Source organism: Pan paniscus, chromosome 3 (assembly GCF_029289425.2).
Source record: "Pan paniscus chromosome 3, NHGRI_mPanPan1-v2.0_pri, whole genome shotgun sequence".
Taxonomy (NCBI): Eukaryota; Metazoa; Chordata; class Mammalia; order Primates; family Hominidae; genus Pan; species Pan paniscus.
Window position 1 is genome coordinate 5,185,330 of NC_073252.2, and position 144,179 is coordinate 5,329,508.

At 44.9% G+C, this 144,179-nt stretch overlaps 3 protein-coding genes and 1 long non-coding RNA gene across 8 annotated transcripts in view; 3 read left to right on the forward strand and 1 right to left on the reverse strand.

The window, feature by feature from the left end:
• The first annotated feature begins 1,700 nt into the window (after positions 1–1,700).
• LOC134730242 (uncharacterized) lies at positions 1,701–69,488 on the forward strand. Its single transcript, XR_010111899.1, has 3 exons — positions 1,701–2,053; positions 14,700–14,825; positions 69,299–69,488. It is a non-coding gene; the product is annotated as an uncharacterized LOC134730242 (long non-coding RNA).
• Positions 69,489–95,625: 26,137 nt separating this feature from the next.
• On the reverse strand, positions 95,626–100,729 carry CYTL1 (cytokine like 1). 2 transcript variants are annotated; one of them, XM_003816478.6, is made up of 4 exons: positions 100,335–100,729; positions 98,176–98,220; positions 97,877–98,005; positions 95,626–96,274 (listed from the first exon to the last, which is right to left on the reverse strand). In XM_003816478.6, exons 1-4 carry the CDS (start codon positions 100,485–100,487, stop codon positions 96,191–96,193), a joined length of 411 nt encoding a protein of 136 aa, XP_003816526.2. In that variant the 5' UTR covers positions 100,488–100,729; the 3' UTR covers positions 95,626–96,190. The 2 variants fall into 2 exon arrangements, with proteins under 2 accessions (XP_003816526.2, XP_063459753.1); XM_063603683.1 differs by having other exon boundaries at positions 97,877–98,030; positions 100,335–100,629.
• Positions 100,527–115,282, forward strand: STK32B (serine/threonine kinase 32B). Of its 3 annotated transcripts, none has more exons than XM_063603684.1 (4): positions 100,527–100,677; positions 100,965–101,038; positions 111,364–111,454; positions 114,460–115,282. In XM_063603684.1, coding segments are annotated over exons 1-4 (318 nt in total). In that variant the 3' UTR covers positions 114,462–115,282. The 3 variants fall into 3 exon arrangements, 1 of the variants encoding a protein (XP_063459754.1); XR_010111901.1 differs by adding an exon at positions 102,348–103,628 and having other exon boundaries at positions 100,566–100,677; positions 111,364–115,282; XR_010111900.1 differs by adding an exon at positions 101,685–103,628 and having other exon boundaries at positions 100,591–100,677; positions 111,364–115,282.
• A 16,413-nt stretch (positions 115,283–131,695) lies between these two features.
• The window catches only part of LOC100987783 (serine/threonine-protein kinase 32B), a 447,537-nt gene continuing 435,053 nt past the window's right edge, over positions 131,696–144,179 (forward strand). For both annotated transcript variants that reach the window (XM_034951905.4, XM_063603685.1), the window contains exon 1: positions 131,696–132,606. In XM_034951905.4, coding sequence (XP_034807796.1) covers positions 132,555–132,606 — 52 coding nt within the window. In that variant the 5' untranslated portion in view covers positions 131,696–132,554. The remainder of the gene's footprint in view (positions 132,607–144,179) is intronic.

Below are 144,179 nucleotides of genomic sequence, written 5' to 3' on the forward strand. Positions count from 1 at the left end.
TGTGCCTAAGGCCACTGAGCTTCCACCCTGTCCCAGAGTCTAGATGCCCTCTGTCCTTACCTGCCCAACAGAATGGTCGCTGCTGCCTACCCACCAGCCTCTGCATTTGCCCTCCCCACACCCCCGCCCCCACCCCCACAAAAGCAAACTCCTATTACCCTGTAACAGTCAGTGCAAGTGCCAGCTTCACCATTCTGAGCTATTCTTGGGCTCTCAATGCCCCAGGACCTCCTCAGGCTTCCCTAGGCCTCTGAGCCCAGCAGTCTGCCGAGCCAGGGACTGAGGGCTGGGCCATGATAGGTCCATGCCCTGGAGCACGGATCTGCAGAGCGGCTCTTTTTGGCTGAGCAGGGGCCATCTTGGTTTAGTGCCTGGACTGGGATTATTTTCCTCTTTTCTCCCCTGGTGCATCTCTCCCTGCCTCCCTGTGCAGACGGGAACCCCGGGAAAGGCAACTGGAGCCCCACTTTAAGTGATGTGCAAAACATCCCAGGGGCCAGCAGGCTAGTGCAGTAAAGGAGAGGCTGTCGGGTGTGTGGGGGTAGGGAGGTGGGGGCTAGGTTCCCTTTACCTGGTTACCTTGGAGCCCATCTTACTAAAGAGGATGGCTTCATTAGCTAGGCCCTGGTGTCCCAGAGTTCTGGGTAAATAAATTATCTTGAGGAGCCAACTTCCTGGGTGGCTTTGCCTGAGTTAACTTCCTTGGAAGCAACCTTGAGTTCCTGGACACAGTTGTGCCTGCCACTTGCCACTCAGAGCTGTCCAGAGAGGACACACCAAGCACACCCAGAGTGGGAAGCTCTCGGAGGGCAGAAAGGCCCAGTGGTCAAAGTAAGCAGATGCAATAGAACAGGCTGAGGGAGCCCAGCAACAATAGCACCAAGAACCCACTGCAGGCCAGGCATCCAGAGAGCACGCTCTGTGCCCACATGCAGCTCACAGTCCAGTGGCTGGCTTGGCTGTGGGACGCCAGTGACTCACTCGGTACTGTTCAGTCCATGTGAATCATGGCGCCGCTGGTTGCCCAGGCCAGGCCCCTGGCCAACCTCTGCACAGCTGGGTAACATTAAGAACTTGGCGACACCCGCAGCATGCAGCAGATCCTCTGGGCCCTCCTCTTGCTGTTGTTGTTGTCAGATGTTGATTAGAGTTTGGGAAGCAAGTAAGGAGCGTGTTCATTCTGGGCTGGGTCAAAACTGGGCTGGGCTGAAGGGCAGGGTGGGCCTGAGGTGACAGCCTGCAGGGCATCTGGCCCCTCCTTAGCTCAGTTGTCAGCTCTGAACCATGGCATCCTGGGTGCATTCATGATCTTCCCCATGCCCCAGGGTCCCCATCTATTAAAGGGGACATTGGGGGACCCTGGGAGGACTGGGTGAGAGTGTATATAGAGAATACCCAGAACAGTGCTGGTACATACCAGCTGCCCCACACACCTTGGCCATCCTGGGCGCCTCAGTCTCTCCTGTGTCCCTTTCTTCTCCCCCACCCTTCCCCGTCTGCCACCCCATTCACACATTCACACCAGCTACAGTTGGCGGGCATCCACGTTCTCTTGAGGGTCCACCTGCTTTTTCCCATCCTCTTTGTCTCCTCCCTCACCAAGCTTTTCTTAATATTCTAAGCTCTAGAGCCCTAGAATGTTCCAATTTCTAGCACTCTAGAACATTCTATGCCCCAACAAGCATGTGCCTCTTTGTCTTTGCTCACTAGGTTCCCTCAGCCTTCAGCACCTTGAGAGCTTGTTTGGAGGCCCTAGCAGGGGTGCAAAGCTACTCATATACCCTTGGCTGAAGACCAGTCCTCCTCTATCAGGGACTGTCGTGAGTGCAGCTTTGGGAAGGACGCATATGGAGTGGTGAGGGAGGAAGGGGACACCTGCCTAGCCAGCCAGATCAGCCGAATCAACTTTGGCGATCAATGGGGTGACAGATGTCACAGCCAGATCACCCTCACATCCCCCTAGCCTTGAACACCTTTCCCCATCTTCTTCACCTGGCACTTTTTCTTGTGGCAGGAGATGGCAGGATGAGATTGTGGTCTTCCATCCACACAGGTAAGTGACAGTCCTCAGCTCAAATCACCTCCTCTGTGTAACCTTCCTAACCTCACCTCCCCACCCAGGTGGACTCAGCTGTGTCTTCCTCTGTGCCCCATGGAGAGGTGGACATCTGCACCCCACAGTGGCCCACCCCATTGCTCTGTGCTCACCTCCAATTTCCTCCCACTTAGGAGTTCCTGCACAGTAGACAGCCACTGGGGCAAGCTTGTGGGGGCGTCCTCCCACACTTTTTGTAAAACTAAATAAAGGACTAACAGGAGGTGCGGAAAACGCTGGCTTGGCAATTAGGAGAGCAAAGCTTCCATGTTCTCCCACACCCCCAATCTTTGTCCCAGACCTTGTCAGGCCTTGCTTTCTATTTGAGGACCCCAGGACTCTGAGAAGACCCAAAGCCAACCTGCCCAGTTGCCGGCTGAAAACCTCAAACTATCAAGAACATTGAACATGGTCTCCTTGGGTGCATTCAGGAGCTTTATGAATGCTCCAATTACCCTGTAGTCACGGGGTAGGAGAGAGAGATGGAATTGGGAAGAGACCTGAGAAATTTTTTTTTTTTTTGAGATGGAGTTTTGCTCTTGTTGCCCAGGTTAGAGTGCAATGGCGGGATTTTAGCTCACTGCAGCCTCAGTGTTCTGGGTTCGGGTGGTTCTCCTGCCTCAGCCTCCCAGATAGCTGTGAATACAAGCATGCACCACCATGTATTTTTAGTAGAGAGGGGATTTCATCATGTTGCCCAGGCTGGTCTCGAACTCCTGACCTCAGGTGATACACCCACCTTGGCCTCCCAAGTTCTGGGATTACAGGTGTGAGCCACAATGCCGAGAAAGACCTGAGAAGTTACCATCATATTTCAGTTAATGAAATCCTTTGACAGCTTTCCGCTTTGAGTCCCCTATTGCAAGTACATCTGCAGGGAGGTGTGGAAGTGAGGCAAGCAGGGGATGTGGGGAGAGGTGGTGATATACCCAGATCCTTACAATCATCTAAGATTATTCAGGATTTATTTTTTTAAAAGTTATTCAAAGATACATCAAAGATTAGATTCCTGGAAATGGGGAGAGAGTTCAGTCTCTGGACGGTTAACACTGTGCCCCTGATTTGTCCAAGTCCGACAGATTTTTCTCCCTGAAAGACTGCTGGGCCTTGGGACCCTGTAATTAGACTGCTGGGAGCCCCAGCCCTCTTCCTTCTATTTCCTTCTCTCCATTGCCTCCCGAATGTCCCAGCCTCCTCCTGGCTAGTAGATGCTGATGGCCCTGGGTGACCGTCCAAGTGGCTCCAAGCCTTGGATTTCTCTCCTAGGAAATAGAGAATAATTTTTCTCTATCATGCTCATAGGGAGGATGAGGGCTGTGGAGACAAAGCGGGCTCAAACATGAGAAATAACAAATTTCCTATCAAATGTAAAATGGTGAAGAGGAAAAGGAAGTGGGCAGAGAGCTGGGGCTTGTGGTTCTGAGCCATGGCTTCCTCTAGTTCATGAAGGGATGGACCTTGTTTGAGTCACTCACCATCTCTGGACCCTGGTTTTCCTGATGTATGAATAAGTGTCTTGGACCTGCTCATTTGGGGGATGCGGCCAGCTTCCAACTTCCAGACCCTGCATACCCCATTTCCTGACTTAGCAGTCCTTGAGGAGAGGTTCCCATCAGGTTTGGTGAAAGTTTCTTTCCAAAGCATACTGCCATGGAATGCTGGGTCAGGATCCACTCAGAGGCTGTGGCTCCCTCCATCTCTGAGACCATGCTAGCGGACTGGGGCTCTCACATTTTAAAGCATGTTATGGAGTCTGACCTGGCCTGGATTTCCCAGCAGTGGGGTTATGTCCTTCTGACTTGGCCATCTGAAGTAGCACCCCAGGCAAGAGGACACCTTCTCAGAAACTATTCATGTTTATGAAAGTCATTTATCACTGTTGAGGGGGTGAGGCTCCCTGTTCATGGCAGAATTTCCTCCAGGATTGGTTTCTCCAGCGGTGAGCTGTCTTGCCAATACCACATAGAAAGCTTGGGGGTTGAGGGTGCTAGTGTCTTGGGCCAATCATGATGTAGATGCAGTCCTTAGCTCCAGTTCCTTCCTGCTTTTGCCACTTCCTAGCCATGTAGCCTCAGAGAAGTCACTTGACATTCCAAGGTCTCTGTGTCCCCATAGGCAGAATGGCAGGAAAGAAATTCCCCTGACCATCTCATAGGGTGCTGTGAGGCTCAGAGGAAACAGTGGGTGGGAAGGGGTTTTATGATCTGTGAGGCATTATTGAGTCGTGTGCTGGGGTGATTCTTGCTTGTCATGGTTACTTATCAATGATGATGACAGTACCCTGCTGTGACAAGTCCTCCAGTCAAGTCATGTTGCTGAGGACAGGAATGGTTGAAGTGGGGCAGACTTTCCCATGTGGCAGAATGGGAGGAGCACAGGAGTGGGAGTCAGACCTGGCTTCCAGCTCCACCACCCATCACTGCCACAATTGGGGTGGATCCTAAAATCTGATATGGTTTGGCTCTGTGTCTCCACCCAAATCTTATCTCAAATTGTAATCCCCACTTGTCGAGGGAGGGGGGTGATTGGATCATGGGGGCAGTTTCTCCCATGCTGTTCTCCTGATAGTGAGTGAGTTCTCACAAGATCTGATGGTTTTATAAGCGTTTGGAAGTTCCCCCTTTGCTCTTCTCTCTACTGCTGCCTTGTGAAGAAGGTGCCTGCTTCCCCTTTGCCTTCCGCCATGATTGTAAGTTTCCTGTGGCCTCCCCAGCCATATGGAACTGTGAGTCAATTAAACCTCTTTCCTTTATAAATTATCCAGTCTCGGGCAGTTCTTTATACCAGTGTGAAAACAGACTACTACACCCCCAAACCTGGCTACCCCATCCATCAAAGAGGGACAATAATAGTGTTGCCCAATAATTAGATTGCATTCACCCAAAGCAGACCCCAATACATAGATTTGATTGAAGTAATTTATTTGGTGATGACCCAGAAGTCAGGGGTCAGGAAAGAGAAGTGAGGCAGAAAGGGAGGTAAATTCATTCTAGTGGGAAGATGGGCAGGTCTTCACCAAGGGCAACCGGGCTTGATCCCCCAGGAGCCTCTTCAGGGGTACATGGAGCACACCTCAGAGCTGCCCCACTGTGGGGTGAGGAACCTGGGTGTTTATCCATTATCTGTGGGTTGCTCTTAGGGTGTTAGTGCCTCAGAACCCCCCCCACACACACACCAGGTGTGTGGGCCAAGCACACCCCTGTGACCAGAGAACACCCTCAGCCACAGAGATGCAGGAAGCCAAGGCTATGTTTGGGAACTCTAGGGTAGGCAGAGGGGCATGGGCCAAGAGCTGATGGCACCTGCTGTGCCAACTCGGTTGCTGTGAGGGTGATGCTTAGAACAGTGCCTGGCATGTGACCAGCTCCAGAGAGCTCACTTATTATTATTATTAGCTATGGCCCAACTTCCTCCATTCCAAGTGAACCCAGAGTTTTTTTCAGCATCAACCTTTCTCCTCGTAGCCATGGGCTTCAAGGGAGGCTGACTCCAGCCCAGCTCCAGGGCTGGGGTATTGGTTGGTGTCAGTCAGTCATGGCCCCCATCCATAGTGCCTTCTCTAAAATTTTCCTCAGGAGAGGAACTAGAGCACAGGTTTACCTCCAGGATAAGCTCACCTTCTCACACGGTCAATATCCGTGTGTCTCCTTCTTTAAGAGAATAAAAGACTAGGTTGGGGAAGTTCTCCTGGATAATATACTGAAGAGTGTTTTCCAACTTGGTTCCATTCTCCCAGCCACTTTCAGGTACACCAATAAAACGTAGGTTTGGTATTTTCATATAGTCCCATGTTTCTTGGAGGCTTTGTTCATTCCTTCTCATTCTTTTTTCTCTAATCTTGTCTCCATACTTAATTTCATTAAGTTGATCTTCAATATCTGATATCCTTTCTTCCACTTAATCAATTCAGCTATTGATACCTGTGAATTCTTCACGAAGTTCTCATGCTGTTTTTCAGCTCCATCAGGTCATTTATGTTCTTCTCTAAACTGCTTATTCTAGTTAGCAATTCCGCTAACCTTTTTTCAAGGTTCTTGGCTTCCTTGCATTGGGTTAAAACATGCTCCTTTAGCTCAGAGGACCTTGTTATTGTCCACCTTCTGAAGCCTACTTCTGTCAATTCATCAAACTCATTCTCCATCCAGTTTTGTTCCCTTGCTTGCAAGGAGTTGTAATCCTTTGGAGAAGAAGAAGTGTCTGGTTTTTGGAATTTTCAGCCTTTTTATGCAGGTTTTTCATCATCTTCATGGGTTTATCTACCTTTGGTCTTTGATGTTGGTGACCTTCGAATGGTGTTTTCGTTCAGACATCCTTTTTGTTGATGTTGGTGCTATTCCTTTCTGTTTGTTAGTTTTCCCTCTAACAGTCAGGCCTCTCTGCTGCAAGTCTGCTGAAGTTTGCTGGAGGTCCACTCTAGACCCTGTTTGCCTGGGTATCACCAGTGGAGGCTGTAGAGCAGCAAAGATTGCTGCCTGTTCCTTCCTCTGGAAGCTTCATCCAGAAGGGCACCTGCCAGATGCCAGCTGGAGCTCTCCAAGATACTCCTCGAGAAGAGCAACCTCAAGACACATAATCATTAGATTCACCAAGGTTGAAATGAAGGAGAAAGTGTTAAGGGCAGCCAGAGAGAAAGGTCAAGTTATCCACAAAGGGAAGCCCATACACTAACAGCGGATCTCTCTGCAGAAACCTTACAAGCCAGAAGAGAGTGAGCTTGAATATTCAACATTCTTAAAGAAAACAATTTTCAACCTAGAATTTCATATCCAGCCAAACTAAGCTTCATAAATGAAACAGAAATAAAATCCTTTACAGACAAGCAAATGCTGAAGAATTTTGTCACCATCAGGCCTGCCTTACAGAAGCTCCTGAAGGAAGCACTAAATATGGAAAGGAAAAACTGGTACCAGCCACTGCAAAGACATACCAAATTGTAAAGACCATTGACACTATGAAGAAACTCCATCAACTAATGGGAAAAATAACCAACTAACATCATAATGACAGGATCGAATTCACACATAACAATATTAACATTTGCTGGGGATAGGCCCCCAAATCTGGCCATAAACTGGCCCCAAAACTGGCCATAAACAAAATCTCTGCAGCACTGTGACATGTTCATGATGGCCATCATGCCCATGCTGAAGGTTGTGGGTTTACCAGAATGACGGCAAGGAACAACTGGCCCACCCAGGGTGGAAAACTGCTCAAAGGCATTCCTAAGCCACAAACAACAGCATGAGTGATCTGTGCCTTAAGGACATGGTCCTGCTGCAGATAACTAGCCAGAGCCCATTGCTTTATTTCGGCCTATCTGTTTGTTTCCCGTAAGGAATACTTTCAGTTAATCTATGATCTATAGAAACAATGCTTATCACTGGCTTGCTGTCAATTAATATGTGGGTAAATCTCTGTTCAGGGCTCTCAGTTGTGAAGGCTGTCAGTCCCCTGATTTTCCCACTCCACACACTATATTTCTGTGTATGTGTCTTTAATTCCTCTAGTGCCACTGGGTTAGGTTCTCCACGACTGAGCTGGTCTCGACAACTTTAAATGTAAACAGGCTAAATGTCCCAATTAAGAGACACAAACTGGCAAATTGGATAAAGAGTCAAGACCCATTGGTGTGCTGTATTCAGGAGACCCATCTCACATGCAGAGACATATATAGGCTCAAAATAAAGGGATGCAGGAATATTTACCAAGCAAATGGAAAGAAAAAAAAACAGAGCTTGCAATTCTAGTCTCTGATAAAATAGACTTTATACCAACAAAGATCAAAAAAGACAAAGAAGGGCATTACATAATGGTAAAGGGATCAATGCAACAAGAAGAGCTAACTTTCCTAAATACATATGCACCCAATATAGGAGCACCCAGATTCATAAAGCAAATTCTTAGAGACCTGCAAAGAGACTTAGACTCCCACACAATAATAGTGGGAGACTTTAACACCCCACTTTCAATATTAGATAAATCAATGAGACAGAAAATTAACAAGGATATTCAGGACTTGAACTCAACTCTGGACCAAGCAGACCTAGTAGACATCTACAGAACTCTCCACCCCAAATCAACAGCATATACATTCTTCTCAGCACCACATTGCACTTATTCTAAAATTGACCGTGTAATTGGGAGTAAAACACTCCTCAGCAAATGCAGAAGCATGGAAATCATAACAAACCGTCTCTCAGACCACAGTGCAATCAAATAAGAACTCAGAATTAAGAAACTCACTCAAAACCGCACAACTATATGGAAACTGAACAACCTGCTCCTGAATGACTACTGGGTAAATAACAAAATTAAGGCAGAAATAAAGATGTTCTTTGAAACCAACGAGAACAAAGATACAACATACCAGAATCTCTGGGACACAGCTAAACCAGTGTTTAGAGGGAAATTTATAGCTCTAAATGCCCACAGAAGAAAGCGGGAAAGACCTAAAATTGACACCCTAGCATCACAATTAAAAGAACTAGAGAAGCAAGGGCAAACAAATTTGAAAGCTACTAGAAGATAAGAAATAACTAAGATCAGAGCAGAACTGGAGGAGATAGAGACACAAAAAACCTTCAAAAAATCAATGAATCCAGGATCTTGTTTTTTAAAAAAATTAACAAAATAGATAGATTGCTAGCAAGACTAATAAAGAAGAAAAGAGAGAAGAATCAAATAGACACAGTAAAAAATGATAAAGGGGGTATCACCACTGATCCCACAGAAATACAAACCACCATCAGAGAATACTGTAAACACCTTTATGCAAATAAACTAGAAAATCTAGAAGAAATGGATAAATTTCTGGACACATACACCCTCCCAGGACTAAACCAGGAAGAAGTAGAATCCCTGAATAGACCAATAACAAGTTCTGAAATTGAGGCAGTAATTAATAGATTACCAACCAAAAAAAGCCCAGGACCAGATGGATTCACAGCCAAATTCTCCCATACGTACAAAGAGGAGCTGGTACCATTTCTTCTGAAACTATGCCAAACAATCAAAGAAGAGGGACTCCTCCCTAACTCATTTTATGAGGCCAGCATCATCCTGATACCAAAACCTGGCAGAGACACAACAAAAAAAGAAAACTTCAGGCCAATATCCCTGATGAACATCATTGCAAAAATCCTCGATAAAATACTGGCAAACCGAATCCAGCAGCAAGTCAAAAAGCTTATCCACCATGATCAAGTCAGCTTCATCCCTGGGATGCAAGGGTGGTTCGACGTACGCAAATCAATAAATGTAATCCATCAGATAAACAGAACCAATGACAAAAACCACATGATTATCTCAATAGATGCAGAAAAGGCCTTTGATAAAATACAACATCCCTTCATGTTAAAAACTCTCAATAAACTAGATATTGATGGAATGTATCTAAAAATAATAAGAGCTATTTTGACAAACCTACAGCCAGTATCATTCTGAATAGGCAAAAGCTGGAAGCATTCCCTTTGAAAACCAGCACAAGACAAGGATGCCCTCTCCCACCACTGCTATTCGACATAGTATTGGAAGTTCTGGCCAGGGCAATTAGGCAAGAGAAAGAAATAAATGGTACTCAAATAGGAAGAGAGGAAGTCAAATTGTCTCTGGTTACAGATGACATGATTATATATTTAGAAAACCCCATCGTCTCAGCCTAAAAACTTCCTAAGCTGATAAGCAATTTCAGCAAAGTCACAGGATACAAAACCAACGTGCAAAAATCACAAGCATTCCTATATGCCAATAATAGACAAACAGAGAGCCAAATCATGAGTGAACTCCCATTCACAATTGCTACAAAGAGAATAAAATACCTAGGAATACAACTTACAAGGTACTTGAAAGACCTCTTCAAGGAGAACTACAAACCACCGCTCAAGGAAATAAGAGAGGACACAAACAAATGGAAAAACATTCCATGCTCATGGATGGGAAGAATCAATATCATGAAAATGGCCATACTGCCCAAAGTAAATTATAAATTAAATGCTATCCCCATCAAGCTACCACTGACTTTCTTCACAGAATTAGAAAAAAGTACTTTAAATTTCATATGGAACCAAAAAAGAGCCCACATAGCCAAGACAATCCTAAGCAAAAAGAACAAAGCTGGAGGCATCACGTTACCTGACTTCAAACTATACTATGAGACTACAGTAACCAAAACAGCATAGTACTGTTATTAAAACAAATATAGAGGCCAATGGAACAGAACAGATACCGCAGAAATAACGCCACACATCTAAAAACATCTGATCTTTGACTAACCTGACAAAAACAAGCAATGGGGAAAGGATTCTCTGTTTAATAAATGGTGTTGGGAAAACTGGCTAGCCATATGCAGAAAACTGAAACTGGACCCCTTCCTAACATCTTATACAAAAATGAACTCAAGATAGATTACAGATTTAAATGTAAGACCTAAAACCATAAAAACCCTAGTAGAAACCCTAGGTAATACCATTCAAAACATAGGCATGGGAAAAGACTTCATGACTAAAACACCAAAAGCAATGGCAACAAAAGCCAAAATTGACAAACGGTATCTAATTAAACTAAAGAGCTTCTGCACAGCAAAAGAAACTAGCATGAGTGAACAGGCAACCTACAGAATGGGAGAAAATTTTTGCAATCTATCCAACTGACAAAGGGCTAATATCCAGAATCTACAAGGAACTTAAGCAAATTTAAAAGAAAAAACAACGCCATCAAAAAGTAGGCAAAGGATATGAACAGTCACTTCTCAAAAGAAGGCATTTATGTGGCCAACAAACATGAAAAGAAGCTCATCATCACTGGTCATTAGAGAAATGCAAATCAAAACCACAGTGAGAGAGTGTAAATTAGTTCAGCCATTATGGAAGACAGTGTGGTGATTTCTCAAGGATCTAGAACCAGAAATATCATTTGAAACAGCAACCTCATTACTGGATGTATACTCAAAGGATTATAAATCATTTTACTATAAAGACACATGCACATGTATGTTTATTGAAGCACTATTCACAATAGCAAAGACTAGGAACCAACCCAAATGCCCATCAATGATTAACTGGATAAAGAAAATGTGGCACATATACGACATGGAATACTATGCAGCCATAAAAAAGGATGAGTTCATGTCCTTTGCAGGGACATGAATGAAGCTGGAAACCATGATTCTCAGCAAACTAACACAGGAACAGAAAACCAACACCACATGTTCTCACTCATAAGTGGAAGTTGAACAATGAGAACTCATGGACACAGGGAGGGGAACATCAGACACTGGGGCTTGTTGGGGGATGAGCAGCTAGGGGAGGAATAGCATTAGGAGAAATGCCTAATGTAGATGATGGGTTGATTGGTGCAGCAAACCACTATGGCAAGTGTATACCTATGTAACCTGCACGTTCTGCACATGTATCCCAGAACTTAAAGTATAGTAATAATAAAAAAAGAAAACAAAAGGCTTTGGCATTTTTCCTTTAGTACCCTCCCTGTCTTCACAAAGGTCTCGGGTTTGCAGTCAATGTGCCTGTTTCTTGTTCTGAAGTCTGGAGGGCTGGGCCTAGAAAGCAGGAAGGCAGTCATTTGTGATGAAACTGAGAAAGTTGGATGAAACTTCCACATTCTTGCAAATTCACACCTTCTCTGAGTGCTGCACTTAGCCACGTGCTAAGTATTTCAGTGCCTTCTGGGGGCCTGGGAGGCTGGATGAAATTATTGAGTTATGTAGCAATTTTACTTGGAATGAATAGTGAATTTTTTTTTCTTGCAACAAAGAGACACCAACCTGTATTTTTGGTTTTTGGTTTTTGTTTTTGTTGTTTTTTTTCCATTGCAATTAATTTTAGGAAGTACTTGTGAATGCAATCAAGGTGAGGGTGGACAAAGTCATACTCGGCGTTGTCTCAGAGCTGCAGAGCCAAGCAACAGCCTTAATGAACAAAGCCACATGGTCTTGGGGTTGGAGGGAAGGTTTATAACTGACTCAAGGCCTCAGCAATTGTGGGACACTGAGGGCTCACTCAGGCCCAGAGATGTGGGGAACCCTGGAGGCTGGAAGGCTTCCTTGACCCCTGCATAGAAAAACAATGCATCAGGGAGAAAGCCCTTCACTTTTGCCGCTTTATAATGTCCTGATGGAGCTATGTGGACCCTTCTGGTAAATTGGGACACTGGCTATTATAAAAGAGGTGCACAGGCAGTGAGGGGGAGAAGTTAATAATATTAATAATAATTCTGATGATTACTCTGCACGAGGCGCTATTTCTATTCCCTATAGCTCTCCTGCAAGATAGACATTATTAGGCCCATTTTTATATGCAAGGAAATTGAGCCTCAGAGCATTAAGTAACTTGCCCTGGAGCATGGGTCTGGTAGCAGGGCAATCAACTGTCCCAATTTGCTTGGGACTGTCGTGGTTTTAGCACTGAAATTTCTGCATCTCTGGAAACCTTCTATTCTGGGCAAACTAGGACAGTTGGTCACCCTAGAGGAGTCAGGGCCAAGATGACAGCCAGGTCCACCTGGTTCCCAAGACTGTTGCTCAACACCATGCCAGTCTCATATGTAAGGCAAAGCTCTTTCCCATAAGGCCGCATGAATAGGAAGCTGCAGAAGAAGAATTTGAACCTAGGACTGTCTTCCTCCAGAGTGGGTATTTTCTTACCAGGCCATCAAGACAGGAGCACCTGACTGTTGATACACAATGGCAGAAGGTTCCAGAATACCTGTAGCCCTGTGGTGCTGCTGTGAAGCGATAGGTAGGCCTAGTGGTTATGCCTTTCCAGGGGCACACATATTCCTGGGGGAGAAGCTGGAGTCTTTGCAGCATCTGCATCCTGGCCCTGATTTCAGGCCAGGCCTGGTGGAGAGCAGGGATGTCCTAAAGCTTTGAGGAGTGAAGGAGGGAGGAGACTGCACACAACGTTGCTTTCATTTAAAGAGCAACACCAGGCTGGGCAAGGTGGCTCAGCAAAATGCTGTAATCCCAGCACTTTGGGAGGCCAAGGCGGGTGAATCACCTGAGGTCAGGAGTTTGAGACCAGCCTGGCCAACATGGTGAAACCCCATCTCTACTAAAAATTAAAATAAAAAAATTGGCCGAGCATGGTAGTGGGTGCCTGTCATCCCAGCTACTTGGGAGGCTGAGGCAGGAAAATCCCTTGAACCCGGGAGGCAGAGGTTGCAGTGAGTTGAGATCGCACCACTGCACTCCAGCCTGGGGTGACAGAGCAAGACAATAAATAAATAAACAAACAAAGAGCAACACCAATGTTCAACTGCTCAATAATCGGCAGACACAAATACAGATATAAAGACCAATTTTAGTTGAGGTGTCACTTCTCTTTGTCTCTCTGTCTTTCTCTCTCTCTCTCTTTCTCTCTCTCTACATACAATGTGTATAAATAATATATAACATATTCTGTCACCATATTTATATACTCACAAAAGTTTTTCAAGCTGTTTCTCCTTCCTTGAAGCTGTTTTGAATTTATGAGCAACTAGAGTGGAAAACTTATTCTTCACTGTGGCTGGCATTAAACATCACATTTAGCTTCCTTGTCCTAATTATCCCTAGATTTGTTTCTATGTTTTGCTACTCCCCGGAATCCCTGTCTTTCCAACCTCCCTGGTTCCAGGACCCCTGTGTCCTCATTCCTTGTAGCTAGAAAAGATCCCAGATGGAAAGATGTGCCAGCCGAGTCTATTTCAAGTGACTTTGCACCTTGGCTGTTGGCACACTGCTGGTGTGTTCTGATATCCGTTCTCCCCTCTTTCTATGGTAATAAAAGCCTGACGTTTTGGCTGAGCACACAGCCACCCCTGAAGTAAAGACTACATTTAGCAGCATTCTTTGCAGCCAACTGTGGCTCTTTGACTAAGTTTTGGCCAAAGGATATGAGTGTGACTTATACAAGCTCTGAGTTATGCCCTTAAAGGGAAGCCTTATACCCTCTCCAGCACCATTTCTTCTCTTCCTGCTAGTTGGAATACAAATGTGTTGGTGAACTCTTTGGGAGAATTTCTTCGTTTATTTAACTGGGATAATCTTGAATAAAAAAGCAAACAAAGAAAAAAGACTCCATGGTGAATAACCAGCAGAAATAAAAGACAATAGAGATAGACCTACAAAGATGTCAGATATTCGAATTATCAGAGGCTGACCACAAAACAACATCATAGAGATGGCAGAACAACATCCTGGGAGAAGCTTGGGTTCCTGATACCTTGGGGGCTGCCTGGCTAGCTTGCATATGTAAGGGAGAAGTCAATGTCTAACCTGGGCTTCTGCTATGGTAACTGACACCATGTCCGAGTAGCATACTGCTTCTCTGTAGCAGCTAATTTCATTCCTGAGTCATTGTCTTCCAGTCGGTATGTTAGTATATGCTATCATTTGGATATGGCTTATTTGGCCCTGCCAAGTCTCATGTTGGAATTTGATCCCCAGTGTTGAAAGTGGGGTCTTGTGGGAGGTGTTTGGGTTGTGGAAGTAGATCCCTCATGAATGGCTTGGTGCCATTCTTGTGGGAGTAAGTGAGTTTTCATTCTTAATTCTTGCAAGAGCTGGTTGTTGAAAAGAGCCTAGTACCTCTTTCCATCTCTCTCTCAGCTACCCCTTCACCATGTGATCTCCGCATACCAGCTACCTTTTGCCTTCTGACATGAACAGAAGAAGCCTGCAGCCCTCACCAGAAGCAGATGCTGGTGCCATGCTTCTTGTACAGCCGGCAGAACTGTGAGTCAAATAAGCCTCTTTTCTTTATAAATTACCCAGCTTTGGGTATTCCTTTGCAGCAACACAAGTGGACTAATAATAATATATTTATTAGCAGAGTCATTTTCAGAAATAGCTTAAGCTGACACCAAACAAAATCTTCAACTTCTAGGGCTTTTTAAATCATAATTTTGGTGAGAACATGACCACTCCTTTTTTAAATGATGGCAATTGCAAGGGTCCAGAAAGATCTAGAATTGGTTGGAATTGGTAGAAAAAGAGAAGGAGATGAAGATGGTGGAGGTGAAGGATAAGGCATGATAGCATCTAACCTTTATTGAGTGATAACTCTGCCCCAACACTATGCTAAACACTTTACATATATACTCCTGTGAGTTATGCACTATTACAACTTCCACCTTGTAAGTGAGGAAACTGAGGCTTACTGTGCCCTGTCACACTGGTTTCCCTGCAGGTTCTCTCTAACAGTGTGCTTTGTCCTATGATTATCACTTTGCATATGCTAGTCCCTCTGTCCTGAATACCCTTCCTACCTCAGGTTGCCAGATACACAAACAAAACTCAATGAATAAACAAAAACAGGAGGTGCAGTTAAATGTGAATATCAGATAAACAGTGAGTAAGATTTTATTATAAACACATCTCATGCAATATAATAATGTTACGCTAAACATTATTTGTTGTCTATTTGAAATTCAAATGTAACTGGGTGCCTGGGCAGCCCCATTTCTTTTTCTTTTTATTATTTATTTATTTATTTATTTATTTATTTATTTATTTTTAGACAGAGTCTCGCTCTCTCACCAGGCTGCAGTACAGCGATGCAATCTCGGCTCACTGCAACCTCTGACTCCCTGGTTCAAGCAATTCTCCTGCCTCAGCCTCCTGAGTAGCTGGGATTACAGGCACACGCCGCCACACCCAGCTACTTTTTGTATTTTTAATAGAGACCGGGTTTCACCATGTTGGCCAGGATGGTCTTGATCTCCTGACCTCGTGATCCGCCCGCCTTGGCCTCCCAAAGTGTTGGGATTACAGGCGTGAGCCACCACGCCCAGCCTTGGGCAGTCCCATTTTTATCCCAACCCTCTTCCTTTTTTTTGATGGACTCTTGCTCTGTTGCCCAGGCTGGAGTGCAATGGTGTGATCTAGGCTCACTGCAACCTCTGCCTCCTGGGTTCAGGTAACTCTCATGTCTCAGCCTCCCAAGTAGCTGTGACTACAGGTGTGCACCACCGGGCCCAGCTAATTTTTTTGTATTTTTAGTGGAGACGGGGTTTCACCATGTTGGCCGGGCTGGTTTCAAACTCCTGACTTCAGGTGATCCGCCCACCTCGGACTCCCAAAGTGCTGGGATTACAGGCGTGGACCACCATGCCCAGTCCCAACCCTCTTACTTTACCTGGATATTTCCTGCCTACCCTTCCAATCTCAGCTTGAGTGCAACTTCCTTAGGGAAGCTTTCCCTGACTCATAGCCCAGAAGGGGCCCCTTTCATATAGCTTCTCCGGGACTGTGCATCATGCCCTCACAGGCCTTACCTCCATTAGACTATTTCATTAACACGCTCTCCCTCAAGTGGACTGCAATGACCTTGATGGCAAGGTGCGCACCTGCTTTTGCTCACCACTGCATGTCTCCCCCGCTCCTCGCACATGCCTGGCACATAGCAGGAACATGATAAGAAGAATTGTGAAATGAAATAAAGGGCGGTGGAGTAACTGGCCTAAGACAACCCACTTAGCAAGTAGGAGAATTAGGAGTCAATGCTAAGAAGCAAAGGCAAGAGATGTTTGAAAGGAAAACATCCCTCCTTAGCATGGCCTCTCAGGCCTGCTACCTGCCTCCATAGCCCCTCTTAAGGAAGGCAGCTCCGTGGGTTAGTCACGGGCCCTGGAGCAGGACTGCCCTAGATGGAACCCAGGCTCAGCCGCTGAGAATCTGGATGGTCATGGGCTAGCCACCTCACCTCCCTGGGTCTCAGCTTCTCTGTCTGTAAAACGGTGACCAAAACTTCTGGCAGAGCTTTTGGAAGGATTAACCGAGTCAAGACCTATGAAGCCATAGAACAGTGCCTGGCACCTCCTATGTGCCCGGTAAATGTGAGCAACTGTGGTGCCACCTCCACCTCGCTCACTGTGTTCCAGCTGGGCCTGCAGAGTGCTTTCAGACCCCAGGGCCTTTGCATGTGCTATTTCCTCTGCCGATGAAGCACTTCTCATCTTTTTTTTTTCCTGGTCAGCTCCTCCTCATTCTTCAAGGGCCTTTCTTCGGCCGGGTGTGGTGGCTCACGCTTGTAATCCCAGCACTTTGGGAGCCCGAGGCGGGTGGATCATGAGGTCAGGAGTTTGAGATGAGCCTGGCCAACATGACGAAACCCATCTCTAGTAAAAGTATAAAAATTAGCTGGCTGTGGTGGTGTGCACCTGTAATCCCAGCTGCTCAGGAGGCTGAGGCAGAATTGCTTGAACCCAGGAGGCGGAGGTTGCAGTGAGCCAAGATCACGCCACTGCACTCCAGCCTGGGTGAGAGAACAAGGCTCTGTCTGAAAACAATAACAACAACAGAACCTTTCTTCTTCCCACCCACTGAAGTTTCATACTCTTTCCCTCGCCATCCTGTTTCACTGGAGCCCTGTGTGCAGTATGTAATGAAACGAATATTTGGTGTGTATTTGTATAGGGTCTGTTTTCTTCTACCAAACTAAGTTCTACAAGGACAAGGACCTCTCCTGATTTGCTCCCCACAACATCCACAGTGGCCAGCATAGCACGAGTCATACAGTAGGCACTCATGGTGAACTAATACACAGTGACAAAACCTGCAGGACCTGGTGGCTGTTGGCATGGAGTAGGGAGAAGAGAGGACAAGGAGGGTCCTGAGAAGTGGGGAACAGCTTTGCCTTTAATGGAAGCAGGGCATGGGGAGGGCCCTGGATGCCATTCAGTTCAGTAAATGTTTATTGAATGTCTGCTAGTTGTTCTACTTCTTTCCCATCAGTTAATCATACAAGCTAGCTCAGAACATGGAAAACATCTCATGGGCCAAATAACGCAGATGAAAGCTCTATGACCTTGGAAGCTACTCCCACAGCAGCTGCCTTGAGATCTCTATGTGTATCTAGGGACAGATGGAAATAAGAATCATAATTGATGCCAGGAATTGCCAATTTAAAAATATAAATGATATACAACGATTTTTAAAAATCCCATAAGATACATATATTTTCCATTTTGCAGAAATGATAACTCAGTCTTAGAGGCAACAAGAGATTTGTCCAAAATCACAGAAAGTAGCAGGACTGTTGAGATTTTACCCCTTGCCCATCTGGCTCTAAAGCCTGTGCTGTTGCCCCATGTACCCTGCAGCCTCTGAAAAGCTGAACCTTGACATGATTGGTCTGTCTGCCATTCCCAGCTTAGCTCGATACAACAGGAGCCAGAGGTCTCACGGTTCAAGCACTCAGTACTGACTAAGCACGCCCTCTAGGACCTTGGGGAGCAAGGGGAGCAAATTCAGCAGTCATTATTCTGATTTGCTATTCTTTCATTGATTCTTTCATCTTTTGATTTACTGATTAATGTATTCATTCATTCATTCAACAAAATGAATTGCACAGGCAGACATGTAAATAGGAAATTGTAGCAAGATGTGATTACCTGGGAGTGGCAGTGTTGGAGCAGATTGGCCCTTGTGCTACCAAGGTTCCTAGGATTGGAGGACCAGACAAGTTCTTGAATCTCTAGGACGGGGTGCAGAAATGGAAATCCACTGGAGACATCAAGCATGGCAGCTCCTGTCGGATCCCTGGGAAGGCCAAGCACGTCTCATCTCTTGTTATTCCTCATGTCCTTGCTGCCTTAATCAAAAACAATCACAGTATGTGTGACTTAAAACGAATGGCCAAGAGGGATAATTCAAAACAGGCATGTCTAGAACTAAGCACCCCACTGGATGGGAATCAAGTGATTATGTGAACAAAGAGAAGGTATCAAGTCAGAGGCCATCTGTTCATTCACAGGCACTCCTCAAGGACTCAGTGCCAGGGCCAGGGCCTCATGGGGCCTAAAGTCTAGGGGGCAGAAGAACAATGAACAATGACCATGCAGCAAGCCATGTGCTGGAAGGAGAGATAAACGCAGAGCTGTGAGCCTGGCGGTCTGTGTCTGTAACTGTCCATCTCACCTCTTTCCACACTCAGGACCTGGAGGCCAGAGCATGCCTCTTCATCGTGTCTGTCTCCCCAGGCAAGGCTGCTAGAGTGCAAAATGAAAATGGCGGGCCCCTTTTTCAAAAAGGAGAAAAGATGTTGACATAGATGAGGTGAAGAGGGAACACTTTTACACCGCTGGTGGGAATGTAAATTAGTTCAACCACCATGGAAAACAGGGTGGAGATTCCCAAAAGAACTAAAAGTAGAACTACCATTCAATCCAGAAATCCCATTACTGGGTATCTACGCAAAGGAAAAGAAGTCATTATATTGAAAAATACACTCGCACACGCATGTTTATAGCAGCACAATTCACAATTGCAAAGATATGGAACCAACCTAAGTGCTCATTTACCAATGAGTGGATAAAGAAAATGTAGTATATATGCACCATGGAATACTACTCAGCCAAAAAATTGAAGAAAATAATGTCTTTTGCACCAATTTGGACAGAGCTCGAGGCCTTTGTAAGTGAAGTAACTCAGGAATGGAAAGCCAAATATCATATATTCTCACCAATAAGTAGGAGCTAAGCTAAGAGGACACAAAGGCGTAAGAGTGACCAGGGACCCTGACGAAGTAGGGAGTAGGGTGAGGGATAAAAACTACATATTAGGTACAGTGTAACTGCTCAGGTGACAGGTGCACTAAAATCTCAGAATCACCACTTAAAAACTTATCCACGTAGCCCAAAACCACCAGTATCCCAAAAAATATTGAAAAATAAAGTTACTGAAATATAAAGCATCTTTTCTTTTGTGGTTTTCTTCTTGCCCTGCGATTCTTTAAATTTACTGTTAAACTGCAATCATGGCAGGGTGCGGTGGCTGGCTCATGCCTGTAATCCCAGCACTTTGGGAAGCTGAGGTGGGCAGATCCCCCACGGTCAGGAGTTCGAGACCAGCCTGACCAACACGGTGAAATCCCATCTCTACTAAAAATTAGCCGGGCTTGGTGGTGGGCGCCTGTGATCCTAGCTACTCAGAAAGCTGAGGCAGAAGAGTCACTTGAACCCAGGAGGTAGAGGTTGCAGTGAGCTGAGATCATGCCATTGCACTCCAGCCTGGGCAATAGAGCGAGACTCCATCTCAAAAAAACAAAAACAAACAAAAAAACCCTGCAATCTAAGTTAAAATAAAACTAAAAATCCTTAGCATGAATTTTATCACTTATCTTCAAACTGTGTGATGCCAGTCTTCCATGCAAATATGAGCTCATTGATCTCTTATATAGAATCTCAGGAATTACACTTTCCTATCCTATCTTGTAGCTCCTCTGGGCACATGTATTTCATTCTTACCTGAACACTGGAAACGAGGCACAAAACAAACTCATCGGTTTTGGCTGCACCTCTGACACACACACATTCTACCGATGCTCTCTATCTGCGCCTTCCTGCTGAGTAAGGAAGGACTGGAGAAAAAGGGAATTGTGTCCTGCCCTGTCTTTCTTTCAATGCCATCATCTCCAGTGTTGGTGACTGGTTAATTCAGAGAAGCAACATCAGTACAAAAGGATCGGACAAAGTCCCTCCGTCACTCATGTTTCTTTGAACATCATGGTCCTCTTTCTGCATTTTGACCCAAGTTCAGGTTGTAACAAAAAGCATGGGCTCAGGGGCAGTTGGAGCCCCTGTTACCGAGACGGAGAGGCCTCATGCTTGCGGTATAGTTGCTCTGGGTCACGCTGAACTCTCATGAATCATTGATCCATCAGAATTCTGGACCAGCTGAGTGCTTCATGGAAATGGGGTGGCAGGGAATGGCGGGTACACTGGACACATGCTGTGGTATTTCCTCTGCTCATGTGCAGGCTCTATTGTCCCATCAGACTTTACTCACAAAACACAAGTTCAAAGACAAAGCTGTTAAGGATTTCAAGACTGTGATAGCAAAACATTAAACCAAGCATGGGGCCCAAGGTCTTGGTAAACTTTTGCTGAGGAATGAAAACTTTCCCCAAGGTGATCGTATTTGACTTAGGATCAGTTGGTCAAATGGAAGTCTTCTAGGCAGGGAAGGGGGTAAGATAGGCCTAAGTGGAGGCAGGAGAAAGTATACCATGATGGGAAATTGTGGTCAAATTGGCATGGCTGACGGGTCTCGTGCCAGGAAGGGAGGGGCACTTATGAGGCTGAATAGGAAAGCTGGAGCCAGCCAGATTGGAGCCATTTTTGTCTTCTAAACTAAGGACACTGGAACTCTACTCACTGACAATGGGAAACAAGTGAAGATGCCTTCAGGTCTTGGGTTCAGAAAGAAGACTCCACTGCAGGGGAAGCTGGATTAGAGGAACTGGCAATGAGACTGATGCAAACTGTCAAAGCCTAGGGCCATGTGGGCTGGACCTGGGTGGGGCTTCAGGACTGGCAAGAGGGGTCCGTTTGAGGGAGAATTCAGAGAGACAACCAAGAGAGGGGGTGAGCAGCCTGCAGGAGGCAGAGAGGCAGGTGGGAGCTGAGGGCAATCCATGGCTTGCTTTCCCATTTGGTCAGCTGTGTTTTCTAACTTCTGAACTCGAGAGCTTGGAGACACTACAGGGTTGAGAGACCTCTGAAAATTCCCTTTGGATCCCACTGCCTGCAATTTCTTCCATTTACTGTTTTCTTCTGCTTAGGATGAGAGCATTTAGGCAAGGGAAGGAAAACATTGTGCAGGGCATGCTATTTTTTAGAAAGCCCATGGCACAAATAAAATATATAATATTTCAAGGCTTCGTTTGTTTGCAAGGAAGAGACCGTGTCTACCTATAGGTTCTGGACAGCACCCCAAACCCCACTGGCCTCTGTAAACACTCTTGGATGGTAAATAATAGTAGCACCAGTGTTAAATCTATTCGTTAGGGTCTTGGCATGAGCATACTATGATTTCAGAAGTCCCTCTTGAATTCTAGGAAACAGAACTTACTGCTTGGGGTTTCTATGCAGAGTTATTGCTGGAGAAAGGTGGAAGGGCGTGTTTGTGCCAATGGAAACTTGTTATTTTTATTTACTTATTAGGTCATAAGCATCATCCATACCTTACACTTGCAACATAAATTCTCTCATGCTATATAACTATATAGCATGAGAGTGAGATTTTCCTCACACTCCTAGGTTGGAGCCTGGGCCCCCCTCTTATATGAGAAAACAGGGGCTCCCGGAGGCTAGTGACTTGCCTAGCATCATACAGTTGGAAAACACTAGAACTTTCTCTCAGTACTTCATGGTCCAAGTTTCCACTAGACCAGTGTTTCATTTTTCCATGAAAGCACTCCTGTTAAAGAGTGAGGCCGTCCTAAGGGTTCTGGGAGAAAAGTTTACAGTGGGTTCCTCTAATAAGAAAAATGTGATAAAAATCTAATACTTTATCTTCATTCATGCATACCTTCCATCTTGCTGTATACTACACCAAGTATGTTTTTAACATAGAAATAGTGCTTTGAATGACTTATCAGTAAGATAAATGCTTAAGAACACATGTCACATATATCTTGTGTCTTGGCCACTAGGTAAGTCCTCGTACTACTCAATCTCACACTGAGGTGAACTGCTCCATACTGTAGCTGCCACTGAGCCCTAAAAACAGGATGAGAAGATATATATTACCCACAATAACACTACCTAACCAACAAACCCAGAATCTCAGCAGCACACAACAATCAGCATTTAGTTAGCTCAGAGGTCAGCTGGAGGGTGACTGATCTTGGCCCATGCTCAGCCAGGCTCCCCTGGGGCAGCCCAGCTCAGGCCCCACAGACCTCTCATCCTCCTCCAGAGACCAAGGCTCTAACCCAGGTGTGCTTTTCTCATGGCAATGGTACAAAAACCCAACCACCCAAACACATCCCGGCCGCTGGTGATGTCACACCTGTTAGCATTCCACTGACCAAAGCAAGCTACGTGGCTGAACTCCAAGTCAATGGGTGAGGAAATAGTCTTGTTTTTTTGGGTTTTTTTTTGTTTTGTTTTTGTTTTTTTAAGAGATAAAACTGAAATAATCATATGGCAAAGAGTGTGATACAGGGAGGGGTGAGGATTTGGGGCTATTAATGAAATCTTCCATAATCGTGAGATAACTGGCCAGGTTATTATGTGACAGTCCTACTGACTTGTGTCAGGGACCTAAATTTTAATGGCAGCTCAGCTACTTTTTAGCTGTGTGACCTTCGACAAGATCTTTCCTCTCTCTGAGCCTTATTTTTCTTCTCTGTATAGTAGGAAAAATAGCTCCTTTTTAATAGAGGTCTTACCAGGATACAGTAAACGATTTTATGGAAAAGCATATTATGAGAGAGCACTGTGAAGACATTCTTACTATTACCCCACGTCATAGGTTTCTTGAGTTGCTATACTTAGCTCCAAATAACTTCTGATGCTAAAATTAATCAAATCCAGGCTATCGGCTGCTTTAGAACAGGGATATCATTATCAAAAGTAATGAAAGCAACAACCACAGCATCCATGATAAAATAACAATAGGAATACAGTCGGCCCTCTGTATCCACGGGGGATTGGGTCCAGGACCCCTGAGGACATCAAAATCGATGGATGCTCAAATACCTTCTAATCAGCTCTCAGTACCCATGGGTCCCATGTGGACACCGAGGGCTGGCTTTACCATCGTATTTACAATTGCCCTTCCTAGTGGTATCTCAAACACTAAGATGTAGTACTTATTCCAATGAATATTTGCTGAGTGAATGAATGAATGAATGAATGAATTGGCAACAACAGTGATACATTTGAAAAACATTTCTCTGGTTTTAAAAGTGGTTTCCAAAGGGGAACTCTAGAAAGATATCTAGGTGAGGCGCCCTGGGAAGCCAGAGTTTTACCTGCTTTGAGGAGTAATTACTCATCTCTATAGATAGATTGTAAATGTTTTCTTCAAAAATCCCTAGCAGGCTTGCAGAGCCACGCTCAGTGTTTGTCTTTTCTCTTCAGCCAAATAAAACAGTTCTTCAAGCCAAAAGTTCTTATCTTTATTCTCTGTGGCACAGTCAAGCCCCTAAACTTTGATAATTGGGGGAAAGAGAAATTGGCATATTATTGACGACCACAGATGTGTCCAGCATTTTCAAATGTCAATTCCTTGGTTCTCACAAACTCAGAGGGAAGCATTAGAATCCACAATTTACAGATGGGGCTCTGAGCTCAGCAATATTGTGGAATTTGAACCCAGGGAACAGTTCAGGTTGGTTCTGGCTTTTTCCCTGGCCCACGATGGCACTAAATACTTGCTATTTGATTGCTTTATCAGTTAACTGAAGCTACTATTAAGGCAATAGCAATTTGGCATGGAACAAAATGATATAACACCTCTCAGTACCCCAGCTCTCAGGGCAACATCCTGAACCCCACCAGGCTCAACGAATGTTAATTCTGACAATGGTGATGCCTTCTAGAACCGAATTATCTTTTTATCAAACCCAGGATTTTCAAATCGGCCAAGCACAACCAGACATTTCTAGGATTCTTCTGGGTTTGAAAACATCACTGTTGTCCAAGCCCCTCATTTTCCAGTTGAGAAAACTAAGCTCCAAAAATAAGTGACTTCTTAGGGTCACACAGCTAGTTAGTGGCAGAGCTTGAGTTTGTTGGAAAGTTCTCTCTCTCTCTCTCACACACACACACACACACACACACACACACAGCCAGGCTGAGGCAGGGGTTGTGGGGTGGGGGTGTGATACTACCAGCTTTTTACCATGAGGGACCAGGCCACAAGCAATGCTTGTCATCACCCCCTGCCTTTCAGAGTGGGGTTGAGAAACTGGTGGAGGCTGAAGGCCTCTGCACCCTGGAGGCCAGGGGAGTCTGTGGACACTGAACACATTTGAACGGCAGCCCCTCAGCCCGTACATTTGTGCAGTGCTCCCTGGGACTGATTTCCCCCGCCGGCCCTTTATTAAAAGCATGACTGAGCTTCAGAAGCAGCCTGGCTGGCAGAGGAGACTTGTGAAAGAGCAGTGGCACGGTGGATTGTGAGCTGTCAAAACAGGAAACAGATTCGCAATGGTGGTTTCAGGCTGGTTGACTCCGTGTGTGAGGGAACCAGCCCGTGACGTGAAGGTCTGTTTTGGCAGGCTGTGGGCAGCCGAGGCATTTCTATCACATGGGTTGGGGACTTCAAATGGTCCAGCAGCTGCCCCTTTTTGCCTCTCGGAGTGAATGGCTGGGTAGAACTGATTCTGCACAAAGACCAGCTCTGCCTTCTGAGAGAAAGAGCTCTGCCCTGTGCCCTATGCAGAGTTTCACCACTCACCTGCTGTGTGATCTTGACACATTACTTAGTCTCTCTGTGCCTCAGCCGCCTCCTCTTTCAGATGGGGGTAAGAGTAGTGAAGAGTAAATGAAATGCATAATTAAACAGTTCATCCTCTAATATTATGGATATTAAGTAATTTCAGAGCAATGCAAACAGAGGCACTCAGCACAGGTTGGTTAATGCTCTTGACTATCTCTGACCCTGTACCTTCTGATGCAGGCCAATGAGAGGGAGTTTTGGCTACTTCAACTCTGCCTGGGGTCATCAACCCAAAGTTTTTGGACCTGAGCATTTATCCCTAAAATTAACATCAACCGCTCATTGAAGAGCTCCAGTTTACCTGGCATTGTTTTTGTCCCTTGTACATAGCATCTCATTTAATTGAAACAACAAATCTGTGCACTAATCATACAATAAAACTAGCCAGTGAGCATTATTTGAACATTTGAGGTGGACTTTTAAGCACTTTGCATGTATTAACTCTATTAATTAGGTTTCAGGTCTTATTTCCCCCATTTTGCTCATAGAGAAACTTGCAGCTTAGATAGCTGAACTGAACAGACCAGGTCTGGGCACTACAGATCATGGGGAGACTTAATTTCCTCTGGATAAAACCTCTCTCTCTCTCTCTCTGTCTCTCTCTCTTTCTCATACACCCCCACACACACATACACAAACCATCACACATGTGTGCAACTGTGCATGGAAATAGCATTATTGGAATGATAGGGAAGGGGTTCCATGGGCTATCCAGGTGGCCTGCCTTGGCCTGTAAGCTCACCTCCCTGGAGGCCAGTGTAGGATGGAAGTGGCTGGGGGCCGGGAGGATGAGCTAAAGAGGCCATGAGCAGCAGAGGCAGGGGCTGTGCCATAGCAGGGCAGGCAGGAGGTTGGAGGACAGTTGAAAGAGATGGTGTATTAGTCCATCTTCACACTGCTGAAAAAGACATACCCGAGACTGGGTAATTTATAAAGAAAAAGAGGTGTAATGGACTCGCAGTTCCATGTGGCTGGAGAGGCCTCACAGTCATGGCCGAAGGCAAAAGGCATGTCTTACATGGTGGCAGGCAAGAGAGAATTGAGAACCAAGTGAAAGGGGCAACAGCTCATAAAATCATCAGATCTTGGGACTTATTCACTACCACAAGAACGGTGTGGGGGGAACCACCCCCATGATTCAATTATCTCTCACTGGGTCCCCCCCACAACACATGGGAATTACGAGAGCTACAATTCAAGATGAGATTTGGGTGGGGACACAGCCAAACCGTATCAGATGGGATGGGGGCTGGATGTCATGCTGGATCCTGGCTTGCCAGTTTTTCTGGCATCAGAAGGATCTACAGGGGAGTCTAGATTTTCTGGCAAGCCAAAAAATATCCATGTTTCATTGGCCGCCTCTACTCTGAATGCACTCATCCCTCCCACAGCCCCAAGCTCTCCCTAGTGAGGGAACTTTTATTCATTATTTCAGATCAGTTTGGGGGTTCCTCCTTGACTGCCCAAGAGAGTGGTTCCCTGGGCTCCCATGGCATTTGGAACTTTCTTCCACCTGAGCATCTGCTTGTAGCCTGAGTTCTGCTCTTGACTGAAGGAACCCTCAGGGCCGTCTGGGTTCTGCCCAGCTTAGCACAGGGGTGTGGGACATAATGGGAGATGAATAAAAGTTGGTTGACTGATGAAAAATAGGAAGCCTCAGGGAGGAGGATCCAAAAGGAGTTTTTAATTAAAAAGAGGGAAAGAGGAATGAATACAACAATCTCATTGTACAGATCAGAAGGCTGGGACTTGGCCAGTGTTATGGGGCTGAACTGTGTCCCCCCAAATCCATATGTTGAAGTCCTAACCTCCAGGAGCTCAGAATGTGACAGTATTTGGAGATAGAGGCTTTAAATATGTAATTAAGTAAAACGGAGTGTTAGAGTGGCCCCTTATCCAATATGGCTGGTGTCCTCACAAAAAGGGGAAATTGGACACAGAGGCACACACAGACAGAAAACCGCGTGAAGACACAGGGAGAAGACGGCCATCTAGAAGGCAAGGAGAGGGGCCTGGAACTTATCCTCCCCTCACAGCCCTCGGGAAGAACCAACACTGCCCACACCCTGATCTTGGACTTCTGGCCTCCAGAACTGTGAGAGAATACACTTCTGATGTTGAAGGCTTCAAGCCTGTGGTACTTTGTTACACAGCCCTAGCTGATTCATACAGTGAGTTGGAGTGACTTGTTTATTGCCACAGGCCTCGTGGTGGCAGAGCCAAGATTTAAACCCAAGTCAACTTACTCCAAGGCCCATTTGTTGATCTCCCCACTCTGTGCATCTTTCTTAGGCGTTCTCCCATCTTCCTTTTGGGAGAAGAACTGTTCTTGTATTTACCCAGCCCCTACTACTGGCACTCAAGTAAAACTCCGTTTGGTCAGGAGGAGAATGGAGATTCTGAAGCAGGATGGTGAATGGAAGAGTTACATTCAATGGGCCAGGCGTGGTGGCTCACGCCTGTAATCCCAGCACTTTGGGAGGCCAAGGCGGGTGGATCACCTGAGGTCAGGAGTTTGAGACCAGCCTGGCCAACATGGTGAAACCCCATCTCTACTAAAAATACAAAAATTAGCTGGGCATGGTAGCATGTGCCTGTAATCCCAGCTACTCTGGAGGCTGAGGCAGGAGAATCGTTTAACCTGGGAAGTGGAGGTCTCAGTGAGTTGAGATCATGCCATTTGCACTCCAGCCTGGGTGACAAGAGTGAAATGCCATCTCAAAACCAGACAAAAAAATTCAATAAACAAAACAAGTGCTTACTATTTCATCTTGATGAAATTTTTATTGTAAAGACCATCAACCTTTACATTGACCCTTTCTGTGCATCTTATCTCAGGAATGAAAGCTTTACAACTGTATGGAAACAAATGTATCTGCGTTAAGTCCCTTCACATATAAACTAATGAACACACAATGAGGTGGACATCAGTGGTGCCTCCAGGCCTGGGGCCCAGCATCTGGACCAGGATGGTTCAGAATGTGGACTAAGACATGGAGTGCCTGGGTTCAAACCCTGCCTTTGCTGTTGTAACTTGAGGCAAGGCATTCAATCTCTCTAGGTATTAATTCCCTCCTCTTAAACATGGGGGCAAAGTTAGTACCTACCTCAGACATTTCCTTTGTGTTTCCTGGGAGGATTGGCTGAGGTGGGTAGTGCAAGCCCGGTGCTTACAATAGTGCCTGTTCTGCACTAAGTACTCTAGTAGGTGGGTTATCACTATTGTTCTTGTCATCATTGAGATCAGAGGTTCTTGAATGTCTCCACAGGTCAAAGGCACTACAAGAAATATTAAAATAATTTAAAAATCAATTATGAGTCAATCACACAAACACACTTAAAAGGTTTGATTTTGTATTTTGCTTCCAAACATTGTTGTTATAGGAATGCAGACATTTTGCGAGGCTGGCCGCTCTTCCTATTATTACTACAAACCCCTCCCTGTGCCTGGAGTTTTACATGGCACCTTGCACATGTTGAAACTTCCTTCTCAACTGCATAATTCTGTGTTACGTAGTACTGAAGTCCATTTCCCAGGGCAGAAAAGACCAGGAGGCTTGCCTGATGCAGGACTTTGGGAAGAGGCAGATCCCAGATTCCAACCGAGTTCTATTTTACTCCAGAGCACTTTGGGGAGGATTATTTCTATAGGGTCAGTTTCTAGGAGTAAAAGACTTCTAATTCTCAGAGCCCATTTTCCAACCTCTATGTTCCCTCTCGGAATGCTAAGAACATTATAATTCCTCAAAAACCCAATGTCTGGATTGAATTAATGAGCAAAACAAAGCAACAAAGCAACGAGTTTAATTCATAGGCCCTGCCATGGGTTGGAATGTCGAGTTAGGCATCTTCATGCTTTTAATAACTCAGCCAAGTTACGTTAGATTCTGCACTCAGACTGAATGCCCTGGTCCTGCTCCTCTGTCTCTAGTTGGGTGCACCAGGGGAATTTGGATTCCACCTTGGAAGGCTGTTCTTAGCACTTGGTTTGCAGAAAGGAATCATGATTTTGCCTGTATCCAACAGTCATTGTGGAAGGGGGTGATGGGGTTCAGATGTTTCTGTTTTTTCGCAAGAGTTTTCCTCTGTCTCTGGTTGTCATTCGTTCCTGGTACTAAACATTCCATTTTCTAGGAACAGCTTGGGGATCTGACCATCTCCAGGAGCTGAGAGACAGAAAGAAATTGCAGATCCCTCGAGGATGCCTGCAGCGGGAGGGAGAAGACAGATGTATGAATTCCCCAGCCTCAGAGCTCCCAGGAATTGCAATGTCTTTTTCGTGGGAACAGTGTGAATAGTTCAATAAATACTGGCTGTAAAACCATTACGGAATCCAGGCAGTACTTGTCAATAATGGCAATTGCTAGGAATTGGAGGTGATGGCATGGACTCAGAGAGATAATAGAGGGAGATGTAAAGAGCCATCGGTCTAAATGTAAGGAACTGGATAATAATGATGAAACCAACAATAACTAGCAAGGCCAACTTGTCTCAGTGTTCCTGGAATTTCCCTGGTTATAAAACCAAAAGTCCTGTGTCCCAGAAAGCCGCTAGGCCCTGGGCAAACCAGCACAGTTGGTGACCCTAATAATAATGAGTGTCTTAGATAATATGAGTTCATTCAAATAAAGAGAGAGATTTGCAACGCCTTTTAAACAATGACTAAAATGCATCATCCTAAAATATCTCAGGAAGAGGCATTTTGCAGTCCTTGGTTGATAGTTCCACTGCGAGCCCTGGAAAACCTCAGTCGCTCTCAGGCTCAGCACCTCAGAGCCAGCCTTCTCAGGACATTTAGCTCTGACCTATCCCCTGAGACCTCAGGACTCACCAGAAGCCCTGAAATCTTCATCACAGCCCCTTGCAATCTGCGAAGTGATGCATCACCCGTTATTCTACATCAGTCTCCCAGCAGCCCAGAAAGCAGAAATAGTGGGCATGGCTGGTCCCGTTTTTCAGATTAGCAAACTGATATTCAGAGAGGTTTAGCCACTTGCCCAAGGTCACATAGCCAGTTGGTGACCAAGCCAGGGTTGAAGGCCTAGTCTGGCTGACGCCAAAGTCTGGGGGCTTTTCACTGTGGTATCTACAATTTCCCTGAGTTATTTCCTTCATGTGAAAAACCAAGATCTCATGCATCCAATGGACCAAGGCCAAGATTACCTCCAGTCACAGGAGTCTAGGGAGCACCTGGATGAGCCAAACCCCCACACTCCTGTGCCAGGCCATGGGGACAATGACAAGTTTTCAGGAACCTCAGATCCTCCTGGGGCAGTCACACATGCTTAATGACACTGGTCAGCTGTGCATGGATGTAGCATTGGCTGCGGTGGAGGGAGAGTGGCTTTGGAGTGAGATCAAGTGTGGTTTAAACCCAGCTCCATCCCTTACTGACTGGGAGCCTTGGTTTCCCCATCTGTAAAATGGCATTATGGTAACCTTGCAAGGTGATGGGGAGAATTAAGTGGGAGGACATTTGTCCACACAGGAGACAGGAGAGCTACCATTCACTGAGCACTACCCTTGTGCCAAACATGGTTCTAAGCACTTTGATGGATGAAATAATTTAATAGTCTCTGCAGAGATGGGTTAGGCTGGTATGTGAGTTAGATGCAGGTCAGCAGAAATGGGACTGGGGCTGGGACAGGCAGGAGCAGCAGCTGCATAGGGTTGCTAGATACAAGTTTTTAGTCTAAGTGTGCTCCATGCAATATTTGGGACATACATAGACCAAATAATTATATGAAATTCCAATTTAACTGGGCACCCTCTATTTTTATTTGCTAAGTCTGGCAGCTTTAGGTCTGGACAACCGTCTCCAATAAAAGCAAAGCGTTTGTGGCTCACCTGCACTGTTCCTTGGGCACTAGATGGTTGGAGGGGCATGCAGAGGGTCAGAAAGCCTTTTAAGCCTTAAACATACCAAGTCAGGGCATCCCTGCGAATAATTAATTTTGCTTAGATCCCAGTTTCTCCAGCTTTCTATGCAGGCCAAGTGGATTTTTGCCAAACTCTTAAGTTTGTCTAACTTTCTTTTTTGGTGAAATCAATCATTCATCTGAATCCCCATTTCTTTTGTTTCCTGATGCCAGTCAAAATGATCTGTGTAGCTCCCCATTTTTCCTGCTAGTTCTTGCTTATACCCCAGAATTATTTTGAGTACGAATAAGGAAGGAAATATTCTCTCTCATTATCTTGTAAGAAATGTTTTAGGGTAGCGATTGTCAAAGTGTGGGCCTAGGACCACTGGCATCAACATCGCCCGGGAACTTGTTAGAAATGCAAATTCACTGGAAACTCTGGAGTAGAGCCCAGCAATCTGTGTTTCCACAAGCCCTCCAGGGCCTGCTGAGGCTCATTCAAGTTTGAGAACCTCTGGTTTAAGGGAAACACCTTGCACTAGGGAGCAGGAGAGTTTGGATACCAGTTCCTTTCCTCCCAAGCTGATTCAGCTTATGAAAAGCACTCACTCTCCTACTCTGTTTCCTTCTGTTGAGTGCAATGGTGGAACCAGGGCTCCTATTTCCTTGCAGATGAAGGCGACATGCAGGGGTTCCCTCAGCACTGTGTCTGGGAGGAGGAGCAGTCAGCTAGGTGGAGGCCCATGGTGCTTCTTGTCCAGACCTAGACACTGCCTGTTCCCTGACACCCAGCCTGCAGGTCCCCAGCCAAGAACAAAATGACGCGTGTTGCCAGTTGGCCTTGCAATGGGAGGTGGCCCAGCGCCAGCCCTTACTAATTGCTAATTTGCACTGAAACAGCAAACAAAGCCCTTCATGTGAATGCCCTGATTATTTGGCCAGTTCTTCCCCAGGGGACCATCCCCCAAATCTGGAGCCATTCACCCCAGGATTCCAGGAGGCCACTTGGGCCAGGGGTTCTTCCCAGTCCCAAGAAAAGCCAGTTTCTCTCTGCAGCTAATTGGGATTGGGGAGGAGCTTGCTATTTTTCTGTTCTATTTCTTTCCAATGTTTATGCTTCACCACAAATAAGAAAATATAATGATTTTTCCCCTGTGGGCAGAGCTTTGGAGACAAAGCAGAGAGGTAGGAAGAGCAAGATCCTCAGCTCATTCACATTCACGTTGTAACCTTGTGAATTTCCAAGCTTTTCAGCCTTGCAGAGATTCACTTCCATACCTGTTTCAGGAGTATCCATTCGTGCCACCCTGGCACCGAGACCTAGGTAGGAATACCTCCAACTGCAATTCATGGTCCAAGGACCCCCAAATCTCCCCAAGGAGTCTGTTAACCCTGGTTTTACTTTCTCATGGCTCAACTCCCACGTCCTCATTCTCTTTCATTCACCCCCATCACCCTGATGCACACAGAGCAATTCCTTCACCAAGTCAGCAAGAAAAGAGGAATCCACAGGTTCCAAGCATTCTGCAATCTTGTAGCATAGAAAGAAAACTGGCAGGGGTTGGAGAGGGTGGAGGAGTTGAGTTGGGTGGCATTTCCCACCCTCTGGCTACCCAGCCCCTGCACCCAACCCTGCCACATGCAGCTCCCCCAGGTCTCTGAAATGTTCAGAGCTGATCAGGCCATTTTTCCAGCAAGGCTGACTGTGTTTCTCAGAGGAACTTGGTTCCAAGAGCATGAACTTTTCTTCATCTTGTTACATGTCATCAGTGAGAGTGGACTAAGTCCCTTTCTTTTGAAAGCTTACATTTTAGTGGGAGGAGAAGAAAAAAAATGACACAAGTGAGTAATTATAGAATGTGTCAGGTGGCGATAAGAGCCAGTGAGTTTGGATTTGGACAGCCTCTCTTGTACTTTCTACTTTGCATGCCACTGGCATGAAAGCTCCAGGAGACAAGATTTTTTAAGAGTAGCTTTATTAAGCATAATGGAATATAATAAACTATACATAAAGCATACAATTTGCTAAGTCATGACAAATGTAGACACTTGTGAAGCCATCATCACCATGGAGATAGTAAACAGATCCGTTGCCCCAAGTTTCCTGTGCCTCCTTGTAAATCCCTCCTTTTGCTCCTCCCATCTCCTCCTCATTCCCTCTCATCCTCAGACAAACACTGATCTCTCCCTCACTGCAGATTGCTTTGCATATTCTAGAATTTTATATAAGTGGACTCATCTGGTGCATATTCATTTCTGTCTGGCTTCTTTTTTTAGCATTATTATTTTGATGTTCATCTCTGTTGATGCATTCATCATTAATCTATCTGTTTTTATTGCTAAGTATGTTCCATTTATGGGTATACCACTGTTTGTTTCTCCATTTACCTATTGATCAACATTTGGATTGTATTATTATTATTATTATTATTATTATTATTATTATTATTTTGAAACAGGGTCTCGCTCTGTCACCCAGGCTGGGGTGCAGTAGCACAATCACAGCTCACTGCAACCTCTGCCTCCTGGGCTGAAGCCATCCTCGATCTCAGCCTCCTGAGTAGCTTGGACTACAGGCAAGCGCCATCACCGGCTAATTTTTGTAGAGACAGGGTTTTACTATGTTGAGGAAGCTGGTTTCAAGCTCCTGGGCTCAAGCAATCCTCCCACCTCAGCCTCACAAAGTGCTGGGATTATAGGCATGAGCCACCACGACCAGCCTATTTTTTAAATTATTAAAAACAAAGCTGCTGTGAACATTTGTGCATAAATCTTTGCACAGATGCATATTTAATTTATTATGGTTAAATACCTAGGAGTGGAATGCCTGAATCATAGGGCAGATGTATGTCTAACTTTTTAAAAAATTGCTGTTTTCCAACATAATTGTGCCATTTTACATCTTCATCAGTACTGTATGAGGGCTCCAGTTGCTGCATATTCTTGTCAAAACTTGGTATTAATCAATTTTTAAAATTACAGACACTGTGATAGGCATGTAATAGTATTTCACTGTGATATAATTTGCATTTCATAATAACTAATCATGATGAGCATCTTTTCTTGTGTTTATACCATCCAAATACCATCTTGGGTAAACTGCCTGTTCAAATATTTTGCACATTTAAATAATTGGGTTGCTTTTCATAATATTGTAAACAGACTTTTATTTCAATTTCTGATTGTTAATTGCTGGTATTTAGAGATACAATTGAATTTTCTATATTGATCTTACATCTTGCAAACTCATAATAAACTCACTTTACTCCAGTAGCTTTTTTTTTTTTTTTTTTTTTTTTTTGGTATATTGCATCAGGTTTGCTACATAAAGGATCATGACATTTGTGAATCAAAATAATTTTACTTCTTTTTTCCCCATGTGGGTATCTATCTTTTTTCTTGCCTTATTACAGTGGCTACAACCTCCAGTACAATGTTGAGGAGAAGAGATGAAACCAGAAATCCTTTTCTTGTTCTTGATCTTAGAAGGAAAACAGTGGATCATTCACCATTAATTATAATATTAGGTATAATTTTGTTATATATGCTCATTATCAGATTGAAGAAGTTCTCATATGCTGACTTGCTGAGATTTTTTTTTATTATTATACTTTAAGTTTTAGGGTACATGTGCACATTGTGCAGGTTAGTTACATATGTATACATGTGCCATGCTGGTGCACTGCACCCACTAACTCATCATCTAGCATTAGGTATATCTCCCAATGCTATCCCTCCCCCCTCCCCCCACCCCACAACAGTCCCCAGAGTGTGATATTCCCCTTCCTGTGTCCATGTGATCTCACTGTTCAATTCCTACCTATGAGTGAGAATATGCAGTGTTTGGTTTTTTTGTTCTTGTGATAGTTTACTGAGAATGATGTTTTCCAATTTCATCCACGTCCCTACAAAGGACATGAACTCATCATTTTTTATGGCTGCATAGTATTCCATGGTGTATATGTGCCACATTTTCTTAATCCAGTCTATCATTGTTGGACATTTGGGTTGGTTCCAAGTCTTTGCTATTGTGAATAATGCCACAATAAACATACGTGTGCATGTGTCTTTATAGCAGCATGATTTATAGTCCTTTTGGTATATACCCAGTAATGGGATGGCTGGGTCAAATGGTATTTCCAGTTCTAGATCCCTGAGGAATCGCCACACTGACTTCCACAATGGTTGAACTAGTTTACAGTCCCACCAACAGTGTAAAAGTGTTCCTATTTCTCCACATCCTCTCCAGCACCTGTTGTTTCCCGACTTTTTAATGATTGCCATTCTAACTGGTGTGAGATGGCATCTCATTGTGGTTTTGATTTGCATTTCTCTGATGGCCAGTGATGATGAGCATTTTTTCATGTGTTTTTTGGCTGCATAAATGTCTTCTTTTGAGAAGTGTCTGTTCATGTCCTTCGCCCACTTTTTGATGGGGTTGTTTGTTTTTTTCTTGTAAATTTGTTTGAGTTCATTGTAGATTCTGGATATTAGCCCTTTGTCAGATGAGTAGGTTGCGAAAATTTTCTCCCATGTTGTAGGTTGCCTGTTCACTCTGATGGTAGTTTCTTGTCCTGTGCAGAAGCTCTTTAGTTTAATTAGATCCCATTTGTCAATTTTGCCTTTTGTTGCCATTGCTTTTGGTGTTTTAGACATGAAGTCCTTGCCCATGCCTATGTCCTGAATGGTAATGCCTAGGTTTTCTTCTAGGGTTTTTATGGTTTTAGGTCTAATGTTTAAGTCTTTAATCCATCTTGAATTGATTTTTGTATAAGGTGTAAGGAAGGGATCCAGTTTCAGCATTCTACATATGGCTAGCCAGTTTTCCCAGCACCATTTATTAAATAGGGAATCCTTTCCCCATTGCTTGTTTTTCTCAGGTTTGTCAAAGATCAGATAGTAGTAGATATGCGGCGTTATTTCTGAGGGCTCTGTTCTGTTCCATTGATCTATATCTCTGTTTTGGTACCAGTACCATGCTGTTTTGGTTACTGTAGCCTTGTAGTATGGTTTGAAGTCAGGTAGTGTGATGCCTCCAGCTTTGTTCTTTTGGCTCAGGATTGACTTGGCGATGCGGGCTCTTTTTTGGTTCCATATGAACTTTAAAGTAGTTTTTTCCAATTCTGTGAAGAAAGGCATTGGTAGCTTGATGGGGATGGCATTGAATCTGTAAATTACCTTGGGCAGTATGGCCATTTTCATGATATTGATTGTTCCTACCCATGAGCATGGAGTGTTCTTCCATTTGTTTGTATCCTCTTTTATTTCCTTGAGCAGTGGTTTGTAGTTCTCCTTGAAGAGGTCCTTCACATCCCTTGTAAGTTGGATTCCTAGGTATTTTATTCTCTTTGAAGCAATTGTGAATGGGAGTTCACTCATGATTTGGCTCTCTGTTTGTCTGTTGTTGGTGTATAAGAATGCTTGTGATTTTTGTACATTGATTTTCTATCCTGAGACTTTGCTGAAGTTGCTTATCAGCTTAAGGAGGTTTTGGGCTGAGACAATGGGGTTTTCTAGATATACAATCATGTCGTCTGCAAAGAGGGACAATTTGACTTCCTCTTTTCCTAATTGAATACCCTTTATTTCCTTCTCCTGCCTAATTGCCCTGGCCAGAACTTCCAACACTATGTTGAATAGGAGTGGTGAGAGAGGGCATCCCTGTCTTGTGCCAGTTTTCAAAGGGAATGTTTCCAGTTTTTGCCCATTCAGTATGATATTGGCTGTGGGTTTGTCATAGATATCTCTTATTTTGAAATACGTCCCATCAATACCTAATTTATTGAGAGTTTTTAGCAAGAAGGGTTGTTGAATTTTGTCAAAGGCTTTTTCTGCATCTATTGAGATAATCATGTGGTTTTTGTCTTTGGCCTTGTTTATATGCTGGATTACATTTATTGATTTGCGTATATTGAACCAGCCTTGCATCCCAGGGATGAAGCCCACTTGATCATGGTGGATAAGCTTTTTGATGTGCTGCTGGATTCGTTTTGCCAGTACTTTACTGAGGATTTTTGCATCAATGTTCATCAAGGATATTGGTCTAAAATTCTCTTTTTTGGTTGTGTCTCTGCCTGGCTTTGGTATCAGAATGATGCTGGCCTCATAAAATGAGTTAGGGAGGAGTCCCTCTTTTTCTATTGATTGGAATAGTTTCAGAAGGAATGGTACCAGTTCCTCCTTGTACCTCTGGTAGAATTCAGCTGTGAATCCATCTGGTCCTGGACTCTTTTTGGTTGGTAAGCTATTGATTATTGCCACAATTTCAGATCCTGTTATTGGTCTATTCAGAGATTCAACTTCTTCCTGATTTAGTCTTGGGAGAGTGTATGTGTCGAGGAATTTATCCATTTCTTCTAGATTTTCTAGTTTATTTGCGTAGAGGTGTTTGTAGTATTCTCTGATGGTAGTTTGTATTTCTGTGGGATTGGTGGTGATATCCCCTTTATCATTTTTTATTGCGTCTATTTGATTCTTCTCTCTTTTTTTCTTTATTAGTCTTGCTAGCTGTCTATCAATTTTGTTGATCCTTTCAAAAAAACAGCTCCTGGATTCATTAATTTTTTGAAGGGTTTTTTGTGTCTCTATTTCCTTCAGTTCTGCTCTGATCTTAGTTATTTCTTGCCTTCTGCTAGCTTTTGAATGTGTTTGCTCTTGCTTTTCTAGTTCTTTTAATTGTGATGTTAGGGTGTCAATTTTGGATCTTTCCTGCTTTCTCTTGTGGGCATTTAGTGCTATAAATTTCCCTCTACACACAGCTTTGAATGTGTCCCAGAGATTCTGGTATGTTGTGTCTTTGTTCTCATTGGTTTCAAAGAACATCTTTATTTCTGCCCTCATTTTGTTATGTACCCAGTAGTCATTCAGGAGCAGGTTGTTCAGTTTCCATGTAGTTGAGCGGTTTTGAGTGAGATTCTTAATCCTGAGTTCTAGTTTGATTGCACTGTGGTCTGAGAGATAGCTTGTTATAATTTCTGTTCTTTTCCATTTGCTGAGGAGAGCTTTACTTCCAACTATGTGGTCAATTTTGGAATAGGTGTGGTGTGGTGCTGAAAAAAATGTATATTCTGTTGATTTGGGGTGGAGAGTTCTGTAGATGTCTATTAGGTCCTCTTGGTGCAGAGCTGAGTTCAATTCCTGGGTATCCTTGCTGACTTTCTGTCTCGTTGATCTGTCTAATGTTGACAGTGGGGTGTTAAAGTCTCCCATTATTAATGTGTGGGAGTCTAAGTCTCTTTGTAGGTCACTCAGGACTTGCTTTATGAATCTGGGTGCTCCTGTATTGGGTGCATATATGTTTAGTATAGTTAGCTCTTCTTGTTGAATTGATCCCTTTACCATTATGTAATGGCCTTCTTTGTCTCTTTTGATCTTTGTTGGTTTAAAGTCTGTTTTATCAGAGACTAGGATTGCAACCCCTGCCTTTTTTTGTTTTCCATTTGCTTGGTAGCTCTTCCTCCATCCTTTTATTTTGAGCCTATGTGTGTGTCTGCACGTGAAATGGGTTTCCTGAATACAGCACACTGATGGGTCTTGACTCTTTATCCAATTTGCCAGTCTGTGTCTTTTAATTGGAGCATTTAGTCCATTTACATTTAAAGTTAATATTGTTACGTGTGAATTTGATCCTGTCATTATGATGTTAGGTGGTTATTTTGCTCATTAGTTGATGCAGTTTCTTCCTAGTCTCGATGGTCTTTACATTTTGGCATGATTTTGCAGAAGCTGGTACCCGTTTTTCCTTTCCATGTTTAGCGCTTCCTTCAGCAGCTCTTTTAGGGCAGGCCTGGTGGTGACAAAATCTCTCAGCATTTGCTTGTCTGTAAAGTATTTTATTTGTCCTTCGCTTATGAAGCTTAGTTTGGCTGGATATGAAATTCTGGGTTGAAAACTCTTTTCTTTAAGAATGTTGAATATTGGCCTCCACTGTCTTCTGGCTTGTAGGGTTTCTGCTGAGAGATCCGCTGTTAGTCTGATGGGCTTCCCTTTGTGGGTAACCCGACCTTTCTCTCTGGCTGCCCTTAACATTTTTTCCTTCATTTCAACTTTGGTGAATCTGACAATTATGTGTGTTGGAGTTGCTCTTCTCGAGGAGTATCTTTGTGGTGTTCTCTGTACTTCCTGAATCTGAACATTGGCCTGCCTTGCTAGATTGGGGAAGTTCTCCTGGATAATATCCTGCAGGGTGTTTTCCAACTTGGTTCCATTCTCCCCATCACTTTCAGGTACACCAATCAGATGTGGATTTGGTCTTTTCACATAGTCCCATATTTCTTGGAGGCTTTGCTCATTTCTTTTTATTCTTTTTTCTCTAAACTTCCCTTCTCGCTTCATTTCATTCATTTCATCTTCCATCACTGATACCCTTTCTTCCAGTTGATCACATCGGCTCCTGAGGCTTCTGCATTCTTCACGTAGTTCTCGAGCCTTGGTTTTCAGCTCCATCAGCTCCTTTAAGCACTTCTCTGTATTGGTTATTCTAGTTATACATTCTTCTAAATTTTTTTCAAAGTTTTCAACTTCTTTGCCTTTGGTTTGAATGTCCTCCCGTAGCTCAGAGTAATTTGATCATCTGAAGCCTTCTTCTTTCAGCTCGTCAAAGTCATTCTCCATCCAGCTTTGTTCCGTTGCTGGTGAGGAACTGCATTCCTTTGGAGGAGGAGAGGCGCTCTGCTTTTTAGAGTTTCCAGTTTTTCTGTTCTGTTTTTTCCCCATCTTTGTGGTTTTATGTACTTTTGGTCTTTGATGATGATGATGTACAGATGGGTTTTTGGTGTGGATGTCCTTTCTGTTTGTTAGTTTTCCTTCTAACAGACAGGACCCTCAGCTGCAGGTCTGTTGGAATATCCTGCTGTGTGAGGTGTCAGTGTTCCCCTGCTGGGGGGTGCCTCCCAGTTAGGCTGCTCAGGGGTCAGGGGTCAGGAGTCAGGGACCCACTTGAGGAGGCAGTCTGCCCGTTCTCAGATCTCCAGCTGCGTGCTGGGAGAACCACTGCTCTCTTCAAAGCTGTCAGACAGGGACATTTAAGTCTGCAGAGGTTACTGCTGTCTTTTTGTTTGTCTGTGCCCTGCCCCCAGAGGTGGAGCCTACAGAGGCAGGCAGGCCTCCTTGAGCTGTGGTGGGCTCCGCCCAGTTGGAGCTTCCCGGCTGCTTTGTTTACCTAATCAAGCCTGGGCAATGGCGGGCGCCCCTCCCCCAGCCTTGCTGCCGCCTTGCAGTTTGATCTCAGACTGCTGTGCTAGCAATCAGCGAGACTCCGTGGGCATAGGACCCTCCAAGTCAGGTGCGGGATATAATCTCGTGGTGCTCCATTTTTTAAGCCCGTCGGAAAAGCGCAGTATTTGGGTGGGAATGACCTGATTTTCCAGGTGCCGTCCATCACCCCTTTCTTTGACTCGGAAAGGGAACTCCCTGACCCCTTGCGCTTCCCAAGTGAGGCAATGCCTCGCCCTGCTTCGGCTTGCGCACGGTGCGCGCACCCACTGACCTGCGCCCACTGTCTGGCACTCCCTAGAGAGATGAAGCCGGTACCTCAGATGGAAATGCAGAAATCACCCGTCTTCTGCGTCGCTCACGATGGTTGCTGTAGACCGGAGCTGTTCCTATTCAGACATCTTGGCTCCTCCTGTGAGATTTTTAAAAACCAGAAATGAAGGTTGGATTATGTAAAATGTGTTTTCTGCATTAGTAATGATGATATGTGTTTTTTCTGATTTGTTCTGTTAATAATGTGAATTATATTGAGCAATTTTTAATGTTGTATTAGGCCGTTTCTGCATTGCTATAGAATACCCGAGGCTGGGTAATTTATAAAGAAAGGGGTGTAATTGGCTCACGTTCTGCAACGTGTAATCTTTTTTTCTAATTTCTTAAGTTAGAAGTTGAAATCATTGATTTGAGGCCTTCCTTCTTTTTAAATACAGACATTTTACATTATACATATCCTTCTGAGATTGCTTTAGGTGAATCCTAGAACTTTGAATATGTTGTCTTTTCATTTTTATTCAATTAAAAATATTTCAAGTATCTCTTTTGATTTCCTCTTTTACCCATGGGTTCTTTATCAGTGCATTATTTAGTTTCCAAATATTTGGGGATTTTAAAAGACACTTTTCAGTTATTGATTTCTAATTTCTATTTTAACTCTGTCATAGTCAGAGGGAATACTTTGTGTGTTTAAATTTAAATTGAGTATAAATTTATTTATTTATTTATTTATTTAGAGACACATTCTCACTCTGTTGCCCAGGTTGGAGTGCAGGCACGATCACAGCTCACTGCAGCCTTGACTTTTTAGGCTCAGGTGATTCTCCCATCTCAGTCTCCTTAGTAGCTGGGATTAAAGGCCTGTGCCACCATGCCTGGCTAACTTTTGCATTTTTTTGTAGAGACAGGGTTTCACCATGTTGCCTAAGCTAGCCCCGAACTCCTGGACTCAACCAATCCACCTGCTTCAGTTGGCCAAAGTTCTGGGATTACAGACATGAGTCACCATGCCCAGCCAAGTTAAAATTTATTGAGACTTGTTTTACAGCCAAGAATATGGACTACTTTGGTTAATATTTTATATGCACTTGAAGATAATATGTTCTGTTGTTGTTAAGTAGGGTGTTCTCTAAATGTCAATTAGGCTAAGTTGGTTGATAGTATGGTTCAAGTAATAGCTATATTACTAATTTTCTGTTTATTTTTTTCTATCAATTATTGAGATGGGGTGCTGAAATCTGACTATTATGGATTTCTCTATTTGTCCATTTGTCCTTTTAGTCCTGTCAGTTTTTGCTTAACGTGTTTTGAAACTCTGTGATTATGGGTCCATAAATGCTTAGAAGTTTTGCGTCCTCTTAATGAATTTACTCCTTTATCATTATGAAATTACTCTATTTGTTCCTGGTAATATTCTTTGCTGAAATCTACTTTGTCTGATGTTAATATAGCCATCCTAGTTTTCTTTGATTAGTTTTAACATGGTGTATCTTTTTCTAATCTGTTACTTTTAACCCTGTTGTGTCTTCATATTTAAATATTTTTTCATTTTGAGGGGGTTATTTTTCAGTTTTTTTTTCCCTTTTGGTAGTGGCATATAGTTAGGTCTTATTTTTTTCCTTATTTGATAATCACTCCCTTTTAACTAGTGTGTTAAATATCATATATTTAAAAGCATTTGACATTTAATTTGTTTATTGATATCATTGAGTTTAACTTGCTGCTTATTTTGTATTAGTTCCATCTGTTTATAGATCCTTTTGCCTGGTTTTGGATTAAATGAGTATTTTTAATGATCCCATTTAACCTCTTTTGTTTACTTATTAGATATTACTATGTATGTATATGTGTGCGAATGTGTGTGTGTGTGTGTTTTAGTGGTTGCTTTAGTTGTTTATATATCTTTAATAGATCAAAATTTACCTTTGTAAGAATAGTATACCACTTTGTGTACAGCATAAAAGCCTTACAACAGTATACTTCTATTTCTTTTTGGTCTTTATGCTATTGTTATTATACATTTGGCTTTTATATATGTTATTAATAACACACCACATTAATATCAGTTTTAATTGAAAGAGTTCATTCTTTTTAAAAAGAGATTTAAATCACAGGAGGAAAACTTTTCCTGTTTATCTACATAGTTATAATTTTGAGTGCTCTTCCTTTCTTTGTATAGCTTCAGACTTTACCTGATATTATTTTCTTTTTGTCCAAGGGACTTCCCTCAATATTTATTGTAGGGGAAGTCTGCTGTTGAGGGATTCTTTCAGCTTTTGTATGTTTAAAAGTATTTCGATTTTATCTTCATTTTTTGAAAGATAGTTTTGCTGGGTATAGAATTCTAGGTTGACAGTTCCCTTTTTTCCCCTATACTCTAAAGATGTTGCTCCACTGTCTTGTGGCTTCATTATTTCTAACAGTCTGCTTATAATCCTTATCATGTTTCCTGTATATATGACATGTGCTCTTTGCTCTGGTTGCTTCCAATGTTTTGTATTTATCACTGTTATTTATTTATTGATTTATATTATTTAAAAGTTTTTTGAGACAAAGTCTCGCTTTATTACCCAGACTGGAGTGCAGTGGCAGGATCATGGCTCACTGCAGCATTGATCCTCTCACTTCAGCCCCCTGAGTAGCTGGGATTATAGTCATGTGCCACTATTCCTGACCAATTTCAAAGCAGAAGAGAGAGGCAGAAGCAGTATAATCAAAGATATGACAGTATCGCACTATGTTACCCAGGCTGCTCTCAAACTCCTGGGCTTAAGCAAACCATCCTCTTTGGCCTCTCAAAGTGCTGTGATTACAGGTGTGAGCCACTGCACCTGGCCTATCACTGGTTTTGAGCAAGTAAGTTTATGATGTTTCTTAGTCTTATTTTCTTCAGGATTTTTGTGCTTGTCCTGTGTTGAGCTTCTTGGATCTGTGAGTTTATGGTTTTAACCAACTTTGGAAGTTTCTGGCTATTCTTTCTTCAAATACTTTTTCTTCCCATTTTTCTATCTCCTCTGTTTCATGATTCCAGTTATACATGTCTGCTTTTTGGGGGAGGAGGGTTCTTTTTGCTCTCCTTGTGTCAATTTAAACAGCTTCAGTTAAATCTTGAATTTAACAAATTATTTCTTCTGCAGTATCAAATCTGTCCTTAATCCCATCCAGTGTATTTTTTATCTTAGAAGTATTTTTAACCCCTAGAAGTTCAATTTGGGTATTTTAAATATCTTTTGTGTTGCTTCTTAATATGCTTAATCTTTCATCTACATTTTTGAATACATAAAACATAGTGAGAATAATTGTTTTTGATGCCCTTGTCTACTAATTCTACAACCCATGTCATTTCTGGGTCTGTTTCTAATGACTGCTCTTTCTCTTAGTGATATGTTATATTTTCCTACTTCTTTGCATGCCTGGTAACTGTTTGGTCGATGACAGGCATTGTAAATTTTACCTTGTTGGGTGCTAGATATTTTTGTATTTTGTTATATTTTTGTGCTTTCTTTTGGGATACAGGCAAGTTACTTGAAAACAGTTTAATTATTTTGGTTATTTCTTTTAAGCTTGTGAGGTGGGACCAGACCATCGTTTAGTCTAGGACAAATTTCTCTCCACTACTGAAGTAATAGGTTTCTGATTTTTCTACTGGATGTTCCACAAATAGTAAGGTTTTCCACTCTGGCTGGAGGGAAGAGGAACTCTTCTTGTATTTAAGTAAGCTGCAGAGATTGTTCCCTCTAATCCTTCCTAGTGGTTCTTTCCCTAGTCTCAGGTATTTTTCTTTAATTCCCTACTTTTCCTTATTCCTCTTTTGTAATCTCCTTTGTGGATTCTACCTGCTTTAGCTTCCCTGGACTCTCAGCTCAATCACTTCCAGTCAAGGCGATCCCTGGGCTCCATCTGGGCTACTGCTTTCCCTGTCACTTCATGAGAATTCTCTCCAGGCTGGATGTGGTCGGCAGGAAAATGGCTGCCTAAAGATTTCCATGCAGTGATGTGGTTTGTATTTGTGTCCCCACTCAAATCTCATGTCACATTGGAGGAGGGGCTTGGTAGGAGGCAATTGGATCATTGGAGCAGATTTCCCCCTTGCTGTTCTCATGATAGTGAGTGAGTTCTTAGGAGATTTGAAGGTTTAAAAGTGTGTGGTACTTCCTCCTTCATGCTCTCTCTCTCTCCTGCCACCACATAAAGAAGGTGCTTGCTTCCCCTTTGCCTGCTGCCATGATTGTAAGTTTCCTGAGGACTCTTAGTCATGCTTCTGGTTAAGCCTACACAACTGTGAGTCAATGAAACCTCTTTTCATCATAAATTACCCAGTCTCAGGTAGTTCTTTATAGCAGTGTGAGGATGGACTAATAGAGATGGCAAAGGGGAATTAAGGTTGCAGATGGAACTAAAGTTCTAATCAGTTAACCATAAAAAGAGAAGCTTATCCTAGTTTATTTTGGTGAGCCTTTGAATAATCACAAGGATTCTTCAAAGCAGAAGCGGGAGGCAGAAGCAGTATACTCAAAGATATGACAATATAAGAAGAACTTGGTCCAACATTACCGACTGAAGATAGAGGTATAGGACCACAAGCCAAGAAATGTGGGCAGTCTCTAGAAACTGGAAAAGGCAAGAAATCTCCTCTACAGCATCTAGAAGGGAATGGAGTTCTGCCAACACCTTGGTTTTAGCCCAGTGAGGCCTATTTGCATTTCTGACCTCCTAAACTGTAAGATAACCAATTTTGTTATTTGTGCCATTAATATTGTGGTGATATGAGACACCAGCAATAGGAAACAATAATACATGTTTGGTACCACAAATGTTGTGCTGCTACAAGAAATACCTAAAAATGTGGAAGTCACTTTGGAATTGGGCAATTGGTGGAGTTTGGAAGAATTTTCAGGAGCATGATAGATGAGGCCTAAATTGCCTTGAACCTACTCTCAGTAGAAATAGGGATCTTAAGAACTCTGCTGGTGAAGACTGAGGATCAAGTAAGGGGCACAGCAGGGAAAGCCTATATTGTCTTAGAGAATACCTAAATCATCATAAATAGGCTGTTGGTAGAAATATGGGTGCTGCTGGTGAAGACTCAAAATGAATTGAGAGGCGTGTTATTGGGAACTGGAGTAAAGTGAGTCCTAGTTACAGAGCAGCAGAAGACTTAGTGGAATTGTGACCAACCATTATTTGGAAAGCAGAACTTGTAGACTATGAAAGTGGACATTTAGCTGACAAAATTCCAATCAAAGAGATGAAAGTCTGGACATTACCCGCAACATATTCCCTCCTACCCCTTCCCAATTGATCCCTGCCCCCACATCTGTAAAGGTAACCTCTGTTTCTTCAACTATAGATTAGATTAGCTTGTTTTAGATCTTTATATAAATGGAATCATCTAATATGTACTCTTGTGTAAGGCTTCTTTCACTCACATCATATTTTGGAGATTATCTGTGTTTGTGGGTGTATTGGCAGTTCATTTTTTTTTTTCCAGAGTAGTATATCATTGTTTAAATACCACGGCTTGTTTACCTGCTTTCCTATGAATGGACTGTTTCCAGTTTTGGCTGTCATGAATAAAGCTGCTATAAACATTCATGAGCATATGTTTTCATTTTTATTATTTCATCTTTAAGTTATGATGTTAACTGGGAAACAGCAGGGCCTTGAGAATTGGAAATGGACACATGGGCAGATTCCAGTGACAATGAAAACTTTGAACTTCTAGACTTTGCCAAGCCTCCTTTGCCAGCAGAAGCAGCACTCCTCCCCTGTCTGAGGAGGTTCACCTCCTGTTGCTTGCAACTCTAGTGAGATTCACTGAGGTTGTTGCTGATGGGGGGACTGCCAACCCTCCTCAAGACCTCCTGCAAAAACACTTCATTACATCTAAGCCAATAACAACCCTCAAATTCTGGCATTATCCAGTGGGCTGGGGCAAAGTGTGACCAGGGAGAAAGAATCACACATAACAAGACAAAGTCCAGGATGCTTTCAATGTATGTAAGAGACTCAAAACACATCACATTATTTTTTCACATTAAGGAATCAGTATAAATTTGGTATTAAGATAATTTGATATTTTAGAGTGGTAGTCTTTTGACTCCAATTAAATATACAGTTCAATAATTGATTTATATTTGTGATTTTAAGTGGAAATCTTACTAAGCTTATATATATAATATAAAATATATATCTTATATAGATATAAGATATAGATCTTATATCTGTAAGATGTAGATCTTATATCCTGTAGATGTCATATCTATGATATAAGATATAGATCTCCTATCTTATATATCGTATATCTATATCTCATATATATACTTCATTATTTATGTAAGTTTATCTGATGTATAAGAATTACTTCAGTATTGGGAAGAGTTGTCAGATCATTGAGATATTTAAAATGAAATTGAGCGTAAGCAGTTTATAAATGTAATTCAAAGTTTTGAAGATGTTTAATTATTTGACTTGGTTAGTGGGATCCAGCATTATTTTTGGATCCCTTATAAGTGATTATTTGCTGGGCATAGAACCAGCTTTTAAAACACTAATAGAAAGTGATAGTGGCTCATCAAAATCCGTGTCTTTTGCTCCTTGGTGGACACTATGTTTCCCCATCTCGTGGCAGTGAAAGTAGCCAAGTAACTAAGTTCTAGCCAAACGGAATTGAGCAGAGGTGATGTGTGCCATCTTCCTTCTTGGCTGATGAAAACCTCTCACGGGCCTTCCTCCCTCCTATTGGCTGGAATGGAGATGATGAAGGCAACTTTGCAAGCAACTAGTTGGAGGGGGCAAAGCCTTGGTCAGCTTGGGTCCCTGAGTGGCTTCATCAAATAAGGGACATTCCCACATCCATTTTTCACTTGTGCTATTCTGTCACCACTGTGGCTGTTACATAAGCAAGAAATACACTTCTATTGTGTTGGGCTACTCCATGTTTAAGACTATTGGTTACCTAGCCTTCCCTGATGAATACATTAACAGCATACCAAAGCCTAAGAGACAATTAGGTGTTGGTGAGCCAGGCACTGTGGCACATGCCTATAGACTGAGGCAGAAGGATCCCTTGAACCCAGGAGTTCAAGGCTGTAGTGTACTATGAATGCACCTGTGAATAGCCACCGCACTCCAGTCTGGGCAATACAGCACAACCCTATCTGCCTAAAAAAATGATTGGGTGTTAAGAGTTTGTAACTTTGTAAAAAGCAAAGCAAACTTCTGCCCAGACTTTTCTTGGCACAAGAATTACCTTTTGCAAAGCTTCACATTGGTGGTGATTTTTCACTTGGGGGCTCATACCTAACAGAGCTGTTGGGGACCGTCACTTTTTCCTTCTTCTCTAGTCTCACTTCTGATTTTCTCCCATGACAGATCTAAACCCTGCTGTAAGGGAGTTCACAGATCAAGAATAACGTTGAGGAGAATGTTAAAATAAAATCTCTTTCAATTTTTAAAGGTAATATGCACTCAAAACATTTGGAAAACATAGAAAAGTCAGAAAAGTATCATAGAAAGTCAACCACTGACAATATTCTAGTACTCAGTATTTCAAGTTATTTTTTGTTTTACATAGTGATATCATATTATATACAAAAGATTATTCTTTTTTTTTTCTTTTTTATTTCTTTTCTTGAGACAGGGTCTCACTCTGTTGCCCAGACTGGAGTGCAGTGGCACAATCTCGGCTTATAGCAACTTCCGACTCCTAGGCTCAAGTGATTCTCCTGCCTCAGCCTCCTGAGTAGTTGGGATTATAGGTGCATGCCACTACCACCCACTTAATTTTTGTATTTTTAGTAAAGATGGGGTTTCACCATGTTGGCTAGGCTAGTCTTGAACTCCTGACCTCAAATGATCCACCTGCCTCAGCCTCCCAAAGTGCTGGGATTACAGGCATGAGCCACCATGCCTGGCCCAAAAGGTTATTCTTATGTTGCGATTTAAGGAGTTTAAAGTATGGAAACAAGTTGGAAATAGATTCAGGAGTCAGAGAGATCTTAGCTTCATTGCTGGAGGGGAGAATTCAGCTTGACTCTGCCACCATACCCAGGCCTGCTGAGGCCTGCTGTGGGACCCTCTATGGGGAGATTTTACCTATAGCAGGACATTCACCTGGCCAACTGCAAGGCGAATCACCAGCTCACATACCTTGGAGCCTTCAGAAGTGAAAGAGAGATGGAAGATACAGGAAAGTAGTTTTTAACATATTAACATACCCACTTGAGAAAAGTAGATGAATGCATGGCAGCCTCTCACTGCATAAAAAGTCTGCCTCTGCTGTTATTTTTTTATTTTTTCATGTTTGACTGATGATGGCTTTTCAGTCTCACCCACCCTTTCCTTATCTGAGCAAACTGATAAAAAAAAAAAACTGGATTCTCTCTCCATTGGCATCAGTGGGAGATTCAACCAGGTAAGCCCTTGCCCACAGTGTGCAGGAATTTTCACCCAGCCCAGCCCCCTAGCCATGATAAAATCCCCAAGCTAGACTCCTTTTTCCAATTTCTCAAGCCATTTTTGGACCTGTTGGAGAGGCCTATCCGGCTCTCCCCAGAGACAGTCATGATGTCAGTAATAAACCTTTTGATTCCCTTGGGGCATGCATGTGACATCATCAGCCTTAACCTTTGACTATCTTGGCTGGGAGCCCATGTGCCTCTGCAGATGACCCTACAAGTGCCATCTCATCTATCAGATAAATCATTTCTGTGTATGTCTGTATGCATGCACATTTATTTATTTTGCTAACTGACACTACCCTCAGCAATGCTGTGTGTAAAGACATCTCTGGACCTGGAGTTATCCTGTTCCCTTGGGATAACACATTAGAACGGGGAGAATATAGGGGAAAGGCTGTGCTCATTTTAAGTTTCCTGAGATGTATCGGTGAATAGCTTTTCAAAATGTTGAGCCACATCCCAAGGGAGCCAGACAGTGTGGCAATCATGAGTGTGCTGTGAAGACCTCCAAGACAGGGAGCTATGGACCAAGGGCCCCAGCAGCTGCTCTCTGAGGGTCTGGGAGAAACTGAAGTTCCCTGACAGTGACTTTGGTTTGAAGACACGACAGTGGCTTTGCTCAACCCTCTCTAGGCTGCACCTCTAGGGCACTTCCACCAACCTCCCTTCCCTCTCTCCTTCATGGGGGCACCTGGCCATGTAGTTCCCCAGCCTTCCCTGTGTCCTCTTGCAGGTGTTTCCCCTAACAAAAGAGGAAGGTGTTTCCCGTTTGCACATTTCATCCCACCTCAGTATCTGCTTCTTAGAGTATCTGGACTGACACATAGGGAGGAGTGGGCAGAATAGCAGCTCAGAATCTGAACTCCTGAGTCCCAGACCCATCTCTGCTCCTCCCTAGCTGTGGGAACATGGCCAATTGACCTACCCTCTGAGTTCTTCTCAGTTCCTGCCTCTGAAGGATAGGGATTCATGATACACGTTTGACAATGTCACTGTGAAAACAGTGAAACTCTGAATGTGCAATGCACACACATGGCCACCTTTTCGTTCCTTTCACATTTCATAGAAAATCTGGCCTGTTTAAACATGTACAAAAGTATACATGGCACAGAGGCACCCATGTGCCCAAGATTCAGTGTGAACCTGAGCTGTCATTGCAGGCACCTCCTGATGGGAAACTGTAGAATGTCGCTTTCCAAGTGTCAACCTTGGCTCATGCTTTAGTGACTCATGGGAACTCAGGCCAGACCCCGCCCTGGGCGCCTCATCTGCGTGAGTCAGGAACACAGATCTTAGCCCATGGCCTTTGGCTCATATCTGGACAGCTGACCTAGGGTGGGGTTTCTAGGAGAGATAGTTTGGAAGACAAGTCCACATGGCGAGAAGATTCGGCAAGTCCCTGACATCTGAACGAGCACCGCCAGGCTAACAGAATTTGTACTGGAGGTAGGGCAGGGACCTATCCTGAAGAATTATTCCAATGACTCTAAATCTCAGGCTGGGAGGCTTTTAGCAAGTCACTCTGAAGTTCGAGTTTTAAGTCTGTGGCCAGAGACTTATTCACTGCTGCTTGTTCTCCATTGGTCATCTTTTTATATTTAAGACATCCTGGGTTTGACCTCCAGCTTAAGAGAGAAAGGTCATGAATGAAGAAAGTCCTTAGGGCACTTGATTTTCCTCTTCATATTTGGTAAATATTGGGGATAAGAGATAATTAGTATAATAATGCTCATAGTCAGAAGGCAGTAGCATTTGTTGGGATTACGATGAACCAGAGCTCTCAGCCCATTCAATTCTCACCAGTCTTGTGAGGCAGATGCTCCATTGCCCTCATATTACAGATGAGGAAACCGAGGCTTAGAGAGGGGAAGCAAACAGACCCAAGTGTCAAGGTGAACTTTCATGAATCCCTGTAACTGGACCTCGAGGTGCTTCTTGGTTCCCTTCCCTGGGGAGGGCTTCCTGCTGGGACTGAGGGTGGCTGTGAAATGTTCCAGAGAGAAATCTTGGATCCTACTGAGGATAAGCCTTTCTTTTATTTTGCTCTTGATTTAAAATGTTCAAACACAAAAACAATTACTGAGGGCAACATAACAAAGACCCATGCTCCACAACCAGGATTTCCGAATGTTAATATTTTCTCCTATTTGCTCAAATTTTTATTTTCAAAAGAAATTAAGCACTGCAGACATAGCTGGAGTCCCATCTCTGCCCTCCTCTGGGCCCAGTCTCTCTGTATTATCTCAGAGACAACTATTTTCTGAATATGAGGGTGACTTTCCTATCCAGGTTTTCATGTTTTTACATGTATGCATATGTTCTTAAAGAATACTGCATATAATGCTGTTTTCTGGGCTTCAAATTTTACAGATGTTTCTTACTGGACATATTTTTGCACAGCTTATCTTTTTCCTACTTGATCTTCTTCTCACTCTCTAACCTTGCTGATCCAAACAGATCTGGCTAGTGTATTTTAACTATTATATGGCAATCAGTCATATAACTATACTACCACTGATCTTTCCATTTCCATATTGATTGGTGTGTATGTTGCTGTCAATTCTTTGACATTATAAACAGCACTGAAAGGAACATCCTTATTTGCGTTTTCTTGTGCAAAAGTTCTTCTAGCATATAGACCAAGGACTGTACCTGTTGAGTCATAGAGAATACACATTTTTCCATCTCTCCCTCTCCTGTTGTTTCTTCTTTTATTAGTGCACAGAACTAAACTATTTATCATTCTTGATTCAACAAACTCTCATTAGTGGTCTATGCATGGCTCACTTGTTTGTTTGTTCTTTCTATTTATCTGTCTGTCTATCTATCTATCTATCTATCTACCTATCTATCTCTCTCTCTCTCTCATCTCTCTATCTTTCTATGTATGTATCTATCCATCTACATCCAAATGTATCCCCCAAATTTTATATGTTGAAACTTAATCTCAGTGTGATAGTAGTAAGAGGTGAGACAGTTAGGGGGTGATTAAGTCACGTGGGTGAAAGTTTTATGGGTGGAATTAAGGCTTTGTGAATATGGGAATAAACAAACTCAGTTTCTCTTAATAAATTTTCACAGCATGTTTCTGTCATCAGATATGTGGGGATTTTCCTTCCACACATCAAAAAAGCAGTCAGTTCCGTAGTGGACACCAGCAAGGTGTCCTGTAATTCAGTTCAATTCTGACATAGTCTACCTGGAAACAGTGTCAGATCCCACAGGTTGAGGGCTCAGTCCCACAAAGCTGCCCCCCAACTTCAGATGCCAATCACAAGCTCCAGGTTGTCTTATCTGTGCTTCTGACCCACTGGCTATAAATTGGGATTCCCAAGACCCTGTCTTTGGGTTGGATTAATTTGCTAGAGTGGCTCAAATATCTCAGGGAGATACCTACTTACATTTACTGGTTTGTTATAAAGGATATTACAAAGGATACAGGTGAAGAGATGCATAGGCTGAGATACGGGGAAAGGGGCCCAGAGCTTCCATGCCCTCTCCAGGTGCATCACCCTCCAGGAACCTCTATGTGTTCAACTATCCTGAAGCTCTCCAAACTCCAAACTCCTTTTGGATTTTTATGGAAGCTTCATTAGATAGGCATGATTGATTAAATCATTAGCCATTGGTGATTAAGATAACTTTTAGCCCCTCTGTCCTTTCTGGAGGTTGGGGTTGGGGGGCTGAAAGATCCAATCTTCTAATCCTGCCTTGGTCTTTCCAACCCCCATCCTGAAGCTACCTAGGGGCTGCCGCTGTCAGTCAACTCATTAGTATACAAAAAGGCACATCACTTTGAAGAGTCTAAGGATTTTATGAGTTGGATGCCAGGACACTGGGTTGAAGACTAAGACCAAATACATATTTTACAACATCACAAGGGGCCTTATAAAAGGGCTTGAGAGCATGGGCTCATTTCCTTACATCTCTTCTGCCATGTGAGGACAGCATCTATCCCTTTTGCCCTTCCACCCTGTGTGGACACAGCAACAGGGCACCATCTTGGAAGCAGGGAATAGACTCTGAGCAGACGCTGAATCTACCAGCACCTTGATCTTGGATTTCCCGGCCTCCAGAACTGTGAGAATACATTTCTATTGTTTATAAATTACCCAGTCTCAGGTATTTTGTTATAGCAGAACAAACAAACTAAGACACTATCATCTATCTTTTAATTATTTTTAATAGCATAATAAGAAATTTGAAATCCATCACTAAAACAAAGTCTAACCTATATCTAATATGTTTCTGTCTCCTCCCACCTGAAACATCTAGCCAACCAGAGACAGAGGGACTCCATGGTTTTCTTTTTGGTGCTTTTAGGCATCACAAGGCATCTGAGGGTGGCTATAATATAGCTGTTAGATGGCTCTGTGGGTACGGCTATATATTTTTGGTACAAAGCCTTTGTCAGTGATATTTCGACTAAATATTTCAACTTCTCCAAACCGTGTGCATTTTTCATTTTACTGAATATTGCCAGTCGCTCTCAAGTCACTGCATAGGCATACCTTTCTGGAATTGTGCAGAAGTTCCCACGTGCAAACATTCCATTCACACCACTGTTATCAGGCTTAATATTGTTTGCCAGTCTGGTGACAGTAGTATGGTGTTATCTTTGCTTCATCTTGTGGTTTTATGATTCCTAGCAAGAACGAGCATCTTTTTATATGTTTATACACCATTTGGACTTTCTGTTCTGTGAATTGTCTCTCATGTATTTTGTCCATTTATTTTCTATTATGCTGTTTGTCTTTTTCTCAAGGGTTTAAAATCATTTTAATTTGTTCCTATTCTAAAGGTTGCTAATATGTTCTCTCAAGCCGTCTTTTACATTTTTGTGGTGCTTTTTGTCTTACATGCATTAAATTTCCATGTAGTCACAGTTATTCATATGCTTGTGATTAGTGTTTTTTATTGTTACAAAATACACATCACATAAAACTTACCATTTTAAACGTTTTAAAGTCTATAGTTCTGTGCCATTAAGCATATTCACGTTGCTGTGTAACCATCACCACCATCCATCTCCAGAACTTTTTCATCCTCCCCGGTTGAAACTCTTTCTCCATTAAATGCTAACTCCCCATTCCCCTTCCCCTATCCCCTGGTACTCACCATTCTACTTTTTGTCTCTATGAACTGACTGTTTTAGGTACCTCATTTAAAAGTGGAATTATAAAATATTTATCCTTTTTAGTTGGCTTATTTAACTGAGCATAAGGTCTTCACAGTTCATTTAGTTGCAGCATATATCAAAATTTTTCTTCTTTTTAAGGCTGAGTAAACTTTCAGTGTGTGTGTGTGTGTGTGTGTGTGTGTGTGTGTGTGTGTGTACCACATTTTGCTTATCCCTCATCCATTAATAGATAGTTGATATAGTTTTGGTGTCCCCATCCAAATCTCATGTTGAACTGTAATCCCCACATGTTGAAGGAGGGCCTGGTAGGAGGTGATTGATTCATGGGGGCAGACATCCCCCTTACTTTTCCAGTGAGTGAGTTCTCATGAGATCTGGTTGTTTAAAAGTTTGGAGCACTTCCCCCATCTCTCTCTTTCCCCTGCTGCCATGTGAATAAGGTGCTTGCTTCCCCCTTGCCTTCACCTTGATTGTAAGTTTCCTGAGGCCTCCTAGCCATACTTCTTGTTAAGCCTGTGGAACTGTGAACCAATTAAACCTCTTTTCTTGATAAATTACCCAGTCTCAGGTAGTTCTTTATAGCTGTGTGAGAATGGACTAATACAGAAAATTGGTACCAGGAAAGTGCGGCATTGCTATAAAGATACCTGAAAATGTGGAAGTGACTTTGGAACTGGGTAGTGGGCAGAGGTTGGAACAGTATGGAGGGGCCAAAAGACGATGGGAAGATGTGGGAAAGCTTGGAACTTTCTAGAGACTTGTTGAATGGTTGTGACCAAAATGCTGATAGTGATATGGACAATGAAGTCCAGGCTGAGGAGGTCTCAGATGGAGATGAGGAAGTTATTGGGAACTGTAGTAAAGGTCACTCTTGCTATGCTTTAGCAAAGAGACTGCCAGCATTGTCCCCCTGTCCTAGAGATCTGTGATACTTTGAACTTGAAATAGATGATTTAGCATATCTGGCAGAAGAAATTTCTAAGCAGCAAAGCATTCAAGAGGTGACCTGGCTTTTTCTAAAAGTATACACTCATATGTGTTCTCAGAGGTAGTCTAAAATTGGAACTTATGTTTAAAAGGGAAGCATAGGGTAAACGTTTGGAAAACTTGAGGCCTGACCATGTGCTAGAAAAGAAAAACCCATTTTTTGGGGAGAAATTCAAGCTGCCGGCTGCAGGAATTTGCATAAGTAAAGAGAAGCTGAATGTTAATCACCAAGACATTGGGGGAAATGTCTCCAGGGCATTTCAGAGACCTTCAGGGCAGCCCCTCTCATCACAGACCAGAAGGCCTAAGAGGGAAAAATGGTTTTGTGGACTAGGTCAGGGCCTTGCATCTCTGTGCAGCCTCAGGGCATGTCATCCTGCAACCCAGTGCTCCAGCTCCAGCTGTGGCTATAAGGGGCTAAGGTGCAGCTCAGGCTATTGCTTCTAAAGGTTTAAGTCCCAAGCCTTGGCAGCTTTTCCATGTGGTGTTGGGCCTGTGGGTGCACAGAAGGCAAGAGTTGAGTTTGGAAACCTCTGCCTAGATTTTGGAAGACGTATGGAAATGCCTAGATGTCCAGGCAGAAGTCTTCTGCAGGGGTGGAGCCCTCATGGATAATCTCTGGTATGACAGTGCACGGGGTGGAAATGTGGGGTTGGAGCCCCCACAGAGAGTGCCCACTGGGGCACTGCCTAGTGGAGCTGTGAGAAGAGGGCCGTCATCCTCCAGATCCCAGAATTGTAGATCCACTGACAGCTTGCACCAATGTTCCTGGAAAATCTGCAGGCTCTCAGCACCAGCCCATAAAAACAGCCATGGGGGCTGTACCCTGCAGAGCCACAGGAGTGGAGCTGCCCAAGGCCTTGGGAGCTCACCCCTAGCATTAACATGCCCTGGATGTGAGACATGGAGTCAAAGAAGATTTTGGAGCTTTATAATTTAATGACTACCCTGCTGGGTTTTGGACTTGCATGGGGCTTGTAGTCCCTTTGTTTTGGTCAATTTCTCCCATTTGGAGAGGAAATATTCACCCAATGCTTTTACTCTGTATTTATGCAATGTCTGTACCTGATTGTTTCTTGGAAGTAAGTGACATGTTTTAGATTTTATGGGCTCATAGGCAAAAAGGACTTGCCTTGTCTCAGATAAGACTTTAACTTGGACTTTTAAGTTAATGCTGGAATGATTTAAGATTTTGGGGGACTGTTGGGAAGGCAGGATTGGTTTTGAAATGTGAGAAGGACATGAGGTTTGGGAGGGGCCAGGGATGGAATGATATGGTTTAGCTCTGTGTCCCCACCAAAATCTCAGGTTGAACTGTAATCCCCATGTGTTGAAGGAGGGCCTGGTGGGAGGTATTGATTCATGGGGGCAGACTTCCCTCTTGCTATGCTAATGAGTGAATTCTCATGAGATCTGATTGTTTCTTCTCAAAAAAGGAAGTTTGAAAGTCTGTAGCACTTTCCCCATCTCTCTCTATCTCCTGCTGCCATATGAATAAGTCACTTTCTTCTCCTTTGTCTTTTGCCATGACTGTAAGTTTCCTGAGGCCTCCCAGCCATTCTTCCTGCAGAACTATGAGTCAATTAAACCTCTTCTTCATAAATTACCCAGTCTCAGGTAGTTCTTTATAGCAGTGTGAGAATGGACTAATACAACAGTTGAGTTACTTCCAACCTTTTGGCTATTGGGAATAATGCTGCTCTGAGCATAGGTATATAAATATGTGTTTGAGTCCCTGCTTTCACCTCTTTTGGGTATAAACCCAGAAGTGGAATTGCTGGATCACATTTTTAATTTTTCTGAGTAATTTCTATTATATTTTCCACAGTGGCTGTGCCATTTTATATTCTTATCAATAATATACAAGGGTTCCAATTTCTCCACCTTCTCACCAACACTTGATTTTTCTGTTTTCATTTTTTTTTAATTAATAGTCATCCTAATGAGTGTGCAGTGGTATCCTGGTTTTGATTTGCATTTCCCTAATGATTAGTGATGTTGAGCTTCTTCTCATGTGTTTATTGGCCATTTGTATATCTTCTTGGGAGAAATGTCTATCAAGTCCTTTGCCCATTTTTGAATTGTGCTGTTTCTTTTTTGTTGTTGTTTAATTCTAGGAGTTCTTTATTCTGGATTTAAATCCCTTATCAGATATATAATTTGCAAATTTTTTCTCCCATTTTATCAGCTACCTTTTTATTCTGTTGATAGTGCTCTTTGATACACAAAAGCTTTTAATTCTGATGAAATCCTGCTTATCTATTTTTTCTTTTTTAGATTGTGCTTTTGAGTTCATATCCAAGAAATCATTGCCAAATTCGATGTCATGAACTCTCCTCCTCCTTTTTTGCATTTTAAGGTATCTTTACCTTCAATAAATTTATGTTTTATTTTAAAATGTCTTTTATTTTTTATATTTAATCTTTTATTGAGAAAAAATATATTTTTATGAATGAAATGAGAAAGGGATCTAATGTATTTAATTTCATGAGGCTTCCTGATTACTACAAACCATTTCTTGAATAATACTTTTTCTCCAATTATTTGTAATGCTAGCTTTGTACCTATATATGGGAGTGGGGAAGTCTACCTCTCTCATGCTCTTTATTCATTTTTACTAATCTATAACTTACCCCTGGGTCACCATTACACTGTCATTAAATCATTAATACAGTATATAATTAGCTTTGCTCTCTGGTAGGGCCTGTTCCCCTTTGTGGAGAAAAGAGCTCATATAGCAGTCCTGATACTGCTCTCTTTAGAAAGTCCTGCTTACAAAGTTGGCCCTGGAATGATGGCTGGGAACTTGGATTTGGGGATGGTTGCCACCATTTCCAGAACTGATAAGAGTGGCTCACTGTGTCTAAAGCATTTGCACAAAGAGTAGGTTCATGTTAACCACCTGCTTTACTTCCAGGAGTCTGGAAGTTTGGTGCATGTCAAGCAGAGGGGGCCCATGTATCCAGCCAGCAGTAAAAACCCTGGACAATGAGTATCAGTGGCCTTCCCTGATAGATGTGCTGTCATAGCACATTGCTGGAAGAATCAAGTGAGTCCCATGCAACTCTACTGGGAGAAGACCCTTAGAAGCTTGCACCCAGTTTTCTCTGGACTTTGCCCCCGTGCCTTTTCCCTTTGATAATTTTGCTTTGCATCCTTAACTGTCATAAGTTATAGCCATGAGGGTGACCACATGTCAAGTCCTGTGAGTCTCCTGGTCAATCATTAAACCTGGGGTGGTCTTGGGACCCTGAACACACCCTTTCTCCTTCTCTGGTGCCTCTTTCTTCTTCTTTTTATTCAACAATATCTTGGTTATCCTCATATTTTTATTCATTTTTATGACTCTTACAATTCTCGAGGATTCAGTTGACATCTCATTGCATTTGCCAATAAATCTGGGGGTGGAAAGGGATCAATATCTATGTCTGTGTCAAATATTGTGTCTTCATTCTCAGTACCAGCCTCATCATCCTGAGATCTTCCCTGTGCCTCTGGATCATGGGGCCTGAAAACTATGTTTCCCAGACTCTGTTGTTCATGGGCCCAGTGACAGTCCATCATGCGAGGCACTGGCATGAGGTTGGAAGGAGGAAGTGAAGGCCTATTTCTTCTCTCTGGGACTCTGTGTGTATGGCAAAGCACAGACAAGGAATTTTGACCACAACTTTGAGCATCCTTTTGAGAAGCACTCACATTGGGCTCCAACATCTGCCCTGTGATCCCAGAACCCTCAGAATTCCTGACCGTGCCCTTCCTGGGTTTTGCTCCCTCAAGTTTCCAAAGACTATGAAAACCTCCAATTCTGTATCGTGTCTCTTCATCCTTAGAGTTCCCAGAATATTTTTTCTTTCCCTGGCCAGATCTTAACTAATATTGTTAAATCAAGTTTAGCCTAAAGCTGCCTCCTTATATATTTTACGTTCAGTCTAAAGTTTTATCTGTACGTAATAAACTGCAACTGAATTGGATGTGTAAACAGACTAACCTACTCTTGTGCCAATCACTGTGTTTGGGCGAATTAAAGACAGCCAAATGTTCAAACTTTTCAAATTAGGCAAATGCCGAGCTATAATCAATCTAGCTGTTTCTGTTCCTCATTTCTATTTTCTGTAGGTCACTTTCCTTTTTCTGACCATAAATGTTCTTCCACCACATGGCTGTGCTGGAGTCTCTGAACCTACTCTGGTTCAGAAGTTTGCCTGATTTGCAAATCATTCTTTGTTCAACTAAACTCTTTTAATTTGAACTTGTCTACGGTTTTGCTTTTAACAATATAACACCAGCTGGGCACAGTGGCTCATGCATGTAATCCCAGCACTTTGAGAAGCTGAGGTGGGTGGATCACTTGAGCTCAGGAGTTCGAGACCAGCCTGGCCAACATGACAAAACCCTGTCTGTAGTAAAAATACAAAAATTAGCTGGGCATGGTGGCACCCACTTGGAATTCCAGCTACCTGGGAGGCTGAGGCAGGAGAATTGCTTAAACTCAGGAGGTGGGGGTTGCAGTGACCAAGATCCCAACATTGCACTCCAGCCTGGGTGACAAGAGTGAGACTCCATCTCAAAAACAAAAACAAAAACAAAAAACAATATAATACCACTCTGGTTCTTCCATGCTCCATCACTTCATTTATTTAGGTCTTTTTTATATCCTTGATAGTTTTATAAATTTCTCTATAAAGTCCCCCAGCAGAATTGAGCTCCCATTGTCCACAGCAGCATTCGTGGTAACTGTCATAACAGTCCGAATGTTTGTATCTTTGCAAATTCATGTGTTGAAAGCTAATCACCAATATTATAGTATTAGAGGGCAGGGTCTCTGGGAGATGATTAGATCATGGGGGTGGAGACCTCATGACTGGGACAAATGAGGCCCACAGAGCTCCCTTGCCCCTTCCACAATGTGAAGATGCAGCAAGAAGGCCCCATCTAGAAACCATAAGAAGGCCTCATCTAGTAACCATAAGAAGGCCTCATCTGGAAACTATAAAGCAGGCTTCTTGAGACACCAAATCTGCAGTGCTTTGGTCTTGGACTTGCCAGCCTCCAGAACTGTAAGAGATAAATATCTGTTGTTTATAAGCCACCCAGTTTATAGTATTTTCTTATAGCTGCGTGAACGGACTAAGACAATAGCAAACCCTCACATTGGTTTCTTTTCCTGCTTTCCTGTCTCATTTGCCTTGTTCCCTTACTCCTGCTTCCTGGGATCATCTTCCTTAATAAGCCATGTGTTTAAGTCCATTCTCACACTGCTCTAAAGAAATACCTGAGACAGTCATTTATAAGGAAAAAGTTTATTTGGCTCGGAGTTCCACGGGCTGCACAGGAAGCATGACTCTGGCATCTGCTCAGCTTCTGGGGAGGTCTCAGAAAGCTTACAATCATGGCAGAAGGCAAACGGGGAGTGAAGCATGTCACATGGCAGGAGCAGGAGCAAGAGAGAGAGGGAGAAGGTGCTACACACTTTTAAACAACCAGATATTGTGATAACTCACTCACTATCATAAGAATAGCACCGAGGGGATGGTGCTAAACCATTCATGAAGGACCACCCCCATGATCCAATCACCTTCCACTGGGCCCCACTTCCAACTTTGGGGATTAGAATTTGACATGAAATTTTGGTGGGGACACAGATCGAAAACATTTCACTGCTTATACCTAAATCCCTGTCTCAGCTTGAAAGAAACCCACACTAAAATATGCATTTACTCAGAAGCCATAATAGCAATAGCTACTATTACTGGATATTTACCATATGCTGGGCATGTGGTTATGCTGAACAAACACTATCTCCTTTAATTCTCCCAGAATTCCCATGGTGCACTTACTTTATGAACAAGGAAACGAAACACAGAGTTGAAATAACTTGCTTGAAGTCAGAAAGCAAGGACCTGGCAGAGTCTGGGTTCTAACCCGGGACTCTCCAACTCCAAATTTTTGAACTTGCCTCACCCCTACTCTGATGTCAAAGTCCAGATCCTTCCATGAGTGTGTTGTGTGACTTTGGTTCCATCATTTTAAATCTCTGAACTCACCTGGGTCTGAATTAGATGATCTCAAAATCTCTTTCTAGCATTAGCAGATGATAGCCCCATGACTCCAGGATGCAGATCACCTCCCGAGTGTCCCTTCCTCAGTGGTTTGCATGGAACTAAGGACATAGTTCCACCTCCAGTTCTACAGCCCTTGCAGATCCCCTACACCATGGCTGTCTCACTGATAAAGGCCAGAGCCCAAGTCTGGAAGTCCACAATCCACGCAGAAAGATGGAAGGAGCCTGGGAAGAGGGAATGAGCTCCCTCCGTGAGGCCCAGGGGCAAGAGGAGCACCTTACTGTTCCAGCCCCCACAAGGGATGGCTTTATGCTTCCTGCAGAGGGTAGCCTTGCAATGTGCATAAATTAAGCACGGTTCAGTCTTTATTGCCACGCAAAGCCTTGGGAGGACTGTTTTATATGTCTCTGTTCGCATGGCGTTAGCATCATATAGGCTGAAATTAATTCCACCAGACGGGCTGCTCACAAGCAGAGCCAAGAATTTCCTGGGAAGGAGTTAGGTCTGACTTTGGCAGCTGCTGTGTGCAGTGATAAAGGCCTCTCAGACGGTCTCACACAGCTGGGGCATCCAAGGGTATTATATTCTTTGGCCCCCGAGGGCTATTTCTCCCTCTTCCAGAAAACTGGGTGTGGAGTATGGGCTTGGAGTCAAGGCTGATCACAGATGGGAAATAGACTCTGGCATTCTCCCTCATCCCTGGATCATTTGATCGATGAGGCTAGGGAATCCCAAACAGGCCAGCCATCGTCCCTGTCTCAGAGCGCCGGAGCCATTGGGCCTGACTTCTGGGCTGGCTCACCTGCCCTGAAACCAAACTATTACCCACAGGAGATGGTTCCCTGAGCCCTGTGGCCTTGTTTCTGCCTTGAGTTCTGTTGGTCCTTTGTTTTGCAAAGAACTTCTAATATGTTGTCCTATTCGAGGCACCCCAGAGGCCGGGAAAGTAGGGGAGGTGATATTATTAGGCATGCTAATAATCATTATGATAATCACCACCATTTACCAAGTATTTCCCTCTGTACCAGCCCCCTTGGAAGCACTTTACACACATGAACACATTGCTTTGCAGAGAGGCCCAGAGAGGAGAATGAAATGACCGAGGGCAGACACTCCCAGGGAATCTGCTCTGTGCCAGCCTCCTCCCCAGAAATTTCACAATCCAGAACTGTTGCAAAGCTTGCAGCTTGCCAAACATATTGTGTTAATCTCCATCCCTTTGCTTATGCTCTTCCATTTATGTGTCTAGCATTCCCTGGAAAATGCCTATTCATCCCTCAAAACCCAGCTTAGGATGCGTTTCCTTCTGCAAGCCGTGTTGTATCTCCCCAGGCTGATTGCATCTCCATTCAACCAGCATGTATTGGGAAGACTTCAAAAGGAATAAAGAACTCTTGTCTGCACGGGAGCTTAGTTTAGCAGCTGCTGAGTCCAGTCCCTCTTCAGAGCCACTCCCCTCCCTGACTGTCCCAGCCATCTTCCTCACCCTCCAGATTCCTGTTGGGTTTGGCCAAGGGGCGACATCAGCAGGAGATCTGAGGGCGGGAGAAGAGTGGGAATGGGTGTTGGTTCCCCTAACTCCCTCTCTGTGTGGTGTATGCACCATGTCTTTTGTGTTCTGTATTCAGATTCTTTGACCTCTGAGGCCTTGCTAATCCTGGAGGGACTGCCCCTCCCAGGGCTGGCCAATCTAGAAATGGTCAACAATTCTCTCAAGACTGTGCTTTTCAAATGCCAACCAACTGATCCAGAGCCCACACCCTCCACCTCCTCCCCTATGGGGCTGTCACACTCCACCTGCCCTGATCATCCCAGGGCTGGAAACCAGACAACGCAGGGCAGCAACTCTGAGCCCCAGATCAGCTAAAATTATTCAAACCAGCAATCCTAAGCCTGCCTGCCCTGCCTCTTTCATTCCTTCCAATCAAAACCTCAATGGAGGTTCTTGCCTACCGTGTCTCCCCTCCCTGTCTCCTGACCCACCCAGGTGTTTCCCCAGTGGCTCTTCATAGCATGGTGGGCCCTTTCTTATTGTGAACTCTAAGGGACAAATGATCTTTTCAGTGTCAGTCCTCTCCCAATCTGCTGGCCTTATCATACCAAAATAATATTCATATGGCCAGGCGTGGTGGCTCAGGCCTGTAATCCCAACACTTTGGGAGGCCAAGGTGGACGGATCACCTGAGGTCGGGAGTTCGAGACCAGCCTGACCAACATGGAGAAACCCCGTCTCTATTAAAAATACAAAGTTAGCTGGGCGTGGTGGCACATGCCTGTAATCCCAACTACTTGGGAGGCTGAGGCAGGAGAATAGCTTGAACTCGGGAGGCGGAGGTTGCAGTGAGCCAAGATCACATCTTTGCCCTCCAGCCTGGGCAACAAGAGCAAAACTCCGTCTAATAATAATAATAATAATAATACATACATACATACATACATACATGAACACATGAGGTTGCTTAGGACGGGCTGTTTCTGTCTGCTAGAGCCCCACTCTCTGGCCTGTTGCTCCCATCTTGTGTTTCTGTCTCCGTTCCAGTGACCACCCCCTCACTCCCCATCAGGCCTAGGAGCAGTGACACCACCCCCTGCCCTTAGCCCCTGGGTTCTACACTGTCTCTTGCTGGTTACCCAAACCTCGTTCACAACTTGGTGAGTAGTCTTTGTATTAAAGTCTTTGTATTAAAGTACACAGTTTGAGAGTCTCTGTTTCTTGGCAGGGATGGAGCCATGAGCAGACCAGTTGAACACCCTCCTCTCCATCTATCCAACCGCCTTCACTTGCTTGTCTCAAAATCTGCCTCCGGCAGAACTCCTGAGTCCAGCCTCTGCTTCCCACATCTTGGTGTCCCTGCACAGCAAAGCAATCCCCATCCTGCAGGGAGCTGAGACAAGCAGCAGGATGGAAGGACAGCATTTGGTAGTTGGTCCAATGGAGGGATTGACGGAGGAGTCACAGAGGATGCCCAGGTCTCCAGTGTCACCAGTGGTGGGGCCAGACAGAGAATAGGCTTGTGGGGGAAAGAGATGAATTCATTCATGCTGTACAGAGCTGGAGGGGCCTGTGGCATCCACATGGCCAGCGAACCACAGAAGAGGGGGTCATGGTGTGGAGAGACCCCCCAGGAACCATGCAGAGAGGAATGGGAGTGGGTCCAGGGGAGCCGGGCTGGCATGTGGAAGCAGCAAGAAGCCACTGCTGGGGCGAAAAGCAGAGAGAGGAGAGGAGAGGGCAGAGCCCAAGGACCAGGCAAGGCAGGCTCTCATGGGGAAGTCCCAGGGATGTGGGCTGAGAGGGACCTTTGAATTTGCCCACTGAAACATCATGTGGGCCTGTGGGTTTTGCGGCAAGGAGGAGGGGCAAAGGTGTGTTTGAGCAGGTGAGGATGACCATGGAAGGTGCGTGAGTCCTGACATGGGTGTGCTCAGAGGATAGCCTCGGTTACGCACAGGTGCGTGAGAAACTGTTGAAGGAAAGCGAACACGGGCAGGAGGGGTGTTGGGGGCTAAACTGTGTCCCCCTCACCCACATTCACATGTGGAAGCCCTGAAACCCCATACTTCAGAGTGTGATTGTCATTGGAGATAGGGCCTTTAGGGAGGTGATTAAGGTGAAATGAGACCATCAGAGTGGGGCCCCAATCTAGTACAGTTGGTGTCCTCATAAGGAGGGGAAGTGACACCAGAGACCTCTCCCCTCGAGCATCCACACAGGAAAGACTGTGTGAGGACACAGCAAGAAGGTGGCTGTCTACAAGCCAGGTAGAGAGGCCTTACCAGGAACCAACCCTGTTGCACCTTTATCCTGGACTTCCAGCCTGCCGAACTGTGAGAAAAGAAACTCCTGTTCTTTAAGCTGCCTGGTCTGTAGTGTTCTGTTAGAGCAGCCTGAGCTGACTAATACAACAGGTATGGCCACCTGGTCCAGGTGGGGCAGGTGGCGGAAGGACAGGAAATGGAGACAGCTGAAGGACGGGCAAAGTTGAGTGGCTGAAAGGGTAGGGAACAGCATTTCATGCAGAGGGAATTGCATGTCCAAAGCCCGGCATGCAGCAAGCATGGCTCATTGGAATAATCAAAAAACAGGTCATTTTTAGAGTAGGATTTGCCTGTGTGTGTGTGTGTGTGTGTGTGTGTGTGTCTGTGTCTGTGTTTAGCTTTTCCCTATGTTTTCTTTCTTATGGAGCCTCATATGCAGAGGGTTGTGGTGATCATATTCTTATTTCCTGACCTCATCCCCATCTAGCAGGAGAAAGCCTTTATTTTCACTGATTTCTTCCCTCTTAGCCCCATATCCCAGCTCTGTTCGTCCCATAGTCAACCGTTCTACAGTTTTGACATGTACTTTTCAATTATAAAATATGTGCTGCTATTTGTATGGATATATATTTTTTTGTAGGATGTGTTGGGTCCTATATCTCAATTTCTCCCTTTCTTCTTTCTTTCCTCCTGTCCTTTCTTCCTTCTCCTTCCTTCCTTCTTTCTTTCTTCCTTCTCAGCCTTGTGTGAGGTCTTAAGATCCATCATGTTGCTGTGAAGTGGTGAAATCTGTCACTTATACGCCAGGGCATTGCATCCCCCTCCATTTTCCCTGTGATGGACACACAGGGTCTTTTCCTCTTCTTCTCCTAGGGTGGAGATTTGCAGAGTATCTGATGAAGGAGGGAGTGAGACAGGAGGCCAGGAACCCCAGGGATGGCAGGATGGGGAGGGTCTAGTTCAGGACAAGGGAGAAGAAGGAGGTCTTATGACCTTGTGTGATTTCTCCAGGGACAGTGTGAGTGGATGGATTTGCCCAGGGTTGGGAATGGCTGGGACCCACAAGATGACAGGGAAGGGAGCAGATGACGGCACCTTCTAGAACACCCTTTCATTTCACCCTGTGAGCAGGGGAGGCCCAACTGAGACTGGCTAGTTGCTCTGGGAGGTGGGCTAGTTGGCATCCTTTCAACAGATTGTCTTTAAATACTTGTGGAACACTTATTTGCTGGGGTGCAGAGAGGAACTTATTTTTATTAATAAAAATTGCATGCCTCTCTATGCTCAAAATAAGAGATTTATTATGTGCATTTATTATAGGTGATTTTCCAAACCAGACAGCATCTTGGGAGGCATATTAAAGAGTCTAAAATGTAGATAATAAAATAAAGCCCTCATCTGGGGTCAACAGCCCTACATAATACCTCATTCTGTTTCTGAATCTCGGCTGGCTGTGATTTGCAGCTTCACATTCCCTATTGATGGCTGGAGCCAAGTGGATACAGCTCGCGGAGCTTGGCACAGAAATCTATGGCTGAGGCGGGTCATCCAGAGAATAGCGTGGTTTAATTTCCACTCCAGGCAGTGTCCACACTGGCAGGACCAGGGTTCAAGCTCCCATTTGGCCAACTCTGTAAGCTATCGTGAGTGGAGACCTGCGCTAACTGGAGCTGGATTTCTGATTTTTGCCAGTGATGTTTTCCTGCCCTTATGAGCCATGTCCCAGGCAGAGGCCTGGCTGGCCACTCTTGACACACCACTAGAGGTAGCTGCTGTAGTCCTTATTTTACAGCTGATGGCACAGGGACTCAGAATGGCTTAGTGACTTGCTAAAAGCCACATAACAAGCCTGGGCATGGTGGTTCATGCCTGTAATCCCAGCACTTTGGGAGACTGAGATGGGAGGATTGCTTGGGCTGAGGAGTTCAAGATCAGCCTGGGCAACAAAGTGAGAACCCCATCTCTACAAAAATTGAAAAAATTAGGCAAGCATGATGGCACGCACGAGCTACTTGAAAGGCTGAGGTGGGAGGATTGCTTGAGCCTGGGAAGTTGAGGCTGCAGTGAGCTGTGATCACACCACTGCACCCCATCCTGGGTGACAGAGTGAGACCTTATTTCAAAAAATGAAAATTAAAAAATGAAAAGCCACCAACGCAAAAGCAATGAAACTGGGATTTGAATTCAGCTGATCTCAGAGCCCTGCTATTGCATTGGGCCTCGTAGTATATAAACCATTTTTTTTTTTTTTTTTTTTGAGACGGAGTCTCTCTCTGTCACCCAGGCTGGAGTGCAGTGGAGCGATCTCAGCTCACTGCAAGCTCCACCTCCTGGGTTCACGCCATTCTCCTGCCTCAGCCTCCCGAGTAGCTGGGACTACAGGCACCCGCCACCACGCCCGGCTAATTTTTTGTATTTTTTAATAGAGACGGGTTTCACCGTGTTAGCCAGGATGGTCTCGATCTCCTGACCTCGTGATCCACCCGCCTCGGCCTCCCAAAGCGCTGGAGTTACAGGCGTGAGCCACCGCGCCCGGCCAAACCATGTCTTTTATTTTCTGTATTCTGATGCTTTCATGTCTGAGACCTTGCAGACCTTAGAGAGACTGCCCCTTCCCAGGGCTAGCCAATTTCTATAGATTGGAATCCACTCCTGTGAGTGTGACTTTCAGATGTAAACCAACCACTCCAGATCCCACACCCCAACCACCTCCTCTATTGAGCTCTCAGTCAGAACCACTGTTCCCCTCTATGCCCCTAGACAACCCAGGGTAGCTACGCTGCCTTGCCCATTCCTTCCCATGGAAACCACAGCAAAGGCTCTTGCCCATGTGTTTCTGCCCCCTCTGCCTCCTGACTGACCCTGGTGACTTGCACGGAGTGCTGTGCCTCTCATTTCCAGGGATCCGTGAGAGAAACACTTTTTCATTCATGATAGTCACTTCCTTGAGTCTTATATTTGATTAAAATAAATCCCGGGTCCCCTTAAGAATGCACAGATTTTCTAACAATCAATATCCTGTTGATGTCAGGTGCCTGGCTCAGAGCTTTCACCCTCCCTTTTTCATTTTGGGTATAATCACATACAGTAAAATGCCACCCGTCTTATCTTCATCAGCCCCAGCACCACCTCCTATCGTCCTCAGTTTACCCACAAGGAAACTGGATGGCAGAGAGGTTCAGTAATTTGCTGGACATGCAGAATAAACCAGCAGCTGAGAAGGAATCAAGTCAATGTCTCATCAATTCCTCTGACTCTCTAACGACAGGGTTGGAAAATAGCCTCCCGTTACTTCTGCTTGTGCACCTGACTGAGCCCTCTCTAAATTCTGCAAGAATCACTCACTCATTCATTGTCTCACGTGCTCATTCACTGTCAGTGACTCTGTGCCCAGCCCTACGCAAGGCACTTGGGCAATAGAGAAATGATTCCAATGTGGTCCTTGTCCTCAAGGCCCTGCAGCCCAGCTGGGGTCGGGCCTACACAGAGAAGCTGGCAAGGCTCAGTGGACTTGGCGCTGGACTGGGGGAAGCAGAAGCATCCAGGGGCCTCCCTGGCCCCGCATGATAGAGGGAACCTACAGCCAACAAGCTCCGGGCTAGCTGGGCTCCACCCGTGCCCTTGAGATCAGAGCCCTCCATGTCCTCTCTTGTTTTAACAAGCAGGGAATTTCCGCATCTTCTACCACCTGGAAGCAAATTCCACCAGCCCCTCTGCTCGCCACTCTTCCCTTCTCTTCCCACAAACCCCTTCTGTCTCTCCTATCTGGTACTGAGGGCTGTGTGGTGTTGTCTTTTTCCTGCAAATGACGATGTGAACCTTAGTTATGAGGGTATCCAAAGCCACTTTCTAAATTATCACAATTATCAACTTATCCCCTTATCTGCAGGGGATATGTTCCAAGACCTGCAGTGGATGCCTGAAACCTCAGACAGAATCAAACCCTAAATGCGCTATGTCTTTTCCTATACGCTCATACCTATGATAAGGTTTAATTTATAAATTAGGCAGGCACGATAAGAGATTGACAACATTAATAATAAAATAGAACAATCATAACAATCTACTGTAATATAAAAACAATTATAACAATCTACTGTTATTATAACAATCTACTGTAATAACAACTATAACAATCTATTATAATAAAAGTTATGTGAATATGGTCTCTCTCTCTTTCAAAATATCTTATTGTACTGTACTCATCTGTTTCCAGAGCTCAGTTGGTCGTGGATAACTGACACAAGGAAGGCAAAAGTGGGTGAGGGAGGCCTGCTGAATTGGGAAATTGTTAGACAACATTCTGCAATGGCTGAACAGTGCTTGTCATTTCAGTGCTGTACAGGAATATTAATGATGTGGAAAGCTGTCCATTATAATAAAGTTCAAAAAGAACTTGCAAAATACAAGATGCATTATGATCCCATTTGGTATAAATATTGGAAATGTATGCATCAGTGTCTAAGGACTGGGATTCAGGAGGTTTTCCTTTTCTCCCAGCTCATCTGTGGTCTTCTCTATTTCTATAAGAACAGGTATTGTGTAAAACAAAAACATTTGCATTTACTACGGTCCCTCCCTGCTTTCTACCAAGTCTGTGTTACTGGGCACAGAGATGGTCCTGGAAGAACAGAGATCTTAAGAAGGAACGGGCCTGTTCCAGGAGCCGGGAATTTGATTGTTTGCCTTTTTGTCCCACGGTGATCCCTCCAGGTCCCCAGGTTGGGTTGAGAGCTCTGTCACAACAACCTTTGGGTTGTGGTCCACGCCCATGTCACGCAGTAGAGGGTTCCTCTGTAAAGTAGAAATAATCGCCTCCACTCTCCCTGTTGGAAATTGAATGGCTTTATGCACGTAAAGCACCCAGCCCGAGGCCTGGTACACACTGAGTGCGCAGGAAAAGCCCAGCCATGGGCACCCTACCTTGTGCTCTTCTCTCAGCTGTCCTTGTGCTTCTCTGCTTCCATTCCTGATTCCTCCTCGCTCCGTCTTTTCTCACCTTCCGTCTCTAGTCCTTACTCCCATAATCCCTTCTTTCTTTTGCTGTCTCCGCAAGACAGGAGCAATCCTTGTTATCAAGACCAAGTTTTTTTCCAATGGTGTTATCTCATCGAAGCCTCCTAACCTTGCCGTCAAATCAGTGCTGTCATGCCCATTTTACAGAAAAGGAAACTGAGGCCCTGCATGATGCACTGTGCATTGGGATTGGTTTTGGATGGCTGTCTCAAGTCTCCAACGATCCTGTAAGCACTAAGGGTAAAGACTGCGTCTCCTTCACCCTCTGTATCCCACCCCCCCTACCATGCACCCATCTTGTGAAGCCAAAAGAGGTGGGGCCTGGGTGAGCAGGAAGAATCTAGTATGATGGTGCTGGTGAGAGGATTATGCCACAGTGTAGAAAGAGTAGTTAGATTTAGAACTCTTAGCTCCCGTTCGGCCAGCCTCAAGCCAGTAGCTAACTTCTCTAAGCCCAGTTTCCTCATCTGTAAACCAGAGATAATAACAGTCCCCACACTCCATGGGCCTCTGTGATGATTAAACGAGAAACATACATAAAACTCCTAACAGGAGAACCGGGTGGGCCATGTATGTGCAGGCAGGTCAGCCGGGTGGCGCAGTGCTCTGGACTGGAGGCAGGGTGGGGTCTTCAGCTTCCCCACCTGGGGCAATGACTCTGCCCCAGCCTTACCAGCCTGGTGTTCTGGGTGCTAATGGAGTGGGCGTGGCACTCAACTGACGGTTGGGGGCTTCACAGCAAATTCATTTCCACCCACCCAGACCATCCCCTGCCCCCTTTCTTACCAGGACTCATGAAAACCGGGTCACATTTTCCCTTTGCTCTTGATGAACCAATAACCTTGAACATCTGAAAATAAAACATCTACAGCCCCCACAGCCTACTGAGGTTGTGTGGCTCTGCAGACATTATAAAACATCAAATTAGATGGAAAATTGCCCGGGGTCCCTGTAAATGAAAATTACTCTTTTTTATAGGGGGAAAAAATGACCCTTATAATCGCAACAAACAATTCTGGGCTCTTCCTTTTATTAGCTGGCTCACATGGCAAGCAGTATTTTCTCATTCCACCGCTTTGGCCCCAACCCACGTTTTTACCACATTTTGCTTTGCACATTTTCACAGCATTGTAAGTGAAAATGAGGTTCTGCCCTTGTCTTGAGTTCCTGTTGGAAGGGGATGTTTTGCCTCCGCAAAGTTTTAGCCTCCTGGTGAGTGCTGGCTGGATCCAGGCTTGGCATAGGGTGGTGAAAGAGCACTGGATAGGGGGTTAGATGACTAAGCCTGCTGTGTGACTTCCAGCTGGTTGCTTCACCTCTCTGGGCTGCACTTTCTTCCTCCATGATAGGAGAGGGCTGGATTGGGTTAAGGATGGCACAGTCGATGCCTCTAGGTGCCAGCAAGGTGATGTCCACGTGTAATGGCCCTGTGTAAAACACCCTCGACCTCCATGGGGTCAAGCCAGGGCTTGTGGCCTCCCATTCATGTCCACATCCCGACATAAAAACTTAGGCATTTTTTTTTCTTTTTTCCTGTAAAACCTCACAAGAATATTTTGGAAACAAGACAGAGAGGGAAGATGTCGTTGGCTGTAGCTCAGAGCTTCTCAACACAGGGTTGATTTGGGCCCTGATTTGGCCATGTCTGGGGCGTTTTTGGCTGTCATGACTGGGCCATCATCTGGTGATGCTGCTGACATCCTGTGGGTGGAGGCCGGGTCGGTGGCTAAACACCCCACAGTGCAAAGCCCCACCACCGACAAAGGACTAGGTGGCCCCAGACGCCCCCAGTGCCCAAGGCTGAGAGCCCTGCAGCAGGGCGGGGTTGGGTTGGATTTGGGAGTGGAGACTGGCTGGCCTGGGTGGGTCCCTGCCACTGGCTTGACACCCTGTGATGCAAAGCAGTGCCCGTGGAGCCTTGGATCGCTGGCTGTCAGCCACATGAGTCAGCAGGGCCCGAGCACAGCCTCCATGCTCTCTGGCTGTGATGGGCCTACAGACTGACCTTTGTCAAGGGCTGGAGAACCTCGGACGCCTGCCACCAAGCCCCAGGCAGAGCCTAAAGATTTATCAGGGTTGGGGGTGGGGGACCAAAGATATTGGTTAAGTGCTGAGGAGTGAGGAAGCCACAGTGACTAAGCCGCGCCTGGGCGCCGCGGGCTGATCCTAATGAAGCCTAGCCAGTCTCTCCTCCACAGTTTTGACACAGTTAGAAAAACTTTCTCTTGTTTAACTGGAAACAGCCACCCACACTCACCCTCTCACATACCAGTTGCCTTCTTGCAGATCATAGGAAATAAACTGACCTTTTAAAAAATCACAAGTGAAATATAAGGAAACAGAGTGAGCGGAGGCGTTAGGGGTCTTGATTTCGGCCCACTGGGCAGGAGTGAGCAGGAGTGAGATATGTGAGGCTGTGTGAGTCCATCCTGCCTCCACTCTCTGTGCTCCCGTCTGTGGAGTGGGGCAGTGGACACGGGCTCCTCAAGCCTGCTGGCTCTCTCGGTTTAGGTGTCTCCTGACGGGAGTGGGAATCCGGGCAGGGGCGGGTGGCTGCTTCTCGGGGCCTTCTCACGGCTCCCTTCTCGGGACATTTCATTCACAGATTTGTGAATCTGCAGTTTTGGGAGGATGACTAAAGGTCACCTTGTCCAACCTCAAATGCAGATATGCCCTCTACTTTCTTCCCAAGAGGTAACATTGTCTCTCCTTGGTGGCTCCTGGGATGAGGGGCTTACCCCTATGCCCAGGCCAGCCAATTTCATTCCTGGACACCCCTGGACAGCTCTGGCTTCCGTGTGTGCTGTTTTTTTGTTTGTTTGTTTGTTTGTTTGTTTTGAGACAGACTCCAGCCTCGCTCTGTCGCCCAGGCTGGAGTGCGGTGGCGCCATCACCACTCACGGCAGCCTCGTCCTGCAGACTCAAGCGATCCTCCCACCTCAGCTGAGATTACAGGCATGTGTTACCACACCTGACTAATTTTTGTATTTTTAGTAGAGACAGAGTTTTGCCATGCTGCCCAAGCTGGTCTTGAACTCCTGGACGCGAGCGATCCTCCTGCCTCAGCCTCCCAAAGTGCTAGGGTTATGAGTGTGTGCCACTGTGCCTGGCCTCCATGCGTGCTCTTAATTCTACTTTTTGGCACCAACTGGAACAAAGCTAATAATCACCTCCAGCCCCAGATGGAAGCAAGGCACACAGCCACAGAGCTCCTGGGTTTTTTTTTTTTTTTTTTTTGAGATGGAATCTCACTCTGTCGCCCAGGCTGGAGTGCAGTGGTGCGATCTCGGCTCGCTGCAAGCTCCGCCTCCTGGGTTCATGCCATTCTCCTGCCTCAGCCTCCCGAGTAGCTGGGACTACAGGCGCCCGCTACCACGCCCGGCTAATTTTTTGTATTTTTAGTAGAGACGGGGTTTCACCGTGTTAGCCAGGATGGTCTCGATCTCCTGACCTCGTGATCCGTAATTTTTTGTATATTTAGTAGAGAAGGGGTTTCACCGTGTTAGCCAGGATGCTCGATCTCCTGACCTCGTGATCCACCCGCCTCGGCCTCCCAAAGTGCTGGGATTACAGGCTTAAGCCATCGTGCCCGGCCAGCTCTTGGGTATTTTATCTGCTCCAAGTCTTCCTAGTTTTAGGGTGAGCACCCCGAGATTCTTCATCTGACTCTCCTAGTGGCTATGTGGGTGTGTGTTTGGGGGTCCCTCCTCTTGGCACACACATCAGTGTTCACTCTGGGTTGGACTGCACGCTGGGACAGGTGCCCTGAGCTGTATCCAGGGGGCATCACCTCCCATATTCTGGCCACTCTACTCCTATTGATGTGGTCCAGTACCATCCAAAGCATTTACAACAATATTAGCAAGGCCCTGTTAATTATTTTTAAGTGGGAATAAAACAGGTTTTCTAGGTCTTGAATCATATTTGTGGCTAACAATCCAAAAAACCATGGGGAAATGCCAGAAGAAAAAAGTGATTTAGGGACACAGGAGGTAGATTCCATTCCAGTCATCCAGGTCATGGCCATATAAGATCCAGGAATCATGCCTGTCACTCCCCTGCGCTTCTACTGATTGTTCTGGTCCATAGGCTTCCCATCCCCCACCTGCCACCTCCTCTTCAGCCCCCCTGCTGCTGCCTCCCACAGCCCATGGGCTCTCACCTGGACTAGTGCAGCAGCCTCCCGGGGGGCTCCCTGGATCCTCCAGCCTCCACACAGCAACCAGAGCAACCTTTCTAGAACACAAGAATGCTCACTCACCTCCCTGGCTTCAAACCCTTCCAGCCCAACCCCAACCTACCGCCACGTGGTCTGTACATTAAGCCCTGCCAAGCTTTTTTTTTTTTTTTTTTTTTTTTTTTTTTGAGACAGAGTCTCGCTCCCTTGCTAGGCTGGAGTGCAGTGGTGTGATCTCGGCTCACTGCAACCTCCACCTCCTGAGTTCAAGCGATTGTCCTGCCTCAGCCTCCCGAGTAGCTGGGACTACAGGCATGTCCCACCACGCCCAGCTAATTTTTTGTATTTTTAGTAGAGATGGGGTTTCATCGTGTTAGCCAGGATGGTCTCCATCTCCTGACCTCGTGATCCACCCGCCTCAGCCTCCCAAAGTGCTGGGATTACAGGTGTGAGCCACCGCGCCCAGCCCACCCAAGCTTTTCAATGCAGAGCTTGCTTTTGATGCAAAGTCGTGGGCCAAGTGACCATCTGTCTTCCTCCTCCTTTTCTCTCCTGGGTCCCTGGACTCCCACACCCTTGGTCCCAGCCACCCTGGTGACCCTGCTCCCTTTCTATGCACCTTTCTGTGACTTCTACACTTGCTGCTTCCTGGCTTGGACATCGCCTCACCCGGGAAAACTCCTATTTATTTCGAATCCCAGTTTCTATGTCCCCCTGCCCGCCCCCACCCCCCAAGAGCCTTGCTGAGGTTAGGAAACTATGAGAAAGGGATTTCTGTGCCCCACAGCAGTGAGGACACCCGCCCTTGGTCATTTCATATTCGATGTTAGCTCAGAGAAACAATACTAGGAGATAACATTTGCCAACCCCCCCCCCCAAGATTCACTCGCTGATACTAATCCAAACTTGTTCACTCACGTGTTTGTTTAATTAACAAATATTTATCGAGCACCAGCAATGAGTTATGTACTATCATAGATGCTAGGGCACAGTCAGGGATGAAACAGACAGAAGTCCTTGTCTCCATGGAGCTGACATTCTGGTTGGGGGAGGCAGCCATTAGGTGAAATGAATAAGTAAACTGTAGACTGTAATAGCAACAGGTGTGGCGGAGAAGAATGAAGTGGAGATGGAGTTGTCAGGTGAGAGCTGCAATTTGAAATTGAAATTCCAGGGAGGATACACAGAGGGAAAACCTGAAGTTGAGGACGTCAGGTGAGCTGCTACCTGGGGGCAGGGAGCTCCCGGTGAAAGCTTGTACGTTCCAGGACAGGCATCTGGGCGCTGTGTGGCTGCATTGTGGTGGGCTGGGGAGAGGTAGGTCCTGAGACCTAAGAGGTGACGGCCCAAAATCCTGTAGGATCCCAGAGGCCATAGCTGGGACTCGGCTTTTCCTCCAGGTGGGCTGGAAAGCACTGGAGGGTGGTGGACAGAGGATGGTGTGGTCGGATTGCAGCGGGATTCCGTGCGTCCCCTGGCTGCCCTGTGCAGAAGGAAAGGTGCGGGGCAAGGCGGGAGCCGGGAGAACAGGGAGAGAGGCTGGAGGCTTGGTCCAGGCTGGGGGCAGTGGGAACAGCGAGCAGGCGCTGGATCTGGGACGTAGTCATGGTGCTCAGCTGCTGCAAGGAAGTCATTTTATTTTTAGCCCAGTTATAACGATGAACGAAGTAGGGATGCAGAAAGGTTAAGGTCACTTTGCTAAAAGGCGCTATGTGTGGCGCCCACCCAACCCATGCACCTATCCCTCTCCAGGAGTGAGTCTCCCATGGGCAGGCATGTGCCCCTCACTGGGCACACTGGGTCCTGACACGCAGTGGGAACGCAGCGCTGTTAAATGTGGGTTTCACTGAGCCCCACAGGCAGCCCTTTAGGACCTCGGCCCAAGGTCATTCTGGCCAAAGGCCGCTAGAGGGCAGCGGTGCTTTTCCCTCTGCATGAAGTTTGGGACAACGTCCGCAGTCAGCCTCGTCTGGTCCCAGGTCACCACTGAGGGCCTTGCAACTTAAGGAACAGGAACACGATCGGTGAGCACCACCAACCCCAACCCCTTGCCCAAGCCAGGGGAAAGGACCCAGGAGGGAGGCTGGACAGGGCCATGGAGAACCACAGCATGATCCCCTCCTGGGCCCCCTACTTACACCTGGGAAAGCAGGCAGAGAAGGAGGAAGGGGTTTGCCTAGGTTACCCCGGGGACTCGCTGCTAGACCCACACGGGCCCTTCTCCCAGGCGACCTTTCCTGTGACCCCAGGGACTTCCGTCAGCACAGCTGACCCTGGAAGGCTGTGGGGTTGGGTGTGCTGGGTGCACCAGGTTAGATCAGTGTCCTGAGAAGGTCCCTCTGGGTGGAGGAGAGGTGGGTGCAGGGGCCCCGAACAGTCGGAGAGGAACCTGGCTGAAGCAGCCTGCTGGCAGGTCCTGGCCTACGTTTTATGCCCAGACTGGAGGGCAATAATTGTGAAAGGCAAACAATGTTAAGTTTCTCAGCTTCAGTTATTGGTGGCATTAACGAGCATAGATCGATTTTTAAGAAACTACATACCACTGCAACTTGACCTTGGAGAATCGTTAATCACTTTAGAAATGCACATAGAGAGGTCACACTGATGCTTTGTGTAAAAAATCCCCGCCTAAATAGTTGCTAGCAGAGAACTTCATTTGCAAGCATAAATCTGTTTATAATTAATCACTTTTGGCAAGGCTCCCCCTCCACAGCCTGGCTGGCTTCGGGGCCTCTGGCTTTTGCTGTCGATGCTCGATGTATCCAGGCCAAGCTTTCACTCTTCCCCTGAGCTATACCACATTTTCCCTGACCCTTTTCCTGAGAGGCGACGCCTGTCCAGGCCCTGCTCAGGCTCAATCTGTCTGCCGCCAGCCTTGCCTACCTGCTTCCTGGGGGCACCCTCCTGAGGACAGTTGCTACCATCGGTGGTGAACCACTGGTGTGTGCCAGCCTCTTCTCCAAATGTTCTCCATGAAATAACTTACATGGCTCTTCACACAACTCTATTCAGTAGGTATTATTATTAACCCCATTTTACAGATGTGGAAACTGAAACCAAGAGATGCTTCGAGGAGTCAGCGTCAGGATTTAAACCCAGACTTCTGGTTCAATTTAAACCCAGTCTTCCGGAATTTTTTGTTTGTTTATTTTATTTTATTTTATTTTATTTTACTTTAAGGTCTGAGGGACATGTGCAACATGTGCAGGTTTTTTACCCAGGTATACATGTGCCATGGTGGTTTTCTGCACCTGTCAGCCTGTCACCTAGGTTTTAAGCCCTATATGCATTAGCTATTTGTCCTAATGCTCTCCCTCCCCTTGCTCCCCACCCACTGACAGGCCCCAGGCCCCAGTGTGTGATGTTCCCCTCCCTGTGTCCATGTGTTCTCATTGTTCAACTCCCATTTATGAGTGAGAACATGTGGTGTTCGGTTTTCTGTTCCAGTGTTAGTTTGCTGAGGATGATGGCTTCCAGCTTCATCCATGTCCCTGCAAAGGACATGATCTCATTCTTTTTTATGTCTGCCTAGTATTTCATGGTGTATATGTGCCACATTTTCTTTATCCAGTCTATTATTGATGGGCATTTGGGTTGGTTCCAAGTCTTCGCTATTGAAAATAGTACTGCAATAAACATACGTGTGCATGTGTCTTTATAGTAGAATGATTTATAATCCTTTGGGTATACACCCAGTAATGGGATTGCCAGGCCAAATGGTATTTCTGGTTCTAGATCCTTGAGGAATCGCCACACTGTCTTCCACAATGGTTGAACTAGTTTACACTCCCACAAGCAGTGTAAAAGTGTTCCTATTTCTCCACAGCCTCAACAGTATCTTTTGTTTCCTCACTTTTTAATAATCGCCATTCTGACTGGCTTGAGATGGTATCTCATTGTGGTTTTGATTTGCATTTCTCAGTGATGATGAGCTTTTCTTCATATTTTTCTTGGTCACATAAATGTCTTCTTTTGAGAAGTGCCTGCTCATATCCTTTGCCCACATTTTGAATTTTTTTTTTCTTGTGAATTTGTTTAAGTTCCTTGTAGACTCTGGATATTAGACCTTTGTCAGATGGGTAGATTGCAAACTTTTTCTCCCATTCTGCAGGTTGCCTCTTCACTGTGATGCTAGTTTCTGTTGCTGTCCAGAAGCTCTTTAGTTTAATTAGATCCCATTTGTCAGTTTTGGCTTTTGTTGCAATTGCTTTTGGTGTTTTAGTCATGAAGTCTTTGCCGATGTCTATGCCCTGAATGGTATTGCCTAGGCTTTCTTCAAGGCTTTTATGATTTTTAGTTTTACATTTAAGTCCTTAACCCATCTCAAGTTAATTTTTGTATAGGGTGTAAGGAAGGTGTCCAGTTTCAGTTTTCTGCATATGGCTAGCCAGTTTTCCCAGCACCATTTATTAAATAAGGAATCCTTTCCCCATTGCTTGTTTTAGTCAGGTTTGTTGAAGATCAGATGCTTGTAGGTGTGAGGTGTTATTTCTGAGGTATCTATTCTGTTTCATTAGTCTATATGACTGTTTTGGTACCAATACCATGCTACTTTGGTTACTGTAGCCTTGTAGTATAGTTTGAAGTCAGGTAGTGTGATGCCTCCAGCTTTGTTCTTTTTGCTTAGGATTGTCTTGGCTATATGGGCTCTTTTTGGGTTCCATATGAAATTTAAAGTAGTTTTTTCTAATTCTGTGAAGAAAGTCAATAGCTTGATGGGAATAGCATTGAATCTATAAGTTACTTTGGGCAGTATGGCCATTTTCATGATATTGATTCTTCCTATCCACAAGCATGGAATTTTTTTTCCATTTGTTTGTGTCCTCTCATTTCCTTGAGCAGTGGTTTGTAGTTTTCCTTGAAGATGTCCTTCACATTCCTTGTAAGTTGTATTCCTAGATATTTTATTCTCTTTGAAGCAATTGTGAATGGGAGTTCACTCATGATTTGGCTCTCTGTTTGTCTATTATTGGTATATAGGAATGCTTGTGATTTTTGCACATTGATTTTGTATCCTGAGACTTTGCCGAATTGCTTATCAGCTTAAGCAGTTTTGGGGCAGAGACAATGGGGTTTTCTAAATACAGAATCATGCCATCTGCAAACAGAAACGATTTGACTTCCCCTCTTCCTATTTGAATACCCTTTATTTCTTTCTCTTGCCTGATTGCCCTGGCCAGAACTTCCAGTACTATGTTGAATAGGAGTGGCGAGAGAAGGCATCCTTACGCCAATTTTCAAAGGGAATGCTTCCAGCTTTGGCCTATTCAGTATGATATTGGCTATGGGTTTGTCATAAATAGCTCTTATTATTTTGAGATATGCTCCATCAATGCCTAGTATATTGAGAGTTTTTAAAATGAAGGAATGTTGAATTTTATCGAAGGCCTTTTCTGCATCTGCTGAGATAATCATGTGGTTTTTGTCATTGGTTCTGTTTATCTGATGGATTATGTTTATTGATTTGCATATGTTGAACCAGCCTTGCATCCCAGGGATGAAGCCAACTTGATTGTAGTGGATAAGCTTTTTGATGTGCTGCTGGATTTGGTTTGCCAGTATTTTATTGAGGATTTTTGCATCGATTTTCATCAGCGATATTGGCCTGAAGTTTTCTTTTTTTGTTGTGTCTCTCCCCAGTTTTGGTATCAGGATGATGCTGGCCTCATAAAATGAGTTAGGGAGGAGTCCCTCTTTTTCAATTGTTTGGAATAGTTTCAGAAGGAATGGTACCAGCTCCTCTTTGTACCTCTGCTAGAATTTGGCTGTGAATCCATCTGGTTCTGGGCTTTTTTTTGGTTGGTAGGCTATTAATTACTGCCTCAGTTTCAGAACTTGTTATTGGTCTATTCGCGGATTCAACTTCTTCCTGATTTAGTCTTGGGAGGGTGTATGTGTCCAGAAATTTATCCATTTCTTCTATATTTTCTAGTTTATCTGCGTAGAGGTGTTTATAGAATTCTCTGGTGGTAGTTTGTATTTCTGTGGGATCAGTGGTGATATCCCTTTTATCATTTTTATTGTGTCTATATGATTCTTCTCTCTCTATTTCTTTATTAGTCTAGCTACCAGTCTATTTTGTTAATTTAAAAAAAACCAGTTCCTGGATTCATTGATTTTTTGAAGGGTTTTTTGTGTCTCTATCTCCTCCAGTTCTGCCCTGATCTTAGTTATTTCTTGTCTTCTGCTAGCTTTAGAATTTGTTTGCTCTTGCTTCTCTAGTTATTTTAATTGTGATGTTAGGGTGTCGATTTCAGATCTTTCCAGTTTTCTGACATGGGCATTAATTCTATAAATTTCCCTCTTAACACTGTGTTAACTGTGTCCCAGAGATTCTGGTACATTGTCTCTTTGTTCTCATTGGTTTCAAAGAACTTATTTATTTCTTCCTTAATTCCATTACTTACCCAAGTGTAATTCAGGAGCAGGTTGTTCAATTTCCATGAGTTGTGCAGTTTTGAGTGAGTTTCTTAATCCTGAGTTCTAATGTGATTGCACTGTGATCTGAGAAACTTTTTGTTATGATTTTCATTATTTTGCATTTGTTGAGGAGTGTTACTTCCAAGTATGTGGTCAATTTAGAATAAGTACTACATGGTGCTGAGAATGTATATGCTGCTGATTTAGGGTGCAAAATTCTGGAGATGTCTATTAGGTCCACTTGATCCAGAGCTGAGTTCAAGTCCTGAATATCCTTGTTAATTTTCTATCTCATTGATGTGTCTAATATTGACAGTGGGGTGTTAAAGTCTCCCACTATTATTGTGTAAGAGCCTAAGTCTCTTTGTAGGTTTCAAAGAACTTGTTTTATGAATCTGTGTGCTCCTGTATTTGGTGCATGTATATTTAGGATAGTTAGCTCTTCTCTTGTTTCATTGATCCCTTTACCATTATGTAATGCCCTTCTTTGTCATTTTTGATCTTTGTTGGTTTAAAGCCTCTTTTATCAGAGACTGGGATTGCAACTCCTGCTCTTTTTGCTTCCCATTTGCTTGGTAAATATTCCCCCATTCCTTTATTTTGAGCCTATGTGTGTCTTTGCATGTGTGATAGGTCTCCCGAATACAGCACACCCATGAGTCTCGACTCTTTATTCAATTTGTAGTCTGTGTCTTTTAACTGGGGCAGTTAGCCCATTTACATTTAAGGTTAATATTTCTATGTGTGAATTTGATCCTGTCATCATGATGCTAGCTGGTTATTTTGCACATTAGTTGATGCAGTTTCTTCACAGTGTCATTGGTCTTTATATTTTTATGTGTTTTTGCAGTGGCTGGTACTGGTATTTCCTTTCCATATTTAGTACTTCCTTCAGGATCTCTTGCAAGGCAGGGCTGGTGGTGACAAAATGCATCAGCATTTGCTTGTCTGTAAAGGATTTTATTTTTCCTTTGCTTATGAAGCTTAGTTTGGCTGGATATGAAATTCTGGGTTGAAAACTCTTTAAGAATGTTGAATATTGGCCCCCACTCTCTTCTGGCTTGTAGGGTTTCTTCATAGAGATCCACTGTTAGTCTGATGAGCTTCCCTTTGTAGGTGACCTGACCTTTCTCTCTGGCTGCCCTTAACATTTTTGCCTTCATTTCAACCTTGGAGAATCTGATGAGTATGTGTCTTGGGGTTGATCCTCTCATGGATTATGTTAGTAGTGTTCTCTGTATTTCCTGAATTTGAATGTTGGCCTGCTTTGCTAGGTTGGGGGTGTTCTCCCAGATAATATCCTGAAGTGTGTTTTCCAACTTGGTTCCATTCTCCCCATCACTGTTAGGTACACCAGTCAATCGTAGGTTTGGTCTTTTCACACAGTCCCATATTTCTTGGAGGCTTTGCTTGTTCCTGTTCATTCTCTTTTTCTCTAATCTTGTCTTCATGCCTTATTTCAGCAAGATGGTCTTCAATCTCTGATATCCTTTCTTCCGCTTGATTGATTCAGCTATTGATACTTGTGTATGCTTCAAGAAGCTCTCATGCTGAGTTTTCTCGGCTCCATCAGGTCATCTGGTTATTCTAGTTAGCAGTTCCTGTAACATTTTATCAAGGTTCTTAGCTCCTTTGCATTGGGTTAGAACATGCTCCTTTAGCTCAGAGGAGTTCATTATTACCCACCTTCTGAAGTCTACTTCAGTCAATTCATCAATCTCATTCTCTGTCCAGTTTTGCGCCCTTGCTGGAGAGAAGTTGCGATCATTTGAAGGAGAAGAGGCATTCTGGCTTTTGGAATTTTCAGCCTTTTTGCACTGGTTTTTCCTCATCATGGATTTATCTACCTTTGATCTTGGAGGCTGATGACCTTTGGATGGGGTTTTTATGTGTGAATCTTTTTTGTTAATGTTGTTGTTGCTGCTTTCTTTTGTTAGTTTTTCTTCTAATGGTCAGGCACCTCTTCTGCAGGTCTGCTGCAGTTTGCTGGAGGTCCACTCCAGACCCTGTTCACCTGGATATCACCAATGGCAGCTGCAAAACCACAAAGATTTCTGCCTGCTCCTTCCTCTGGAAGCTTCGTCCCAGAGGGGCACCAGCCTGATGCCAGCTGGAGCTCTCCTGTATGAGGTGTCTGTCAACCCCTGCTGGGAGGTCTCTCCAAGTTAGGAGGCACGGGGGTCAGGGACCCACTTGAGAGGCAGGAGGCAATCTGACCTTAGCAGAGCTGGGGCGCTGCGCTGGGAGAATCCCCGTTGGCAGGATCAGCTGCTCTCTTCAGAGCCAGCAGGCAGGAAAGATTAAGTCCGCTGAAGCTGGGTCTGCAGCTGCCCATCCCCCCAGGTGCTCTGTCCCAGGGAGATGGGGGTTTTATCTATAAGCCCCTGACTGGGGCTGCTGCCTTTCTTTCAGAGATGCCCTGCCCAGTGAGGAAGAATCTAAAGAAGCAGTCTGGCCACAGCCGCTTTGTCATGCTGGGGTGAATTCCACCCAGTCCAAACCTCCCAGTCTCCTTAGCAAGGAGTGCATCTTCTTAGTCTGGATGCTGTCTTGTGCCTGGCACTAAGCCATGTGATAGCCCTCGGGCTGGCTCACATAGCCACACCATCCATCTACTATGCCCTTCCTGCCCCTCTTTTATTTGTCTGGCAATTCAGGGTGTCCTCTTCTGTCCTCCCCTCCAGGAAGTCTTCCTGCATCAGGCCCTTTGTTGGCAACTGGGGAGTTCTGTGCTCATGGTTCATCCAACCAAGGAAGACTGCTTTCCACACTGCTCTCTACAGAACAGCTGCGTCCTTTCACCAGGTCCACCGCAGGCCTTTGCTCCACTTTGTGAGGCCTGACGTGTGCCCACTTTTTGATACCACTGTCTCCTATGTGATACCACTGCACAGTCAATGGGTTTGTCCTATTTTTTGTTTTTGCTTTTGTTTTTTGTTTTTCGACCAAGAAGCAGCCAGTAGGTTGGAAGACTTCAGGGTCAAAACAATCCTCACTCCATGCAGCTGGAGGCCTCCTGTGGAACCCCATGAAGTATCCCCAGCTCCCCTCTGCCTGCTGCCCCAGCCACCCACCCACCTAGGGGTGGTAGCAGTTAACCATCTCACTCCCAAAACACAGGACACAAGAGAACTTTGTAAAACAATCTTTGAAAACATGGAGGCAGGGCCAGGCGTGTTGGCTCACATCTATAATCCCAACACTTTGGGAGGTCGAGGCAGGCAGATCGCTTGAGGCCAGGAGTTCGAGACCACCCTGGCCAACATAGCAAAACCCTATCTCTCTAAAAACCCAAAAATTAGCCGGGTATGGTGGCACGCACCTGTAATCCAGCTATTCGAGAGGTGGAGGCACGAGAATTGCTTGAACTCAGGAGGCAGAGGTTGCAGTGAGCCAAGACTGTGCCACTGCACTCCAGCCTGGGCAACAGAGCGAGACTCTGTCTCAAAAGAAGAAAAGAAAAGAAAACATGGAGGCAGGAGGGAGTAGGGTTATTCCACAGCTGAGAGACCAAGGCACTTGGCGGGAAGAGCCTTGTGTTCAAACTAGAGGAAGTGGTCCAAAGCCTGCTTCTGCCAGACACCTGTGCCTTCAGGTGAGCCACATCACTGTCTAAAAATCCCATTTCATTGTAATCTTTAGGATGGGAGATATCCACTGTGTTCTGAACACATCTTTCATTCATTTTGCATTTTGAAACGCAAGATGTAACATCAGCCACCATGTCTGTCTATGTTCTGTAAACTGCAGAGCATTAGAGAAAAAATAGAGGTGCAGTGAAGATGGGGGTGGCCCACAGGTCTGCAGCTGGACTGGGGAGGGGCGGCGGCTCCTTCTTCTAATGCATCCCCGCTCTGAAGGGGAAACTTATTCCTCAGGCCCAGTCTCCTTGGAGGAAGCACCACCTGTGGCCAGAGATAAGCAGAAGCTATAAATCCATTTTACAGAAGTCAGTCAAACAACAAGTGTGGCTTTATGACATCTGGGCTCCCCTTCCCAAGCCAGGCTGCAGTGCAAGAGAGGCCAGGCCAGATGTGAGAGGCTTATCAGCGATTTCAGGTGGTCTGCAACACTGATAAGAGGCTGGCGACACCACAGCCACGGAGGGCCGGGGAGTGAGACGAGGCCATGCTGGCCGGGGTCTCAGCTCAGCAGGCCAACAGGAGTGGAGGGTGTCCTCTCCCTGGTGGCCCGTAACCCTCTGCACTGATCCTCCTCAGAACAGGTTTTCAATTTGTCACCAGGGTACTATGGCCCCATATAAATTCTCCAGCATCAAAACTGTGCATACAAATTAATTTTCTTTGCTAGGTAAGTGTCTTAGCCATGATATTATGCCTTCAGAAGAGGAATTGCTGTATTTGACTAATTTTACAGTAAAAGGTTCCTTCATTGTTTTCCCACTTTTAATCAAAAGAACACTTAAAAAAGTAAAATACGCTGCTTGAAGGTGTGAACTCGCGGAATGATTGCAGACCTTTCCATGTGCAGCTGAGCAGAGGAGAGATGGTTTGGGAGGGAAGAATGGGGGGTCAGGTGCTGGGGGTTTGGAAAGTGTAAGAGGCAGAGCCTTGGAGACCCCATGGATACACAGGGGTGGAACTCAGAGGGTTGGTCCAGAATTACAGACTTGTGCATGGAGAGGGGAGGAAAGAGGAAGGATGGAGGGAGGGGAGGGCTGACTTGTCTGGTGGGAACAGCCCATTGAGTCCATGGCTGGGGAAGGGAATTCTCACAAGTGGCTGAAGACGTGAATACAAAGGGAACACAGAGTGAAAATCCACACCCAACAGCAAAGGATAAAGAGCCAGGGGTCAGCAGGGACAGACAAACCAGCAGGGATGCCTAGAGAACGATTTCAAGGCCTGGGATGCTTCAACATTTATTTTTTTCTCCTTTCCTCAGGGAGCAGGTAGGATGCCAGGATGGGACTCGACTCTGCTCTGGTTGATGAGGCGCTGTGAGGATGGCAGGGAATGTTCTTCCCTCAGGAGGTGAGGAGAAGGTCTCTCACTCCCACAGCTTCTTCTGGTACTTTCTGGTAGATTAGCCCAAGACTCCTGCTTTCGGTGAGTGGATGGCCATCAGGGGAGGGGTGGGCCCGGGAGGCTATTGACTATCCCAGCACACCTTGAGGAGGGATGGGGGTTGCGGGTCAGGGGAGGGGACTCGCGCTTTGGAGGTTCTACAGCTGAGCAGCTGTGTGGCTCCAGGCTGGTCTCTCTACCTCTCTGAGCCTCGTGAGCAATTGTCTAAGCTCCAGGCCTGCCCCTCAAACTCCTAAAGGCACATGTCAGTCCTGAAAAGCCCCCCAAAGGGTCTCATCAGGGAATCCCTCCACACGTGGAAAGAGCTGGAGCTCAGGGTCTGGAGACAGAATTCTACCACTTTTATGGCTGATCTGGCCTCAACAAATTACTGAACCTCTTTGAATATCACTCTACCCCAAAGGCTGTCTCTGGTTTTGTTTTAAATGACGTCGAAGTTCAGCTATGCTCTTTGTAGGAAGATGTGGTACTTTATGTTAAAAAAAAAACAAACAGAAAAAACAAAAAGGAAATAATTGAATGATTATGCCATTAATTGAAAGTTTATCTCAGTGATTCCAATGGATAGAATTGTTATTTTAACATTTTAAATTCTGGAATAATTGAAACATTGGAAAAAGTCAGAGAACCATAAACAAGCACATGCGCCCACCACTCAGATCCAGTACATGTGAACATTTTGTCATAGACACTAATTTAAAAAGATCAAAGTTCCTGATGCGGTTGAAATCCTCCACATTTCCCTCCCAGCACCATCCCCTCCTCCCTTCTCTGCAGAAGCAACTAGTCTCATGTATGTGATGTGTTTCCAGTCCATTCACCCAATGGACATATACTTTTGCAACCGGTTTTCTTATTAGGCAAACGTTTTTAAGGTCAATGCAAATTGAATCTTGGGCATCTGATTCATTTTAACTGCTGTGTGATATTTCACAGGTGAATATATCAAAATTTATTTATTTTTTGGGATAGACTTCTAGGATGTTTCTTTTCTATTCCCATTATCGCCAGTCCTAGGATGAACAACCTGGTTCCCTTCTGCTTGTGAGAGTTTGTCTAAGACATATCCCCAGAAATGAAGTAGCTTTTCCAACTATCATGAAACTGTTCATCAAAAAAAAATTATATCAGGACCTGAACCTGTAAAACAACTGGAAGAAAACATAGGGAAAATCTCCATGACGTTGGTCTTGGCGATATCTTGAGTATTACCCAAAAAGCACAGGTAATGAAAGCAAAAATAGACAAATGGGATGGCATCAAATGCAAAAGCTTCTGCACACCACATGAAACCATCAGGAGTGAATAGACAGCCTGCAGAATGGGAGAAAATACTTGCAAACCATATAGCTGATAAAAGGTTAGTATCCAAAATATATAAGATACCCAAACAACTCAATAGCAAGAAAACAGATAACCTCATTAAAAAATGGGCGATGAATTGCGATTTCTCGAAAGAAGACACACAAAGGACCAACAGGTTTATAAAGTGCCCAGCGTGGCTAATCATCAGAGAATGCAAATTAAAACCACAATGAAATATCACCTCACACTTGTAAGAATGGCTTTTATCAAAAAGATGAAAGATAAGTCGTATTAGTCCATTCTTGCATTGCATATAAAGAAATACCTGAGACTGGATAATTTATAAAGAAAAGAGGTTTCATTGGCTTATGGTTCCACAGGCTGTACAGGAAGCATGATGCTGGCATCTACTCAGCTTCTGGGGAGACTTAAGGAAATTTAAAATCACGGTAGAAGGCGAAGAAGAAGGACACACATCACGTGGCCAGAGTAGGAGCAAGAGAGAAAGGGAAGGAGCTGCTACATACTTTTAAACAGCCCGGTCTATGAGAACTCTCTCACTATCTATGACGAAGACAATATCAAGGGAGACGGCGCTAAACCATTCATGAGAAACCACCCCCATGATCCAGTCACATGCCACCAGGCCCCACTTCCAACAGTGGGGATTACAATTCCACATGAGATTTTGGCAGGAACACAGATACATGCCATATCGCAAGAGTAGAGATATAAAAAATGAAACTACCATATAATTCAACAATCCCACTTCTGATGATTAGTTTTTGATTTGATTTCAAAGAAATAAAATCAGTATGTCAAAGAGATGTCTGCATTCCGATGTTCACTGCGGCACTATTCACAACAGCTGAGTTACAGAATCAGCCTAAGTTCTCCATCAACAGAGGAAAGGATAAAAAAATGTAATATATTGGTCGATAGCCAACCTCCCCAACAGCACTTGGGTTTTCCTGTTGAGAGAGGGGACTGAGAGACAGGACTAGCTGGATTTCCTAGGCCGACTAAGAATCTCTAAGCCTAGCTGGGAAGGTGACCGCATCCACCTTTAAACACGTGGCTTGCAACTTAGCTCACACCCGACCAATCAGGCAGTAAAGAGAGCTCACTAAAATGCTAATTAGACAAAAACAGGAGGTAAAGAAATAGCCAATCATCTATCGCTTGAGAGCACAGCGGGAGGGACAAGGATCGGGATATAAACCCAGGCATTCGAGCCGGCAACCGCTACCCTCTTTGGGTCCCCTCCCTTTGTATGGGAGCTCTGTATTCACTCTATTAAATCTTGCAACTGCAAAAAAAAAAAAAAAAATTAAAAATGTAATATATGTACACAATGGAATACTATTCAGCCAAAAAGGGGGAAAGTCCTGTCATTTGTGACAGGAGGGATGAACTTCAGGGATGTGATGCCAAGAGAAATAAGCCAGACCCAGAAAGACAAATGCCACGTGATCTCACTCAAACGTGGGCGCTGAAAACGTTGATCTCATAGAAATAGAGTAGAATGGTGGGACCAGAGGTTGGTGTGGGGGGCTGCATAGACATTGATCCAAAGATACAAAATTTCATTTAGACAGGAGATCTATTGTACTGTATACTTGAAAACTGTGAAAAGAGTGGATTTTGCATGTTTTTACCACAAAAAATAACTGTATTAGATAATGGATATTTTAATTAGTCTGATTTAGTCATTCCACAATGTACACATATTCCAAAACATGTAGTACACCATAGATATATACAATTTTTATCAATCTAAGAAAAATAGAATTTAAAAAACAATTTTGTATCAATTTACTATTTCAAAAGCAGCTTATGAGAGTTTCTGTTTTTCTCATCTGCACTAACAGTTGGTATTATCAGACTGTATTTTTTTCTCCCTATTTGATGAGTGTAAAATTTTATCACATGGTTTTAATATGTCTCTCTCTGGTTACTAGAAAGACTCAACATCTTTTCATATATTTAAACAGCCATACAATTTATTCTTCTAGATGGGGCAGTCTGTATCCTGCCCATTTTTCTCTCTCTTCCTTATTGATTTGTAGGCAATTTGGATAAATATAGTTGTGAATTAACACATTATCTTTCTAATTTCTGCTTTTTTTTTCTTAGCTTTGCTTATTGTGTCCTTCAAATGTTTTTATACTGTCTTTTTATACCATCTTCTCAGTGTTTTTCTTTCGTGGGTGCACTGTTTATGTCTTGTTTAAGGATGTTTTCATAAGGAATACACAAATACACAAAGGTATTGTCTTGTGTGTTATATGATAATATTGTTTTACTTGTTAACTCTGTCATCATTCTCAAATTTATTTTTGTTTATTGTGTGAGGAAGAGATATATAATTATTTTTTAAGTGGATAGCCTATTGTCGTAACACCATTTATTGTATTGTCTATTATATTCCCTGTGACCGGTCTTGTATTCTCAGCAATTTACCGAATTTCTCTGGGTCTGTTTCTGGGATCTCTCTTCTGTTTCACTGGTTATTTATTATCTTTGCATCAATACCCCATTTGATTAATTTGTATAACTTTATAAGGAATCATGATACCTTATAGGGAAGTTCCTCTCCCTCCCATTTGTCTTTTCAAAACTTATTGATCTTTTACATTTGTCTATAAATTTTAGAGTACATCAAGATCCATCCTGTTGGGATGTCCACTGGATACACAGAATTTATGTTAATTTGAGATTCATAAACATGACTATCACATTAGTTATAGAGGACATTTTTAATGTCCTTTAACAAAGTTTCATAATTTTCTCCATAAAGTTTGTATACATATTTTCTTACATTTATTGCTAGGTACCTTATATTTTTTTCTGCTATTATAAATAAGATTAGTTTTAAAATTGAATTTTCCAATTAGTTGTAATATTTTATGGGAATACCATTCATTTTTATTATAAAATTTTGACTAAATAATTAAACAAATGTATAAATGTGCATGTATATATATGAATGGTAAAACAGTGTTCCATTGTGTACCTACTACTCTGCTTAAGAATAAAGTATTGCTATTAATTTTAAAGTCCTTCTTTAAAATTACTGTTCTCCTCTATCCCATCCTCTTCCTCTGCTCCTCAGGTGGATTCCATCCTCAAATTTGTTTTAATCACTCTCTTTAACTTCTTTAAAGTTTTAACCCACATATTTCTAGCCCCAAAATATATATTTTATGCTTTTCCTGTATTTGTTCTCTACATTCTGTATGTCTTCTTCTGCTGCTTATATTTTCTTCCTCACTTTATGTACCTGAGATTCAGCCATATCATTACGTGTCATTATAGTGTATTAATTATCATTATCATTGTATGACTCTACAACAATTTATATATCTGCTCTATCATTGATGGGCATTTGGGTTATTTCCAGTCATTTGCTATTATAAACATTCTGCCATGAGCATCCTTAGACATATTTGCTGGTCCATAGGTAAAATAATTCATCTAGGGTACATTTTAGGGTTAAAACTTGCTGGGGTATAGGATATGCACATTTCTAAATTTTCTAGGTAACAATAAATTGTTTTTCCATGTAGCCATATTACTATCAGTATGTCATGTCCTGGTTGCCTTAGGTCCTCCTCAACACTTGATATTGTCAGATTTTGAATTTTTAAGCATGTTTGTAGCTATAAAATGATATTTACTTGAAACTTCACTTTTAGATCTAAAGATAGAGACAAACTGTCCTAATCCACTTATTCTAACTTCAGACCCTTCCTCTCCAGAGAAGAATAATTTCTAAACTCAGAATATGTATAACTGCCCAGGCCAGAGGAAGGATGCCCAATGCTGAGGAAGTGACAAAAACTTGAGCCCATGTTCTGACTTAGGAATGCCTTGAGCTGGATTGAGGCAGCAGAAGTGGGATTGGAATCAAATGAATTAAGAAGCAATGACTCTGGAGCAAGTTTCCTTGTCTTTGTGTGGCAGCCAGGAAATTATCGAAAAAATAAGCAGACTTGCATTTCAGGAATTTGATTGCAAACATTTTAGAAATGCATATCGAGTGCCCAAATAATGCCTGGGTTGCCTTCACCATGAAGAAACATAATCTAAGTTATGACTCTGCTGACTTGACCATTTTCCACATATTGGTACTCTATTTTTTTTTAATCTTCTGTCCTCTAACCCTTAATCGATGTCAGGACAGCCCTTTCCTCTATCCTGTGTGTTCTTGATCTGACAATCTACACAACTGAACATTCTGCAAATGCGGAAGGGGATTTTGCATTTTTAGCACTCTTGCAAATCAACTAGGCTTAAATGATGAGGATTTTTGCCTAATAATTCTCAGTTGGTTTAAATTGCCCCTGGGTGTGAAGGTGCAATGCTGATTTCAGCAGTCAAAGGACATGATCTGCCTTCCATTTTAATGGCTCACCTTGACCACTGTGCTGAGGATAAGCTGTGTTGGGGCAAGGATGGAAGCAGAGAGACCCTCTAGGTAGCCACTGCCGTAATCTGGGGAAACAAACTCGAGTGACCTTGGATCAGGTGGGCAGCTGGGGAAATGCTAAGAATTGGTCACATTCTGGGTTATTTAGACATTAGAGAGAGCAGGATTTCTGATGCCTTGGAAGTAGGTTATGGGAGAAAGAAAGGAGTCAAATTTAACACCATGCTTTTTGGTACAAGTGCAAAGATGGTCTCTAAAGCCACGAAGCATGAGATCCCAATGAGAGTAAAGAGCACACAGAGGAAAGGAAGGGAGTGAGGGCCGAGCTTAGATCACTCCAATGCCGAGAGGTCATGGGAAGAGAGGACCTAGCAGCAGAGGTGGAGAAGAAGTAGCCAGTGGAGTGGGAAGACTCAAAGAGGTGGCGCCCTGGACACAAAGTGAGAAAAGTACTTCAAGGAGGAGGAAGCAATCAGCTGGGGCAGGTTTGATGATGAGTATGATGAACATACAAGGATGAAATAAGTACAAGAGAGAAAGGTAGTCCAGAAAAGAGAGTTGTTCCTTCTAACGGGGATTCTGCAAAAGTTTCAGGGTACAAGTTACACTTAAGCAGTTGAAAGACCATAGGGGTTTCCAAGGGTGTGGGAGGTGGGAAGGCAGCCCGGCACGTGCTTAGACATGGAGGTAATGCTACATTCAGAAAATGCTTTGTTGTGAGAAGTGGGCATGTGTGTGGGAATAGGGGGAAAATAGTAGTGGGTGAGATCAGGGAAGGCCAAGGCCAGATGAGGTGAGTCTTTACAGGAGCAGCTGGTGGGCATGAAACAGAGGAATATTGGAAGCAGATTTGCACCATAGGAAGATTGCTCTGGCTTGTGGATGGAGGGTGGATTTGGAGGGAGGGAGGAAGACATGAGGACATACAGGAGGGAGCTGTTGCTGTTGTCCAGGTGGGAGGCTGGAACAAGGGTTTATGTTCAACTGTGCTCTTGTCTTGGAAAAGGGAGTGCATGGACTTTTGTACTGCAGGTACTGTCATCCAAAAGTAACCCTGGACTCTTCAGCAACTACTGCATTGGCTTTGATGGTAATTAGAGCTGATTAGAGCTCTTATTTCCATCAGAACCTATAAGTGCTTGAAATGTGTCAATTCATGTTATCTCCCAAATAAGCCTATGACATTTGTATTATTGTCATCCTTATTTCTCAGAGGAGAAAACCGAAGCACAAAGGTGCTAAGTAAATTGCGCACCCACACATAGCTAAGAAGCGACAGAGCTGGACGAAACCTCTGCACTCACCACTTCCGTGGCTGTGCTTTGTTTCACGAGGTGAGACAAATCAGCTGAGGAAGTAGAACATAGGCCCTAATGACTAACAAGCCTATGAAAAGCAAGTCCCGCTTCTGATGGGGAAGCCTTAGGGGAGAAGGACCAGTGACTGGCAGACCCTCACTTGGGACAAGAACTAATGCTGGGGTAAGACCCACCAGAGGATTGAGTCCTGAGCACAGACACACCTGGTGTTTGTTCTGAGAAGCTTCTGAACTAAGGCTGAGTCAGAAAAAGCCAATGGAGAAGTCAAGAGATACAGAGGAAACAGGGATAACCAGCTGGCTGTGCAGAAAGCTGAAGAAGGAGTCCAGGGTGGTGGCAATGGGCTGGGACACAGAGGGAGGAGCAGTGTCCTTGTTTTGTTACTGTTGTAACCCAAATCAAGGAGGCCCCTTCAGGAAGTGACAGCCTCCAACCATGTCCAATCCTTCTGCTTTGAAAGGCATTCTTCTTTACGTGACCCTGGTCATGCAACTAGTGATGGGGTAGGGATGTGCTGCCTGGTAGCCTTTACCGCAAGCAAGGCCATTTACATTTGGATCCCTCTACATTTTCAGCTCCATTTCTCAACCTCCCTAACCACATAATGGCATCCAAACCATGCCATTCACCTCCCCTGGAAGCCTCCATGCCTGTGGTGGTGCTATAGCTTCTGCCTCCACCCCTTTTCAGCTCAACAAGCTCCCCGTCACATTGCGAGTCCTTGCCCAAACTGCAGATCCTCTAAGAAATCTTTCTGCCCCTTATTTGCGCCTTCCTCTGCTCTCTTTCAGATTTTGCATTTGTCTCCCTTGGTAACCTAAAAAGGGAAATTCTTTACTTTTCATCTCAGTGTTTGTTGAGTTCATAGTAAGCACTTGGTAAATATTGAAGAAGTGAACAAATAAATGTCCTTTGAAGGAATGCAGATGGAGCTGGAGGCCATTATCCTTAGCAAACTAATGCAGGAAGAGAAAATCAAATATTGCGTGTTCTCATTTGTAAGTGGGAGCTAAATAATAAGAACACATAAACACTTAGTGGGGAGCAATAGACACAGGGGCCTACTAGAGGGTGGAGGGTGGGAGGAGGGAGAGGATCCAGAAAAATGACTAATAGACACTAGGCTTAATACCTGGGTGACAAAACAATCTGCACAACGAATCCCCATGACAAGAGTGTGCCTACATAACAAACCTGCACAGGTACCCCTGAACTTGAAAGTTTAAAAAAAAAATTTTTTTTAAACCACAAATAAATGTCTGAAATGCTTTAATTAGTTCTTGTCTTCACTGGTTTGCTTTTACTGCCTGGAACTAGCAAAGGGTTAGCAGAGCTATGAAATGACTGTCTCACTTGCCTGTTTGTCTGGAATCCCTTCACCACCACGTATTAGCTGTCTGGAGAAATCACTTAACCTTTGAACCCCATTGTGTTTCCTCCACTGTAAACCAGGGCGTATAGCCCCCATCCTGCAGCATCTTTGTGAAGAATCAGTGGCTAAGGAATGCTGTGTGCTGGGTTCCATGCCGCCATATTCAGTATCAGCCAGGAAGTAGTAGATGGTGGTGGTGGTGGTGGTGATTAAAAAAAGAGTCAGTCTGTTGCATTATTTTCCTTTGGAAAAAGGTTATTTATTGAAAAAGTGATTGTTGTGGGTTGAATTGTGTCTCCCAAAAAGATATGTTGAGTCTTAACCCTCTGTACTGTTAACATGACCTCATTTGGAAATAGGGTCTTTGTAGATGTTATCAGATTAGGATGGGATTATATTGGATGAGAGTGGCTCCTAATTTAATAGTCTTTTTATAAGAAGAAACAATTTTGAACACAGAGACACAGACACAGGGAGAACACCAGATGTTGATGGGGGCAGAAACTGAAGGGATGCATTTAAAAGCTGAGACATGGTGAAGATTGCCACCAATGGCCAGAAGCCAGGAAGAGATGAGGAAGAATCCTGTCCTAAAATCATCAGAGGGAGTGTGTCCCCGATGATGCCTTGATTTCAGAACTTCTAGCCTCCAGAACTATGAGACAATGCATTTCTCTTCTTTCAAGCCATATAGTTTGTGGTCCCGTGTTACGGCAGACGCAGAAACTAATAATTCTGTGGACTTGTGCTTCTAAATAGAAAATACAAACTTATAAATCTTTCTCATAAATCATCTGAGAAGTTAGAGGCATCTAGGATTAAGGAGGAAAATCCTGGTCTATATGTCGAGAAAAGAGTAAAAGAAGCCAAAAGACTCCAATACAACATGTGGAATTTAGCAAAATCAACATTTGAGATACTTTTTCAACAATCCCGTTTCTTAACTGAGATTTTATTGTTGGGTTCATAAATTAATTTAACAAGCATGTTTCACCTGCAGAGAGCCGGGGTGGCCACGCTGGGAAGAGTATGGGCTTTGGAGTTACACAGGCTTGGGTTCAGTCCAGGCTTCCCCACTTAGCAGCCAGTGGCCTCAGGCAAGTTACTTGACCTACATGAGCCTCAGCCTCCTTCTGTGCCCATCTCCGGGTTTGCTGTGTGGAGTCAATAGTTGATATTTGTGATAAGTGCAGCAAAGCACTGCCTGTGGGTATGATGCAATCTGCTCCCAACGTATATCTCCAAAGGAAACATCTGTCCTCAACAGAAATCAGAGCATCCCCAACACTTAAAGAGCAGACATTCATGCAGGTGGATGAAGCAGAACCAGAGACACTTGAGCTTGACTGAAAGAAGAAGAAAGTTGCATCATGCTTAGAGCAGGAGTTTTCAAGAGAAGTGTGAAAAAAACACAACCCTGACATCCACCTTGGACAGATACAACAGGACACATGTTTCTCATGTGAAGAGATTCTTTATTTGATTTTCATCACCTTTCAATGAAAGAGTAGGTCCTGTCAGCACTACGTAAAATATATATCTTAAGAACATTAATTTATTTTTAAATGAAAGACAGTGAAGAAAGTCTGTGTTAGAAAAAGGCATAATAGAAGCTTGGTTAAATGTAAGCAGGTTTCTATCAAGAAAGAATAAAAGTACCATTACTCCATTAAACCAGTAATAAAAACATACTATTGTGCATGTTTTCAAAATAGTTGTTCATAAAAGTGAAGCTTGTTAGTCCTTTTCTTCTTTTTAGTGACCAAATGAACATGCTGTGTATCTAACCATCCTGGCAAGACATGAGTCAAGGGAATGAGAAGCATGGTTGCTAACTCTATGCTCAAAGGAGGTTCCTGGGTAGGAATACCAGCCCTGTTTTCCAGAAGGTAGAGAGATACATAACAGTTTCAGATACAACTAACACAAGACCTGTGAGGGTCATGGCTCTGGCCCATTAAGTCTGGGTAGCTGACATAACTTCAGTTCTCTTGGGTTCTTTCTCTGGTCTGAGTTCCCTTAGCGCTGACGATCTGGCAGGACCGTAGTCACTGGGATTGGGTATTCCAAGGCATTGCAGTCATCCAACAGGAACACCAAATCCTGAAAAAGATGTGCAATGAGCAGGAAAGTTACTGAAGGTGGCCACGGAGTCCATATGCAACTGTAGGGCTCTTGGTTATCCTCAAAGGCCATTTAGTTGTTCCCCTTTCTGTAAAAACTTCCCATGCCTGACTCTCCCCAAAAAGGGCTAGTCACTTCTTGCTTCACATTCCAATAAAATTTCATTTTCATTTCACATAATTTTCACTTCACATTCCAATAAAATTTCATGTTTTATGGAATTCACACTTACATTGATTGACTAGATGGATAGATGAATGGGTGAGGGAGGGAATAAATGAATGAACCTTAGTTGCTGAGCAGCACCCTGGGTCAGGCATTGGAATGACCTCACTTCAGTCAATACCACTACTCATCACACTGTTATCATAATTGTATCAGCTTCCTATCTTCCCCCACAAACCAAAGGCAGCAGGGAGGAGGAGGAAACTGGGTGTGGGGGAAAATTCATAACACATCTTTCATACAGGATCAAGAAATTATAACTTAATAGCTAATTACTACAGTTTCCAGAGGAGCTTACTCTGGGCTAGGCATGGTGCTAGCAATTCCATATTTAGTCACCCTACTGGGCTTCTTAGGATCAAGGGAGTTACTGCAGTGCCCACACAAGGTAAGGGTGTAATTATTATCCACCTCATGAGATGGGCACTACCGTGTCCTCAGTTCAGGACTGAGGAAACTGTGCCTCAGAGGAGTGAAGGGACACTGCTGTGATTTGAATGTGGTCCCAAAAGTTTATGTGTTGGAAACTTAATCCCTCTGCCTTTGTACGTGAATTAATGTAGGCTTTGACTTAATGAATGGATTAATGAGGGCTCTGCTCTTATGAATGGATTAACGTCACTACCTTGGGAGAGGGTTGCTTATTGCAGGGGTGGCTTTGTTAAAAAAGTGAACTCTCTCTGGCTCTTACCCTCTTGCTGAGTGATGACCTCTGCCATGGTATGATGCAGCAAGAAGGCCCTCACCAGATGCCAGCACCATGCTCTTAGACTACCCCCCAGCCTCCTCCATAAGCTAAACAAACATTTTTTTAAAAAAATAACTGACCCAGTCTGTGATGTTATGTTATAGCAGCAGAAACAGACTAAGACAGGCACTCCCACTTGGGAAGCAGGGAGATACAGACCCAAGCTCAGGGCTCTCTGATGCTGAAGTCTGTGCCCTGCAATCACATGCCTCTACTTTCCACATTTTAACTATTGCTGATTTTCTGTCCTTTTACCCTCTCCTACCAGAATCCTCTTATCAGAGCACACCTGAACCTCCTCCTGCAGAGTCTCCTCTAACCTGCCTCACTTGGCTCCTGGCAGAGTCTATCTATGTGGCTGGGGTGTGGTCCTGGGGTGTAGCCCCTGCATCAGTGTGCAGCTCATGGACACAAAGGGCCTTGTCCTGAACCCCATCACCCAACAAGGCAACCATGGTTGAGAAAGGGCTTTGTGAACTGAAAGCATCTGCGAAACATCTCTGCTCCTCTTCCTTGTCACCATCTCCTCCCAACTCTCCTCTTTGAAAAGCTCAGAAAGTCTTGGCTGATAGCAAGTAGAAAATAGATTTTCAATGGCATCCACTTACTCTCCTGCAGAACGAGTTCATGATGGTGTATAGCTTCCGTGCTTTGTCCTTCAAGGAATCTACGTGGGCCACTTTCCAACACGGGGGCGAGGCCACAAAGTCCCGCAGCTTGTCCAGCACACAGTAATTCTGGGAGTGGGCAATGGGGAGGGGGCTTGTGGGAGAAGTCAGTAGCAAGAGGAACAGGGACTGAGCTGCATAAAATCTCTCCCTGACTCTGTGCCACACAGCCAGCAGCAGAGGTTCAGACCTGAGTCCCTCAGCCCAAGACCTCCCTCCCCCAGGGAGAACCCTCTTACATGTATGTCCAGGTACAGCCTGGGCAGGTATCTCACACACGGCTCCTGTGGAAAGGGATAAGGGGTTCTGGGATGCCCACAGGGGCATACCTGGTCACAAAAGGCTCCCTAGTGGCCCTCGCAACAGCCAGACCACCCCAGATCCCTGGGGCCCTCCCTGATGCTACGACATGCACAGTACTTTCTTGTGCCATACGTCACACTCCTCCAGAAATGGGCGACTGCGCTTCCGGAATTAGACTTTTAGAATACAACTTTTATATCATTTGCTATGAACTAGGGAGTTGTTTTATATGCATACCCATTCAGAAATATACATACACGTATATACATAAAAGCAGTCTTATAACTGTAATATAGAAATAGTGACATATAATACAGTAATACAAGTATACATACACAGTATATATGTACATCTATAAAACAGTTCTATAACTATTTAGTTATATAACAGTTGTATAAGTTAGTTATATAGTAACTTATATAATAATATACTTATATAATAACTTATATAAGTATATTAGCTATATAACAGTTGTATAACTGCATGTAATTATAGACATATATACTTACATAAGTACGATATATGTAATAATACCTATTGTTCTATAGGCATTCTATAGCTAATATGTAGTTGTATATAGTGTATAATATAGTAATATCGAAGTGCATAAATTTGCATACTTTTATATTTCTATATTGGGCTTCCGTTTTTGCACAGGGCTGAAGGTCAAAAGCCCTCGTGCTCTGCCCTCTCAGTAATCCCCGTGTGACCATGGGCAAGTGCCTTCCTTCAGTCCTCAGTTGTGAAATTAGAGATTTAGAATGCATAATCTTTCCACTTTCTTCCCGCTCTGTGGTTCAGAGCCTCTGAACTTTTTAAACCTTTTAAAATCAGATTCCTTTAAAAGATGATTGCTGTCTATATTCGATAACAAGAAACTTGTGGGTAAATTGTGGTGAAACTGTACAACAAAATGTTAAAACAAAAATTAACTTATTTGACAGTGTCATTAAAAAGTAAGTTGCAAAACTGCTTGTGCTGTTTGACCCAAATTTTGTTTACACACACACACACACACACACACAACACACACGTATTTGAATACCTATATGTAGACAGAAAGCTGAAATATGATCCTCCACAATGCTACAGCAGCAGCTACCTCTAGGTGGTAGAATTACAAGCAAGATTTTTTTTCTTCTTTGTACTTTATTTTCCAACTGTTCTACAAAGTACAATACTTTTATAATTAGGGAAAAAATACATGTTATTTAACTTTTAAAAAGAAAATACCAAGAAGGTGTTAGCTAGGCTGTTGTAAACCCCAATATCTGAGAAACATTATGTTTTGTTTGAAGCATTTGCAAGTGATTAAAAGACACTTTGAAACTTTACAAAAGCTTTTAATGAAGTTTAATGCATTTTGTTTCGACGGAGAAGCAGGCAGAGGCCTGGGTTCTAGTCCCCAAAAGCCCTCCCGGGACTTCTCCTCTCTGAGTCCCCAGGTCTGCCTCTGAAGATCGTGCTCACATCAGCTGGCATCTGTTGAGTACTTGTTCCTGTAGTCTTGGCTCTGTGAGCCGTGCCTGTGTTCACACCTGCCTTTGATCGTCAAAGCCACTCTAAGGGGAGGGGTGCTACTGTCATCCCATTTTACAGACAAGAAAACTGAGAGGCAGAGGCTGAGAAATTTGCCCGGGTCCCTCAGCAGATGAGGGGCGGAGGCCAGTTCTGTGAGCCACCTCTTAGGGCACACTCCTCACTAGGCTAACAAAAGGAATACACAAGCTTCATTCCTCCGTCCTCCTTAACTCTGATGGGGAGCTGTTTTTCTCCCCATCCTCCCACTCCGTTTTTTTTTCTTTTTTCTTTTTTCTTTTTTTTTTTTTTTACATTTTACAACAGATCCTTTGATATTTGCTAGTAAGTTACAAAAATTGTGATGTCTTTACTTTTTCTTGTGTTTTGAAGAAAGCAAACCATTGGTATCACATTTAAAAGGAGATGAATAAAACACAAATACTCTTGAGATTTACATTTACTAGAAAAGAAAAATATCCTTTTCTCTCTCTCTCTTTTTTTTTTTCGTCTAAAGGCAAGGGTTTAAGAACTGAGTCTGCCATGCACCCCTGTCCTGAGCGGGCGGGGGACTCACCGAGGGCTCCGAGACCTGCAGGAGCTGGAAGTCGCGGGTGATCTCCTGGCTCAGGGCCCGCATGCGGGAGTAGCAGGTCGGGGGAGTGGGCCGCGCGGCGGGGGCTCCCGCCAGGAGCAGCAGCAGCACGGGCAGAGGCCCAGGCGTCCTCATGGTGCCAGGCGATGGTGCAGCCTTGCCGCCCGCCCCTTTATGCAGGCTGGGGGTGGTCCAGGGCGGCTCCACGCCTCCACTTCCTGTGGGGCCAGCGCAGGCTGCGGTCCATCCAGGGTGGCAGAGAGGAAGCCAGCACGCCCACCGGGCAGGGCCGGGACAGGAATCTTCTCAGACACGAAAGCCCCAGGTTAAGAGGAGGGGCTGCCTGGAGGAGGGGGTGACAGAGGGTGGCTTTGCCTCCCCCACACTTTCAGCAAGAAATTTCTTTCTGCACAGGGACTTTTCCTGAAAAGGCAGGAACAGCAGATGGAGAGGGGTGGGGGATAAGAGGAGGACAGAGATGGAAGGAGGGGAGGGTCAGAGGAGAGGAGTGGGCAGTCAGGCCTGGGTTTGGATGGCACCGTTTGTCAAAATGGATATAGTGCCAGGAGGGAAAGGGACTAGCAGGGGATGACTGAGCATCCCTCCCTCCAGGCAGCCCGCAGTGGAGCAGGGATGCAGAGCTGCGGTCAGGCCACCGGTGTCCTCGTCCATCAATCGCTAACCAGGTAGGTGAGCCTTGGGCCAGGGCCCCCAGCCTCTCAGAAGCCGTGTGTGTCTCTCGGTCCAGAGGATGGGCTCACTGAGTGGCCGTATGTGTGGGGAGTGTGAGTACCCCCACCCTCTTCTACCTCAAGCTCCCAGCACAGGCCCCGAGGGAGAGCAGACCCTCAGGAAGGGTTAGTTTTCAAGAAGTGCATCTCCCTCAGGGCTGACTTCCCAAGACAGTGGCAGGTAAAGGTCTAGGCTCTCCACTTAGACGCCCTGGGTGCAAAGCAGGGTCACTGCCTTCTGGCTTTGACCTTGGGCAAGTTTCTTCAGTGTTTCCTCCATCTCCTTATCTGTGAGATGAGGATGGTGAGAATGGCTCACTCAAAAGGCCATAGTGAGGAATCAACGGGATACAGCATGACTGAGCAAGCCTCTTGCCAGGCCCATTGTGTGTTTCCAAGTGATCGGAGCTAACAGCACTGTCTCTGTTAAATCCAGCAAGTGTCTCTGTGAGGTAGGTGCCACAGAAAAGAGTCCCATTTTCCAGGTGGGAAAACTGAGGCTCAAGAGTTCCAGCAACTTGCTGGAGGTCACAAAGCTGGAGGCACATGGGTTGGGATGAGACTTCAGGCCCTGTCCTCCTGCCATTCTTCCACCCCACAGGGCAGGATGGGTGAGGAGCAGGACTCTTGCAGGCAGAGATGAGTTGGGGTCCTCGGGTTGCCCAAGATCAGGCAACAAGCAAGAAGGAACTGTCAAAAGGGAGAAGATTCTTCCTTAACACTGAACGTGACTTACATACCAGCAGCCACCAGGCCAGCTGCCATTGGGAATGCTATGAGCCTCACAGCCAGCCAATGAAGTGAATGGGGTTATTCCCATTTCCCAGGCAAGGAAACTGAGGGCCTCAGGGGATATGAAGCTGGGAAGAGCAGTGGAGCCCTGGAGCTATGTCTGGACCTTCCTGCCTCCAAAGCTTCCTCCAACAAGGGAGGAAAGGGGAGCATCCTGGGCAAGCTGCACATTCCCAGAACAAAACAACCAAAGACGCAGCCCACAGGGATGGGTGAACCAGAGCATGGCATCCTGGACACAGGGCTGGACTGAGGATCAACCACAGGGATGAAGCCCGGCTCCAGCTTGTCCCCACTGTATTTGCCAGGAGAAATCCCTTCTCGACCTGGCCTCCATTCCCTGTCTGTAAACAGGATAGCATCACGCTGGGCGATGTCTGAGGTTCCTTCCAGCCCCAGTGTTTTATTTATCTAGTTTCTGGTGGTAAAAGCCCTGGGCAGGGACTGTAAGCTGTGCCTTCCTGTTTTGTAGGTGAGAATGTGTTCTCTAAACACCTTTAGCAAGATGACATGGGGACCGCGGCCTTCAGGCAGAACTGTGTGTGCTTGGAGGTGGCAAATGGAGGCACAGATGTTTTCTTCTGGGTGAAGGAGTCTCCATCCACACTCCCTCCATGATAGTGCCTGGGGCATGGGCCTCCCTGGCAGAATAGCTGGCCCCAGCTGGGGACTCTAGGTCTGCTTTAAAATGCTCCAGGGCTTCTGGATGTGCTCATGGAATGGGCTTAAATTCAGAGCAGGGAAGAAAAACAAGCCCATGGACCAAACAAGTCCTGCACCATTAGATCAAGGAGACATTGCTGTGCTGGAAAACAGGAGTCGTTTGTGAGATAAATGTACTGCTGGGAGACTTGACCTTGTTCCACCCGCAATACCGTGTGCGGTTATTCATAGGACTTCTTGGGTAAATCAGCTGAGCTCAGAGCTGCAAGGAGGCTTATAGGCCTTCCCATTGAGCATGAGAATGAATGAGTAAGTGGCTGTAGCCATAAGCTGTCACTGGTACCAACTGAGACATGGTGGATGCTGGGCCCCTGAGAAGTCACAGTCAGTGGGGAGACAAGGAATGAGGCTGTTGTGCACTGGGCCAGGTGCAAGAGAATCGCCACCTCTCACTCTGCCAAGCCAGCAGTGGGATGAACGGGAAGAACCCCAGAGGAGAGGGTGCCTCGTGCTGATTCCCAGGGCAGATGGAGACGAGGAGGAACAGCCTGTGCCGAGCCCAACACACACAAGCTTGCATGCCGAGCCCAATGCATGGCAGTGTGCATCTGGGAATTCTGTCTGCTTTCTGGCCCTCTCCAGGGTTCCTCCACATCCTATGCATGATACATTGACTTGCCTCCTGGCATCTGTCTCCTTTAATGACCATGTCCTTCTCCAGGAGAGAAAGACAGTCTTTCTCATCTGTTTCTTGGCACCCAGCACGCAGCCAGGTAGAGCGGATGACCAGTAAGGTGTGGCTGAATGGACTTGGTGACTACTCGTGTTACTCAGAGATTAAGGCACAAGCCCACTAAGAAACCTACGCAGGACAGCCTGACGTGGCTCCCCACCAGGGGCTCCCTATGAGACGCTGCCCTGGATACAGGCTGGTGGACCCCTGCACGTGTGTTCTGTTCTCAAATGTCTCCTTCACCATGAATCACCTGCATCCTCCCACCAGCTCTCTCTCTGCCCCCTTCTGAGGCTCCTTCAGCAGTTGGCTGCTCCGAATGTTAAAAATCCAGGCAGGAATTTGCCCACAAATCAGGTAAGCCCTTGTCTCCGCCAAAAGGTCTCTTCTGGTTTTCTTAATGTCTTACGTCAGGCACGGACCCCATCATGCAGGAGAGCTGAAGAGTCAGAGTTAACGAGCAGGTGAACATTTCTGAGGTAGATATCGGCCATTGCCTTTGGATGGGTTCTTCATTTGCCAGATGCATGTCTATCTATTTATCGAGAGTCTATTGTGTGCCAGGCACTGAGATGGGTGAAAAGACAGAGAATGACAGAGTTGCTATCCTCTCGGAGGAGATTGATGAGGGCAGCTGACACTCTGGGTGAGTGGTGTGACGGCAGAAATCCTAGTGTTTCTGGAGCCCCTAACCCATCACTGGCAGCTGCTCCCTATCAGGTGAGAGCTGAGAGGTGACGATTGCAGTGGGGAAGCGGGGTAGGTATGAAGGCATGTGTGTGTATATGTGTGTGTGTGTCTGTGTCTCTGTGAAAGACAGAGAGTGAGGGAGATTGTAAGATATTGTGCTGCTGGCTTTGAAGATGGGAGAAGAGGCCACAAGCCAAGGAATTCAGGAGGCCTCTACAATGCAAAGAAAGATTCCTGCCTAGGGCCTCCAAAAGGGGCCCAGTTAGACCCCTTCTGAGCCCGGAATTGTAAGATCATAAATTCGTGATGCTTGGAGTCCCTCAGTTTGTGGTGATTTGTTACAGCAGCCACAGGAAACAAGCATACTGTCTCTCTGGGGTTTGGTAGAATAACAGAAATTAATGTGGGAACCTAGAAATTATCCAGATCTACCTGCCTGCTGCTTATCCTTCCTTTACAGTCTCCCTGTCAAGTGCTTGTCCAGAGTCTGCTTGCATACGTCCCTGGACAGAGAGCTCTTTGCCTCTTACAACTTCCTTCCAGTCTCTAGGCAGCTCCAAATTCTTCCCAGGGTGGAGATGAGATGTGATGACACCCTGGTGCAGGCCTTCAAATCCTGTAACTTCTTACGCAGAACAGACGTGTGGCGATGTTAAGACCATTCTCATTCTTCAATGTCTCTACCTCCACTCCTCCCTGCCCCTCAAAACAGAGTCAACTCTCTTTTGGAGCTACCATCCCCACTTCTTGAACCCTTTTAATGAGAAGTGGCCTCAAGACCCTTCAATTACATCACGATTAACGCCTCTCTGTCTAGAGCCCTATTTCCTCCCAGTGGCCATTTCTAAAGCAGAAATTCAATCTTGCTCCTCCTTGTTTCAAAGTCTCCCTGGCTCCCAGACACAAACCCTGCTGTGTGTCAATGAGTCTTACACTATGTGGGACCCAGACTGGAACACAACCCTTCCTGGGAGATCTGGTCAGAATGAGGCTATCAGCTCCTTGTTTTGAGCCTTTCCTATGTCAGTTAGGACTGTACGCTGTGTGTTACAGAAAATTCAGCATGAGACACCAAAGTCTGGGTTTTCTGGAAAGTGCAATTTGAAAATATAGAGGGAATCTGGAGCTCAGGAATGGTTTGATCCAGGAACTCAATGAAGTCACTAAGAAATTATCTCTTTCTCTGTTCTATATTGTGATAGTGTTTTCATGTGTCATCTTGACTAGGCTACCATCCTCAGTTATTCTAACACTAATCCAGATGTTACTGTGATGGTATTTGTAGATGTAATTAGAGTCCTTATGCAATAAGCTCTATGTAAGGGAGATGATTTTAGATACTCTGGGTAGGCCTGATTTACTCAGTTGGAAGGTCTTAAGAGCAGAGCCAAGGCTTCCCTGAGGAAGAAAGAGTTCTGCCTGTGGAGTAGCTTTGTCTGTTCTGGTGATTCCAGTTTGCACTTCCTGAAAGCCTACCCTACTACAACTTTGTACTTGGCCAGTGTCCACAATCATGCAAGCCAATTCCTTGTACTAAATCTCTTAATATCTCTCTGCCACTGGTCATGCTTCTTGGGTTGAGCTCTAACTGACACATATACCATTAGCTCCATCCCAAAGCCAGGCCCTGTCCTGAGATGTAGGGTCTCCCTTGTGACCACTGAAGAAAGTCCTGAGCTTTGTGCTGGAAGCGGACCCTGCCTATGCCCTGTCCAAGCCTCCTCAGCCCTGACATTTAAGGGCAGGTGGGCTAGGCTTCACCTGCCAGCACCACCCTCTGCCTCAGGCCTTCCTCTGGCCATAGGTGCCTGTTCTGCCCACGTTAGAGCAAGCCAGAGTATTGGGGACTTTTAATGCCTCCCAGAAGTAGCCCTCAACCGATGATTCATAAAAGTTGGGAAGAGTCTGGCTTCTGGTTAAAAATCTGTGTGTCATCCATGGGCAGTTACAATGGCTTTACACAACAGGCCCCCAAGGGGATCAGGGGAGCTGCCCCCCCAACCCCAGGCTTGGGACACAGCCAGAGCTTTGCATGCAATCTCTGAAGGGAGTTGCTGTAAAACGCTCAGGCCCCCAGGCTAGCCAAACCCTTTACCTATTTGCCTGGCACCTTCATTCGTGGGTCTCTTTATCTGAGGACTTGGGCCAGGTCCTCCCCAGGCGCCTCTGCAGAGACCTCCGAGTATGGGAGGGGGGAATCCTTGACACCCCTTCCCCCTTCTCTGACTCACAACCCAGCACTTTTCTACTTGGGGCCGTTTCCCTGCCTCCCCCTCCCCCGTGGTCCATAGACCAGCAGGAACCTTTTGTTGGGGCTCCCTCAACAGTGAGACGACCCCCACCTCCACATCTGTGCTGGTCCACTTGATCCCCCATAGTGACGTGAGGATGTGAGGAAGCACCCGTCCAGGGGGGAGGTGGAACGGGGGAGCTGGGCTTCCTCTGGTTTGGCCTCTTCCTTAGACCATTGCAGTAAGTGACCAAAGGCTTAACTCTCATTTTTGGCTCTTGCTTTAACTTGGCTGCTTAGACACCTGCAGCTCAGCTCTGTCTCCGCTCAGCTGAGCTCCTAACTCATTGGTGTGTAAATATCCTTACTCCTTTACCCTGTTGGTGGGATAACTCTGAGGTGAATTCTACAGGGTCTCCGAAAGTCCCCCAGCAGGATCAAGCTCTAGGGGTCCACAGTGAGAACTTGCTTGATGGTAATCCATGGATGTATTGGCTTTCTGTCCTTCTCTGTCTCATGTTCCCATTTCTCTACAAGTGTTTTCTGGGCTCGCTCTCAAAGAAACGTCTTGCACTCAAATCCTTGTCTCAGAGTCAGCTTTTGGGGAAACTCAAACTGAGACTATGGTACTGGCCCAACAGAGGAGTCCCCTCTAAACTATGACAAGAACAATGTGATCACACATATTGGCCTAGCCCACTAATGGGCCATGAAGGTGAGACACCCTGGAATGGGGTAAGTGAGATGGGGCGGAGACATTACCACAATGTGAAGTACGCTTGTCTCTTTCTCTAACACAGCCCAGGGTGGTCCAGGACACCATGTCCCATGACCGACACCTCTCTTAAGCCGCCTCCCTTCCAGGCCTCCACGACTCCCTCCCAGTGCAGACCTTATCCCAGCAGCAGACATACACAGGATGAGGAGATCCTTCCAGCAGATACCAAACCGCAGCTGCCCATTGCTTAAGTACCTTCTGTTTTCTTCTTGTGATCTAATATTTTCAGGATCTGAGACTTTTAAAAATCATTTCAGGAGAAAGAGCATTTAACCCTTTCCTGCAAGCTGTTCAGACAGGCATATTCCAATAAGTGATACAGGTAACCAGGGAAATACTCTTGGTTTTCAGTCCTGAGGGGTTATGGGATGTTCCCAGTTGTATTAGTCCAATCTCATGATGCTATGAATTACCCAAGACTGGGTAATTTATAGGAAAAGAGCTTTAATTGATTCCCAGTTCTGCATGGCTGGGGAGGCCTCAGGAAACTTACAATCACGGCAGAAGGCATCTCTTAGCAAGGTGGCAGGAGAGAGAATAAGAACCGAGCAAAGGGGGAATCCCCTTATAAAACCATCAGATCTTGTGAGAACTCACTCACTATCATGAGAACAGTATAAGAGAAACCACTCCCATGATTCAGTTATCTCCACTTGTTCATGCTCTCGACACATGGGGATTATTACAATTCAAGGGGAGATTTGGGTGGGGACAGAGAGCCAAACCATATCACCAGTGAACTGTAAGAAACAGCAACCTGCTGTTGGCTCTGGCCTCTTGTGACATGGCTGGAACACAGACTATCACCTCTCCTGCCTGCTCCCTGTGTTCCCATCCTGTGCCCACTTGTGGTGGAAACCCAGGCTGAAATGGACATCACCATTCTCAAATGTCCTCTGTTGCCCAACCTGCAGCCAATAGCTGTCTTTGACAAGGATTAGAAGAGTCCAGCAGCAGCTTCCATCTTTTTTAGAAAACATTGCACTAGACCACACGAAGAGTCTGAGTGCTAAGGTAAGAGCCTAGCATTGAACACATCAGTGCTTGCAAAGAGGCTACCTCTTGTTCCCTCACTTCTGCCTGCATTTGAGGTCAGGAGCCACTAATCAAGCTGACAGCCAGGAGGTGTTGGGGTTGGGGTAGACTGAATAACTAGCCGGACATCGCCTCTGGTGCTCCTGTTGATATTGGTATTCCTTTGGTTAAAAGTAACACATCTTCCCCTGTTTATGTGATGTGTTTTTGAGCTTGTTGCTTTTGCTCTTGGCAAACCCAGGTGGAAAGTTGGCCCACACGGCCCAGAGTGAAGGAATGAACACAAACACCAAGGCTGGGCTTTGCTTTTGGGCAGAGATTATGAAAAGCGATTCATGTTTTAGAAGAGAGATTCCTTCATAAGCCCCCAAAACATGGATTTGAACTTTAATGAGAAACAGCAGGCAGGAGGAGCTGTGTCCCAAACATTCCCCCAGGCCTGGTACACAGAAAGGACTCAGAGAAAGTCCTTCAAGAAGAGTTCCAGCTTGTCCTAGGAGAAAGACTATGGGCTTTGGAGTAATACAGACTTTAGTTTAGATCTCACTTATGTTACCATGCAGCTGTGCAAATGTGGCCATTACTCATCCTCCTTTGATGTGGGGTTTATACCACTTATTGCACAGTTTTTGTGAAGAAGAAAGAAACATGAAAAGCTGGAGTGACTGTGGTTTTTGTTTTTGTTCTTTCTGGTTATCAACCCTGTTCCATAATCCCATCCTGGTCTACTTCCTCCCTCCTGCTACAGGAGTGATGATGGGCCCATGGCCCAGGAGGGACTAATCAGTGTCTCTACCTGGGGTTGAAAGATGCACACAGCATGAGAGCTGCCCTCTCATGCCCCTACCATGGCTATGTGGTTGCCAGCAGTTAAGTCTTTTGCTCTGGAGTGTGCAAGACCAGGAGGTACACAAGCAGAGCTGAGAGATGGATGGAGGAAGAGGATCTGAAGGGGCTGCATTCCTGCTTCCAGACCCAGAGGCTGAGACCTGCGTCTCCTTCTTGGACATCATCAGCTGCCCTGCGGTCATTTCTGGCTACAGAGCTAATGCAGAGTTCCTTCAGCTTGAGCTGATTTCAGCGAGGTTTCTTTCTGTCCCTCACAAATGAAAGAGTCTGACCAATACAGCATCCAGCAGAGTGCTCGGCGTGGAGCTGGAGTTCTTACAGCAGTTACTTTGTTTTTAGAGACAGGGCCTCCTTCTGTCACGGAGGCTGGAGTGCAGTGGAGCGATCTTAGCTCACTGCAGCCTCAACCTCATGGGCTTAAGTCATCCTCTTGCCTCAGGAGGATCTGGGACTACAGGAGTAGCTGGGACTACAGGGGCTCACCACCACACCCAGCTAACTTAGTTACTTTTCTTGGATGATTTTCTATTTGTGTGACTCCTCAGTGCTGGTCATCAAATATGTTCAGTTCTTTCTCTCCTGGTCCCAGGCCAGGATTAAGTTTCCCTGTCCCCTTGAAGTTACATACAGCAACATAGGTTATTTTATACAAAGTGACGTAAGAGAAAGTGATGGGTTTACTTCCAGGCAGCAGCTGTAAGAGCCTGTGCTTCCTTTTCTACATGCTCTATGATGCTATTGCTTTCTCTCTGCCATGGGACCACCCAAGTTTTGCTTGGGCTTTGCTTTTGGGCAGAGATTATGAAAAGCAATTCATGTGCTTGATGCTCTATCAGCCTCAAACTGCGATGGAGAAGACCCAGAGTGATGTCCCAGACAATCTGTGGTAAGGACTAGGAGTTGTTTGTTACAGCAGTGTAATCTAGCCCATCCTGACTGTGGCAGGCAGAATTCTACAATGACCCCTGTATTAGTTCATTCTCACACTACCATAAAGAAATACCTGAGACTAGGTAATTTATAAAGAAAAGAGGTTTAATTGGCTTATGGTTCGGTAAGCTATACAGGAAGCATGACGCTGCCATCTGCTCAGCCTCAGGAAACTTACAACCTGGTGGAAGGCAAAGGGGGAGCCAGCACATCACATGGCCGGAACAAGAGGCAGGAGGTGCCACACACTTTTAAACAACCGGGTCTCAGGAGAACTCACTATCATGATGACAACATCAAGGGAGATGGTGCTAAACCATTCAGGAGAAACCATCCCCATGATCCAATCACCTTCCACCAGTCCCCACCTCCAACACTAGGGATTACAATTGAACATGAGATTTGGGTGGAGACACAGATCCTAACCATATCATCCCCAGTGACCCTTGCAGAACCCCCTCCACTGAATTGGGGGTAGGCCTATGAATAGGATGAGATCTCTCCTGTGGTTAGGTTAGTTACATGGCAAAGGGATCTTGCAGTAGTAATAAAGGTCACTTGATCAAAAGAGAGATAAGCCAGGTGATCCTAATGCAATCACACGAACCCTTTTAAAACAGTAAGTGTTGCAGGCTGGGAGCAGATGAGGGAGTCAGAGAAATTTCAGGTGTGGAAAACATTCAACCCAGTGTTGCTGGCTTGACAGTGGAGGGAGACACAAGAGAACGGATGCTGGTGGCCCTCAGAAGTAGACAGTGGCCCCTGATTGACACCAGCAAGGAAATGGGAACCTGAGACCTAGGGCTGTAAGCAATGGGGCTCTGTTAACAATCTGACACAACCAGGAAAGGTCTGTTAACAACCCATACAGCCTGGAAGCCGGTCCTCCCCGATGGCTCCTGCAGACGAACCCAGGCCGGCCGACACCTTGATTTTGGCCTTGTGAGAGCCAGAGCAGGGAACTCAGCAGACTCCCACCCAGGCGCCCATCTCCAGAGCTGCAAGCTGATAAATGGTATTGTTTAAGCCTTCAAGTTGGTGGTCATTTGTTACACAGTAATATGGTTAAATTTTGTGTTCCCGCCCAAATCTCATCTTGAATTGTAATCCCCATAATCTCCACGTGTCAAGGAAGAGACCAGGTGGAGGTAATTGAATAATGGGAGTGGTTTCCCCATGCTATTCTCATGATAGTGAATGAGTTTTCATGAGATCTGATGGTTTTATAAGGGGCTCTTCCCGCTTTGCTCAGCACTTTCTTTTCTGTGTCCTTGTGAAGAAAGTGCCTTGCTTCCCCTTCACCTTCCACCATGATGGTTAAGTTTCCTGAGGTCTTCCCAGCCACGCTGAACTGTGAGTCAATGAAACCTCTTTCCTTTATAAATTACCCAGTCTTGAGCAGTTCTTTATAGCAGTGTGAAAACGGACTAATACACACAGCAACTCATTAGAAAACCAATACATGGACTAATGCACTATTATTCGAGGTTATTCACTGAGGTTGATGATTTTTCAAGCTAGTAACACATGTGCCATATTACCCATGCTGCCTTCTAAGGATGTGTCAATTTCTTTATCAGATTTGGGATTTCCTGATAGCAGGAGCTGAGCTGGTCATCTCCGGATCCCCCAGACCTAGCATGGATACCGAATGGAATACTTTTAGAAGATGTGAGTAGCACCTGGTAACACTGTGAAGTTGATGAAACTTTTCTGCCATGCTGTCATATCCTGGCATGATAGTCTGGGTGCCGGGAAACGAACAATAGCTAATGTGGATACAGTGTGAGCTGGGTGTCTGGTGCTTGGGGCACTAGGCACTTTAACCAAAGCAATCCTCATAAAAACCTTACAAGGTAGGAGTTGGTATTATCACAGCCTCAATTCACAGAAGAGGAACCAGAGGGTGGGAAGTTAAGTAACTTGCTCAAGGTCATACCATTAATTAATAGTGGAGCCCAGGTTCAAACCTAGACAGCTAGGTTCAATCTGTGTTCCCAACCACCACATCTTCCTGCCACTTAAGACGAGGGACTCAATACATATTCACTGAAGGCAAGAAGGAAAAAAAGTAATTTACATGAATGCTAACAAGCTGTATTAGGTTCTCCTAAGAAAAAGAATGTGTGTATGTATAGACACATGCACACACACACACATCTATACATATACATGGAGAGAGAGAGAGAAGACTGATTTTAAGTAATTGAGTCAATTAAATAATTGATTTTAAATAACTGTGGAAGCTCAGCAAATCCAAATTTTGCAAGGCAGACTGACAGGCTGGAGACCCAGGGGAGAGGTGATGTTGAAGCTCTAGTCCAAAGGTTATCCAGAGGCTGAATTTTCTTGCTCTTGGTGGGTCTCAGACTTTTTCTGAGCCTTCAACTGATTGGATGAGGCCCACCCACATGATGGAGTGTCATCTGCTTTATTTAAAATGTACTGATTTAAATGTTCATCTCATGTTAAAAACCCCTTCACAGAAACATCTGGAATAATGCTTGACCAAATACCTGAGTACAGACTGTGACCCAGTCAAGCTGACACATGAAATTAACCATCACACTGTCGGACTCTGGGCAAGGGCCTCACTTATCTTTGAACTTTACTTTCCTTGGAAAATGAGGGATGACTTTATTTAGAGGGTTTGAGGCCAGTCTGGGCAACATAGTAAGACATCATCTCTGGTATAAAAAAACAAAACTTAGCTGGGTATGGTGGCATGTGCCTGTGGTCCTAGCTACTGGGGAGGCTGAGGCGGGAGGATCACCTGACTCCAAGAGGTCGAGGCTGGAGTAAGCAGTGATCACATCACTGCACTCCAGTCTAGGAGACTCTGTCTCCAAAAAAAAAAAAAAAAAGATAAATATGTTTGGAGTCTGTTCTCCATTATAAATTTGGTGATTCATTGCTATTAAGGGGCCAATCATGCAAATGCCAAGTCCTCTTTGCCCAGGGACGTAAGAAGCTGCACGTTACAGAGGCCCAAATGTGGGTTCATGGGCAGGTCGGGGTCCCACTTAGCAGGCCTGTGATATCGAGAAGGTGCTTGACACCACGGCCTCAGTCCCCTCCTCAGATCCCTCACCCAGTTGTGGGTGTGAGGATTTAAGTGGAGGCCCAGTTTCAGACAGAGAGTGGCTGCTCACTCAAGGCTGGCGGCTGTCCCCAGATCTGTGTCTCTAGAGCACTTAGAAAATTCCCCAACTGGGAACAGATACCACCTTGCATTACAGACTGTATGTTTTTTACCCTTTGTTTTGCTAATAGAATGCTGAATGATTCACCAAGCAGACTTTTTAAAACAAATTAACAGAATTGACTTAGCTAAACAAATACGTTTTTTGTATCAGTTGCATATACAATGATATATAGGTCCTTTGAAATTAGAACTTGAGACTAGTAGCCAGTTATGACTCCTGAGCTCCTACAAGGAAAAAAAAAAAAAAACCTCGCCGGGCGCAGTGGCTCACACCTGTAATCTCAGCATTTTGGGAGGCCAAGATGGGCAGATCACTTGAGGTCAGGAGTTCGAGAGCAGTCTGGCCAACGTGGTGAAACCCCGTCTCTACTAAAATACAAAAATTAGCTGGGCGTGGTGGTGCACAACTGTAGTCCCAGCTACTCAGGAGGCTGAGGTGGGAGAATTGCTTCGACCCCGGGAGGCTGAGGTTGCAGGCAGTTAGCCGAGATTGTGCCATTGCACTCCAGCCTGGACGGCAAAGCAAGACTCCATCTCAAAAAAAAAAAAAAAAGAAGAAAGAGAAAGAAAAGAAAAAAACCCCTAAACTGCATTTTCCATCTTTAATGATTTCTGTTATAATGAAAGATGACCAGTTTCTAGAGCTATATTATTTTCCCCCATACCTATGAAAAAAATTTTTATTGTAGTAAAATATGCATAATATAAAATTTATCATTTTGACAATTTTTACAATTTGGTCTTAAATACATTCACATTGTTGTACAACCATCACCACCATCTACCTCTAGAACTTTCTCATCTTCCCAAACTGAAACTGTCCCCATTAAACACTAACTCCCCACTCCTCGCTCCCTCCAGACCCTGGCAACCACCCTTCTATTTTCTGTCCTTTAGAGGCCCAGTTTGATTTAAAGGTTTAAACTCAAACCAGACAGTTGAACTCTCTGAGCTCGCAGACCAGCTCTTTCCCTTCCCAGCTGTGCGACTTTATCTCCTTTCTTCATCTATAAAATGGAGGCTACACTTTTACCTCTCACATGGGGCTGAGAGAGGATTAAATGGTCAATATTTCCAAAGGCCCGAGGCTACTGCTGGTGTAAGGTAAGTACTGGAGATTTGCTATTATTATTTATGTAACTTCCAGCCCCACAAACACAGTCCCCAACCACCAAACACCCCACACACTAGCCTATAAGAGCCCCAGGGTCAGCGGCCTCATGGAAGGAAGAGAACGCTGGCGGAATGAGGGAATGAATGATGCCCTTGATTGCCTTTCCACTTACAACATGTAGGTGATATGGCGTCCACAGCTGCAGCACGGTCACCATAAACAAGCATTTCCCCAGCTGGGCCATGGCCCGTGGAAACCCTGCTTCTCCCTCCAGGTTCCTGTGGACTCCAGCTTCTGGGAAGGTAAGGCTTCCTCCCTCGGGAAGCATTTTGAGTGTTTTGGCCTGTGTCCTTTCAGGAAGCCCCGTAGCCAACACACACCCCAGGGCAGGAAGTGGGCGAGAACAACTTAAACCTTGGACAGAAAGCAATTCAGAAACTGGCTCAGCCTCTTCTCGTTGCTGGCACGGCAAGCAGTGTTAAGTGTGAGCAATTTTTTTTGTTTTGTTTTGAATTTGAATGGTTCCTTTTTCTCCTTCATGAGGAGGCCATGGTTTCTGAGAGTGGGGCTTGCATGTGGCAAAGAATAAGGACGGCAAGAAGGGCGGAAGCACCCCTGAGCACTGCAGCCGCTACTTCCAGTGCACTCTCTGTTTACAACCGCCCTGGGAGACGAGAAGAAAACCCCCAGATTATACTTGAAACGCTGAGGCTGGAAGAGGTAGACAAGATGTGGCAAAGTCACACAGCTGCCAACTGATGGGCTGGCCTGCTGGATCCCAGAGCCAACATTCTTTGTGGTAGGGGAGGTGTCTAAACCATCTTTTTTTGCTGGGGACATGCAAATACATGGAAACTCACACCGGCTGTGTACTTCTCACAAACTTTCAAAAGGTGTTTTGTGAATTGAGCTAAATTCACTGCTGTTCAGGAGATGTGAGGCCCTAAACATGGTATAAAATTCTGTAATGGACACTTTACAAAAGAAGAAGAAAAGGGAAAAAAGCAGATTGAGAAATGTCACATACGTTTCCAGGCGGGGACATAGGTTTCATGCTGTTACGCAGCTTTCCTAATTCCATTTCACCTAGCTGGAGCTTTGGACTCTTATGTAAAGTTCCTTATTCATTTGTTCAGCAGAGATTTATTAAGCAGCCACTGCGACTCTTGCAACTACAGAATTAGTCTTTTGAAAAATGAACCAGAAAATGTATGGAAATTAATCCTGCCTTTCTCACCAAACACACTGTAGTGATAACCTCTCTCATACGTGGGCGTCAAATGTTTACAAAACTTGTGCCTTCCATCTGTCACTTTCCTGCTGGCCGCTGGGCCTCCGCACACACAGTTCCCCTGCCTGCAGCACTCCAAAAATATTCTATGTGCTCCCCTCCCTACAAATATTTGATGAAGGAATAGCAGAAAGAACACATTCTTTCCATGGTTTATATAAGCACCACACTCCTGCCAGGGCTATCTGTCTCAGCTTTTTCCTTTTCACGATGAATAGTACCACAGTTTGTGCCTGATGCTCTGCAGAAATTGATCTTAACACTTAAAAACAACTTTGCCTGTTGGGTACATGTCAGATGTTTTACAGAGTAATCTTCACGTTTTCCTGCTTGAGCGATATATTCAGACATCCCCACACTCATTCAGCTGATGGGAATGTTGCTCTCAGCCCTTGAACAAATCAATCAGGTAGGCTGGAGGGGCATCTTGGATTCTTCTCCAGGCTCCATCGTCAGACACTGGTTCAAAATGAATGTTCATGGCAGCCTGGTCATAGAAGTCCTGGGGTAATGTCAGTAGCACTTGATTTACTGGGCTTTTCCCTGCTGGGATCTGCTCCCGGCCACTCCACTGGCCATCAACGACTTCCTTTGAATGGTGGTAACAATGCATTTTCACGGTTAGATGTAGATTTTGTCCTGGAGTCCCATCAGTACCTCCCTGATGTCTGGAAACCTGTGCCCCATGGATTGGCTCCAATGGGGAGGTATTTTAGAGGAATGTGGAGCCCTGCAGGCCTTGGCTCGATATGCTTGGTCCAGCCACTTACCAGCAACAGAACTTCAGAACCACGTTGCTTCATAGCATCATGAAGTTGTTACGCACCACACACCTTTTCCTTTTCATTTTATCCCCAGCACCTGGCAGTGCCTGTTGCATAGTCTGCATGTACATTCATTGAAGACATGAATCTGTGAATCAACTTCTTAGCCTTATTCTCACATATTATAATGGAAAAATAATCTTTCTAGCTTGAGTAAATGATTAAGAAGATGTTTGCAACATGCTTAATTATAGAGCTCGACACATAGTAATTGCTCAATGAGTGGGTAATGGGCTGGCATATCACACAGCAGGAGAGGCAGGAGGGATGAAAGGGGGACGATATGCTCGACTATGCCTGGCTCCTGAATATTTTGGGTGAAGACCCCCACCCACACATGTGCCTGCACCTCACCATAGGCTGCCCAAAGTGCTGCCCTGGCAGGTGAGGCACTCTGCTCTTTGTCAGAGTCAGGGATTAGGATGGAGTCGCTTCCAGATGAGGAGACGGTGGAGACTGACATTGGAGGCTGGGCGATGGACTTCCCAGCAGAGATGTGCATGCATACTCAACGAGCTGAAGGATCTTTTTAAACATTCGTATTCAAAGTCTGTACAATTAGAATGTATTTTCATCAGAAATGCAAATTAAAGGATCTGTAAATTTTTTTTTTTTTTTTTTGAGGGACGAAGTCTCGCTGTCGCCCAGGCTGGAGTGCAGTGGCGTGATCTCGGCTCACTGCAACCTCTGCCTCCCGGGTTCAAGTGATTCTCCTGCCTCAGCCTCTTGAGTAGCTGGGATTACAGGCGCCCGCCACCCCACCCGGCTAATTTTTGTATTTTTAGTAGAAACAGAGTTTCGCCATGTTGTTCAGGCTGGTTTTGAACTCCTGGCCTCAGGTGATCCACCGGCCTCGGCCTCCCAAAGTGCTGGGATTACAGGCGTGAGCCATCGTGCCTGGCTAAAAAAAAACTTTAATGCTTTTTTATCTATGCTTTCAAAAAGTGTAACTTCATTACCTTTAACAAATACCACTCCTGCCTAGCTCAAAGTTTGTGTAAAGAGAGAATAATACTATAGATGTGAAACCAATCTGAAAGCTGCTGGGTGCGGTGTGCACGGGGACTATGCTTGTTTTGTCCCCCACTGAGTACCCAGCACTGAGCATAGCCCTGACATGTAGTAGGTGCTCCGTGAATACTGGCTGGAAAAAATGCTTCAGTCATCACATTTGCACTGGAAATCATCATCCTCGACACAGCAGGCCCCTTTTGGTTCTGATTATGCAAATTGGGTCCAGGTGTCTCTCTGAAGTCAGAAAATAAACTCCACATTGCAGGCCAGAGTAGAAAATGCTGCCGTTTCTTGCTGAGTCATCAAGGAGGCCTGAGAAGTTAAGATTAGGTTCTGCCAGCAACAGTTCACATGTAGCTAGAAGGAACTAAAGCTTGTGTCACTGGTATATTGAGGCAAAAGCTTCCAAAATTCCACTTGAAACACTGTTTTATAATTACATATTAAATACCAAGGCAAGGGTGGATTTTTTTTTTTTTTTTTCGAGGTGGAGTCTTGCTCTGTCATCCAGGCTGGAGTGCCGTGGCGTGATCTTGGCTCACTGCAACCTCCACCTCCTGGGTTCAAGCAATTCTCCTGCCTCAGCCTCCCAAGTAGCTGAGATTACAGGCGCCCACCACCACACCCGGCTAATTTTTGTATTTTTAGTAGAGACAGGGTTTCACCATGTTGGCCAGGCTGGTCTTGAACTCCTGACCTCGTGATCTGCCCACCTCAGCCTCCCAAAGTGCTGGGATTATAGGCGTGAGACACTGTGCCCGGCCAAGGGTGGAATTTAAAATTGCACACAACAGCTCTCTGGCAAGAGTGTGGATGCATCCTGTGGAAACTGGCATTTTTGAGGGTCTGGAGCAGGGTGTCTGAGCTATTGACCCTATTGACACTTTGGGAGGGATATTTATTTGTTGTGGGTGGCTGTCTAGTGCACTGTAGGATGCTGAACAGCATCCCTGGTTTCTATCCACCAGGGCCAGTAGCACCACTTCACGCCATCCTAGTCATGACAATCAAAAATGTCCCCAGACATTGCCAAATGTTTCCTGGGTGGGGGATCACCCCTGTTGAGAAGTACTGGGCAACAGCAATATTTCTCATGCTAACAAATCAGCACCCATTCATTTTTATTAAGCCCCTGGTAGGCGGCAAACACTCTATTGGGTACTTTGATTCAAAGCTCACAGATAGGAAAAATGGTCCCCACTTTACAAATGAAGAAGCTGAAAGAAAGTAACTTGTTCAAGTTGAGTGATTGAATAAATTAATGAATGTCTGACAGCTAGTGTGGTCTTGGTCACAACCAGCTCTTCTGGTTCCCTAGCTGGAACCCTGAGCCCTCCAGAACTGATTCACTGCTAATAAATATCAATTACTCTACAGATAAAGGAAGTGAATTTGGACTGAGGGTGCCTGGAGGACTCTGAGAAAGGGCTCTGACAAATGAACTTCCCCAAAGCAAACCCTCTTTCCCGTCTGTGTTAAAGTTGGTGAAGATAAAGATGGTTTTCTAGATAGTGGCTCTGGGGACACACTGAAGACTCAAAGATTAAAATGTCACCATGTTTCAGCCTGTTTCAGCTTCTACTCAGCTATGACACTGCTTTTATTTATCATTGCACTGTTTTCTTCATTGGGCTGTGAGGGTGGGCATGGGGACCTGTTATTCATTTCTGTTCCTGCTGGTGCCTGGCATGTAATGGGCACATGTTTGTTGGGTGAATGAATGGATAACTGAAGGGACAGAAGGGGGAGGGAGTGTGTGTTACCTCTCTTTGCTCCCTGTAAGCCCTCCCCACCCGTCCATCCTTGCTTTGCCAGACCCTTGGCTAAGAAAATGCCAGCCAACACTGTGTTCTCAAGTGACTCTCAGTTCTTAGAAACAAAATGATGGAATTTCAGTATTGGAAAAATGCTTAGACATGACCTCATCCCTACCCAAGCTGGTTCATGAATCATCCCCATAAAATTCCTGGCATGCCAATTAAAACCATTCAGCTGTTCATTCATTCTTTCATTTTGCTGAACATTTGTTAGGTACCTATATCGTTCTGGAGGTAAGGAAGGATGATGATGACAATGATGACCTTGGCCTCAACGAGTCTGCATTTGTTTAGATATGGATTAAGCTGATGAACCAAAGGAATCCCCAAATTCAAAACATAGTCCTGCATTGCTTAATGACGGGGATACATTCTGAGAAACGTGTGTCGGGCAATTTCAGCATTGTGCAAACATTGCTGCACAAAGCATAGAGAATACTTACACAGCCCTAGGTGGTGAAGCCTACTATATGCCTAGGCTGCATGGTCTAGCCTACTGCTACTAGGCTACAAACCTGTGCAGCATGCTACTGTACTGAACACCATAGGCAACTGTAACACAATGCATTTGTTAACACAAAGTATTCGTGTATCTAAATCTATCTAAATACAGAAAAGGGACTATAAAAATAAGGTATAAAATAAACAATAATAAACTTGGATAGCGTACTTACAATGAATGGAGCTTGCAGGACTGGAGAGTTGCTCTGGATGAGTGAGTAACTGGTGAGTGAATGGGAAGGCCTAGGACATGACTGTATTATACTTTAGATTTCAGAAACTCTGTACACTTTGGCTACACTCAATTTATAAAAACATATTTTCTTTCTTTAATAATAAATTAGCCTTAACTTACTATAACTTTTTTTACTTTATGAACTTTTTAATATTTTTAAACTTTTTGACTCTTTTGTAATAACATAGCATAAAACACAAACATACTGTACAGCTATACAAAATTTCTTTCTTTCTTTTTTTTTTTTTTTGAGATGGGATCTTACTCTGTTGCCCAGGCTGGAGTGCAGTGGCATGATCATAGCTCACAGCAGTCTCCAACTCCTAGGCTCAAGTAATCTTCCCACTTCAGCCTTCTGAATAGCTGGGATGGCAGGCATATGCCATCATGCCCAGATATATACATATTTTTTGTATTTTTGGTAGAGATGGGGTCTTGCTATGTCACTCAGGCTGGTCTTAAACTCCCAGACTCAAGTGATCCTTCTGTGTACCTCAGCCTTCCAAAGTATTGGGATTACAGGCACGAGGCACCACACTTGGCCACTTTCTGTCTTTATAACCTGAATCTATAAGCGTTTTTCTACTTAAAAATTTCTTTAGAACTTTGTGTTAAAAACTAAGACACAAATACACACATTAGCCTAGGTCTCACAGGGTCGGGATCATCAATTTCTGCTTCCACATCTTGCTCACTGGACAGTCTTAGGGGCAGTGACATGCATGGAGCTGTCATCTCCTAGGATAACAATGCCTTCTTCTAGAATCCCTCCTGGGGGACCTGCCTGAGGCTGCATCATAACTAACTTTTTTCTGCATAAATAGGAGGCACACATTTTAAAATAATGATAAAACTATAGTAAGTACATAAACTTTTAACATAGTCATTTATTATCATTATCAGGTGTTATGTACTGTATGTAATTCTATGTGCTAAATTCTATGATTGACAGTGCAAGGAGGTGTGTTTACACCAGTACCACTGCAAACACGTGAGGAATGCATTGTGCTACAAAGTCATGATGGCTGCTATGTCACCAGGAAATAGGAATGTTGAGCTCTGTGATAATCTTATTGTACATGTGGTCCATTGCTGCCCAAAATGTCATGATGCTGCACACGACTGTTAAGTGGTATCACCAAGACAGTGTCTATCCTCTCTTAACAGTCCAGAGGCAGTAGGCGGTCCAGGTCAGGTAGGCCATTCTGCTACATGAGGCTGTCCCAGACCACGGCTACTTCCTTCTGGTTGCTCTGCTACTCCCTGGAGTGCCGTCCTCCTCAGCAGGTCTTCAGATGGTCATCACAGCCTGCAGGAGTGGTAGGAGATGCGGTCGGTGCATATGTCATTTCTCACATCCTGTTGGCTGGAACTTAATTCCATGGCCACTCCCACCTGCAAAGGCAATTGGAACACCTAGTCCCTAGCCCCGTGGCCATGTGCTCAGCTAACAGTGGAGGTGTATGTTCTATTTGTAAAAAGAAAGAAGGGGTAAGTGGATACCATGAACAAGTAGGTGTCTCTGCCACACTGCCCAACTCCTTCATTTTTTTCAGTTTACAGATGGGGAAAATGAGGCCTATAGAAGGGAAGTGACTTCTCTCAGTGCACATGATGAGGCAGTGGCAGTAGAATTTTTTTTTTTTTTTTTTTTTTCAGACGAAGTCTCGCTGTGTAGCCAGGCTGGAGAGCAGTGGCACGATCTTGGCTCACTGCAACCTCCGCCTCCTGGGTTCAAGCAATTCTCCTACCTCAGCTTCCCGAGTAGCTGGGATTACAGGTGAGTGCCACCATGCCCAGCTAATTTTTGTATTTTTAGTAGAGACAGGGTTTCACCATGTTGGCCAAGATGGTCTCAATCGCTTGACCTCGTAATCTGCCCTCCTTGGCCTCTGAAAGTGCTGGGATTACAGGTGCCACTGCGCCCGGCCAAGCAGTGGAACTTTTAAGGCCTGTCTCCTGCCCTGTAGGCCACACACTGGCTACCTCAATATAGTCAGATGTTGCTTCACCATGGGACATGGTCTGAGATATGCGTTGTCACCACACGCCAAGATGGTACAGTTGACTACATGCCCAGGCTATGTGGTGTAGCCAATAGCTCCTAGGCTACAAACCTGTGCAGCATGAATACCCTAGGTAATTGTAACACATTGGCAAGTATTTGTGTATGCATACACAGAAAAGGTGCAGAAAAATACAGTAATCTCATCTCATGGGGCCACTGTTGGGTGTGTGGCCCATCCTTGATGGAGACGTCGTTATGTGTCATGTGACTGTGTCTAGTGCCTTTTAGTAAGTCATTGTTATCACTTATGCTACGTGTGGTTCCTGCTTTCTGAAAGAGGAGTCTCTTCTCGTTGATAGAAACGACTCTTTACATCACTGCTTCTGAGTCCTTTTCTTCAGGGAAATGGGTGGGTTCATGGAGCCTTTTAAAGAGCTGTGACAGATTTTGACTCTCTTCCTATAAAAATAACCAAATATGTGCAAGCAGACAACACATGCACACACACACAAGTTCAAGTACAGTTTCAGAGTGTTCATGACGACTCCCTTAAGCCCCTAAGAATCCCTATAAACCCAGGCAAGAATACAATGAAATACATTGCACGGATGTTGCGTCTGGCAGCTACGGAGCCTTCCTTCTGACCCAGCCTGGTTCACATTACAGCTAGAATTCTCCACAAACACTTAATTTGAGGTCACCATGGAGCTACTATGCAAATTATTTTAATGTAAGAACAAGAAGCTCAGAATTGCTGGGCTACCAAGTTCCCAACTATGAAAATGCCTCTAGGGAAGTTTTATAATGCCAAGAAATGCAGACACTCTACATTAGTAGCAATTTATGGACCCCTATTTTGAGTGAGCACTCAACGCACACACACGCACACATAAAGACTCTTAACAATAAAAGACTGCTCTTGAAGTTATTATTTTTAAGTCATTATGGATAATTTGCTATCTGAGTGAGATGACTTTCAACAACAGAACTGGATGTGCAAACTATTTCTTATCTTGGTGTGCGACAAAACAGCCTTTATCTTTTTTTTTTCTTTACAATGCACAATGCTGCCAAACAGAACATATTGAAATTGAGTGCAAGCAGACGGTATTTACTCTAAGCAAACCAGACTCAAGTTTTAAATAAAATAGGCTTAACATAAACGATAACAAAATCTGATATAGCAGACTCTACAAAATGGCTTGGCACAGAAGACGCCCTGCTCCAGGGAATCACATTAGCTTCTACAGCACGATCGTGTTACATAAAATTAAATGTTACGGCTTTAGGGTTTATGGCTCCAAATGCAAGTATGGTGATTACTTGATTGTGTTCTCAGCAATAAGAATAGCAGCCACAAGACTCTACTCATGTACATGTAAGTCAGAAAAAGAATCCCAGTTCATATTTCTGTGCCTACATTTGGGATTTGAGAAGTAACAAGAGTCATGTGCTCAACCCCTTGTTAGAGCCACAGGAGAACTTCTAAACCATAATTTCCATGATCTCTCCATAGTCTACGTTCTGGGAAAGCCAAGCAGACTCAGCACATGTAAGTAGTTGGTTTATATTTTATTGTTTTGCACATAATTAGAAGAACTTTATAAAACTTCATCCATCTGTGAGCCAGGCAAGAGGGCAAGACCTGGAGCCGACTTCATCTGGAGCACAGCTGACCCCCAAGTTCTGCCATTCTCTCTTGAGGAGACTGGATGACACTTAACATAGTGTAGGAAGTAGAAGGAACGTACTTACTTCAAAATAATTCTTCCAGACCGTGTCAGTGTTAGGTGACAAATTCCATCAGCCATGAAGAGCCATGGCTCGCATTTCTCGGGGTTTGCACCCTCAGCTGTCTGCTAAGGAGACCAAAGGGGAGCGAGGTAGAGTTTCACTTGTCATCCTTTGCATACCTGGAGGCTTCCTGATTGAAAATGAACCTTGCAGGGGAATGGGAGGAAGTCCAGTTTAGGGTGGCCAGGTTAAATGCATGATCCCGTCCCTGACAAAAAGCAATAGAGTAGCCAATAGCTCCTAGGCTACAAACCTGTGCAGCATGAATACCCTAGGCAGTACCTGAGTCTTCACTCAGATACCAGGAGGAGAAGGGAGCTCTTATCTGTTTTCTTTTAGTAGCAGGCTTTCGATTCCAAATGTTCATTGAGTCTCCCTTGTCTCAATCCTTTCCAATAATACCTGGAAAATTTCTTTCTGTGGATATTAGAGCTCTACTTGCAAGAGTTAAGAACTGGACTATTTGGAATGACAATGCATACATTTACTTAGTTTTCAAGCATATTTATTATGTATTATTCTGAACTGTGCATATAGTTTTGCTTATATCTCTCATAAATCTAGCTATATGTCTCATAGTCCTTGCAACAAATAATTCCTTTATATAGGACTGGACACCCAGAACACCTGTAAAGCTCCTGCTCTGCTTCCATGATATCTTAGCAGCCTGCTCTCTTAGGAGGTGGTGCATATACTTACTCCAGGCCAGGAGGGCCGTTTTGCTACATGAGGTTGTCCCAGACCATGGCTACTTCCATCTGGTTCTTCTGCTACTCCTCGGAGTGCTGTCCTCTCCAGCAGGGCTTCAGGCGGGCATCACAGCCTACAGGGGCGGAAGGAGAAGCAGTCGGTGCACACGGCATTTCTCACATCCTGTTGGCTGGAACTTAGTCCCATGGCCACTCCCACCTGCAAAGGCAGTTGGAACATGTAGTCCTTATCCCAGTAGGGCTACCTGTCTTCTCGGGCTCCCAGCCCAGTGTCTGACACATAACACAAGCTCAGGGCATGTTGGCTGAAGGAAGAGAGTAAGGAAGCCTTTCCCAGGCAGCAGTCCAGCCATTGCCTCCACATAGGTTTTTATCAGGTCCGTTTCTTGAGTTGTCTTCATGGCCAATAACAAACACGCACTGATGGTTTACAATTTACCAGGTGCTGGTAATCCTTCTAGGCATTTAATTCTCACAGCAGGTATTCTCGGAGGCAGGTATTCCTTCGCCAAAGGCAGTTGATCCAGCTCTCTCTCAAGCCCTGCCTCTGCGAGGGCTCTTCCTTCCCATCCCTTTCTGTCTAAGCTGGCTGCCTTCTCCATCTCCCCGGCCTCTTCCTGTTGGAGTCCTAGGGTTGATCCTTGCATCTCCAAGAAAACCTCCTCCAATCTCAGGGCCTTAAACATCATCAATATGCTCAGGACTCCCAAATTGTAATTCCTATTGTCAACTTCGCTCCTAAACCTCAGACACATCTGCCCAGGGACTGCTACACACCCACCACAGACCCTTTAAATTTAACATGTCCCAGAGGGGACTCCCAATCTCCTCCTTCCCTCCCTTCGCCCTGCCACACCAAAACACAGGGATCCAGCCCCACCCTCAGCCTCCCCTGTCTTCATCCTTCCAGTTGTTCAAGCCAAAAGCTTTGAGCCATCTTTGACTCATCTTTTTCCTTCCTCCTTCAACCAACCACCAGGAAATCCGTTTAGGTTTTCCTCTATTCAAAATATGTTCAGGACTGTTTGGGCATGCGGGCTCATGCCTGTCATTTTGGCACTCTGGGAGGCCCAAAGCTGGAGGATTGCTTGAGTCCAGGAGTTTGAGAGCAGCCTGGGCAACACAGTGAGACCCCTGTCTCTACAAACTTAAAATAAAAAGTCAGCCAGGTGTGGTGGTACACACCTGTGGTACCAGCTACTCAGGAAGCTGAGGTGAGAGGATCTCTTGATCCTGGGAGGCTGAGGCTGCAGTGAGCCATGATTGTGCCACTGCACTCCAGCCTCAGTGACAGAGTGAGATCCTCTCTCAAAACAAACACAACCAAAAAACCAAAAGCCCAAAATATGTCCAGGACTAGCCACTTCTCCCTACCACCCCAACCCCCAATGTGCTGATGCCACCAGCATCTCTTGCCTAGCAGTAGTCTCAAAGCCAGTTTTCCCCTTCATACCTTTGCCTTGCCTCAGTCTACTCTCAGCAGAGTTGGAGGGGCCCTTTAAAAAGATGTCTGTCATACTGCCCTGTTCAGAGCCCTCCAGTGTGTGCCCATTTAATTCAGAAGAAAGCCCCAAGTCTTTGAGCTACCTGCCAGGCGCTGCCTGAGTGGGCTCTGTACCTCTCATCTCTTTCATCTGCTCCATCTTCTGCTTCACACATTCTAGCCTCTGTGGCCCCCTGCAGTTCCCAGAGGAAGTCATGTGCCCTCCTGCCTTGGGGTTTTTGCACTGGCTGCTTCCTCTGTCTGTGATACTTTCATTCCTGACATCTGTGCAGCCAACTTCCTCACTGCCTTTTAGAGTTCCTTCTGGTGTCAGCTCAGTGAAGCTTCCCTGACCACTCTGCTTAAAAGTCCAGAGGCGGTTTGATAGAAATAGTATTGAATCTATAGATTACTTTGGGCAGTATGGCCATTTTTATGATATTGATTCTTCCTATCCATGATGATGGAAGGTTTTTCCATTTGTTTGTGTCCTCTCTTACTTCCTTGAGCAGTGGTTTGTAGTTCTTCTTGAAGAGATCCTTCATATCCCTTGTTAACTGTATTCCTAGGTACTCTTTGTAGCGATTGTGAATGGGAGTTAATTCATGATTTAGCTTTCTGTGTGCCTATTGTTGGTGTAAAGGAATGCTTACGAATTTTGCACATTGATTTTGTATCCTGAGACTTTGCTGAAGTTGCTTATCAGCTTAAGGAGTTTTGGGGCTGAGATGATGGGGTTTTCTAATTATAGAATCATGTCATCTGCAAGCAGAGACAATTTGACTTCCTCTCTTCCTATTTGAATACTCCTTATGTCTTTCTCTTGCCTGATTGCCCTGGCCAGAACTTCCAACACTATGTTGAATAGGAGTTGAGAGCTGTTTCCATCAAACTACCATTAACATTCTTCACAGAATTAGAAAAAACTACTTTAAATATCATATGACATCAAAGAAGACCCTGTATGGCCAAGACAGTCATAAGCAAAAAGAATAAAGCTGGAGACATCATACTACCTGACTTCAAACTATACTACAAGGCTACAGTAACCAAAACAGCATGGTACTGGTACCAAAACAGACATATAGATATCAATGGAACAGAAGAAAGACCACAGAAGTAACGCCACACATCTACAACCACCTAATTTTCGACAAACCTGACAAAAACAAGCAATGGGGAAAGGATCTCCTATTCAATAAATGGTGCTGGGAAAAGTGGCTAGCCATATGCAGAAAATTGCAACTGGACTCCTTCCATATACCTTATACAAAAATTAACTCAAGATGGATTAAAGACTTAAATGTAAAATCCAAAACTATAAAAACCCTAGAAGAAAACATAGGCTATACCATTCAGGACATAAGCATGCGCAAAGATTTCACGGCTAAAACAACAAAAGCAATTGCAACAAAAGCCAAAATCGACAAATGGGATCTAATTAAACTAGCATCAGAGTGAACAGTCAACCTACAGAATAGGAGAACATTTTTGCAATCTACCCATCTGATAAAAGTCTAATATCCAGAATTTATAAGGAACTTAAATAAATTTACGAGAATAAAACAAACAACCACATAAAAAGTGGGCAAAGGATATGAACCGACACTTCTCAAAAGAAGACATTTATGCAGCCATCAAACACATGAAAAAAAGCTCAACATCAATGCTCGTTAGAGAAATGCAAATCAAAACCACAATGAGATACCATCTCACACCAGTCAGAACGGTGATTATTAAAAAGTCAAGAAACAATAGATGCTGGTGAGGCTGTGGAGAAACAGGAGCACTTTTACCCTGTTGGTGAGAATGTAAATTAGTTCAACCATTGTGGAAGACAGTCTGGTGATTTCTCAAGGATCTAGAGTGAGAAATACCATTTGACCCAGCAGTCAAATTATTGGGTATATACCCAAAGGAATATAAATCATTCTACTATAAGGACACATGCACACATATGTTTACTGCAGCACTGTTTACAATAGCAAAATTGTGGAACCAACCCAAATGCCCAACAATGATAAATGGGATAAAGAAAATGTGGTACATATACACCATGGAATGCTATGCAGCCATAAAAAGGAATGAGATCATGTCCTTTGCAGGGACATGGATGAAGCTGGAAGTCATCATTCTCAGCAAACTAACACAGAAACAGAAAACTAAACACCACATGTTCTCACTCATAAGTGGGAGCTGAACAATGAGAACACACGGACACAGGAAAAAGAACAACATACACCAGGGCCTGTTGGGGGGTGGGGGATGAGGGGAGGGAACCTAGAGGAGGGGTCAATAGGTGCAGCAAACCACCACGGCACATGTCTACTTATGTAACAAACTGACACATTCTGCACATGTATCCCGGAACCTAAAGTAAAATAAAATAAAAGTCCAGAGGTCTGATTGATGGTTAATAGAGAGGGGCATCTCACAATGTTTCTCACAAAATCTCCATTTCAACACATCTGAAACCATCATTCACTCATTCCATCAATGTATATTTGTGAGGCGTCAACTCTGTACCAGTGCTGAGCAAGACCCTGGGGGCACACAGCCCTGGCTGCCCTGCAGGGCTCCTGGATGACAGGAAAGCCGGGTAGAAATCAGGGAGCAGTGCCAGGTGGTGAGTCAACGCATGACCTGGAGACAGGAGCTTTGCCACTGGGTAGATGTAGGGGTTGAACAGTGGCCCCCAATAAAACATGTTGAAGTCCTAACCCCTGGAACTGTATGTGTGATCTTATCTGGGAAAACAGTCTTTGCAAATGGTTAAAGATCTTGAGAAGAGATCGTGCTGGGATTATCAGGGTGGGCCCTCAATCCAGTAAGTGTCTTTTCAAGAGACAGAGAAGAAATGACACAGGGAGAGAGGAGGTGGCCATGTGAAGATGGTGGCAGAGACCAGAATTCTCCAGCCTCCACCCAAGGAATGTTTGGAGCCACCAGATGCTGGAAGAAGCATGGAGACTCTGGAGATTGATTTTGACTTCTGGCCTCCAGAATGGTGAGGGAATAATGTTCTGTTTTTTTTTTTTTTTTTTACTTGTTTGTATTTTGAGACAAAGTCTCACTCTGTTGCCAGGCTGGAGTGGAGTGACGCAATTTTGGCTCACGGCAACCTCCACCTCCCAGGTTCAAGACATTCTCCTGCCTCAGCCTCCCGAGTAGCTGGGATTACAGGCACATACCACCATGCCTGGCTAATTTTTTTTTTTGTTTGTTTTTGAGATGGAGTCTCACTGTTGTTGCCCGGGCTGGAGTGCGATGGCGCGATCTTGGCTCACTGCAACTCTCTGCAGGTTTCAGCAGTTCTCCTGCCTCAGCCTCCCGAGTAGCTGAGGTCACAGGTGCCTGCCACCACGCCTGGCTAATATTTGTATTTTTAGTAGAGATGGGGTTTCACCGTGTTGGCCAAGCTGGTCTCGAACTCCTGACCTTAGGTGATCCACCCACCTTGGCCTCCCAAAGTTCTGGGATTACAGGTGTGAGCCACCGTGCCTGGCCTAATTTTTGTATTTTTAGTAGAGACAGGGTTTCACCATGTCGGCCAGTCTCGAACTCCTGACCTCAAGTGATCCTCCCACCTAGGCCTCCCAAAGCGCTGGGATTATAGGCGTGAAACACCACACCTGGCCAGTTTCTGCATTTAAATCTTAGGTCTTTGCACTTCTCAACCATTTGAGTTGGCTTAGCCTATTTGTGCCCCAGTCTCCTCCAGAGTGGGGATGGTGACACACCTACCTCTCAGGGTTGCTGTGAGGATGAAAAAATCCATGCAGAGCGCTTGAAGTACCAGAGTCAGGCATATTCTCTATGGATGGGGAGCAGAGGAGTGAAGGGGTTGCTGGAGGTCCTAGTACCCTGCAAAGAGTTAGCACAGAGCTGGACATGCAGAGTTCTCAATACACATGCACGCTGTCACTGAACACTGCACTGCAAGACTAATTCCAGCCGCGTGGAACATCTCCCAGCATCTGCAAAGTGTCCCACTCTCTAGGCCTGGAGAACTTTGCACCAGTAGCCTCCTTTCTTCTTCCGACCCGGTTGATTCCTTGCCCTTCCAGTCTCAGCTCCAGCACCCTCTCTGGCCAATGCCTTCTTTTCTTTTGTTTTTTTTTTTGAGACGGAGTCTCACTCTGTCACCCAGGTTGGAGTGCAGTGGCACAATCTCAGCTCACTGCAACCTCTGCCTCCCAGGTTCAAGGGATTCTCCCACCTCAGCCTCCCGAGTAGCCGGGATTACAGGTGGGTGACATTTCTGTCATGCGTGTCCTTGTGAAGAGACCACCAAACAGGCTTTGTGTGAGCAATAAAGCTTTTTAATCACCTCAGTGCAGGCGGGCTGAGTCCGAAAAGAGAGTCAGCGAAGAGAGATATGGGTGGGGCAGTTTTATAGGATTTGGGTAGGTTATGGAAAATTAAAAGTCAAAGGGGTTGTTCTCTGGGGGGCAGGGGCGAGGGTCACAAGGTGCTCAGTCGGGAGCTTCTGGGCCAGGAGAATGAATTTCACAAGGTAATGTCATCAGTTAAGGCAGGAACAGGCCATTTTCACTTCTTTTGTGATTCTTCAGTTGCTTCAGGCCATCTGGATGTATATGTGCAGGTCACAGGGGTTATGATGGCTTAGCTTGGGCTCAGAGGCCTGGCAATCACACCCAGCTAAGTTTTGTTTTTTTAGTACAGATGGGGTTTCTCCATATTGGCCAGGCTAGTCTCAAACTCTTGACTTCAGGTGATCCACCCGCCTCAGCCTCCCAAAGTGCTGGGATTACAGGTGTGAGCCCCCACGCCCAGCCTAGCACGATATCAGTATATTCCTCATAACAATGTTAGAAAGGGAAAGTACTCTTATTAGCACCATCTGGACTCAGATGAAGAAACTGAGTCCAGAACAGGTTAAGTAATTTATCCAAGTTAACTGGCTAATGAGGGGCAAAGCAGAATGAAACCTGGGTAGAATGAGCCCAGAGCCCATGCCTGTCCACATTCCGCCCTATGCTTCTTGAGCTAGGGGCCAGCTCTGTGTTCAGGGCATTGCCTGCTGCACACTGGCCACTCAGTGTATGCTTGTTGCTGGAATGAAAGGCCAGAAATATTTATTCATCATTTATTATATGCTGGGCACTGTTGCCTGCTTTTATAAATATTACCTGATATAATTCTCACAGCCAACCCAAGGAGTTAACATCAATCAGCCCACTTTGCAGATGAGAACTCCAAGGTGGGACACATTGCCAGTAAATGGTAGAGCCAGCTCTGGGTCATGGTGGCTGGGCCTGCCTCAGACCTTCTCAGTTCTTTCCCACTGCCTTTAGGAGATTTTTTGTTTTGTTTTGTTTTTTTCTGTATTAGGCTCCCCGGCTTCCCTCACCCTTCCCCCAAGAAAAAGAAAGAAGGGGAGAGAACTGGAGAGAGAGACCAGGTAGGGGACGGGGACTGGGGGACGAGATAGGATGGAGAGACTCACAAAAACCCCCCTGCTTTCTATCAAAGCACGGACAGTGGTTCCAGGCGCCCAGCAGATGGCAGGATGTGGCCAAAGATTCCCTGCAGTCCCGGAGAGCTGGGCCCGCAGGACTGCAAGGCAGGGGGACCTGCCTGTCACTCAGGGAGCGTCCTGGGAACCCGCGCTCGCCCCACATGTCTTGGGGCGCATCTGCCGCACCCCTTACTTAGGCACCCGCAACTGTGGCGCGTATCTCCCGATCCAGGCTCCCGCCGCAGGAGCCCAGGGACCCTGATGCTAGCCTCGCCCCTAAATCGGACGCCGATGCCGCCCGATTTTGGGGGAATCCCGAGACTCATGCCCAGCCATTCCCAGGGAGAATGGTTTCGGGCAAACTATGGCTGTCTGAGGCCTCAGTTTCCCCATGTACAATGAAGGGGTCAGATTAGTATCTAATCTTAAGGGGTCAGAAAGTATCTAAACAGATACTTTCATTCATTAAACACTGAGAAAAACCTTAAGAGGAACAGCGTCGGTTGGAGAGCCAGCAGACACTCCACTGCCCATCCCAATATGAATGGGCAAATGCAGGCTAGCGGGAAGTCCTGGGACTCCCTTCGCAGCCAGGGCCGACTAACCACCGACCTAAGAGCCCCTCTACCTCTAGACCTCCGTCTACTGCACTCTAAAATATGAACGATGCTTTCTTACTGCTGGGTTGTTGGAGGCGGATGTGGGATGGTGCTAACAAAGCGCGTAGCCGGGGCCTGGCCATAGTGGGTGCTGACAAACCGCTTACTGCCTGCAGGGACCGAGCTCCAGGCCGAGGGAGGAGGGCCGAGCACGGATTCAGATTCTTCCGGGCCGATCCCTTTCTCAGCTCCTTCCGCCCTGCCGCCGCCCACTGCGTGCTGCCTTCGCCCGTCCCCTCCTCCCCCGCTCCTTCCCCTCCTTCCCCTGCTCCCGCGCCGCCTCGCGTCTCCCGCCCGCTGTAGCCGGCGAGGAGCGCCGCACGTTGGCCCCGGCGCGAGGAGCTCCCGGGTTCCCGGGCGGGCACTGGAGTAAGGACCTGCGAGCGCAGCCCGAGGCGGGGCACGGCGGAAGGCGCGGCGAGAGCGGGGTCCCTGCGAGCGCAGTCCGAAGGGCGTCCAGGAGAAGGGGGACGCCGTCCCCGCCCCTGCACGGTGCTCGGCCCCCTCGGGCTCCGCGCGCGGCTACAACCCGGACTGGGCGCGCCCCCGGCATCCCGCATCTCTGCGCGCGTCCCACATCCCGCATCCCGCATCCCGGCGGCCGGGCATGTAGCAGCGGCAGCAACGGCGGAATATGGGCGGGAACCACTCCCACAAGCCCCCCGTGTTTGACGAGAATGAGGAAGGTAAGAGGGCGAGAGGAGCGAATTCCCGCTTCGCGCCGCCCCGCCCCGCTCGGGCAGGGGCCGGGCATCCCCTCCCTCCACCACCCTCGGCCGAGCCCTGCGGGGCACCGCATGCTGCCCGGCGCGGGGACCCAGGCATGGCCACTTCGCCCAGCGAATGCAGTGTGTGCCCGACCCGTGCCAGGCGCGGCGCTTCTGCTGAGGCAACTCCTAGGTACCCAGTGCCGTTTAGTAGTCGGGACGGTGCCTAGCGCGGGACTGGGGAGGCGGCTTCGGAGAGTTGAACCCGAAACCTGCACTTGGGGGTGTGGAAGGGAGGAGTTGACTTCGGAGGCCAGTCAGGATGTTTCTAGGCTCGGGCTCCCCAGGAAACCGAGGTTTCCTTGAGAGCCCGAGGCTGACGGAGGTGGCTTGGAAGGGCGGGTTGCACCGTGTGTCTGTGTGTGTGTGCGCGTGCCCACGACGCATTTGGTCTCGTGCAAGGGCCTGTTGGATGCAGCTCTCCTCAATCACCCAGGACAGAGGGAAACTTTTCTTTGCTAAACTCTGTGGTTCCTAGGACGGCGTCCTGTTCTGGGCAGCCTCGCCCTGGCGCAGAAGTGGTGTAGGCTGTCCAACGGCATCTCAACTTCCTGGCTGGATCCTTGCGGTTCAGGTCGATAGAGCTCACTATTTGGACTAGCAGAACCCTCTTTCCAGTGCAGCGTGTCCCTGGAAAACTTACTTCACCTCTCTGAAACATTAGTCCCTTCATCTATGAAATGTGAGTTATGATACCACTAGCTACTTTATAGGGTTGTTTGAAGCTTAACCACTAGTAATCCACGTGAAAAGTGCCTTATAAATGCAAGCAGTACCGAGCTGTGCCGTTTTTTATCTGTTAAGAGCCCTCTGCCTCTCAAAGCTGGTTTCCTACTGTGCTGACTCGCCAGTCTCCACTGTGCCCCAGGTAAGAGCTGAGACATACTGAGCACTTACTATGTTCCAGCCATGCTAGCACATAGTGTTCACTCAATCCTTTTCATGCCCCTTGAGGTGGCTACCTTAGAAAGGGGTCTGTCCTGGTCACTGCTGGTAAGAAGTAGAGCTGGGCTTGAGGCAGGACAGTCTGCTTTGAAAGCTGTGCCTGTCATCATTACCCAGGGCACTGGCTGTGTGCGTACATCATGGATGGCTTCTAGAACTCCCAAGGCTGTGAGTGCTACTCAGATGCCTGCCTGGACAGCCCTTCTCAAAAAGATAGACGAACACAGTCAAGGTTAAGTGAGCACCTGCTGTGTCAGGCCCACGAGAGCCTTCCTTAAAGGAGTTCCTAGTCTAATGGCCCTGAATGACCGTCCATGGTGATAAGGGCATTGAGAAACCAGTGCCGGGTCTTGGGGGCGCAGAGAGGCCCCAGCTTTTCCTGATCTTTAGTCTGGAGCATGTGCAGGTGAGCAGGTAAGGAGCCAGTTGTGGACAGAGGAGAGGTGGGCACGGAGGTAATGGAGGCTCTTGCATGTCCCAATAAGAGTTTGAACACTATGCAGCATCACCCTCAATTGCACGGGCTTGTGGTTCTAGCCTGGGTCAAAGGTCGTGCTTTTGCTAATTTTCCTAGCATCTTTCTCTTTTATTTACAGAGGAAATTTGCCACCCTTATATTGAAAACCGTCTCTGTCATTTATCCCCAGCTTGAAAATATTCATTGGCAAAATAGTTATCTCTGGTGTAGCCAACCTTTTGATTTTCCTGTTCCTGTTCCTTATTCTATAAGCAGATTGGGCCTAAGGTTAACTGCCTGTTTCAGTGCTTGTTAAAATACAAGGTTATGAGGCTGGGCGCGGTGGCTCATGCCTGTAATCCCATTACTTTGGGAGGCCGAGGTGGACGGATCACCTGAGGTCAGGAGAGGCCTGCCTGGCCAACATGGTGAAACCCCGACTCTACTAAAAATACAAAAATTAGCCGGGCATGTTGGCGGGAACCTGTAATCCCAGCTACTCAGGAGGCTGAGGCAGGAGAATCGCTTGAACCCGGGAGGCGGAGGTTGCAGTGAGCTGAGATCGCACCATTGCACTCCAGCCTGGGCACCAAGAGTGAATCTCCATCTCAAAATAAATAAATAAATAAATGAATAAATAAATATAAGGTTAGGGCTCTCCTCATTTTGCCATTGGCCAGCCCAGTGAAACATTAACTTGTTTGATTTTGCCAGTATATCTCTCACACATTTCCTAGTACAGGTAAAACAGTGTTACTTGCCACCAACCGACTCATTTATTTCGTAGGCATTTACTATTCATATTTTCTGTACCCACCCCTGTGCTGGGGACCAGGAATATGAGTAGGATGAAGGCAAAATGTTAACAATTTGCTCCCAGAGCAAGTAAACCACCTGGAAAACACAGGGTGTGTAAGTGCCCTGACGTGGGTGAGCTCAGGCGACTGATATCCTGGAGGAGGGTCCCTGACTCAGAGTGGGGGGCAGGGATCTGAAAAGGCCTCCTCTTTTAGACTGGCATCTTGCAGAAATGGCAGGAGTTACCTGGGGGGAAGAAGTGGGTGATAGAAGGGGGAAGGACGTTTCAGAGAGAGGGAAGAGTAGGTGCAAAGGCAGATGGTAAAGAGTAAGCCTGGCTCATGTGGGGGGATTGAGGGGGCTTAGTACTCCTGCACTGTGGAGTATGAAGCTGGAAGGCACAAAAGATGAACCCTGAACGCCTGGCCGGCCTTAAAGGGCCCAGTGGCCATGGTCAGGTGTTTGGACTTGATCTTATAGGCATTTTGGAGTCACTGAAGGGTTTTAAGCAGGGAGTGACATGGTCCAGTGAACAAACAAGCTCTCCCGAACCATAGTCATTGCGTGGTTGAAGGTTGAAGATGCAAACACCTGCCTGACCAGAACAAGTCTGATTTTTAAGTACTTTGATGTTAAACCACAGCTAAATATTTGCCATAGTGTAATTGTGACAGGACCGTCATCCACATTCCTAAGGCAAAAGTTTAACTCATTGTGTGCAAGTGGTCATAGCTGTTCACGCTCACATGATACATAATAAGCAGAGAAAGGATCATGCCACAGATTAATAGGCAGAGTTGCTTTTTTTCGAAGTGTTGCATAAAATAATGGTGGCTTTACTGTGGATGGCATCTAACATTTGGTGAAAAAGGGCACGTTAGCTGAGCCTCCTCCAGTTGCAAATGATGGAAAAGCAACATTAAGTGCTTTTTTTGTTTTTAAAAAACAAAAGGTCTCACTCTGTCACCCAGGCTGGAGGGCAGTGGTGGGAGCTTAGCTCACTGCAGCCTCAACTTCCCAGGCTCAAGGGGTCCTTCCATCTCAGCCTCCCAAGTAGCTGGGACAATAGGCTTCTACCATTATGCCTGGCTAATTTTTACTTTTTTTTTTTTTTTTTGAGTCAAGGTCTCACTCTGTTGCCCGAGCTCACAAAGTGCTTTTAGGGGAATAAATTGGCTCTGGCCATTTCTTGCCTTCTCCATCACTACCATTCTTGTCCAAGCCATGGTCACAGCTCTTGCTTGGATTATTACAGTCACCTCCCTAAGTCCTTACATGGTCTGTCCCTACTCCCGTCACTGTCCCCTCAATGCAGCAGCCAGAGTGATCCTGTTAAAACATGCCATGGGCCAGATCAGTCCTCTGCTCTGCTCAGCCCACCCTCAAATCCTCCCTCCAGCCCTAGGCACAACTTGCATCGTTAAGAAAATAAAAGCTGAAGTCCTTATAGATGCCCATCAGGTGCTACCCTCTGAGACTGCACCTTCCTCTGTCACTCCTGGCTCACCTGCCTCCTTCCTGCTCGTCTGACATGCCCTGCACCCTCACACCATAGCCCTGGCACCTGCCCCTCTTGCCCGAGGGCATCTCCCCCCCAGCCCACTCTCACTTCCTTTGGGTCTCCAGGAAAATGTTGTTGACTCATTAGACTCTCATTGACCACCCTACTTAAAGTGTCATTCCAAATCCTTTTCCTTGCTTTATTTTTTTTTGTGGAAATTATCACCATCTATCATAATATTTATTTTACTTATTTTCTTGGTTATTGTCTGTCTTTCTCCACTCAGTGCAAGTACCTTAAATCAGGGATCCACAACCCCTGGGCCACGGACTGTTATCAGTTCGTGGTCTGTAGGAACTGGGCCGTCAGCAGGAGGTGAGTAGCGAGTGAGGGAGCATTAATGCCTGAGTTCTGCCTCCTGTCAAATCAGCAGCAGCATTAGGTTCTCATGGGAGTGCAAATCCTACTGTGAACTGTGCATGTGAGGGATCTAGGTTGTGCACTCCTTATGAGAATCTAACTAACGCCTGATGATCTCAGGTGGAACAGTTTCATCCTGAAACTATCCTCCCTCTGTCCGTAGAAAATTTGTCTTCCATGAAACGGATCCCTGGTGCCAAAAAGGTTGGGGACCACTGCCTTCAGTACAGGGATCTTATGTGATTGTCCCTTCCTAAGGAATTGCAAGCTCCTTAAGGTAGGAGTTTTGCATAGTTTATTCACTTCTGTGTCCCTAAGGCCTAAAATAACACCTGTAACATAATAGATGCCTGGTAATTTTTTGGTGAATAAATGAATGAGTGAATGAATGAAGGTGTCAATCTCATCAGCCATGGCTGGAACCAGGCTCCCCATAATATCAAGAATCTTCATTCCTGGATTCTGTGCTTTATTCTCAGGCGGGCTCTCTCTTCATGGGGCTCCTGCCACCTCCATGTTGATAGCTCCAGAACTCTGAGTATGGAAAAGAGAGTTTCTTGTAGTAGTTGCAGAAAATGTCCCACGGTTACTTTGATGGGCTCTAATTGAGTCTTGGGTATTCTTGAATCAATTACTGTGAGCAGGGAGATTTGAGGCTCTAATTGGCTGGACTGTGTCACATGCCCACTTTTGGATTCAGGGGGTAGAGTCGGCTCCACTTGAGGCATTTGGAATAAGGGTCTATGTGAAGAATTTTCCCAAGGGATATTGGAGTATCAACGGAAAAAGGGCAAGTGGACACTGGGTGGGCAGATAGAAACAAAAAACATCCATCCCCCCCAACCTGTTATTATTGTGTTCCTTGGAGCACAGGTTGGGACCCTTTGGTGTATCCTACTTAATCGTTTGATTCCACATCCACCTTTTGCACTAGACTGCAACCTCCTAAAGAACAGCACTTAGTTGTTTTCCACCTTTGTGTCTGCAAAGCCTAGAATAAGGCCAATGAGGGCATAGAGCGGCCATTTGTTGAATGGAAGATGAAAACAATCACTTATTGGGGGCCAATTTCTTGCATTCCTTTGGGTTCTGGAGCTATTGAAAAACAAACTGATTTATTTCCAGTAAGGTCATTGGAGACTATGCCTTGGATTTGAGACCAGAATGGCCTTCCTACTCCTGTCCTTCAATTTTGACCTTGAGACTTGCTTGAGCAGAGAACTGGTTTTTCAGAGTGGACCCTACACTGCCAGTAGCTTGGCAGCTCTTAATCATGGTGCACAGAGAACTCCCAAGAAATTCCCAAAAAGAGATAGGACATAGCTAAATGGCAGCCTGTGGTGATTTCTGACTCTTGCATAGTGTGACTCAGGATGTCACCACTCTTCCCAGTGAGAGAGAAGGCAAAGCTTTTCCCTGCTTCTTTCTAGGTAAGACAAAATTCCTACTTGATGGGATAGTAAAGGGGCCTAGAGCTTGGGGGTTGGCTTTCCAACAGTATGAGCTGAAGTGAATAGGTGTTAGGATAGAGGGAGGATTTATGTTGAGTCTTGAGGGAAGGGTTTAAATGCCTCAAGAGATAAAGGATCAGTATTTTAGCAGGATCAAACAGCATAATCTGGTGCTAAGCCTAGGCATTTTTCTGGGAGAACTGGAAGAAACAGATATTCTTAGCATTACACCATTATCTAATATCTGGACTTTGAGAAATGGCAGACTGAGATGAAGAAACTGTTCTACAAAGAACGTTGAGGGTCCTAACACCCTAAAGGGATATTCTAGTTTACAGAACAGAGAGAACAGTGAGGACACATAGTTTAGGATACCAGAGGAGAATTTCTAGTTCAGGAAGACCTGAATTACATAAGAAGAGAAAAACACACTCTATTAGACTGAGGTCATTCCCTTAGCCAGAGCCAACCAAGGAAAAGATGGATGTCAACGTTGTTAGCAATCCTGGAGTCTTCTTCTTCTCAGTCCTTGATTTTTGTGACCTCCTTGGAGTACCCTTATGCATTGAAGATTTTGGCCTCTGCTTCATCTCTCAAAAGTGCTCCATCTGTGAAGTCATCAATATAAATATCTCATTCTTTAAGTGTGGGACATTATCCTGTTTCAACGTGGGAACATTATCACTGTTCACCAACATCCTGTTCCCCTTTACTTTCATGCACACACACAAAATTATACCTCCTTGTCCCCTTGAAGTTATGTGAGACCATGTGACTTGTTTTGGTCCATTTGAGCTGAGATGACATATGTCACATCTTGGAGAAAGTATTGAAGACCTAGTGAGTGTCACTTTATATCACTCCATCTTGGAGCAACCACAATGATCTACATTGTGGAACTTATTTCAGTCTGGTTCCCAGAGTGAGAACAACATGGATCAGAGATCACACTCACTGCTAGCCAGCCTGCAGTGAGACATGGCATGAGTGGGACAGACTCTTTTGCCATCTTTTTTTGTTTTGTTTTGTTTGTTTGTTTCTGAGACAGGGTCTCTGGCGCCCAGCTGGAGTGCAGTGGTGTGATTGTGACTCACTGCAGCCTCAACCTCCCCGGCTCAAGCAATCCTCCTGTGTCAGCCTACAAAGTAGACCACAGGAACGCACCACCATGCCCTGCTAGTTTATTTATTTATTTTTTATTTATTTTACTTATTTATTTTTTGATATAGAATCTCTCTCTCTGTCTCCCAGGATGGAGTGCAGTGGCGTGGTATCGGCTCACTGCAACCTCTGCCTCCCAGGTTCAAGCGATTCTCATGCCTCAGCCTCCCCAGTACCTGGGATTACAGGCAGGTGCCACCATGCCCAGCTAATTTTTGTATTTTTGGTGGAGATGGGGTTTCACCATGTTGGCCAGGCTGGTCTCAAACTCCTGACCTCAGGTGATCTGCCCACCTTGGCCTCCCAAAGTTCTGAGATTACAGGCGTGAGCCACCACGCCCAGCTGCTTTTTTTTTTTTTTTTTTTTTGTAGAGCTGGGGTTTTGGGGTCTGTTGCCCATACTGATCTTGAATTCCTGTGTGCAAGCAATCCTCCCACCTCAGCCTACCAAAGTGCTGAGATTACAGGAGTGAGCTACTGCTCTTTTGCTGTCTTAAGCCACTGAGATTTGGGGCTGCTCATTACCACAGTATAACCACGCCTATCCTGACTGGTACACCTACCCAAACCAGCCCACCCTCAAGGAGAATGCATTCACTATTTTACAATTAAGTATTATATTAGCTGCATTGTTATTGTAGATACCCTTTATTGCACGGAAGATGTTTCCTTCTATCCTGATTTGCTGACAGTTTTTATTGTTAATGGCAGTTGAATGTAAGCAAATACCTTTTTCTGCATCTATTGAGATGATATGTGACTTTTCTTCTTTTTGTGATCAGACAAAGAATTATACTGATTGATTTTTAAATGTTAAATCAACTTTTCATTCTTGGGGTAAACACCACTTCATCATGATGTGATATATTCTTGGATTTGATTTGCCAACATTTTGTTTATAACTTTTTAATAAGAAGATGTTATAAACCATACGCCAATACATTCGAAGTGGACAAAATACTCTATAAAAGCACAACTTGCTGAAAATAATACAGGAGAAATTTAAATATCAGAATAGAACTAAATCTGTAATAAAACTTTCCCATGAAGAAAAGTCAAGGCTCAGATATCTTCATAGGTAAATTCTTCCAAACATTAGAAATAATAATAATCCTCTACAAACACTATCAGAGAATAGGAAGGAAGATACATTTTTTAATGGCTTTATTAAGTTTTTGTATCAATGTTATACTGGTCTCATTAAAAGAATTAGGAAGTATACCAAACTTTGGGAGAGTTTGTGAAGGACTGTTATTATTGTTATTATTTTGAGACAGAGTTTCGTTCTTGTTGCCCAGGCTGGAGTGCAAAGGTGTGATCTTGGCTCACCACAACCTCCACCTCCCGGGTTCAAGTGATTCTCCTGCCTCGGCCTCCCGAGTAGCTGGGATTACAGGCATGTGCCCCTACGCCCAGCTAATTTTGTATTTGTAGTGGAGACAGAGTTTTTCCACGTTAGTCAGGCTGGTCTCGAACTCCCAACCTCAGGTGATCTGCCTGCCTCAGCCTCCCTAAGTACTGGGATAACAGGTGTGAGCCACTGTGCCCGGCCAGGACTGTTATTATTAAGTTTCAAGTTTATTGACATAACATTATTCACAATATCCTCATTATCTTTTTCAGTGTTTGTAGGATCTGTAGTGATAACTCCTTTTTCAATTCTGATTTTGGTAATTTGTGCTTTCTTTGTCATCTTTTTTGATTGGCCTTTCTTGTTTTATCAGTTTTTAAATTTAAAAATAACTTTTGCTTTAATTTTTATTTGTTTTCTTTTTGATTCACTGATTTTTTAAAAATAGTTGTCTTCTGTATACTTTTTGGTTTAATTTACTGTTCTTTTTCTAGGTTTTTGAGATGGAGCCTTAGATCATTGATTATACTTACTCACGTATTCTACACTTTATTTTTTATTTCACTTAGGAGTTTCCAATGGAATTAGTTTCCTTTGATGAAGTATTCTCTTCATCATTTCTTTTATTGCATGCTTTGTAGTGACAAATTTTTTCACTTTGTACTTGTCTGAAAATGTTTTTATTTAGACTTTACTTATGAGTGAGTCTTTTGCCAGTTATCAAATTCTATGTCAGCAGGTTTTTTTCTTCAGCATTTTGAAGATATGATTTATTGTCTTTTGCCCTCCATTGTTTCTGAGCAAAAGACAGCTGCCAGTTCTATTTTTGCTCCTTTTAAGCTTGTATGTTTTTCTTGCCAAACTGCTTTTACGAGTTTATATTCCCTTTCAGAAACTCAATGATGATGTGCATAGGTATGATGGTCCGGCCATCTCTGCTTGTTGTTAGTGCTTCTTGAATCTGTATCTTAGTGGCTTTGTTAGTGTTGGAGGATTTTTATTTTGTCATTTAACATTGGTTCTGACATTTTCCCCTTCTCCTTACATTATCAAACTCAAATTGCAAAAGCATTAGACCTTATCACTATGCCCTATCTGGCTTTGACAATACTTCTTTGCTTTTTGTTCTTTTTTCTCTCCTTGTTTTTAGTCTGAATATTTTCTTCTGGCCTATCTCTTTTTTAGTCACTTCAGGTCTGTCTGCTATTAAGTACAGCCATTAACTTCTTAATATTATTCATTGTGTTTTTAGTTCTAGAATTGTCCGTGGGTTCTCTTTTATGGCTTTCAAATCCCTGCTGAAATTCTCAAAACTTGCCTTTTAATGTCTTAAGCATATTAACCAAGTTCATTTGGAAGGTATGTTTGATAACTCCATTATTTGGTAACCCTGTGGGTCTATTTCCATTGTCTATTGTTTCATTATAAGCATGTCTTGTTCTCTAATTTGCCTTTTTGTAAAAATATTGCATGCTGGGTATTACATAGGAAATAGTATAGAGATAATTTGAGGCTTCGAATGATATTATATTTCCTAGAAAGATTTTCCTTCTGGTCTTTGCAGGCATCTGTGCTAGAGGTGATAGGAATCATGCTTCATCTTAAATCCTCACAGAGATTCAAATGGTCTGGAGTCCTGTGAGGGCTGGTCTATATTTCACACTTACTGCTAGAATGTAGCTCTGTGGTGTTCTTACCAAAGCCTGGGTGTTTACCAAGCCTCCTCCTCTTTGGTAGTTCCTGATGTTCAGTGTTCGTCCCCTCCCTGAAGCCTGCAAGTGCTTCCAAAGTAGCTCCTCAGCTTCTTGGAATCTGCTTTCCTGATTGGCAGGTTCCACTTGCTGTGCCCATTTCTTTGAACTTTCCCTTCTCCTGGATATTTGTCCCAAAGTTCTTTCTTCCCTTGATAGCTCTGTAACTCCTCCAAACAGATTTTTCAAAAGTATATTTTGTACAGTTACAGTTTTACTTAGCAGGAAGGTTGACCAAAAATATTCCAGTCCACCAGAAGCAGAACTCCTCTCCTCAGTATTTATCTGTACACGAGCACCTTCTGTTTTAAAGATAAGCTCTCCCTAATCCCCATGCTACCTAAGATCTACTACCCAACTCTCCTCACTTTCATAACAGAGCTTTGTGAAAAAGCAGCCCACACTTGGTGTCTTCACTTTCTCGATGATAACATATTCCTCAAATCACTACATCTGACTTCTCATTTTAATTAAGCAGCTCTCACTAGGGTCATCGTGATCTTTTTGTTTCTGAAGGCATCAGGTAACTGTAAGTCGTGTCTTTTTGGGACACACACAAAATGAGCCAACTCATGAACCTCACCATCCAACAGAAGAAATAGAGCATGTAGAGTTCCCCTGAAGCTCCTTGAATGTGCTCCACTCCCTTTCCCATGTTTTCGAACTCCTAAACAATACAATGTTTAGTTTTTTTTTTTTTTTTTTTTGAGATGGAGTCTTGCACTGTCGCCCAGGCTGGAGTGCAGTGGCACAATCTCAGCTCCCATTGCAAGCTCCGCCTCCCAGGTTCACGCCATTCTCCTGCCTCAGCCTCCCAAGTAGCTGGGACTACAGGCACCTGCCACCATGCCCGGCTAATTTCTTGTATTTTTAGTAGAGATGGGGTTTCACCATGTTAGCCAGGATGGTCTCGATCTCCTGACCTCGTGATCCGCCCGCCTCAGCCTCCCAAAGTGCTGGGATTACAGGCATGAGCCACCATGCCTGGCCAGTTTTTATTGTTTTTGAAATTTATAAAAGTGGTAGCATGTTTTATGTGTTTTTGTATAATTTGGTGTTTTCACTCAAGATTACACTTCTAGAATTCATCCATGCTGCTGTGAGTAGCTGCCATCTATTCATTTTCATTACTGTTCCATTCAGTTACTATAGTGTAACTCATTTATTTTTTCTTCGGACACTGATTGCACTGTACTGCTTCTAGTTTTTTACTATTGTGAACCATACGGCTGTGAACAATTTTGTGTATGTCTCCTGTTGCATATATATCAGATTTCCTCTAGGATATATGCCACAGGAGAGCTGCTAGGTCATAGCACAGGTGTGTGTCCAAATTTTATAAGATGATGGCAAATTGTTTACCAACGTGATCATATTAATTTACACTCTGGCAAGCCATGTGTAGGCATTTCCATTGCTCTACATCAGCACTGTTCTATAGAAATGTGACTCAGTCGACAAATGTGAACCACATATGTAATTTTTAATAATACATTTTATTTAACCAAACATACCCCAAAGATTATCTTTCTTTTTTTTTGTCTTGAGAGAGTCTCGCTCTGTCACCCAGGCTGGAGTGCAGTGGTGCGATCTTGGCTCACTGCAGCCTCCACCTCCCAGGCTCTAGTGATTCTTCTGCCTCATCCTCCCGAGTAGC

What these genes read in the sequence shown, in the direction of transcription:
- STK32B (XM_063603684.1), top strand. Translation starts at nt 100,527, where the DNA reads ATGCAGGCTGGGGGTGGTCCAGGGCGGCTCCACGCCTCCACTTCCTGT. An exon ending in CTCAGACACGAAAGCCCCAG is followed by an intron (nt 100,678 to 100,964) that starts GTTAAGAGGAGG and finishes CCCTCCCTCCAG; the next exon opens with GCAGCCCGCAGTGGAGCAGG. An exon ending in GTCCATCAATCGCTAACCAG is followed by an intron (nt 101,039 to 111,363) that starts GTAGGTGAGCCT and finishes TTTCTTTATCAG; the next exon opens with ATTTGGGATTTCCTGATAGC.
- CYTL1 (XM_003816478.6), bottom strand. Translation starts at nt 100,487, where the DNA reads ATGAGGACGCCTGGGCCTCTGCCCGTGCTGCTGCTGCTCCTGGCGGGA. An exon ending in TGCAGGTCTCGGAGCCCTCG is followed by an intron (nt 98,221 to 100,334) that starts GTGAGTCCCCCG and finishes CCCTTTCCACAG; the next exon opens with GAGCCGTGTGTGAGATACCT. An exon ending in GGCTGTACCTGGACATACAT is followed by an intron (nt 98,006 to 98,175) that starts GTAAGAGGGTTC and finishes GCCCACTCCCAG; the next exon opens with AATTACTGTGTGCTGGACAA.